Genomic DNA, 106,694 nt, shown 5'->3' with positions numbered 1-106,694 from the left:
TAATATAATATAATATACTCAATGGTACCTATAGATATTACCTATATAAAATCATATGTTGACTTTTCAATTATTGTGTTCTTTATCAGAATTTAAGATAAAAAGTTTCACTCCTAATTTACAAAAATTAACTTCACTATTGAAGCACCACAATCTCAATACCTTCGATATCCTCCCTTCATGTTTCCCAAAAACCCACCCTGGATTCATTCAACAGTCACCATAATGAATCTATCAGAATTAAAAAAAGATTCCACAAATAGTAAAACCTATAAGCAACACTATTTTAAAATTGTACACAGTTTATCTGGATAAATAATGTACACAGATGTCTCAAAAAGTTTAGCGGGAGTCGCCAGTTGGAACTTCGGTAATCTGGAATAATATAAAACTTATATATAAGCTACCTAATACAAGTTCATTTTTTACTGTGGAATCATACATTCATACGCAATCCTCAAAGGTATACAATTAGTTATATACTCAAATATTCCAAAAGCAACAATTTTCTCAGATTCTCTTAGTGCAATTAAAAATGCGTACAACATTAACGAGATGAATACGCAGGTACAACATTTGTTACAATACAGAAGAGAAAAAAGAAACACTATTCAGTTATGCTGATAGGTAGGTGTTGAATGAAGGTGTAGTATCATAGAAAACGAGATGGCTGATAAGGCAGCAAAATAATGCAATTTTAAACCCTTTAGCAACAGCAGTTCAACTCGTAACGAAACAAGATGTAATACCCTTAATGAAACTTCATTGTACTAATTTGTGGCAGGTAAACTGGAAGTCCATTTACACAAAACTCCATGAAATTAAAAAGATGATTTAATATATATGGACACATCTTACAGACCTTCCAAGAAAGTTTGAAGTCATTCTAACTAGACTTCCGATCGGGCGCACGCAAATCACTGCTCACAGTCATCTAATGAGTAAACATCACGACCTAATATGCACCTGTCTTACAATTAAACCCAATGACAGAATTTCGTTCATACTCTGAACCAAGATTTAACGCAAAACTTCAAAACACATTTCAGAATCTCTCGGCAACAACAGATCCTCACTTGTATAGCCACCATCTAATTTCTTATAAAAGCGAACCTTCAAAACAAACTAGAAAAAACGTCTATAAATATGTACATACGTTTGTTTTAATATCATTAGAATTAAGTTAACTCTGTGTAAATAATACTTGTATCTCAATGGCCTATGTCGCCGTAGGTATATTAATTATTAATATAAAAAAAAAAATTAAAATTATATTACTTATAATTAGTTATTACCTATATTTGTTTAACTAAAAATGGCTAACCGATAACTATTTAACACGGTCCTTTTAAGCACAAACATATTTTATAGTCTGACATTATGACCCTAGTAATTTTCTTGTTATAGATTAATTAAAAGTAAATTCTTAGTTTGGTACCTATTTATACATAATATACAAACACGAATTTGTTTTAATTAAATATTAATAGTTACCTATATAGTATCAATATATTATGTTATTATAAAATTAGTTTAAAACCAATTACATTTTTTTTCTGATTGATAAAATAAAATTAGATCGGTTATTATTGTAAAAGTTAACTGAGTATAAAAAACGCTTGCCAAGTCAGGGATTGGCATGTAAACTTTCTTGATTTTTAATTTTTAGAAATTTATTAACTGATATCACACCCAAGCGGTATAATAATTTGAATCCAGAAAAATGTCGACGTGAACAGCCCCACAAAAGTCATTTTCATTTTGTGAGATATAGATCTCCGAAACCGGAGAGTGAATTTCGTTGTTTGGTTTTTTGTTAGATTCACATTGGTTAGGAGAAGTACAATGAAGATTTTCAGAGCCTTATCTTGAATAGTTAATTCACTACAGAACATTAAAAAAAATTAAAACAAATTTTATTGGTCGTTTTTTGATGTTTCTCATCTTTACAGCTTTGTAGTGAATTAACGATTGGAGATGAAGTTCTGAAAATCTTCACTGCACTTATCTTAGCCAATGTGACTCTAACAAGACCCCAAACAACAAAATCCGTTCTCCAGTTTCGGAAATCTACCTCGCTAAATGAAAATCTAGCAAAAAATAACTCTTTTTTATCTGTGAAAAATTAAAAAATTTTTTTTAAAAAATTTTAATTTCACATTTTGTATCTTCTTGATAATCCCTTTTTAATGAGTTATCAACCAATTTTCTATCTATCATAGTTTAGGAGAAAAGTTAAAAAATAGAAATTTTGGGACTGTTCGCGTTGACGTTTTTATGGATTCAAGTGGTTATACCTCTTGGGTGTGATATCAAATCTCTCTCTTTAATATTTTATATTAAAGCTAGCTAAGTTACCCACCTGCTCATCATTACTGAGTTACATTTTTACTATTTTCCTATTTAACACGAATTCTTGAAGTTTTCAAAATCCAGACTTTTTCAATTAGGTACCTGATTAAAAATCAAGAAAGTAAAATACTAAATGTAATATTACGCATATATTTTTTATTTTTTTAAAATAGTTTTAAAGATATTATCCTTAGGTATGCATTACATTATAATATTATATCCTTAGTAGGTAAAAGGTATATCAATACACTTTAATAGCTCTGAAACTAATCGTTCAAATTTTAATTTAGATATATTGACATGAAAAAAAAGGTGGGCAAGTGGCTTTGCTGTTATTACGTCAATATTTTTAAATTAGTATTCTGCTATGAAATTAAATGTATAGTTGATATAATGATATAGATTATAGATATGTACGGATAAACAAACGATGATAACATAAGAATAAAAAAATTATGGAATAATATGAAATATTAGAATTATAATATTATGTAACTAGGGTTATGTTGCTTACATATTTTATCAAAAAGAAAAATTTTTAAAAAGCTAATACATTACGAAATATTTGATAAAAATAAAAGAATTGAAGACCCACCGTGATTCATTTAATGTAAGACACTCATCATATCAGAAAACACTAATGTTTTTCAATATATTTCTTTTATACGATTTTAAGTCGTTATAAACAACATTTTTTGCTAAAAAATTTAATTTTTTTTGAATTTTTATTGTTTATATTGTTTTAATTTTTAATTGTTTTATTCTTTTCAATGAACACATACATTGTTATATACCGAAGTACTCTAAACAATATTATTGTTTGGAATGAGGAATTAAAAATGGAAGTTGTCAATTTGTCATCAAAAAGAGCAAAAAATTTAATAAATTATTAAAGTAAAAATAGTAAACAATTATTTTTTTGGTTAAATGTTGTTTTTTAAATTATATAAAAAAAATATATTTTAGCACGTTAATAGTTAGTTTTTGAAACAATAAAATTAGTATCTCACGTTAAATGGATCACCGGCCCCAGTGGCCAACCTATTTGCTAACGTAAACTGAAAATATATAAAAAAAACCAATTATTCAAGTAAATATTATTATGATGGGTCTAATGTAGTAGACAGATTTACGACTTTACAAGTATTACTATGGGGTTTATGGTGTAACGTTTAGAACTCAGGCGACCATAATAATATAAGCTCCTTATAACTATGTTATAACTTCTACAATTCGCGTCTTTGCAGCGCTGTATATTGATATAAAATATCTTTGTGTTTGAAATTTGAATCCCATCGTCAATGGATGTTGTACACGTATGCAATACAATTACGGAAACGTTGAAAATCACCTCGTATAGGTGTACTCCGCGTGAGTCATGTGCGTTAGTTTAAGTAGCAGCCGCTGGTCGGTGGCGTGAGTGAGAAATCGAGAGATGGAGAGAGACAGGAAGTCTGTCAACAAAGAATACGATTGGGCCGGCTTTTACGATATTACACTAAACAGCACGTCCGATCGAAAAAAACACGTGGGAGCCGTAGCTTGTGGCATGCTATTTATTAATCGTACCAGCGGATTGGCGGCGACGTAGGCGTATGTGCATACACACTATTCACAATACACTCGATGTATCAGAATTTAAACTGTATAGTAAATAGTAGTAGTATTTATAATATTAAATACGTGGTGGTGTGCGTGTTTATCAGAGCTAGTACATATTATGAGGTGATTATTTTATCACCAAACGTTGATAAATGTACGTCATTTCAAAAATGTATATTCATTTTATACATGATTATACAATGTTAAATAAATACACATTTACAACAAAACATTTTTGAAATATTAATTTTACTTTGTACCGTTTTTTATCACCGTATAATTGTTTAGTTAAAAATACTGTTTTTAAAGAAGTTTTATTCGAGCGAATAGTATATAATATAATAATATACAGTGCACCATTATTTTGCCACTCCGCACAGCTCGTCTAACATGTCCGATACATTATGTTGATAACTAACTATACGTATAATACATCATCTCTTACAGTTGTTCGATTTTTTTATTTTATCTAATAAAATTTCTCAGAAAAATATACTACTACATTTCGGAGTACGAAATCAAACGTGCACACATATTATAATATACGTGGTAATTCATAGTAGTAATGTCCTCGGATTGACGGAGAAACGATGACAGACATCGATTGACGACAAAAATATAAAAATTCATAAAAAAATCAGTTGTAACGGATGGCTTTGTAAATGTACCGAGTCGAAAAATGACGACCACTGACCACTGTCTCACTCATCAAAGAATCGCTCTGTAAATATAACATCGCGAGCGCGTCGCGCACGTAAATATAGACGCAGGAGCAGCAGATGTGTTAAATCGCGCGACTGTGTCGTAGAGGCCACGGCGCGGCGGCGCCGGTAGGTGCATATAAAAGCCACACAGTAGTAGGCCATGCCATTCATCGCAGTGCGCGCGACCGCGTACGGTTCACGGCCGTTTTCCCGTTTTAATCGATTCGTACTGAGCATAATAACAATCACAATAACAATAATAATCATCGCGAATTATTAATATCGATTTATTTTTATTATTTTTTTTATTTATTTTAATATACCGTTCGTACGGTTTTCGTTTCATCTCCTTTTTCCGACTGCGACGTCGTTTGTTGCCGCCAGATTTCGCCGAAACGCGACACCGGCTCCTCGATCGCCGCTGAAGCAGTCGTTGGTAACTATTGCCTATATTATTATAATATTATACAGTATAGTATAATTATTCACGCAAATCACAATAATTCACTCGTCACAACCAGTTGTGATCACCTTCGACATTATAATAACCAACGATGGGACGGAAAGTTTGCTACAATTAGTGATTCCTACGCCGCACACGCAGGTTACCTACCCGTATATCGTTGTGGTGCTGCAGCTGTAGGACTAAATTGTACAGCTATATAAGTCCATAGTATTGTACGGAGCGCGTGCGCCGACGTCCGTTGCCGTTATAATATTGATCGACGGCGCCCGGTTGTCGTTCAAAAATAAATTCGCATGTGCCCGGCGTCGAGCCGCGTGTTGAGAGGCCGTCAACACAATATTAATTGCTTTCTTTCCTTAACCCTGCGTGCCACACGGACAAAACACGTTTACGCGAAATAATTTTTTCCATGGTTTTGAGTAATCGCTTAGAGTAGAATAACTGAATATCCCTTTGCAGAAAAAACACGGAGAACAATATTTTCGAGGGTACCTATATTTGACATCAATTATTTGTATAAATATTGAAAATTTAATTTTTTATTTTTTAAGTCGACTACAGAGTCTAATGATAATAAAATATAAAACCGATACCTATGTCAAACCCTCAAAAATGGTATTCCCTATAATTTTTGTAATAGGTGATTTTACCCTAAGATAAATTTTACCCCAACTCAAGAACCTTAGAGAGAAAACCAACATTATTTCGCTGACATCCTCTTAAAAATAATTGAATAATATAATATTCTTTAGCAGCCATTTATTTAGTATATAGGCACTTATCATCTCTCGTATCTGTACGCTTCAACAAGATAAGGGGTAAAAAGGGTTCTCATTTAATAAACAGAAGTTTGTATCTCCACAGGACATTGCTTATGCAGTTTAAAAAATCTCAATAATTTTAGTATAAATTGAATATAATTTTAAAAGTTCTAACAATCAGATCTTGTATATCTGTATTATTGAAGAAAAAAGGGGATGATCGTGTTTGGTGAATCACTCTGTATTATATAATAGTAGGTATATTATCGTGTACATATTATACATTATCCAACATATAATAAATGTACAGGATGTAAGCTATATTATGCCGGGACTCGAGACGTTGACCAGTGTACGCATTATAGTGTGTTTTAATGGTGACAAACTGACAATTCACGGTTCAATAAAATTGAGTCACAAATATTGATCACGCAATTGTAGCAACAATAGAATTCACTCTATTATTTTGAAGTCGAAAACTTCTTTTTTAATGGAATTTAGTTGGGTTTTTCAGTTAATGACGATGATCGAATTAATCCTGGGTCACTACTTAAACTTGTTTTAACTTTAACCCTTTTAAAATTTAAGGTTAGATACTATACCCAACAATAAGTACTGTTACTTTTAACTTTTATAAACTTTAATAGAAAATCATGTTTAGTTACAGAAGGTACATCTATATATAATATAATAAATTAATATCAGTATATTAATTCATTGGAAAGTCAGTAGCTCCAATAAATAATAATTCGAGTTATAATACAGATATTGTAATGCAGTTTTTTCAATGTAATAGGTATGTGACTTGTGACTATAATATCCTCATTTTTAACTTGGTCTAAAAAAAGCTTAACATTTTTTTTAAATTTGAAAATAGCTGTTTCGTAGAATTATTTTTTAATAATACAGGAAAAAAAAAATATTTTGAATGAAGCAACTTATATTTTCAAAAGTACATTATATTAATATTGTAAAATTGTATGGTTTTCAAACTTTGATAACTAATGCTACCTTATCCAATTGGTTAGGTAATTAATTAACACACTATTCGTTAAAATTGTATGTATTATTTTTTTTTTATTTTATTGTGCAATATGCCTACCATGAACTGATATGTATAAGTCAATTTTATAGTCCTTTTATTTTAATAACGAAATTAACGTGTTGCTGGTAATACGAATCCACAAATTTTTTAATCATAGCTCTAATTTCATTACAAAGATTATGCCATCACGGGTCTATAAAATTGACTTGTGCATACCTAGCAGTTCTTGGTGGATTGAACAATATTAAAAACAAATAATAAATAATACATATAATTTCAATGAGTAGTGTGTTATTCTTTATTAATTATTACTTTTTACCTATTGGATTTGCATTAGTTATGACTTATCAAAGTGTGAAAACCATATTATGTGGCTGTATACAATTTTACAATTATACCAATTTTAAAAATTTTTTTAGCGTTTTTTAATTAAAAAAAAGGGCAGAGATCTATGAGCGGGCAAGACAAGAATTACCAACCCCATACAGTTAGGAATGATTTGTGAGATAAAGAGCTTTTAGAAACGTTTATCAAATAAATAAGGTATTTTTATCATGTTTAATTTTAGTAGGTATTTTTCTACTGGTTTTTGGAATTAAACTCGTGGGTTTTACCTCTAAATGGATTATCTGTAAAAATGTAAACTATGTCTACAGTTTATTGAAATAAGCCTTCTAGTAATTTAGTATATTTGTATATACCTTTTTTTTCCGTTAAAAAACAATGGACATTCGGGAACTGATTACTATACTTTACTGTCACTCGGTCCCGTATCGTTTATTCACCAATTTTAAACATGTTATAATTTTATATATGTACCAAGATAATATTTTATGACTTGTACGCACATATCTGAAATTTTTTTAAAAATGGTAATTATATAAAATAAGAAAGAAAATTATTATTTAGTAGGTATTTAATTTTAAATAATTATACTTTGAGAAAGTACCTAAAATACTATATCCAAGCACTTTTTCACAAGTATTTAAAATACGTATTTGAGTAGGTGCTTAAAAAGTATTTGAATACTTTTACTCAAGTATACCTACTGCCTACTGTGAATACATTTCTGTAGAAGGTTTTTTATTTACGTTTCTACACGTAAATCTTAATTTGTATACTTACGTGCTACAAAATATAAACGGAATGTGACACTGGCGTTTTCTACTGACGTTTGCTATTATTCTTTTTTACACCTACAACCGTGATGTATACTTGTGTTTTTAATAGGGTAACAGAAATACGAAGTTACAACAACGAGCGCTGATTAGGTCTGTACAGGCGCCAGCCCATCACTATGAGCAGCAATAGTTCTCTCTGTATACGGACGTTTAAACGTTTGTCAAAGCGCAACGGTCAACATCTTACAATGTCTTAGTATTATTTCAACAATATAAATATTTGTGTTGTTTCATTCTGTAATTTATACGTTGACGGCGTAGGTATTACGATTAATATTGTATTATCTGGCCAAAAGACCTTCAGCCGTGTAATAAATTGTACTTTTGGCACTGTACTGGTCTATAGTCTATATTTTAGACTTGATGTAAACTTAATGTAGCCAATGCGCAGGTACAGAGTAATAATATAATATTATGAGTTATGACCATATTTACTGAAAATGATCGTAAGATCAATTTTATATCACTCGCATTATACAATATACATATTATCTACTCGTATTTTTTACATATTATATGCATTAGCATGCGACAAATTAATGGCATTATTACTATTACCTAGGTACCTATATAATTACTGTACCTGTAGTATAATATTCAAGTTAATAATATTTATTATGTGATAAATTTCTTGTTCTGTACAAATGATAACCTACTTGAAAACGCACCAGTTGAAGAGAGCTTACTCTAAAAAAATAACTAAGGTATGGCTTAAAACTTAAAAGCAAATAAATAAAAAGTGTGATATCGAGTAAATAAGTTTGAAAAATGTTTTCCTTTTTTACTTATACTGCGGAAACACACGCATTGAAGTTGGGCAGTTTGATTTCGTAGTATAAGTTAATCAATCGCTATAGGTATTTAGTGCATTATACAAAATACATAGGTATACCTACTTATGACTTGGATTAACTTTTATAATATACACCTATGAAATATAGTATATACTGATATGTATCATAAATGCACATAATATCTGGTCAGCGAGAGAGCTCGCCGATTCTGCGCATCCCTCATGTATCTTGCTGAACAGAGTATAACCAAATATGATATTATATTATGTGAAAGATCTACCATCTACGGCTAAGGACAAGCATGCTCCCCTATTGTCTTTTTTTTACCGACCTACAGAAAACCACTTATCAGTTATTATAGCTATTTAGAGCTATTAATTTTTATTAATTATTAATTTTATCCGCTGAGTTAACAAGCTTGACATTTAATACGAGGCTACTAATAAATTCTTACAATGGCAATTGAAAACTGTTAAAATACAGTCACAATTTTTTTTTTTAAGCATTTAGTTCAAATTTTGACAAATTACGTAAAAATCACGAAAATGTGCAATGTATTTTGAGTTAGAAATTCATAAAATATTTTATTTTTAAACCTAACTATCTAAGATTTGATAATTTAATACAAGATTCCTCATAAGTTTGTCTACCTTTATAAAAAAAAAAACAAAACGTTTACAGGAAAGTCAAATTAAATTTTTATGAGCGTTTAAAGTTCAAATTTTAACACCATTGGATATTCACTCGATTTCTCATGTAGCGATTTTCTTTTACTGTATTTTTTTTTTATATTATATATATCAATACATTTTTATTTGTTTGGTCAAAAATCGTGAAAATATAATGCACTACTCCTAATATATTTTTACAATAGCAGTTGAAAAATATTAAAAATACATATGCATAATTTTAATTATAAATATTTAAAGTTATAATTTCAACAAAATTGATCAAACTTAAAATTTAAAAAGCGGGTAAGTAGATGTCACTCTGCTGTGCAGTAGGTTACAAGTAAGTGAATGTAAAATGGATTGTATTAAACTTGAATCCTCCAATGATATAATATCATTGTATAAGAAAAATGATTATGAGCGGAGATGGTTTGTCAGTCTGGACAAAAGAAATTAAAATCATGTTTTTACCGGTTTTTCATAATTTGTTGGTGGTTTTTTCCGTGGAATTAATAGAGAAAATCGAAAAATTACCTTTTTAAAGTACCATCTTGATCCAATTTGCTAAAATTTAAGATACTATATGCGGAAATCAAAGCACTCTTTCTAGTAAAAATTTTGTATCCAGGATAAAAAAAAAAAAAAATAAATAAATACCATTGTAGACTATAGTATACTAGCTTTTAAAATGATTTTGTTGGTATAGTTAAAAATGTATATATATTAATAATAACAATATAAATATAATATAAAATATCCTAGGCTGCCAAACCGTCCCTGCTCAGAACCGTTTTTTGCACACATGATATAAATCATTGAATTCAAATTTACAGTCACCCACTTGTAGACTACTGTACAGCAGAGCGACTTCCACTAACCCGCATTTTTTGTTTATTGAAAAAAAAAAAATGTTGTCCCCCCATTTAAAATTCCTGGGCACGCCACTGATGGTAATACTAATAATAATAATCAAAATCCAAACAATGATCAATTTAACTTTTTAATACTCACATTATATTCATGAAAAATTTACTCTTCGATCAGCAAACTCCGATCAGCTGTTTCGACGAAAATATAAAAAATGTTTATAAATTTAAAAAAGTTGCATCTGTTTATTTGATCTTCCGAGAAGTACCTATCATGGGGACGTCTATATCCGTTTTTAATATTTCTTTTATTGCTTATATAATACACACAATAATTTATTTTTGGTGATTGTGATTGAGCTTTGGGGACGGAAGTGCTAAAATAAAGATTATACAAGAAGTTAAATCTTAACATAGGTTATTTAATATTTTTATAATATATAGGTAGCTATGTCTACTAATATTGAAGTAGGCCCAGTAAGCTAATCTGCAATGTATTTAGTTTGACCTAACGTAAAGATACGGATCGTTAATCCTTTTTATAACAAGGATTTAATTATATTATGTTTGTTCAGCGTTAGTTAAATATTGACGTCCAATGTAAACACTTGTGTAATTTTATTAACGACTCAATACGTTGTCTATATTTTATTAGTTTTAGTAAAGAACTGAACCACTTCATACGGCATTACAACAACACAAAAACCACAGTTGGTTGGATAGTAATATTTTGGAAAAAAGTAAAATGACTTTCGACGACCTATTACACAAAATCGGCGATTTTGGGAAGTACCAGAGAAGAATTTACTTCTTCCTGTGTCTACCCGCGATATCGTGTGCTTTGCATAAGCTGTCCGGGGTCTTTATCCTGGCCAAAACTGATTACAGGTATATACAGTTTCAACGACGTGTAACGCGCCTCCTATATATACATATATTTTATATATATACGATTTTCAATTTATATAGTGTATACTGTATATATTATATATATACGATTACTAATCTATTTACATTATACTTTATTATATTATATACAAGTACTAATGCTATTTTTCCGTTGTATATAGATGTCAATTACCGGGTGAGCCCGACAATGCTTCGTATGGTTTGCCGCCCGACATCATGAACAAGTCATATCCATTCGATTATAAGTTGGACCATTTTTCTTCGTGTAAGATGTACGACACGAATTTCACTGAAGCGTACTACTCGTCAAATATAACGGCGAACCAAAGCATAGCCTGCCACCGTTGGATATACGACCGACACGACTTCCAAAACACCGCAGTGATGGAGGTGAATTTTTAAGTGATCATATTTTTTTTTACAACACGGTCTAAAGTGGTCAAATTTCTCGCTTAGTTTAACTTGGTGTGTGACAGAGCTTGGTACAAAGGCACGGCGGACTCTATGCTCATGGTCGGTGTGATGTTGGGATCGATAATATTTGGATACTTGTCGGACCGGTGAGTTATTCTATAATCTATCTATCTATATTTTATCATGGAATGAATGAATGGTCGCTTTTTTCCGCACTCGTAATCTTTAAAACTACCCGTCCGATTCACTTGAAATTCAACATAGCTATTCAGCCGGATTTGAGGAAGGTCAATATCTATATGAGAATCACCCAATATACCGCCCGGGCTCAGCGTGCAACGAGCAAAGTTCGTCACTAGTCTATAACAACGTAAATCGTAACTCTTAACACGAATATTACGAAAAATATTAAAGATAACTATATATATATATATTTACGTACCGTAATCTGTATATCAGAGTGATACTATGCAATTTAAATGTGCATTTTTTTAGATTTAGATAACACACTATGTGGTCGAGTGGTATTATAATTTGAATTCTAATATACTTTTTTTTTTACTAAGACATTTTACTATAAGTCATAGATACGTATAAAATAAAATAGACGGTAGGTAGGACGGCTGGATTCAAGTGTAATAATATTAATATATACCTACTTACTTAATATGTCTTATTATAAACATTTTTATTAGTAAAATATTTTGTAATGTTTATTTCTTTAAAATAACTATCCGTGTATATGTATAATCAAACAATTTACGTAACATAAATTTATCTAATTAATGCGCACTTACCTAATATGGATAATAACGTATGCTATAAATATTAATAAAACTGGCATATTATATTTTTTATGAGTGTTCTTTAGAAAAAAAATATTGTTAAATAAACTTACTGCATAAGTAATATTAAGAATTAAGATGTGTGTAAAATATATAGATAAGTCCGTATATAATATTATAAACAAATTTTATGACTTTTCGGCACATTTTTATTGAACTCGAACAAGAATTTACTTTTTAGGTAATAAAATATAGATTTCAATAGGGGCGTTATAGAATATTTAGATTTTCAAGTGATCACAGATTAACTGATATACAGATATACTGGCACTATAGTAATGATGATATATTATATTATTATACCCTATATTTATATTCCACATAAATATTATTATTATATCAGATTTGGGAACATTTTGATAATTATTCGAAAAGTTGTACAGTTAAACCTCTTCTAGTGTACACCTATAAATAACGGACGGTTTCTATTGGGAACATACTACAAACTTTTTACAAACTGAACCCTCTGAGTAGCGGACATATTTTCAGCGAATGAGAGTATTCGGCATCTAGACGTTTCACTGTATATATGTAATATATGTATTTGAATTAATATTTTTAAATCATTTAAAATATTTTTCTAATAACATAATATGTTTACCATAATATGATTGTAAAAATTCATTCAAATACAATTTTATATTGATACGATTTTTTTCAAATGATGAAATACTCTGAATAGTACATAAAATAATATATAATATTATAGTCCGTAACATGATCAGCCTACGTTCTATACCTACTATAATCGCGTCTTAACACTTTTATTGTTTTCAGAATTGGGAGAAAAAATATTTTTGTAATATCGGTATTGCTGCAGGGAATTTCCGGTTGCGGTATGGCATTTACACAAGAGTATTGGAGCTTTACATTTCTCAGAGTGTTGGTAGGAGCATCAACTTCGGGGCTATACCTAGCAGCTTATGTCATCGGTAGGCCGTTTACCATAGTCCATAACTAAGATTTTACCTATATTTAGACAGCAGTATTCAATACGAAACTGAGTGGTTGTTAAACACTAATGCACACTGCACATGGCTATATTAATAATATGGACTTTAAAATGTGACCTAATAAATATTTCACTGTTTAATCAACAGGTAAAAACTGTTTATCGCGAAAAATTATTAATAGATTAATAGTTAATTCTTTATAATATTTTTTGCATTATCGCCGCATAAAGTAATCATTAGATTAGTTACAGTGTTTATTTTATGTGATATAACATTTAATATTTATTGTTGTACTATTTTCATTCATAATTTAAAATGTATTGATAACTAATTTACGTTTTAAAATTTTTTTTTTTATTAATATGTACGTATAGACACGTTGTATTAAAATGTGTATTTAAATATACGTTCACGGACCGTGAGATGTTTCTGTTTCAAATTATAAAAGTACGATTTTTCACAGGTTTGGAATTTGTCAGCTCCAAATATCGAATGGTGGTCGGCGTGGTCATACAAATGTTCTTTTCTGTCGGTTTTCTTTTAACATCTGGATTTGCGTACGCCTTCCACGAAAATTGGAGATACTTTCAACTGGCTATTACCATACCGACTTTGTTCTACACGACCTATTATTGGTCAGTAGTGCACGTATTGGTTTCGCACCAGCAAAGTTTACTAAAACAAATTTTTAACTTTGTACCAGGTTTGTACCAGAATCGGTGCGTTGGCTACTGGCCAACGGTAAACAGGATAAAGCCGTACAAATCCTCCAGAAAGTGTGCAGGGTGAATGGTGTGGACATTTCGGGAAAAGACATAGTTGAAATATTGGAATGCGATATTGAGAAAAAGCTTACAGTAAATGCCGATGATCAACCCAAAGCGTCGTTTTTCGATCTATTCAAACACCCAGTGATTTTGAAGAGATCTATCATCATAATGCTTTTGTGGTAATGGCAGTTGGTACTAATCAACTAGATTGATGCGATATAAATTAATTAACCTATAAACTTACTATCAGAGACTAGAGTAATATATATATATTATTATGAAGATGATATATTTGCTATATTGCATTATATTACGCGTGTGATTGATTATATTATAATATATGTTTAAAAATAATTTATTAAAACCAAACATTTTCCATTTATTGAAATATGATGAATTTTAAAATGTACAAAAATATTTACAAGAAATTAATAATCAAAACTAAACATTTTTTTTAAAATCATTCTTACACAATATCTGATATCATATACGTTTCAATTTCAAATAATTTAGTCATCGTATATGTCATCATTATACATTTTTTCAGCAGATATCTCATCAGTATACAGTATACATCTCTTGATATCAGATTAACAGACAACAATTTTATACTTTGCAACTCTTAAAAACTCAATAGTTATAATTTATAATGATTAAATATGTATACATCATGAAATATAAATAAAGAGCTTAGCCCGCAGGAATTACAATTTTTTTATTAAAAAACTGGGCGTTGCTTACGTTTATATAACATGTTACGTATTTTGAAATTATTAAAATATTAATTTTTTTCTGGGTCTTCCATCTAAGCGGAAATATTTTTAGTTATTTTAAAAATTATGCTTTTAATTATATTTTTTAATTCAAAAAAGACTTAAAAAATCTACATAATACTATGACAAAATAATTTTAACAAATAATATTAATTTCATTAAATAATTATGACATAATATATTCTTCAGTTATAAGTATAAGTTAGTTTGGTAAAATAATTTGTTGGTTGCACAAAAAGTAGCGAAATCAGTACCTCTATACCTACAATTATATATTTAAATTAATATTATGCACCTTAAAAAAAAATATAATCATAATTGAATGTTATTTAATTTTTTTTAGGTTTGTAAACAGCACTGCCTATTATGGTCTGTCTTGGAGTACTTCTAATCTTGGAGGAAATCAATATTTTGTGTTCAATTTATTCGGTATAGTTGAGTTCCCGGCCTATATATTTTTATTAGCCACCCTCAACAAATGGGGCAGGAAGATAAATATATCTGGGTTCCTAATATTAGCCGGATTAGCACTTCTAGCAACGCTAGCTGTACCCAAAAGTAAATCATTTATCCAGTTTATATTATTTATTAATGAACGAAATTGATTATTATATTTTATTATTAACATTTTAAGGTGGCTTTGACTTTTTTTTTTATTATATCACAAAAACTTACCGTTTATCTACTGTTAATCTTTAATGTGTCATACTGCTCTGCTCTATAAGTTTGATTGACAAATTAAAAATTTCACATACAAATGGTATTTAATTCTAGCGAATACGTGGATGGTTATCTTCTTTGCGATGATGGCCAAGATGTCCATAACTGCGTCATACGGAGCGGTGTACGTCTACACTGCAGAACAGTTTCCGACCGTGGTGCGGAATATGGGCTTGGGGGTAGGATCGTTCTTCGCCAGGATCGGAGGAATTGTGGCACCATACATTAACAACACGGTATGGAGGTGCATTAAAATGCAGTTCAAGAGCACTGCACGGCGTTTACGCACCGTACAATATAATATAATACTACGGGTCGTCACAAATTTTCTTTCAATTTTCAGTCTGAAATTTGGGTTAATATGCCGTTGGTCGTGTACGGCGGTCTGGCATTGTTGGTCGGAGTGTGGTCGCTTGTGTTACCCGAGACGCTAAACAGAAAACTGCCAGATACCATCGAAGATCTCATTGCTATGTCAGAAAAGTGAGTCGACTTACAAGTTACAACGTCCCATAGAACAAACGTACTTCATCGTATTTAACTTTCTATACGAGTCTGCTAATTAAAATGTAAAGGAATCAAGTTGAATTCATCGAGTGGGATTTATTTTGAACTCTCTCTAAAATGTAGATGTTGGTACGACAATAAGACACGGTGTTATAGATTCTTAAGTTTCTTGTGATATTCGATAAAACCTACGAAAAAAATGTATTTTAAATTTGTTTTTTTCAAGGAAAAAAACGCATTTAAATTTCATAGTATAATAATGTTATGTTCGGAGCTTATATCCATATTAAAATATGTATTATGAATTCGCACATAAACAAAATGTTTTGTGCTTGATGTATCTATACTCAATTTACTTTCAGTTATTCTAATTAATTCAATTATGCTAATTTATACGTGTCAACGCTCAACTCAACCCACCGGTTGGATACAGAGAAAGATATGAAATAATATACACCATTAAATTGTAATTTAATTCATTGGATTTCGAAATGTATAGCTATCATTGTCATACTGTTATTTTGTCTACACAATAATGCAGTGTATTATATGTCGATAAAATAGCCATGTTTGTAATATTTATGTACCCATTACAAACCCACGTATTATCGTAAGTTATAGCGCTACAGGATTTGTTTAAATTTATACTTAAATATCTAAATAGATACTTCAATAGTTAGTACCTATAGGACCTAGGTATATCGTGGTCGAATATTGCTAATCAATGTATTGATGAATTTCTACAGCCAACCATTATTGGACGGTATATGAGGATTACAATTTACTAATTAGTACACAGTCGCATACATTTGACGACAAGACTTCCTAAACAGATTCCTTATTTTAACACTAAGCAAAAACTGAAGCACGGATCCCAGATATTAAATATATTACAATATACAATATATCTATACTATATTATTTGTATACTATACATCCATACCGTAGTATTATGGATTCTTATTTTAACGTATATGGTTTACGGAGACAATATTCTCTAATGAGTTGAGATGACCATAACACTTGATGGATGACATTTGTAGGTACCTAATCTAATTATATACCTACATACCTTATTTATTTAGTAAACATTATAGAACTATAAAAAAAAGGTTAGGTTAGGTTATTATTATTTCTAAAACAGTATTCGTATTTGTTTCTATTTTACTCTGTTGTTTCTCGGCAAATCAAATTTTCGTTAAAATCGAAAATTCGATATCAAAATCGGGAAATGTAATTCAACCTTAGGATTTATGTATAGTGCAAAATATATTGACTTAAGACTCAAACTAAGGTATCACAAATAATTAAAGAAAGAAAGAAACGCAAGGATAATGCATTGGACGAAACATATTGTATTTGTTTTATTCATAGATAGTACATTTGATTTATTTTTACACCAATTACAATATATTAACATTTATTACAGTATAATTATAGATTAATATAATAATATGTATGTTTATTTAATGATTTTTTTTTTCAAGGAAATACAAGCGAGTGCTTATAAATGACCCGGCAACAAATGGTGACGTGAAGAAGGATAAAAACAAGTATTAAAGTATTAAATTATGTAGGTGTATAATGATATTTTGTATTTTTCCACTATGAATAATAGTTACATGTTTTGTAATAATATGAAATAATGTTCCGACTGCTATTTTTTTTTATAACTACTTACTATTATTCGACAACTTAAACATTGTTGTTTGTGCCTATTTTGTACTACATACTTATGTTTTTATAACATTCTGAGTGAATTACAAACTACAATAATATTAATATTATACGTGTTATTTTTATTTTTATTTTTGTATCATGACCTTTTACATTTTGTATACAGTGCAAACGGTAAACAATCCTTCGTTTGAACAAACATTTTAAAAAGATTACCTCTACTGGACTGCATTGTATTCATTGATTTATATTACTAAAACCACAAATGATTTTTACGTTCTTAATTAAATTTGTGCTTTTTGTGATGGTCAATTGCATCCATGCTATAGTGTCGTGCGTGGAACTGATGTCATATATAATATTGGTACAGTGCTCGAATCGTAAAAATAAAAAAATTGAGACTCATGGACTTTGAAAAAAATTAGTCCCTTGATTGTCTCAAACTCAATCTGATTTGCAAAGCACCTTACATCCTTCAATCGTTAATTCCCAAATAAATAATTACAGAATATTAATTATTAGTATGACATAGTAGCAACGACCGCATATTACGAGCGATTAAAATAAATATTTTTGAATATTCATTAATATACACATTACAAATAATTGTGATTATTAAATTGCGTATATAATTTATGTTTGTTTGAGAATTACATTTAAATTATATTACATAGCTGTAGCCTGTAATTCAGAGCCATAATAATAACAAGTTGTACCTATGATTCAATACAATTTTGTAAAATAAACATTACAAAAATAATGCAAGGTAAAAAAAAATTTTGTAAAAAAGTACGCAGGTGCCCAAGTTCTAATGAAAATTATTAGTAGGGACACTTTAACTTTGTATATATAGATACCTACCTTTAATATTACATTAGGTTTAATATGAATAATTTGTGTTCTTATCCTTAATTTAGTTTCCCATAGTATAAGATTCAGTGGTTCTTGTCAAACTACTTTAGAAGATTGAATAATTTGGATTAATCATATTTTTACCATATGGTTAATATTTTTTAAACGAGTATTATCATTGCTCTTATTCAAACTATTCGGTGTTCATACATAATAAACTCATAACATATCTAATGATTCAAAATAGTTTTAAGTAAAGAAATTGGTTTTACATTTTTTATTGCCTTTATTTGAATAAATAAAAATAATTGTGTCGGTGAGTTGACAATTACCTAATACACCTATATTGTGTTTATAAATTGACTATAAAGTGCACTCAAATATTGCCACTTTATCAATGCCTAAAGACGAATAATATGTATATTTATTTTAATTTTTCCCATTATTATTGCATAAAGAGTTTAAAAGTATCAATGTATCATAAAACTAGCTGTATAGGATTTATTGCGATTATAATAAGAAATGAGTTTTATACACTATATTATTATGTTGTTCAAATAATTGTAAGTAGGTAAATTATATTATATTGTGTATTTTATTCTGTAAAATAACTTTAAAAATAAATAATCGAATACACTGATCTTGTACTTAGTGTTAAAAATGTTTACCATATTAACGTTAATCCATAATGCGATGTAATTAGCACAACGAACGATTGTTAAATCCATAAATATAACTATGTAAGTATAGGTACAAAGTATACGATGGGATTCTTAAATTTATTATTTCAAAACTAGGTAGTTACATACATTTATTTGCTTATTTTATTCAAGTGATATTAATGTCTAATATCAGGTTAAAAGCTACGTACCTATCTATACATTTTAGGTGTATGATATTTTATATTTTAGGCACTATAATATTAGTGTTCAAACTACTTTACGTACCTAGCCTAACCTATTATTTTATCAGAACTGTTTGGTTGTCTGTTAATAATATTCCTTTAATTCATCTTTTTTTTTTTTCAAATAGTTAAAAACCATGTAGTATACTTACATAATATTATGTTTTAAGTATATGTCTATATCCCTCTCTTAAACGTAGAATATAATATCCTTAAAACTAACGTGTATAAGGGTAATGTATGTATTAATATCAGTGACGTACGCGGGGGGAGGGGGTGCTAACGGGCTGAAGACCCTTCATTGCCAGTATTATAATTACTTTAAAAAAAAAAATATTTGTCAAGTTTCAACTGCCGTCAACTAGTGAGAAAGACGTAAATTCATATACGTCTTACCAAAATGAACCAGTTTTTGCAAAAACATTGTATTTGCTTAACAATTTTCCAAAATTATCAGTAATTTTTTGGTAAAAGTATGAACTACTTGTATGAAAGACCTTGTATTAAATTGTCAAGCCTTAGCTATAGAAATTTAATATTTTATAAATTTTAAACTACAAATTAACCGAGGTTTTGCCATAATTTTAACTTTGAATGTTTATAAAAAATAATCGTGCCCATGTATCGTTAATATTTTTAAATAGCCATAGTAAAAACTTTTGAGGAACCTTATTGTATTTCATCTTAAGCTTTTTGACCAAACGAATAATTTTTATTGACATTTTTAGAAAAAAAAAAACTAAAATTAATCGAATACAATTCAATCGAAGACGGTCTTAATATGACAATGGTTACCGAAAAATTTAAACAAATTTTAATTTATTTATTTTTGTTTTTTCTGATTACTTTAAAAAGTACTGAGAATTTTCGGTTTCGAGCTACCAAAAGTACACCTAAACGTCTACAATTATTAGACTGGACAAAATAAAAATAAAATTATAATTTATTATCAATCTCCCCGCCCCCACCAATCGAAAATCCTGCGTACGCCACTGATTACTATTATACATCGCAAGTATTTGTTTCAGAAATATATGAAAGTTGTGATTACAGCAATAAGACGATAAATGAAAGCCAAAATTTTTTAGGATTTTATTAGACTGTTGCGTACCAATAATGATATCGTTAATCGTATAGATTATATACATTTATAGCAATTTATTATGTCTGTTCTGATTTATCTACTGATGGGTAGTCGGTGCGTTGCAAAATATGTACTGAAATATCTGTGTAACACTGTAATGCACCTGCTAATGGAATTCACTTGAGTACAAAATATATTGTATCAGGTAATGTGCAACCCGGGGGGGGGGGGGATGGGTCGTATAATTTACCGATGGGACATAGTAACGGTTTGTAAGCTTACCAGGAATGAGAAAACTTCGTGTTATATTGCAGTATTATACGGTCGTGAATTTATAATATACAACTAAACATTTATCAATATTATATAGTAAAAAAATAACTGTTCACTAGAAAACTAATTAGGATATGCTTATATAAGTTAATCACCCTGTCCTAAATTTACCTCATATTACGATCGCAATGTGTGGGTATGCATTAATTCGATGCACGGCGGCAAGTACACGTATACGCACTAATCTCAATCTTTATCATAATATGATATAATCATATAATTTCATCATTCACATAACCAGTCCATTATTATTATTATTATTATTATTATTTTATAATCAACCACATATAAAACAATATTGCACCATCTAGGTGCACCTATCCATATCATGTTTACCGGAAGTAAAAATATCAGTGACAGACTACGTGCATCTACGCAAATTTCAGCACTGTCAAATGCATATATTAAAAAAAAAAAACAAATAAAAATTGTCAGTTTCTTATTCTGACATAGATTTGAATTTAAAAGGGTTTGTTGGTAAAAAAAAACCAAATTTTATAAACGCGAATTTAAGACAAGTCATGAAGTACGTTTCATTTTAACACGTGATGTTTCACAAAAGAGTGACACCGCGGTTGACTGTCATGAATGGAACTACTATTATACTTATGACTTTATTAATTCGATGGTATCCTACTGGTAAAATAATGCTTTACCTACATATCGATGTCTTTCTATTAAAAAGAATAATATTTTTCAAATCCTTGAGTAGTTTTGATTATGTTGGTTTTAAACCAGGCATAGAAAAATTGTTTGACCTTCAAAATATTTTAAAACACACGTGGACATAATATTATTATGGGCTTTAAAAGTTAAATAGGTACGTAATGGTAAATATAATATCATCAAAGAGTGTACTCAATATGTGTGTGTGTGTGTGTGTGTGTGTGTGTGTGTGTGTGTGTGTGTGTGTGTGTGTGTATTATCGATTGATCGCTTTCGACTTTTTGATGCAATTGTCTGTTCAACATAAATCAAAAACTACCCTTATGGAAGGTGGTAAGAGAAAAAGTGCGTACAAACTTAATTACAACAATATATTGTAATAGTAATAAAATAATGGGTTTACGGTAGCTTTGCAGTAATACGCTTAAATATCACTCGTATTAATTTTTTATAAACATAAAACGCATGCAAACAAATAATATTTGAATGTACATAATTTCATATCGAGCCTGACCTTGCATTCAATAGACATATCGATGTAAGATAAATATCGTGGTTTACTGTTGACGTATCGAATTATTAACTATATATTATTATACTGCCATGCGGTGGTGGAGTGCACGTCAATACGCGTTAGTGTGGCCGCGTGTGTGGGATTTATATTTTATTTTTATACACGACAGACGCATACAAATAAGCACCTAAAACATTTACGATCATAAGGACAACATTATACGTAAATACATGTTCGTAATTTCCATTAACACAGAGTGTGAGATCAGATTATATAATATTATGTTTGTACATAATATAATAATAATATAATATAGACTAGCATTTTAATCACAGCGTTTATCATTTAAAATCTTCAAACTCATCGTGGGCTCGTTGGCAAGCTCGACAAGAACGTTATCACTTATTGTTATCGTCTCCTGTAAGTTTTGCGTCTAACATGATGCTGCTCTTAGACGTAGTCCGGGGCAGTTTGTACCAGCTGGGCGGCATATACTTCAGACTCTCCTGCCGCGTGGGTGGGAACTTTGTCTCCAGCGCTTTGGTCTCTTCGGTTTTGTGACTGGAAGTCGATCCTTGCCGTTTCATCTTCTTGTCGTCTGGATCAATCACGACGATCACTTCTTCCACGCACTCATCTTCTGAGCTAGAGAGGTTCCTGAGACCGGCGCCGCTCTTATTGGAATATGACTGGCCTCCCCAGTTCTTCTTCATACCATAATCCCGCTCCAATTTCCTGGTCTTCTTTCTCGACATTAGCTTTGTCAATTCGTTTTTGAACCTTGGATGCGTGATAGCGTATATCCAAGGGTCCATGCAGCTGGCAGCCTTGCAAAGCACCGCCGGGATCATCGAACTCAGTGGCGTGATGTACTCTTTCCGATCGAATACGCCTAGTAGGGCCACCATGGCGTACGGCGTCCACGACACGAACCACAGCATGATGACCCCAACCACCACATAACCCAGTCTTATCTCCGTCTTCCTCTTCTCCTCCTCCTGGCCGAACCGGCTGGCGGCCATTTCGCTGGTCACCCAAACCGCCCTCAGTATCTTAATGTAACAGTACGATATCGTGGTGAACGGTATGCACCACGCCGCCGTAAAGAACACCAATATGAACCCTTTCTCTTGGTTGTCATCTGACAGGTAGTCAAAACTGCAACTAGTTAGGTATCCTTCCGGTACGTATCGGTTGTACCCCATGTCCATTACCGGTATGATGGAGAACAAGAACCCGTACGTCCATATCAGGCCTATCCACACCCTGGCCCGCTGTTTGGTAGTTTTCACGGCCGCGTTCAGAGGGTGCACTATCACATAATACCGGTCCAACGATATGGCGGCTAACGTCATGATGGACACAGTTCCCGTCAAGCCACCGAAAAATCCATAGATCTGGCAGCCTACAAAGGAAAAATCCGAAACGAAAGTTAGGTATTAAAATTCATCGTAACATAATGTCACATCGTTATAAATACACTCAAGTTTTATTTGTTGTATAGTCTTACCCAATTTTCCCAGCGTAGGACCCTGGTAAAAACTGTTGTAGATGAAAACCGGCGTTTTCGCTAGCATAATGAAATCGCTGACTGCCAAGTTCATTATCAACACGTTGGCGGGCGTTTGCAATGATTTACATCTGAAAAAACAAAGACCGGATAAAATTACAACAGTGCTAAATTTGTTTGTTCGCAAGTTTAGCGATATCATATTAATGCATGTAGGTACTATAATGACGTACACTGTGCAGTGCATGGCATAGTTTAGCTTATAACTAACTTGATGTACATGAAAATCACTAGTGAGTTCCCGAAGCAACCGAGTACCATGAGGACGGAGTACAGAAATCCGAGAATGTAGTGTGACGTGGGATTGGGCGGCATGAATTTGAACCAATGACTGTTGATTAACTTCATGTAATCGTCCGTGTAGAACCCGTGTTCTTTCCACGTGTCGATTGGATAATTGGTCTTGAAGTCTGACATGACTACGATCTCCTCTGTGTGATTCGACATGTTGACATTGGGCGTTTTGTGCGCGGCATCGCTTAACCTTTTGTCGGGCTTGGGCCAAACCTTGTCCTCGCGGTGCCTCAAATTGTTTTTCTGTACGGGTTTAGCAGGTTTCGTGGCATTGGGAGGCGTCTTAGTTGTAGCAGCAACGGATTTCGGGGGTTTCGGTTTTGCAGTTGTTAGATTTGCGGTACCAAGATTTGTCTTGGTAAGGTTTGTGTTGGTTAAGTTTTTGTTCAAAACAGTCGCCAAACGTTTCGAAACACTTTTTACTGCCGTCGAATCACGGCATGTTAAACCATTATTACGATCCGATCCGATGCTGCAATCGCGTGTTAGATTCGTGACTTGCTTTTGTTGCCACACCACAGATGGAACCTCGGTATTGACGCTTGCAATTAATTTGACGGTTGTCAGGATACTAGTTTCAGTTTTAACAGTACTTGTACAAAAGGTAAATGTATTGAAGACAAAACAACTTATGCATATGAAAACGCGTAGAAATAATACCATGATTTGAACTTGTAACCTTCACATTGATAGCAAGCTTACTGAAAAAAAAAAATATAAATCAGTATAGAATAATGACAATTTAAAAATAATAATAAGCAACTTATAATATATACATTATTTGCGTGTCATTATACTAATAAAATCATCGATTTGAAAGTAAGATAATCCCAAACATTTTTACTTAAGTGTATTTAAATCTTAAATAAAATATATTAAAAATACTAGCCAATAGACAATATGTACTACATAATTTCAAAAAATAAATATTAGTGAAGTGATTTATTTTGATTTATAAAAAACAATGTATTCAAATATTTGTCTTCCGACATTGAATATATAATTATAGCTCAAATATTTATACAAATTTACGTGAAAATTATCGATTTAAAATTTGAATAACAATGACATAGGTATATTATATACACGTAGATTGGGACCAGTGCAAACAACGAGTGCATAGAAAAAGTAAAATCTACGGCCTTATAAGGTCATTATTAGGGCTAGGGTCTTCATGCCCTTACAAACCCTAAAATATGCATGCACTTATGCCCTAGAGAATCACTAAATATGCTATTAAAATATGCATTAAAAAAAAATCATGGTACATATTGAATAAAACCTTTTTATTTTAATATCTTTATAATATTTATAAAAATCTTGTATATTAACAAATAATTGATAATTTTCTTTTTCGATTTTTTTTCTTCTTACATCGAGTTTTTGTGAATTACGTATGTGGTGTATCAATAAGTAACAATACGAGTGATGGCGAGGAATACGAACACTAATTTTAAAGTATTTATTTTCTATAAATAAAACCATCATACTAATATCTACATTTAAAATTAGGTTATTTTTATTAAATTATAAACTTACACCTATATATTATAAAAAATTGTCAAGTATACACTTATAAATGAAAAATGGTCAAATATGCAAAATATGCAACTATAAATTTTAAATATAATCTCGCATTGCTATGAAACAAATTTCTATATTACTTGGCTACAGTGGCGGATCCAGGGGAGGGGCATAGGGGCTCGTGCCCCCCTGTCAATTTTCTATCAACATTTTTTTTATGTTACTACGAGTATCATATAAATAAAAATACAGTTGTAAATAAAAATAATACTACCTTTTACCTACTAGTAAAATCATTAATTAAGTACATTTAAACTGATAAAAGGAGTTACAGCTTAGTATCTTATCGATCTCTATTTATAACCATTAGGCCCGGAGCACACGTCTTGCGTTATCTTAACGCGCGACACCGCTGCGACGCCGCGACAACGACGTGGTATAGGTACTTACAATTTAATTTCGTACTGGCCGTACTGCAAAAGTACTTAGTAAGACGACGCAAAATGATTTAATTGATTGCTGCGGAAATGTTATAAGTGATAAAATAATTCAAAAAGTTCATATTTCAAAATTGTATAGTATTTTAGCTGATGAGACGACTGACGTAAGTATTTCTGAACAATTTTCATTTTGTGTTCGGTATTTTGATTCGGACACATGCTCAATACGGGAACATTTTCTTGGATTCACAAAGGTTGAACATGTAACTGGTGAATATTTAGCTGACATCATTATACAAATATTAAAAGAAAAAAATTTAGATCTTGCTCTGCTTCGAGGACAAGGATATGATGGTGCCGCGAATATGAGTGGTGCGTTTAAAGGAGTACAATCTCGAATTGCAAGTTTACAGCCTCTTGCATTTTATACTCACTGTGCCAACCACAGATTAAATTTAGTGCTCAGTAAAGCAAGCACTGTACCTTCAATTCGCAACACAGTCGGAATAATAACAAATATTTATAACTTCTTAAGGGAATCTGCTTTAAGAACTCAACTTTTGAGTGAAAAAATTACAGAACTTTTTCCACATCAAAAAGCAGTAAAAGCTAAAAAGTTGTGTGAAACACGTTGGGTCGAAAGACATGATGGAATTTTACATTTTTTGGAAATATTACCAGCTATAATAGTTACATTAGACGAATTAAGCCTTAGCAACCATACAGGAAGCAATGCACAATCTCTATCTGCAGCTATTTGTAAATTTGAATTTTTGATTTCCTTAAAAATATTAACGAAATTTTTAGCCATAACACTTCCACTTTCAATGCTGTTACAGAGTATTAATATTGACTATACACAATCGATAGAAATGATCAACAATGTTAAAAATTTATTAACTACAATAAGAGAAAATTCAAAAACGGAATTTAAAAACATTTTTGAAGAAACAAGAATAATTGCAGTAAAAATGGACGTTGATATAAGGATTCCAAGAGTAACAAAAAAACAATGTCATCGTGCAAACGCTCAGCCCGAATCAACTGATTTATCTGAATTCTACCACGTTAACTATTTTCTACCTTATTTGGATTATCTTATGTCAGAACTAAATTCACGTTTTAATGAAAATAATGATTCAGTTATTACTAATTTAAAATTAATTATTCCTAAATATTATTTTACTTATGAAACTTCAGACGATAAAATTTTGAATGCGGCCAAGACATATGAAGCAGATTTACCTCATAGTATTAAAGCACTACGCGGTGAGTTAAATTTATGGAAACAATTTTGGAAAAATAAACCAGAAAAGGCTGATTCTTAAATGGAAGCTTTTAAATATGCATCTATGTTTCCTAACATTAAATGTCTTTTAACAATTCTTAGTGTGATACCTATAACAACAGCAAGTGCTGAAAGGTCATTTAGTTCTTTAAAAAGAATTAAAACTTACCTACGATCGACAATGAGCCAGGAAAGACTTAACGGCTTAGCAATGTTGCCTATAAATAAAGATATTCAAGTAAAACTAGGAGAAGTACTAGATGTGTTTGCTAAAAAACGAAAACTTCTATTCGACCTATGAGGCAATATGAGAACCTATAAAAATATTTTTACTTATTTACTTATTAATGACTACATATATGTATAAATTATTATTATATGGTATTATGTGATATTATGTAATCAACATTATTATTATCATTATTATTATTATTACCAATTTTGTTTAAAAATAAGAGTATGTATTATTAATTATATCATCAAAGAATCATTATATAATTTATATGTGCCCCCCTATCAAAATATCCAAGATCCGCCCCTGCTTGGCTATGTTTTCAATGATTATTTAAAAACATGCGAACTTCCAGAAGTCCCTAGCTCTAGTCATTATGTTGTAGTGTCATTATAATACACAATATACCAGGGTCCTGGAGATAGATAGATTATCAATGGTTACTAGAAAACAAGAACAAAAAATGTTAAAACGAATCCGCTCTCTTTGTGGACAGTTTACTTTAAATAGTTTCCTTATTATTACATACATTGTACGGTTGATAAACTAAACACTAAAAACCCTCATCTGTGTTTACATTGTATCCGAAGGGAACACAACCGAAATTACTTTTTCTAGCTCCACGTTGTGTGAAATGTGGTGAGAAACACGTGAATCTGATATGAATATTACTATAACACATAAATGAGCGTCTTGTGCAAGAAAATTATAGACGTATAAACTGAGAGTAATTTTTCAAAAATATGTTGTCCTACTAAATTCGTAAATTAGGATGCGATAGGTACGTGAAATAGTATATAATATTTATTTTAATATTATACCTGCATTATTCACATCAGATACTAAAACTAATGACAATAGATAACAATAACACGGCATATTTTAAATTATATACCTATTGCTATCACAGACAACACGAACGAGAATACTAAAACAATTGTTCAATATTACATTGAATCTCTGATCTCTAATTTTATAAATATCGTAGGTATACACTTGACTCTCTTTAGTTTAAATAATTTACTCACTGGATTATAATAATGAAAACAATGACATTTTACAGGAGATATATTATGAAAAATGTAGAGATAAGATAAAGAAATTATACATATTAATATGTGTGTTGTAGATTTAATGAAATTTTTTTAGATATTATGGTAACGATTTAAAAAATATGGGAATTGGAAATTGCACTGATTTTAAAATTAGATTTTTCTTTTAAAGAATATTTTTCTGTGAATATTTCGTTCAAGCTGAAGGAGTGATTTAATAGTTTTTGACAATCTTGTATATCGATTAAAAGTTGATTACACATAAGCATAAGTTGTCTTTCTTTATTTTTTCAATACGTTCTTAGAGCAAAGAAAAACTGCTGACATCGAAAGTCAGAACCCATCAACGTTGTGTGACTATAGATTTCCTTTGTGTAACAATACCATTCGTTACTATACAGTCTTCGTATAATACATTTTCATCAACTATGATTTACGTTCCAAAGTAAACTTTAAAATAATGTATACAGCAAAGCTGCACCAATAATCCGATTCCACGGGGAATACAAGCAAAAAATTTAAGATAATCATAATATTTATTTATTGAACATCAATATTAAATCATGAAATGTGATGATTGCGTTCATTTTTTTTTCAAAACAGTTTTATTCCATAATCGTTTTAAACACGGATGTACGTAATAATACGCTTTGCGGGAAAAACGCATTCTGAAGTTCAATCCTGAGAAAAGCAAGAACAAATATCAATATAAATACACCCACTCAGTACCTATCTACCGACCGATTTACTTTACTTACTAAATTTGTTTTATAGCGTGTAAGTGGGTTTTGATTATCTACCTTTAATTACATAATATATATATATTGCACATTCTGATTTATGTAATGTTTCTGTTTCCTCTATTAATTATTTATATTCAATCAAGGGCCACTGCATGATGCAAAATAAGTTACCCATTGAACAGTTGCACACGTATAAAACGTAAAATATTTTTAAAAAAATATGTATTTAAGTCCATAAGACATACATAATAGGTACCTCTAGTTAAAAGCCATTTAAAACAATATAATAATTTATTTAATATTAATCATGCCAAAATGTCCTGCCAAATGCCAGTGGAAGAATGTTTTTTTTTTTTTTTTTTATCATCATTAACGTCTGTACAATACTTTTCAGTGAACTCAATTACTCACATGTACTGTTCAGTGTTGTTTTATAAGTTTTGTTTCAGATAGGCGACTTATTATTTTTATATTGGTCAACGTTAATCACGTTCTGACATCTGATTTGTACATCAAAATATCCAATTATTGAACGCACACTAATATGATGCAACTATTCTCATACGTATAGGTACCTATACTAGGTATAGTGTTATATGTCAGTAACTTGAATTTTTGATTATCCATAAATATAATGGGTAACTAATTCTGTTCCAGTAAAACGAAAAAACTCAATTTGCACGTTCTGCAGAATTTTACAACGGTGATCATTACGGAAAATTAATTCCGGGCGAAAAATGCTAATTGCCATCACGGTGTTCTCGGTAAGCAATTTCACATTTACTCGTAATTAAAATTTAAAAAAAAAACATATCTGATGGTAGGTGGTTGTAAAGTGCACTTGTCCCACTTTGTAAACAGCAAATTTTTTTCGATACACGTGTAATATACCTATACATATTTTATGTTTTTATATTTTATACATAATTAATTGAAATTCTTTTATTTTTTATCGAGTTTGGATGGTGTACAGTGCAGAGTAGTGCACACGCATTCATCAGTTGCCCGCGTCTATACGCAATGTTATCTGTGATATTCATCCTGCAATGTTTCGAGTTCACTTATGTATGCTTGACACTTGTAATTCGTTAATGTTTCATATTAATATGTGAATATGTGCACAATACGTGAACAGACAGCATTGTATGCAAAAACAATTCGACGATATTTTTTTAAACTTTTTAGTCGTGTAATCGATTTTATAATATAGCAAGCTAAATAGGTAACCAAAAGACGTATGAGATTTGGTTTATGTGTACATACGTTATAGGTAGATTTGTTTGGCGTTTTCGGGGGTAACAACCGCAATATTGAATTGATTCGAAACATTTATATAATTTGTAAACAATTCTAGAGCCATGACTATCTTAGGGTCATCCTCATATCATTCTATATTACCAATTAAGGCATCCCGGGTAATCATGTTTTCTCCTCTTCCGACATAACACTGCTCTGAATAAATTAATATATTATACAATAATTATTCTACATTAATATTTATATAAAAATAACCTTCTAGTTTTCGAACGCAAGGGACACTCCACCAACAACTACGACTGGAAATTTTTGAACAAATCTCAGGCAATATGGTTTTGACTTATGGCCACGCGCTGTTCAAAATAGTATTTTTTATGAAAAGAACTCGTTCAATTTCTCGTTTCTATTAAAAAAGGAACTCATTCTTTTCCTCGTTCCTCGTGGTTCGTGAGTTATTTATTATTATTTTAATCACTAATCATATCACTAAGTCATAATATGTGAATAAAAAATGGTAGTCGCGTCTATTATTTTTTCTACAGATTAAAAACACGATAAGTAAAAGCAATTTTTACCCCAAATGTTTTTAAAACTTTCCCGAGAAGAACAAAAGAATTTTAATATTTACGTTTTTATTCCTAAAACTAAGGACTTATTTTGCGTTCGTATTCCTTTAAAAAATAATGATTTGTATCTTCTATTTTTCTTTGGTCGTATCCAATATTTGATAAATCTACAAATGATGGATTTTATTTAAATAATAAATAACTTTTAGTTTTGTACTTGAACAGTTATTTTTAATTAAAAAATGAAAATAAGATTTTAATAAATAATAATTGTTACAGCTTGTATTGTAATTAATATTATGTAGGTACACTCTATGGGTAAACAAAACAATGACGTTGGTCCGGAGTCGATCAGACAAAGTCGGGGGGGGGGGGGCGAACTTCACACACGTTGTAAGAGCTGGTACTGAGCCTAGTGGCGTAATATATTATCAATAAACATTAAATATCTTAATAAATGGTTCCATACAATTAGTATCCGATACCTTATTATATGACAATTGGATATTAAATATTAATTACGTAACACACTTACCTAATATTATTTCAAAAACTTTTAACATTCTTGCAAATATTCTTTTACATAATTTTAAGTTGTTGAAAATCAACCTTATTCTAAAAATTAAAATATTTTTAAGTTGTAGGAACTAGATAATAAACTACTTGTTCAAAACATGATCGAAATACTCCGAATAATTCAATAATATTTTTTTCTGATATTATTAATAATAGTGATATTCTTGTATCCGAAAGATTAAAACAGGTCGCTTAAGTTCGAATTTTCGTTTCACTTTAAATAGTGCTTGAAAAATACGTCTGAAAAATAAAAATACTGTGCATTATTCAAATGCATATTATACCTATGCAATGTGATAACGGCTACTACCTAATACCTATGGTTACTATAGTGTATAGGTAACGTGACAGTATGGTATTGTCACGGCCTATCTTGATGAAGACATTTTCACAGGGTCAAAAAGCTTGAAAATTAAATACCTACAAGGTTCCACGTAAATTGTTAATTATAGCAATTGTGAAATATTAATGATCCATGTACATTTTAAAATGTCATTAGTCGAAATGGGTATCTATGTGAAATATGTCCTACCCGTCTTGGTTATAAAAAAATACATGCTGGGGCGCAAGTAAGCTATTTCAATAAAGAAAAGTGGGCAAATTGACCTTTTTGATCCGGGCACAACATATACTTATTAAATACATTCCGGGACGCAAGTAGTATATGTACCGCTCTAACGATTTTGTAAACCATGTAAAGTATTGATAATTATTCACATATCTGAATTTGAATAGTATATAATATAAATATATTTATACACGATCAGAATTTTTTTTTTAAAAACACATATTTATGTGTGTATTTGATGATTTTGTAATTTAGGTCACGCGTTTTTCAAATCGAAATACTCAATACCAAGTGCGTATTTCTTGTTATTATTATGATGGTAAAATATTTGTCGCCATTTCCGCTTCGTGTATAGAACCTTCTATTTAAATACCAAAAGCCATACAGTAGGAATTTCAAGATCTGAGATTTCAAGAGGAAAATGTCGGTTACCATACACTAATGACCCAACCACATTATTGCAAGTGCCTATTGTTAAGTAGGTGAGTAGGTTAGGTTCACTTCAGAAAATAACGAATATGTATATTATGAGTTCAATAATATTTTTTTTACTTTAATTCAATTTTTCAATATACAGAAGAATAATATAATATTATATTGAAGGGACTGCTTAAAAAAAAAAAAAAAACCAAACTGAGAATAGAGTTTTAATGATGTGCATATATTTTTAATATATGAGAACATTCTTAGTACAGTAGTACCCATCAGCATAATATATCCATTAATATAATATATACTATATAGCCACATAGGTATAGCGGTTTAACATCAAACCAATCAACTATAATTTATAAACACGGGCTATAGACTAAAGCTGATAAGACTGTAGAGGATATAATACATACGATTTTGATATGACGTTCTTATAATTCTGATTGGAATTATATTTTGAAGATATTATGTCGTCCCGTTGCGTGGTTCTATAATATTATTGTTATTGTTAAATAGTTTATTAAAATTGTAAAATTAATACTTGAATACCTTAATGTTTCAATAACGGCTGCCGTTTTAAATATGCTCAACGAGTGAATTCCAATATTGGAATCGCCCAAAATTGGTTTTATAGGTGGGTAGTTTATATTTATTCATAATATTCATATCATATGAAAAAATGTGTTAGTGTGAACAAATTGATTAAATATATTTTTAAATTTTCAATAATTTATAATGGAAGTGAGCGCAATCAACAATAGCCAACAGGTCATAAATTGTAGATTTATGTTACGAGATATTGTAGGATACGGTTAATATGTCAGTGGATTCGTGTTGTAGTGCCTTAATTTAAATATTGGAAAAACGAGAATATATATTTTTTTAAATTTAATTTTATAATATCTTTTTGAACGAGAGAGATATCTCCTAGATATTGCGACGGAGATAGACACTCAGTTTAGGTAGCTATATGCATTTCTATACAGTAGTACACCATAGTAGGTATACGTACACATAACTAATATCATTGTACCTATCTTTTACTGGTGGAACTTTTCCGTTGATCTCATATCAAATAAACCTTACGATGTCGCAGAAATAGATATAATATTTCCACATAATATATACAATTGTTGCGCCGTTGGTTTGATGCAGCGGGCACAGACACATTATACATTATATTATGTATGCATATTAATAATACAGTACACACGTTGCGGGGTCGACGCTGTAGAATAATTAATTTTTAACTTTTATTATTTACAGAGATTTTCGTCGGATAATAATGAATTTTATCCATTAATGGAAACGTTACTAAACCGTTTAAAATGTTTTCGCCAAATCGTTTTAAATCATAATAATGCCTACCCACAAAACGCATAAATGCATAATATATTATTACGACGATATTATATTATAATGTATTAATATTACCATCAAAATGCATTTTGTATTTCAATTACGTCCTTTAATTCGTTACCTACGTTGATTGAAATTTGAAATATAATATTATTTAAAGTTAATTTTTATATTTTTCCATTTTTCATTTAATCTTTCAAACTATGTTAAATATTTACTTGGAATTTTGAATTAGTTATTTAGTGCATTAGTAAATACCAAGGTACCTATCTACCAAGAGATTATAATATTTTAATATAAGAATATAAGGTGGGTACATACCCAATAACTATTATCAAATATATTATATTGAAAAAAAAAACGTAATTCTAAAATTTAATTTCTCAGTTAAAATAAAATAATATGCATGTCAAGAATATTGTATTCTCGAAATTGTATAATCTCTTTAATTTCATCAGTCCGAATTAGGTATTGGATATATGAAATATATTTGCATAACATTTTTATCAAGATTTATATAAAAAAAACTAATTGTAAATACCAATAAATATCTTAAAATTATTCTTTAGATTTTCAAAATTTTATTGTGTATAAAATAATTAAGTATTTAAGTTCTAGGTAATAGTGGGATGTTCCAGATTTCTATGGTTAATATTTTTTGAACTACCACAAAATACTGAAAATCGTTTGAGGATTAATCATTTCCATCGGGCTCATCGGAGTTGACGGTTTGAATTACACTCTTGCAGCTATTGATGCAAACTAATAGAGTCCCATACCTGAATGGGGATAAAAATGATATAATAATTGAGTCCATGCTTGAGAAAAGTAAAAATATATATCTATAGTATAATATAAGTATAATACGGAGGCGACTACGTGGTACCTATCGTTCTTATCATTTGTATGAGTTTCGTCGGATAACAATTAAGATTGCAAAATATGTAAAAATGAGAAGTACTCATATGATTAATAAAATTAATTATATCAGAAGCCAAAGAAAAAGAAATTAGAGAATAAATGTTACATTCAAATCAAATAACAAGATTTGAATTCTTATAGGTATACAAAGTCTATCGCATACGTTTTTACCAATATAAGACATTCGATTTATTTATTACAACTGAATAAAATTATTAACAACTAGATTATACCTATCGTCCACATTAATTAAATGTTTAAAAATAACATTAAAAAAACATTTTTAATCATACTTGACACCTGTAGAGTTTTTTGTTACAGACAGTCCTTTGTCTGTAAAACTGGGAACGAAGATGTTTATTTTATAATGTTTGACGGGACTCAGTTATTTTTATTACATGGATTTAGGTAAAATGTACCTATAAAACCTTCGGGGTCACAATTCGTTCTAAAAGGTTTTATTATGACTCTATGGTACTGGTAGCAACAGTAGCCACAAATGCAGTGCTCTACCCTCCACAACTCAACGAGTAGTATAATGTTATGTAAGTTGTATGTAGTAAACTGTGACGAATGTTGCACATACTGAAATACAGAACCTTTTAATTTAAATTAAATGTTGTTTTTTTTTTTTTATTCGAGTCGAATAATACTGTAGTGAATTTTTCTATTTCAAAAACAACAATATTCATGATCAGTTCAAATTTTATTTTATTGTAACAAATTACGATGACGGTTGTTAATTATTTAAGATAACTATATTCAAATTTAAAACTGAATATTTACGACTAAAATATTAATCTGAAATTCCACACTGATTAAATAATTTCTTTGAATTGGATTATCTACCTTCAAATGACATTTCAGATACATTTTAAGAACTACATTCTATTGCTATCGACAATGAAAAATATCAGCGTTTTCTAAAAATGTTTTAGCAAATTTTTATGAAAATGACTGCATCCACCACTTCTCTGGGCTGAGCCACCTTCAAACGAGCCAAGTACAACTACCAATAATGGTCCAGAATCATACCACCGTCACTTGGATGACCTATTTCATAATCCACGCCCATCAATTTAGGTATTATTAGATTGAAATACTTAAAGAACACCAAGCAAAATATGACTTCATCTCCGATATCAAAGCATACTACTAAAAAACTATGGGCTTCAAATTTAAAGTAAACTTTTAAGGAATAGGTTAGGTTTATCATAATATTATTGTAAATTAATAATAACTATGGTTTTAATAAAACTTAATTTAATTTTTATTTATTTGCGCCTACGTGTTGTAAAGAAGGCAGTGTAATGAGGTTGGGGAAACTTTTATATTTAGGTAATTCAGTTGGGAGGGGGGGGATCCTTATGAATTATAATCTTAATCGTAATTTGGAAGCTTCGGGAAAGATAGATCAAACAATAAATTTCAGTTGATATGTTTTATTATTACACAATTCTTAGTTAAATACAGTATGACGAAAGACTTACGAATATTATGGCCATGTGGAGTTCGTTAGCGTGTGTGTTGCTCTTGGCTCAGAACTATTGAATTTAACGAATGTAACTTATACGTATGTATATCGTATGTATTATGTTAACAGTATTTTATATCTTATTCCTTATTATCAATAACTAAGTTTATACTTTATAGGTAGTTTGTAGCAGTGTCACACACCCATGATCGATCCGTTACAATATGTATTTTTTTGTTGCGGTTATGGGATGTTTATTTGGAGACCTATCGATTCCTCCAATGTAACATCGATTCCACCCGTATCGACTCTGCCAGCACAGGTAGTCTAAAAACAACCTATCAATTCCGACACCAACCAATGTTTACCTCAACCTGCTGCGGTCGACCTGTTTCCTTCTCAACTTTATCAACAAATATATTTACATTTGACTTAATTAAAAAAACTCATGTTTTTAGAAATAAGACTCGAGTACCTATATTATATAAAAAAAAAAAAAAATAGATACCTTTATTATAAACATAATGTAAATACCTATAAAACAGATGATAACGTTAACCAACCGAGTACCGGCTACCATACGATTACAATAATAATTATAATAAATCTGCAAAATAATGCAACAGTTATTACTGATCATTTAAATGTTGAAATAAAATTAATAATCGATATATAATAAATATATTGCACACACACGTATGTTTCTTAAACCAAACGTAATCCCTACCAAATGCTAATGGCCAAAATTGCCAATGCTTTAGTCCAATATCACAACAGTAACTGATTATTTTTTACGCTTTTGAGTCATATTTTGCGCTTATGAGCTATTGATTCCCCTCCTATTTGGTTGTATAAAAATGACGACGCTGTGTTGCCATACTGTCTGTATCCAACACAACGTTTTACCATTTAAATGTAGGTATATCACTCCAGCATTAATTTACATTTATTTTGGATGACACAACACCACCTTAGAGATATACATAACGTATCATATGAATAGTAAATATTCGTTGTCATATAACAAGGAAAACACAATACAACACAAAGACGTATTATAAATGTATGTGAAATATGAATATCACCCAGTTTCACAAATAGTGGGGACCTATATAATACGTGTGACTGTGTTTTTGATATATATTATGCAGCAATGGAGGGTATAATATATGCGGTTTAATATGCTTGAACGTGCCGTGGGTTATGTAAAATAAAATCTCTTTCGAAGGCTGCAAGTGCGTATTGTTAAGCGTTTCTAGGGTTCAACGATATCATTAGAGAAATACATCGCACGCACTTAAAAAACTCCATCGTAGAAAACGTAACGAAACAAAATTAAAAAAATTATCCAAGTACTTAGTTGATATTATAGGTAGACCGAACGTTTTTAGATATTTTATTGATAAGACAGGGACGGCGCTATTTTTCGCGGGGCCCCGGAAAAATTAAATTACAACTTATACCTACATCTCAATACGGTCTAAATGAATGTTGGCGTTGAACAAAACGGTAAAATACAGTTGAGTACGGTACACGATTGAGAATGGAATTTTTGGTAATTCAATTGAGGATGCTCCATTTATTATATTTTTTTTTTGCCAACGTTGCCTTACCTATTTAATCATTTTTATCGACCGATTAAGCCACAATGATACTCGCCCGGAGTACCGAAAATCAACTTTGAAATGAATATGAAAAGTTTGATGACGTAGGAGAGTGGCTTATGTCGATAGTTGGTCTACAATTTATAAGCCATGAAGAAGCCGAAGATGCGTTTTTAGAGTTAATGAGTTACGGTCGAATAAGGTAAAAAAGAATTAGCGTAAAAATAAAAAGACAAAATCGTAGACAATAAAAATAAATATAATATGTGATAGGTGCATAATTCTGTTATTTTATTAAAATGTTTTGAATATTATGTTGCTCAACACTATCCAAGAATTGACGTAACTTCTTATAATCTATTATTTACTAACCCATTGTTTATATGTGGCCATCTTTTTTATAAGATTATAATTATTATAATGTATTACTATGCCATTGAACATTTTTATCATACATTGCATTCATATATTATATACATTTGTTATAATTTATTTTAACAATAATATTAAGTATTATTATTATTTCTTATTGCACTTACATTGTCAGTTTAAAACAAAAAGTTGACGTGGTAAATCATAGTTAGATAGTCAACTAAATGATATGACAACGTTTCACGTAAATTCGTTCCCAATCGTATATTCGTTTATTAGTTTTTTTTGGGTAACCGGTGAGTTATTTGTGAATTTTAAGTATTCTTAATCATTCAGCCAGAAATGTTTAACATTCTCAATGGTTTGATAGCCGAATATACCTAACGCTTTCCCTTGAAATACAACAATATTCAATGGCGAATCTTCAAAGTATGCACAAGACTTTGCAGTATTTAGACGGTCTTTTATGGCTATGAGTTATACACTTAAGTACCTAGTATAAGGAATTATTATTTACATTCGGGGGCGGACGACGGTGAGAGATTCTCAACGAAAACTCAACAACGGCGCTGGTTTGATTATTTAAACTAAATGTTTTTATAATGTCAGTAGTTATACTTCCAAAAAAAAAGGTCAAGATTTAGTTTTAAACTATAATGTGTGCTTGCTTAAATGTTTTTATGGGATTTTTTTTTACGCTCAACGCTTTATCGATATAAAAGTTAAAATTAACGTTAGGAGGATGGAGGAGGGACGTCGGGAGATCGCCATGTGCGGCTTCCTCAAATACGATCATACATAATTTTATTTTAATTAGGTAGGTACATAAATGTATGCATTTTTTAGGATTTTAAATGTGGTTATAGTTATTTTGTTTTTGATAACTTTTAAACATTTTTCATAGAATTTTTATTTAGTGACGGGTTGTTTAAAAGAAAAATATTATTGTTGATCCTATAGCCCCTAGGGATCCTGCAATAGGTATACACTATACAGGATACGGGATACTGCGTTTATCTGCGTTTAACTGCATTCAACGTGTGCTGCATTGTTCCCGTAAAACTTTTTTGGGAAATCGCATAAAAATGATTTTGTTTGTAAATCAACTTACAGTAGGCAGCGATTATAAAATCAAATGTTTTAATACATTGTATTTTAAGTTGTTTTTTTTTTTAATTTTATTCGTGTATAATTATTCATACGTATACAATACATTTACAATCAACAGTTTTATCGGAAAAAAAGAGTTAATATTATATTATTATTTTAACTTTGCCTCATTCTAGTGGTATTTTGTCAATAGTTCTGAATACTTATTGTAATCACCTAACAAAATATAGCTTATACCTTTCGGTCAAAAATATTTTGGTAAGTTTACGAAAAGTTGATCATGAATTATGATTTCACTAAACCACCTGTTTCTAATATTTTATAAATACTGATCAGCGGGTGACATTTTTGGAGTATTTTTACTACTTAACGTGTTAGTAGAAATAGTGCAGTAATCTGGCATAATATAGTGTTCAGTTTGAAACGGTTTCATTAATTTTTAACGCCATTGACGTCCGAATATTAAACAGCGGATATCAAATTTAAACAGTGTGTATAATATTGTCCACGGTTTTTATTTGAAATAATTATTAATTGCATTAAAGCGTATGTCGCTATCGATTAGTAACAAATGTAAATTGTTTTCTCGCATATTGTACACTCGAACGCATTTTTTTAAAAAAAAAAAGGCAGTCGGTATTTTAATGACTCAAATGTAGCAACTGTTAAAACTTAATTGAAAATTACGATGCAGCGCGATAACAACAATTCAAGTGTACCTACGTCAACAACGAATGCATCTTTTTCTCCAACACTTATTATTGAAAATAAATATTGAACATCGCTTACTAATTGACGGATGGCAAAATAATTCACATCAATGATCAATGTGCACTGAGTGTCGTTTAAATAGTTGGAAAATATATCAAGTCGAACGGGTTGAATTGTTGTACAGAGACTACATAATATGTTGGGATCTATTTACAATGGATTGTAAACTCGACGTTACGGCGTGTTTATTTAAGACTGACCACAATAAATAATTATTTTCCATAGAAATTTGTCCTGAGGGTCCGACGAAAAAGGGGACAAAAGCCGTACGTAACAGTTTTTGTGGATTTAAAAACTATATAAATATATGCGTTCAAAATCACAGTCAATACCTACCTAGTCTAGATTACTTCTTTAATTACTAAATATTTTACTTAAATTCCCTATAATTTTAATCGTTGTCTTTTTTTCCAATGAGAAGGATAGTATATAGTTGAGTGGTTTAAAAATGGACCAAATTAAAGAGACTTAAAGTACCTGACCCACGCGTAATCCGTTTTGTTAAAGTTTTTATTTAGAATAAATGCCTATAAAGAATAGGTACGTATTACCTATTTTCAGGAAACACATGTAGGTACTTAGGGTTTGTATCTTTAATAATAATAAAGTGCTGCAAGTATGTTAAATTACGTTCAAACTAAAGTGTTAAATATAGAGACAACAAAAATAATAATAATTAAATAAGATAGTTTATTATTTTTTTTTCATGTATAGGTTCAATCGTATCGACGGATGTCGATACCATACGGTAACGTGACTTTTTTTTCCAAATGTATAACGAACATTTTCAGAAATCTAATGCTTTTGTAATACACACTTTGGGCTACCTACTAACCCTGGTCTACGGCAGGGATAGACAACTCAAAGTTACCAGAGGGCCAATTTCTAGAACTATAAAATTTCATAAAAGTCTATGAATCTTGCTTTTCAATTTCTATTGCCATAGGATGATTGTACGAATTCATTATTAAATAAATCATTTATAGTTACGTTCAAACGTTAAAATCGTATAAAGTATAAAGTAATTTGAAAATGTAGCAAAGGCCAGATAAAAAAGCTACCCGCGGAGCCGCCTGCAGCAACCTCCTGCTCTACGGGAATTGGGAAGGTTACAATGTTGTGCACAACAATTCATTTTTAGGTATATATTTATGTCGCATGTGAGGTTATGTAATATTCTACCTTCCGCCATACCAAATGGCAAATTGACCGGTTCTAAAACGACTAAAACATAAATTAAGACATCTTCTCCATTTGAACATCTCTTTCAACAACACAATTGTTATTTATACACAACTGTTTCGTCATGCAATAACTCACGGATTCGACATTTAAAGTATAGGTGTATTATTAAATATGTTATAATTTTAGAGTTTTTTTTTTTGGATAACAGCACAAATTAACTGACTTTTGATTTAAATGACTTATTGACATATTATACGAATATTCTATAATGTAAACTGTATACCTACATCATTGATATAACATTACTATTGGTACATGTATGTACATGGAATACAACTATATTCCACTCTACATTTTTTGAAGATCCTTTTCATATATTTTTAATAACTTTACAATTTTCCAATATACCAGCTAGTTGTATATTTTTAGACTTTGGACGAGAAAAATGTGAAATTTATGGTAGGTTTACTGAGTTAAGAAAAAAAATCTATTTTGTTTTTTTTGTTTTTATTATACTTTATTTGAGCATATCAAACATAAAACTAAAAAAAAATTAAAGTTCTAAATAAGATTAAAATGTTATTATTTGCCCACATAAAGTGTGAAGTAGCTAGGTCTTGTCTTGGGGAGCAGGAAAAATCTTAGTAATCATTGTTAAGGGTTAGAATGTATTACGGCAATGTATATCAAACAAGAATAATACGGTTTTAATATAATTGTATTTTGTTCAATGCACAAAGTTGCAAATGTCTTTGTGACAAGTACTAAAACAGTGTGCACTCCTTCCACCAACACTTTACAGTTGTTTATACCGAAATTCGTAAAACCATATAAAGGAAAATATAATTTTTTTTTTAAGTAGTTTCCAGAACAATATATAATGATAAAGAAAATACGTTCAATGTACCATATTGAAACGTTTGAATGGGTACAACCAATGCAAAAACATCAACATTCAACAATCGTTACAACGAGTATACCGTTTAAAGTGTTACAACTTACAAATGGATTAAATTATTTACAAAGCAATTTAATCAAGAACTACACAGAAACAGTCAAACCTTAAATTAACATGCAGTTTATGATATATCTTATACCTATAACATGCATTTGGTTCACTGTTTAACTTAACATATTTTAAGAAAACTGTTTGCACCACCTTAGTATTAAACTCTATAATTATAATTGTATACCTAATACAAATTATATTATTTTAAACTAGAACTGCGATGTTTAACAATAAACAAACACATTCATCAATATAGTTTCAAGACTGAATTGGATCTGTTGGTTCATTTCGCACTCCTAGAACAAGACTGCCACAACTCAAAATTCATGAATTTTGAGTTATGACTACTTTTGGATAGAGAAAAATAAGCTCTATTAAATGCAAGAACGCCACATTCAATATCATTTTTCATTTAGCAACTATAGAGATGTGTCAGTATTGAATTATTTAAATATTGATTAATTTTCAATGCAAGAGAGCCATATTTACTTTATGGCAGTATACTTATTTTTATTTATCCAAATTATCACTGAAGTCGAAATTCAAGACTGCCTTATTTCGACTTGTGGCGTTCTTGCACTGAATAAAAACTAATTATCGTGTAAAACAGCAATATTTAGAGTTGTGGCAGTATTGCATTTTATAATTTATAATTGCATTTTTTCATGGCTTAAATTCAATACTGCCATATTTTAATAAGTGGGCATCTAAAAATCAATTTCTGTATGCAATACAGTCGCATCTCAAAATATGGCAGTCTTGCATTTACTTAAAAAATTGTAAATGGCCACATGTCTAAATTTTTGGGTTTAAGAGTGAATTTCAAAATATTTGAAAAATTAATATTGTAAAGTATGATTGTAAGTATTTAAGTGTTAAATTTCAAACGCATAAGTAAAAAACTCATTAAAATATCTTAGGTCCAAACTTCAAATTAATTTTTCTCAAAACTATAAATTTTGAGTTGTGGCAGTCTTGTTCTAGGAGTGCGATTTATTCCACACGAACAATATAATATACATATATGAATGAGAGTGATAATAATGTTAAAAATAGGTATTAAAGTATAATGATATTGAGCTATTTTTTTTATGAAAATAGCTTAATAATTTATGGTTAAGATCCGAGCTATTCTTGTTTTAAAAAGTTAAAACATACATTAGTGCTGTGCCTACTCGGTTTTAAATCGTTGTTGACACTCTATATTAAAGCTTAAAATTATACCTATTACCCATATTTTTTTTTTATGTTAAATTTTACTTAACCATTTAGGAATTTTGGCACGGGATCAAGGAGTTAACTTGTAAGTTATTGTGAGCATGTTTAAATAATAAATTGTCGTACTTAATTTGTCATCATAAAATTAGAACTTACTCGCTAGAAATTGAAGCAATATAGCAATGTGCACTAACGTGAAAAAACGATCATTATAATATAATGCAAAATGATAACTTTAGTAATATATACAATAGTTATTTAGTTAGATATTAAATCTTTATTATTATTATTATTATTACTATTTTTTTTTATATAATATTATGTCTGTGCTAACATGATATAATCATAAATATATATAGATAGAGATTCAAATGAATATGAATTCTACATTCCAATAGTTAATTTTAATATTTTACTATATTCCAAATTTGAATACTGCGTTGTTATATCTTATATTATTTTGTTGATAGACATACTTAATTGTTAAGAACAGTTATTACTATAATTAACTTAGTAGTTTAAGAAACTAATGAACGTATATGGAAATTATGTATATATAATATACATGAGTAAAGTGGGTATATAATAATATAATGGTTCAGATTATTATAAAAAAATATTAGTTTACATTTTTAAAAACATAACAGAAAACAATACGTACTAAATACTAATTGAAATATGATATGGAGGAAATCATCATGAACTTTAAGTTAAATGGAAATACAATTTATAGTTATTTTCAATGTTTATTTTTAAGGATATGAAATTGTATACCATTTATTTAAATCCATATACGAGATCTCATTCCTAACAAGTTTTATTTTTTACGTAGTAAAAATACGTAGGTATCGTACTATTACAGAGTAAATAATATTTAATTTTCAATAGAGTATACTTAGTTATGGAACTAATAATTTTATCTTTCATCGTAATGAAAATGTAAAACTTAAAATTCAATTTCAAAATCAAGACTTAATTTAAATGTTTAAAGTAACAAAAATAATTCTATGTCTTCGATTATAGGAGCTTCAAAAATCTAATACTGCAGAATATACGTCTTATGTTGTTATTGTATTGTAACCGACACCTCTTTATTTGAACGGGTATTGTCCTTTACAAATGGTTTATTTACTAAACAACTATATAAATATCATTTGAAATGGAAGCTTAATGTCAGGTAATCTGACAAACAATTTGTGGTCGTGGTCCAAGTTAAACGTTTCCTTAGTACAGTTAGGTGCGAATAGGTGATTTTTTTTTTTAATAAACAAAATAAGCTAAGCATGGTAATTAAGAAAAAATAACTAAAAAATTGCTAAATGCATTATAGTTAATATTAGCTATATAGCTTATATTCCAGTCGTAAGACTTATTCAAGTATAAATATGGATCAATAATGAAATCTAACCCAACCTTTAACAAATAGGCTATTTGATAACTCTCCGGGCACAAACTTATCACAGTTCGTGTTTGTTTCTTGACAACAAATTAGTTTCATCTTATCGTGTCCGCTTTTACTTTATAGGTACTGAAAGTATACAACCCCCTGCACCTATATAATGGGCATTGACACATTGTTCAACCAGCGAACAAATTATAAATCCGTTGATACAAAAAAAAAGTTTGGGAAGACCTCTTTAATAATAAACGCATATCGTGTCAAAATTACCTATTCGAAGTAGGTACTCCTAGCATTTTACAAAACGGAGTTCAATGCATTTATAAAGAACAGTTATATATTTAATCAAAAGTATGTATACAATTTAAAACATGAGAACAACACTGTTTAATTGAGTGTTGGTACTTCATTGACGGAAATTGGCAGGTGGGCTGAGGATGGCGTAGTCTTCTCAAAATGTACAACAGAGAAATTAGCCCCCTAAACCATATTTGTGGTCATTGGTTACCACTATAATGAATAATAAATTTATAGTAACTTACAATTAAAATATAATTGGAGAGTAAATAAATATAAGTACAACTTTACAAACAAATACGGTGATTTCTAAGGTTTTCGACTAGGTCGACCTATCTTTATTATTTTTTTAAGGTAATTTTTCACAAATGCTGATATAACATACGTATTGCACAGGTATACTCGTATATGTTTGATATATGATGTATATAATAAACTATTTTTAAATATCAGGCACCTCTAAAATTATGGTGAATTTCCACCTACGTGCAATCTCATTCCTGATTAGGATTCAGGATAGTGTTTTATATTTGTATAACACATTTTTATTACGCATGTAGAAGAAATGATAAATTATTGTATTTGAAAAACAAACCTGATTGGATCACAATAAATTTAAAGTTGTATCCAAACTTATTAAATACATAGTCGTTACGTTTTTACTCAAGTCGTAATAACTCAGATGTTTTCATAATTTTGTAATGGTGTGAGCCCGTGGAGGGGAACCATAATGTTATAAGGGTTTTTACTTTCTATAGAATATCGTTGGATACTTTTAATTCAAATTCTAACATGAGTGTGAGATTGAAGGTGCTGTGGCAAACGTGTATGGGTGGTCCATCACCAGAGTCATTGGAAAATAAATTTTGTTTTTTGCGCTTTGTGCAAACACAATACGTAGGTAATACATAATATTATGACCTACACGCTGTGGCTTTTCATGAAAAATCAGCGAATATTATCAATTACCTGGGAAGGAGACGAATACCATTAAAAAAACCGGCCAAGTGCGAGTCGGACCCGCGCACGAAGGGTTCCGTACCATCATCTATAAACATGTTGGCAACACTGCTTGTATTATATATTCTAGGATTTTTATTGTTTTTTGTTATAGCGGCAACAGAAATACATAGTCTGTGAAAATTTCAACTTTCTAACTTTCATGGTTAATGAGATACAGCCTGGCGAAGACGGTCGGACGGACGCCTTAGTAATAGGGTCCCGTTTTACCGTACGGAACCCTAAAAAGCATTAAAAAGCACTAATTTAAAAAAAAAAAACCGTCTGGTAAATTAGGTTTGTTCCAAAAAAGTGTTTCTATAGAAAAATATTGATCCCCTAATCTTATTTTAAATGTATTGTTTTTATTTATAAATAGAGTACTAAGCCAGCGTTTGCATTAGGTATGTCATAACCTGAAAATATTCTATTCTATTTGTTATTAGAAAAATAAATTTCATGACAAATTAATAATTTGATATAGAGAGCTGGAATAACTCTACATTAATTGATCCCATGATGTAAAATACTTGAATACAGCGAATTCGCCTATTTCAGTACTATATACCTACGTTTAAGTCTGGTATAACGTAAGACAATTCAAATCCTGGTTAAGTAAAACAATTATTAATTTTAAGATGGTTATAGCCAAAACACGCACAGATTTAAAATTGTGCATACAATTTGGATTTTCGTATTAAATGGTCTATTTTAAAAACTTACTACTCTTAAAACTTTGACTATTCCCTTGTTTGAAACGTTCAAACATGAAGTATTAAGTATTTTTTTTATTTTATTTATAGAAATGTTATTTTGTTAGCACGTACATGTGTTACCATCAATTGCCGATCACTAGGTAATAACCATTTACTGTTTGTACTCAGCAAAAGCTGAAAATCATAATTTTATTCGCACTCTTGCTAAACACGTTGTGACGTTGTTTACATCTAGGGTTAGAATATGTCCCGATTTTTAATATACTTGTTCCGCGTCCCACTTATATTCTTAGCGGGATGTGTATGTCACGACTTGTATGCGTTTTTAAAATGTTGGTCCCATGTCCCGTCTTACAAGCGAGCGGGATAAGTAAGTCCCGATTATTTTTACAACCTCTTGGAGCAAGCGTACTTATTGAATAACAAAAAAAAAATTCAAAAGTCTTGGGAATTGGATGCCCTTGCCATATTATACACAATATGGGAAAACGTGCTTGTAAAGTACTGAAGTTTGATTTAGAAATTATTATTATAAAATCTTACTACAAGTTCAGAAAATCAACAAAAAAAAAAAACACGACATCTCTGAAGTCTTTTTTCGATTGGTTAGACACGGAGTGGTGTGAAGTTTTAAGGCATGTTCCAACTAGGTGGCCAACTTTGATACCGGCTGTCGAAATATTAAAACAAATTTTGAACCAGTTAGATAGTACTTTTTATCCCAAGAAAATACCTCAAAAACATTGTCTTATTTTTTTAACCATGAACTAGCAGAGGCTTATTTAGTTATTTATGATTTTTAGCAAATATCGGCCATTTATTAAATTCTATTATAATGAAAGTTAAATCGAGTGAATCTTTAATTGTTGATCTACACTATAGATTCTATAGTATATATAATAAAAACGTTAAAAATTGATTTAATTGAAAGAAAAAAAGAAAAGATTTATGGTGCTACTGTTCGCTCTGCAATAATAGGAGCTGAAAATAATAAAAAAAGACTTTTAGATGAGACTGATATGTTTTATGATCAATGTATTTCCTATTTTGATAAGTGGTTTCCTTTCGAAAACAATGGATTACATTTATTCAATTGCTTATCACTAAGTACAAAAAATTATTAAAATATGAATATACACGAAATTACAAAGGCAGTAGACACATTTTTAATTAAAATAGAAGACAATTTTTTGTTTGAAGAAATAAGAGAATTGAAGTTATTTTTGGTAAAGTATGCATCAGATAATACTTTTGCAACTACCTCATCTGATAAAAAATGGGTTCGATTTTTAAAAGAAACTAATGCCCCTAATCTTGAAAAATTATTAACTATGTAGTATTATCAATACCACATTCGAATGCGATGTCAGAACATATTTTCAGCTTAATGAAAACTGCGTGAAGAAGTGATGGAAACAGATTATTGTTGCAAAATGTAGAAGCTAAATTTATCGTAAAAACTAACTTTGAAGAGACCTGCAAAGAGTTTAGAAAGTTTTTGGATACTCCCAGGGGAAAAAAAATTTTGAAAAAGATAAGATCATCCGAAAAATATTAGTAGTATTAATTTTAGAATAATCATAATTTTTGTTAATTATTTTAATTTATTAAAAGTACCTAATCTATTTATAATTTATTATAATTTTTTTTAGTGTCCCAAATCCCAATTTTTTTTACAGAAGTAGTGTATTACATTTCAAAGAGTTGTGTGTCCTGTGAGTTGAAAAATAAAACCCTAACCCTATGTACATCCCATAGGGATGTACACATTGAGGTTAGTAAAAGGTGATTAAATATGCGACGGATAAAAACTACACTGTAAAAAATTACAATTATATAATATAATTATTAAAACAAACTACTGATAGTTTAAACCTTATAAGTTTTTTAAACGACGATGCCTTGATCAGCTCGTTTGATCCACCCATGAGCCATGTATTTGTATATTATTATAATGTCATAATATATTTTTACAACTTAACGTGCTACCACTACTTATTTAAATGTTAAACCATTCTCCAGCTTACATAATATTATACAAGAGAATACTGAAAAGGAGCTTTTTAATTACTCGCAAATCCCCTCTTTACACAATTCGTGTACACTCGGTATAACAATAGCGTATTCAGAATGATTTCAAAAGAAAAGTTTTCATATATTTGGAAAATACGAGATTTGATATACCTAGTCACCCATGACCTATATAGCTATAGCATGGTATATATATATTATATATTATGTACATTATAGAATTATAGGACACGCGTTATGTACCTATAAAACAGGTTCGTTCTGCAGAGTCGTTTAAACTTAGAATAAGAATCGTACAGAGGAAAAATAATAGAATCGTACATTCATATTATTATGTAATTTGAAAATAATAATTATTATGCATTTATTATAATGAACAAACTCGATAATAGTAAAGTTAAATGAGATTTAATTTTGAAATGTTGTTGGCGCGATTGGAATGTACCGAAAAAAAATAAAAATATGTCTAATAATAAATACTTGTATGTTGTAAATCATACTGTTATTAGACTTATGAATTTATTGGTATACAACGCTATCTTTGGGCTGTAGAAGTTTATGGTTTGTTTGATTAGTGTAATAAAGTTTAATTTTTGGCTGACAAGTGGTAAATGTAATTTTCGAGTTATATGTAATTTCACCCTTAGTCTAAGGGAAGGAAAATAAATTGGTATTGTCTATATATAAATAATAGGTATGTTTAATATTTAATATATTTTAGAAATCAATACGAAATAGTGGAAGTTGTATTCAAACGGCTTTATTAAGTAAATATTTATGTATTCTATCGTATAAAATATCCTCGAAACATACTTTTTTATACTCAAATCATGTAAATATTTTTTGATAAAGAGAATATATTATAGAATTTGCAATTTGCATTAATATTTAAGGATGCCGAATACAATGATATACTTGTCAAGAATCAAAGAACGACAATATAACAAAACAGTCTTTAAAGGGTTTGTTTAAAATATTGTTGTAACAACTCGACTGAAGAAATTATCAAACGCCCACACAATAGATTTATTTGTGTGTATGCATATAAATACATAATGCATTTATATTATTATTATTAAATAAAGTTGTTATAAAACGCCTTTCGTTGTTTTAGAATGTTGAACTGTTAATGTTCATAGTATTTCGTCAAAATCTGCAAAGGGGAAGTGAGTTTTTATTGTGTTTGTGTCTCGCCTTTGGTATAAAACAAAAATTAATATCATAAATATTTTATTATTGATAGGTATTTACCCTATTGGTGTTCGGACAGGCTACATAAATACTAATTTGTTTTAAAAAAAAAAAACACAAAAATTTAAGAATTAATAATTTTAATATAATACATGAAATAATATTAGTAAATACAATATATTGTAATGGAGAACAAGTGACAGCTGGAACGACCGCACAGATTGTATAGAACATAAATACGCATATTGTACCAACGTCGGACGCCAGTCTAATGTGTGATGAGTTCGACGGAATTCATCGTATATTCGTATGGCCCATCAACTGCAATCGCAAATAACATACCAATACCGTCAATAATTACCATCCGGTTTTTGTCTCATTGCAGTGTCGGGTACGTAATGTTATTATAAGTTTTGGAAAATAAGTTTTTGTAGATGAATATCGCTTGTAATCTAAACTGTAGTATTATATTATACATATTATGTGTACAGTCTATCTGCGATCTGTCTGTTAAACACAATAAGGAGGTGGCTAGACAGAATGACTCGGCGATCAATCTATTTATGTATAGTACACGTTGTCATTGCAGCTGATACAGATTAAGATTATTTTATAATGACTGACTTTCTGCGATTAGTTAATACAAGAGTTTCCGTAGTTTCAAAATATATGGTCATCATGAACATGCATGTCCGTTTAATTTTGTTTCTGATAAATAATTAAATAATAATTTTTCAATCATAAACGGACGATTCCCCGCTGAATTATGTGATAAATAAACAGTTTATTTAATTTATTATAAACTGTTAAAAATGTCGAGACGTCAAAAGGGTTGTTATTACTATAGAGTAACCAAATACTTAATGATATTAAATGCATTTGATTACATTATTAGTTTTATTTTTATTTTATTATCCGCTAAGGCTTCAAAATCTATAATTTTTATTTTTTAAATTAATAACGTAATTACATTTTTTATTTAGTTGTTAAGATTTGTGTAGCAATTGTTATAATAATACTTCAATTTCACAAAAGTTAAGTAGAATTTTAATGAAAAAATGTAAGACTGAACACAATAATATTTTTTTTTTAGTTTTTCATCTTAATTAAAAATGCATTTAAATAATAACGTTGAAAATAGTACGAGTGGTAGTCACGTTACATCCGCACACATTGCAGGTGAAGTCTAGTGTATATAAGCTATTAAATTAAAATGAGTGATTCTACAAAAATATTCATATTTATTTGGATTTATAACAAAATAATAGTTTATAATCATTTAATATACAGTAATATATTAATACTATTTGGATATAGTTTATTAAATATTGAAAAATACAAAAAAAAATTAAAATTAACCAAAAAAATCATTTATGATTTACGTCCATTCAGTAAGAATATTTATATATAAAAGTACATGATTATTATAATAGCTGAATGTTTGGTTTTTAAAGTTTTAACCATTTATAATAACGAAGCTAAAAACGAAAATGTAACGATTTTTTAAATGAGCACCAACAATTAAAATGTACAATATGTATAATACCCACCCAATGAAATTAAATTACATTTTAAAAACTATCGAATAAATGTACCATCAAAACATATAGAAGTACATAATGTTGAATAAAATCGTATAGTTAAATACTACAATGGTTAATATATATACATATATATATTATATATTCGTGTATTATTTCATTAACGTTACAACCATAAACAAAATAAAATAGTGCACAATATTATGTAGTCAACAGCTATTAAATTAATTAAACTCTAATAATTGAAATCTATTGCAGACCATCACTGATTATCGGTGGAACGAATACCAAATTATTTTATGATTATACTTTATAAACAGTCCGTCGACATTGATATCTATGAAATTATTCCAAAAATCAAACTGTAAATTCGGGAAAGAATAAAAATAATATCACAATATAGAGCCGCAACCACACATTACGGCCTATGGGCGCAAACCTTAATTTGGGGCCTAAATATTTTTTTCAAAAAAATTATTTAACTAATGTAATTAATGAGATAGCCAACATATTATTGTAAGCAGTATATCAGAATATTAGATACTAGCTTTTAACGGGTTTAACATTTTTTATAAACGTAAATTAAATATTTTTTCACATAATATTATAAAGTGAAGTGTGATGCATAAAACTTACTATAATAGCATGGATGCAACTTTTTTTTATAGATTTACAGAGCATAATATATTGTAGCCTCACTCAAGCAGAATTTTTCATCTTTTTACTTTTCCAGTACAACAATTTGTAAAATTGGAAAATGTAGTTAATATTTTGGATAAAACACTCGCATAACAAGTATAAACAAGTAATTCTGTTGTAGGTTGTATAGATAGGTAACCTACAATGTTGATACAGCTGCAAAATATGAACGAATTATTTTAACTATTAATATAGCTATATACTATAATATTAATTGAAAACAAAAACAAAATTGTTAAATTGTATAAACAACACAGTTTTCAACAGTTGGACAGGTAGGTTATATTATATGATTACAGTGTGAAGTATTATATTTTAATAATATTATTATGATCAAGCTTACTTTTTCTTTTCTTTACTTGAGTAAAAATTTCTACAGCTATGGCAATATAATTTATTTTAATACACCGACAAGGGGCTTAATTGGTATGGGATCGATTTGGGATGTGATAGTTGTTATACAGCCGGTAGTTGTGACTCATGAAACTGATGACTCTTATAATATAGTATTATCGTTGAACGACTATTCCATATTTTATAGACAACAATCAGACAATTTTAAACTGGTAATTTTTTTAAATGTGAAAATGCCGCTTTCGGAAAATGGTCTAAAAAGGTAAATACAGCCAATGACATTTGGTATTCTAGTTGAAATAGTTCTATTTTCTTTCTTTTTTTTTTTTTTACTTTGCTGTTTTGCTTAGTCTATATATCAGAACGGCATACATTTATTTAGGGACGACACGACGACGTGGATCCTTTTGAGGATAAATTGTGTAATTTCTTGCGGGTCAAAGATCACAGGATCGTTTTTAAGTTTATATCTTTTAGGCGATAGAACAAAAAGTTGTGTACTAACGTCAAACGAATTTAACCCGGAACACATAAAATTTACCGTCGAAATGAGGAAAACATGGGCAATGTTGGCGGCGTATATATTAAACGCCATAACACATAATATATATGTAGGTAAACAGTTTGCGGTCGACGGTCGTTATATTGTATATAGCCGGGTGATTCGCCAAGCATACTCACCCCAATTTTGGATTCTGAGCGGAACGATAAATGTACTGATGTTACAATGATGCGTGATTTTTATTTTTATTTTTGTGTTTGTCATCATCTTTTGGGTCAGTAAAAAAACTTCGATTTTATACTTCAGCCATCTTTTATGTTAAGAAAGTGAATCATGTTGGTACTTTTTTTTTGCGCGGGAGAGGGGGGGGGGTGGAAGGTCAAAAGTTAAATATTCCGAGTAGTTTTCAAAAGCGTCGGGAAAAACTGAAAAAAAAAATTAAGGAAAACGGGATTTAGTATTTACGCAAAATGTTCAATTTGTATAACTTAGGATTGAAAATTTAAAACTAGCTAGGTTTTTCATAAATAATTCATAGATACTGTAAACAAAATATTTAAAAAATATATAAACACCTTTTTTTATAGACATTTAAATTCCAAATTTGGAAGAAATTAGATACTTAACAAATAATAACGATTTTAGTTATTTTGTTGTAATTTATAAATATTATTCATTGAATTCAAATTTCTCTCGACACCTATTGTACGGCAGAGTAGTACCCACTTGACCACCTTTTTTCTATTAATAATGAATTTATTCAAATTTTTGTAACTATACCCCACCGTATAAATTTATATTTTCACCGCTAAGTTTTTTTTTTCTAAAACCCCCATCTCTTCTAAATTACTTTCAGTTTTGTTTTTTTTTTACAAATTATAAATGTTGACAGGTGGGCTAATATTAATTTCTCTCATTTCTAAATTACCGCAGTGCTCCCATATCTTCCGAACCCATTATCGTGGACCATTTATCCTTCAAACGTTCAATTTGCAGCTGTATAATCTTATGGAGGTAGTGTTTACTTATCGGGAGTGCCGTGTGCATATTTTGTTCGTCGATCAATGACCAACACAACCACCGTTCATTATGTGGTGAAAGATATTATTATACCCTACGAGTAATACCCACCAGCCACCTCCTATATAAGTTTAGTATCAAAACGATTCGATGGTTCCGCATTTTGTGTAAGTAATTATATATTATTGTAAGAGAACTCCTTCAACGCCAATCGCGGTGTAATGTATGACTATATATATGCAGTGCAATACTGCATTATAAATTATCGGTTAAACGGTCGTTAATAATTATTACGATAAGAGATAGACTACAGCGCGGTAAACACTGCAGAAGATAGATGACTGGTTTGAGATGATTGTTTTGGGATAGGTACTGTGCTCTATATTGCAATGAAATGTAAGTACTAAGCTTTTAACTAATAAGTGCATCGAAACTGAGCACATTTGCTTAGTTTTAATCAGTGCTGTTCATAATGTTCGTACAGGGCAGGCTAACTCACGTGCCGCATTTGTTATTATTGACGACATAATATTAGCGTCTGATATAACAAAATAATACCACTACTTGCCCTCAATACAAATTGTAATTTATTTCAATCAAGTAATATTGATATTTAATAGGTATGTAATAGGTATACAACCCAACTTGCCTAATCTAACATATTATTATAGTAAGTAGGCAATAAAAAAACAAATTCGTCATTCCTATTGGCTATTGAAAAGAAAAGAAAAATGTCTTAACTAAATTGTTATACAAATATAATTTAAGTACTTATAGTGGGTTGCATACAATATTTATTAATTTAATGGACCAATCGTAGACCGTTAAATCATGTTTAAGAGACCATCAACTCACTATTGATTCTTTTAACGTTTAATGATTGTTTGTGCAATCTGGCGTAAGTGTTCGAAGTCATTACTACATTTTTTTCGCTCAATAATAAAATATTACTATCATTTCAAACTCAACATCGTTATTTATTATTATTTATTTAATACCATTTAAATTATAATTAAGCGTAAGAAACAGTATTATTAATGTGAATTTAAGTTAAGAAATAGATATATTATATAAGTTCAATTGATGAAAAAGTGTTAACTTTTTATGACACTATTTTTATTTTATTTATCAGACACAATATTGGAAAAATTGGCCCCTCTGGTATAATGTATACCTGCTTATTATTTATGTAAATCTTATTTAAACCTTTACGTATCTTATCTTAATAAGTAGGTAGGTATAAAATGTGCCAACTGATAAGATATATTATATTTAAAACAAAAAATTAAATAATCATTTTGTTTATGTTGACAGCAATTATTTTTGAAGTTCTTTGAAAGTGTTCATTAAAAAGTAAACGATATATTATGAAATATGCAGTTAAAATAGTAAAATAATAAGTCCTCTAAAGATCTAAAGATCAAAATATGCAAAAATATGCACCAAAACGGTTTCATATTCTCAATATCTATTATCTGTACCACATGGAACAGATGTTGTGCTTACTTAGCATATTATTATACGATCAACCAGAATAAATATCTGACTGTAGACAAATTCACGCTCTACTTATTTTTATCACTGGCGGTTGGTTATAGGTACCTGTCTTGGTTTCCGTAATAAAATATTCAAGAAAAACATAATTAATATTTATAATATTGATAGTTAGTAGGTATCTACTCGTCAGCCGCGTGCCGTGTTTAAAGTATTGTGTATTTACCATTCCATTATCTTTTATGTATTTACCATACGTAATTTACGTGCTTATGGCTGTTATAAAGCATTTAAAAATGCTAAAACGCTAAATTCAATCGGAACTACTAATTTTAACGATTGTATCTAAATATTTTTGTTTTTCTTATTGGATACATTTTCGAGTAAATTCCCTCATACGATGTTCCATATTATTATGTTATTATTTATATTATATAATAATATATTATTGAGCGGGTCCAATATTTTCAGTACGGTTTAGAAACGCCCGCTTTCCATAAATCATTTAAATCAATTACATTAAGTGGTGTATATAATAATATAATAGCGGAACATGCAAAAATAAAATCGATATAATAATATGTTATTACTTGATCAGCAACTTGAAATTAATTTGTTCGTCGGTGCAGCGGAGTACGCGGGCAACTAATTTTAATATTATAAATTAAAAAAAAATCTTAATCCCCGTGCCACCGTTATGGAATCGTGCATACTATAGGTATTACTATGTGCCTTAATGCAGTGCGCGATGTCACGGCGTAAAATTCGAAAAGTGCACTTGCGTAATACTTTAAAAATACCTATGATATAATATAGAGCTAGAGAGAAAGAAAAAACGAATCGGCGACTGAACTGTACATAATAGACAATAATAGTAGTGGACAATTACGCGGTGGCGTAGTCACGAAGGGGTATTATTATCATTGTTTTTTTGTTTTTATTGATTATTAGGTATGGATTAACAACGACGTTTTAGGGATTTCCCGAATTATTTTTGACTTTGCTAGGACCCCCGTCACCTCCCGGGGATACCTCCCAGGGGTTTGGTACCGGCATATGCACATTGTGCTATCTCAAAAAAAAAAAATTGTGCCAATTTATTCAGACACATTCTCGAGATTTTCGTATTATGCTAGCACTCCTGGGGCTTCGGGGAAAGTTTAACATTTTTCCACAGCACTGGAACGTCATCCGTTTGTACTTAACCGTCTTATAATCTCAAATTCACAAATATCCTGTCTAACCACGGGGCAACTGTTGGTGCATCTGAATACAATAATAGATAGTTTTTTAACCTATGCTACTTTAACATTATAATATCAACAGTACGATTTAATATACTTGATAGATATCCTAGATTCTAGCGAAGTGACCACCGGTTCCTAACCCTACTTAACATAAACATTTATTACTTTTATTACAAACTTTTGAAGATTATTTAAATCGTAAGAACCATAGTGTCTCCTTTACAGATGAAAACCCCATAGTTCTTTTTTTGTTTGTATTATTGCCTAAAACTCACCTTAATAAGAAATAAATTATATATAGGAGTATAGGAAAACTGTCAAGTATGAATAACTAGATAACCAAGAAAAATAATAATCACGTTCACTTTACGAAAATTATGATTGATGACTAATGAATAATAATCTTATTTCATTTATAAATTCATAAAAACGAGAGAAAACTTTTTCTCGTGATAGCCAACAAACTACAGAGTGCAATAAAAGTTGATGATGATAATAATTACTTATGGTTTTGTGTAGCTTGTTGGGAAAGTCTTGAATTCAAGATTCTCAATTTTATTTAGTTTTTTTTAGTTATAGTCGATAAAAATTTTTTTATTCGGTAAAAAATCTTAAAAATGTAATTCAAATTTTGACGACATTCACCAGTAAATTAACAAATTCTCATCGAACGATTTTCTTATTTTCTTGTTATTTAAAAAAAACTACTGTAGATACTTGAAATTTTTACCAAATTTTAATTTTATCATTTATTTTTCTATATATGATAACATTTCTACAATATTTTAACTCAATTGAACTATTTGTAGACATTTGAGATTTTGAAACAGTTTTTTTTTTTTTTAAATATCGTTAAAGAATTTTTCATTGGTTCAAAAAGTTTGAAAATTTAATTCAAGGTTCCTTATAAGTAATTTTATTTGCAGTTTATAAATATTAAATATAGGTTTTCACGATGTTTTTTCAAGCATTTAGAGTTTTAATTATAAATTAATTAAAATTATTCTGTAGTTAAAAAATTAGAAAATGTTAAATATCTATAGATAGATAAAGATTGAAAATTTAAAACGAAATTTCTCACGAGTAGTTTTGAGGGTTTATCCGGTGCTACTGTTGATATATAATTACACTTTACAATATTTTATAATACTTAGTTTGTACCCATGTAAAATAATAACAAACAATAATAACACTGCTATAAAATCGTTTTTTTTTTTTTTTTTTTAACTTTTGTGGTTTACACTCGTTTTTTATGAGGATGATTTATTTGTTCGGTCAGGATATTTGTAGTTTTCGCATTTGTATCATTATCGTTTGAGCACGCTCGGGTTTAGTAAACAAACGACACAATACATTGTCAACACTGCTGCAGGGAATGTGTTCGTGACGCAACAGCATGCCATAAAAAATTCACAACGGACATGCTGTTTTGTGTTCATTCTTTAGATCTCACCATAGGCAGAAATCAAGGTGGGACTACCCCCCCGTGAGACTAGCCTCCCCCTGAGATCTCATTGGATTTCCGCTTATCATCTCTCATCTGGGAGGTCGTGTCGTCTTCCGATATCTACATCACCTGCACATATGCTCGTGCAGGACGTCAAAAGTTCGTCAACGTGTTAATAATAAAAATCATACGACTATAATAATACACGATACACGTTAGATGCCACTGTATATTATTGCTGTAAACTGTAAAGTACTACAGTCTCAATGCGAGGACGACGACAAATGCTGCTCCGGCTGTCTTGCTGCAGACGACGGCTTGTCACCGCTTTAGGTTGCAAAATCCAACGGGTAGAGATTAAAAAAAAGAAGAAAACGGAAATAGGAAAACGAGGTTGAGTGTTTGAGTAAAACACGACAATAACAAGCTTTATAAGTCATAGAGAGAACGCTGAAAGAAAAAAAAAAAAGAAAAAAAATGTCATCGTATATATTATTATATGAGTGTTCGAAGACAAATTGGATGATTACGTATATACGATTTGACTTGCGAGTAACGCGACACAGAATCAACAATAATACAACGAGTCCTATATGAAAGAGGATGTATAAAACCGTATACGACGTCGTCGATAGGGAGTGGGAGGAGAAGCGTACCTAAATCAACTTCGTCGACAATATATTATAAAATAAGTGCAACAGCAGCTGTACGATATTGTATGATACGACGCGACACAGACGTCATTAAAACAGATTGTTCGTTATTAACATTTAACATTTTTTAGCGCATCATTCCTATTTGTATAATATGACATTATCCAATAATTATTATTTTTATTTTGGGTATTTAGTTTTATTTATTTGTTCCTACGCGTGACGGAATTTTCACGGAGATAAATATAAACGTTGGTGAGTATTAAATATAACATAACATTAAAATATATACCCAAGTATATCAATTATTAATAGTTATATAATATATACTCATAATAAATAATGAAATGCAAGCAAATTAATAGTAAAAAAAATAAACGTATTGAATTAAAACAAAACCATTCGGCGTGATCCGAGTCTATAAGATTTATCTTACACATCAGTCACTATGACTAAATTTCTGGAAGACTAGGGTTCAAATCAATTATACGCATGGTTTTCATGAACAGGGTACATAAATAATATTACCTTTAGAGTGTTGATTTCGAATTATCTGTTTATTACGGGACCCAATCCTATGTTTTCGTATTGAATCAAGGACACCCCTGGGAATATTATACTTTCGAATTGCATCGGTGTCGGGACCCAATCCTACAGGTGTATGAAATGTAATCTTATTAAGTAAATGGATACCATCGATATTACCAAGAACTAAATTGTTAATAAATCTTATTTCTAGTATTTAAGTATTTTCCTTCTGATATCAAGGTTAGATAAGTTTAAAAATTCTGAAACCGATGTGTAATCACGAGGACGGTGGGTAATTTTTAAGACATAACCACCGAAAGACAGAAAACGTTTTTGAACTCATCCAATACTCTGAATGTCCTTCTGAATATAAGGCGACTATACAACAGACCCGTAATCTAAAATCGACCGTTCTAACGATGGATACAACGTTATGATGCAATTATGTCATTGGCTTGGTCAAAGTACGTTGTATTGTAGTTTATTTATTTATTTAAGTCTTAAACGGGCCAGGCCCAATTACATATAAACTAGTTAAGATGACTAGTTTATACATAACAGATTGATTCGTGAGAGCACAAACCCACGCACCACCGACGTTATCGGTTGTATGCAATATTAATTATTCATCATATTTTTATTGTTATTACTTATTAATATTTATAGGCTATTGAGTACTTTTTAATTCTAAGGAAAAAATGACTTACAGTTAATAATACAGTAGGTACGCAAAGTCATCTTGTGTAATAAGTAGGTACAAGCTAAATTATAACAATTGACAGACGTACCTATCTATGGAAACTAGAACAATCTAACCTTTTAGAGCTTTTTATTACAATACAACCGAAGACGAGAGCCGACGATGACTACAGTGAGCATATTATGATATTTTCAGCATTTAACTGCAGTTTCGTTCTATGTGTCGTCAAAACGGTATAAGTACGCTACGTCACGCACACGCACCTACAAAATACTGCCACAGGTGAGCGCCCCTTTTTCATTTAGGCCCTCTCCTAACAAGTCAAGTGACATTGAGCATGTCAGCGCAACACACTATTTGTTTTCCCTCTCCGACCCACGCGCAACACCAGCAACCCTGCAGTGTTATCAATTTTAATATTAAAACGAAGATGATCATACTTTAAGAACATCATCACCCGTGTTACCCTATACGTTGGTGGTTTTATGATATTTTAATTTTTTTGTAAGTTACGATGTGTATGTTATGTGTAAATTATTACAATAATTTAAAATTACTCATAATTTGTATAAAAATTAAAATGTTATAAAAAAGTCAACTCAGGTAATGTTCTTAGCTTGGTTTGATAATAGGTGCGGGTTTAGTCTAATATTAAAAGTGACAACACAGAGTTGGTTCTGCTAAACAACATACATTTGCTATGTTAGAGTTAGAGAAAATTTATAATACATAAATCGTATTATGATGGACAGACACCTATAGATAGGTACTTTAACTAATGAAATCCTGTATACCTACAAGATCTAAATCACCATTTGTTGTTCTGCGAACACTAGAATTAATGATTCCAAACTGTTTTGGGGTTATGGACTTATGGTGAGATAGTACGATACATTGGTAAGTACTTCTCCTATTATAAAACAAACTAAAATACATGAAACACTTTATTATTGATTTTTTTTTTTCACATATTTTAGAAAAAAAATGCCTTTTATATAATAACAATACTGGTAAAATACGGGACAACTAGGGGCTTGAATCGTGGGGTCCAGGAACATCCAGCCACATTCTTAGCCAATGAATACGGGTAATATTAGAGATATTTATAGGTAGAAGTGTGTAACTATATTAGGTTTTTTAATACAGTGTATTGTCTTTTACGTTTTGCTAAGGAGATACGGAACGAGTCAAATAATTGTTATCAATGCCAACGCGATGATCGATTCAAACGGTCACGTGCCTGTAAACACACTTTGGTGTTTTAATCTCTTCACGCACGGTGAACATAACACATAATAATATTATATACGCGTGATTAATAATATTAAAATATGCGAGTAAAGTACCCATTAGAATAATGTTATTTGATACTTCCAAGTTCCAATTGTTGCGAAGCCCTATCAAGCGTTTAGACGTGTGACCTATAATATTTTAATAAACGTATGTTATTATCCGTTTTTCAACTGAGTGACGCTTTCAACACTTTAAATGGTGTTATGAGCTGCACATGCACGTTATACGATTACTCTGTGTTAAAAACCAATTAATAAAATGTGGAAAAACAGTGACATTTTTTTTTTTATAATGATTTAAAAACAATTTTTGCTCGCAATCATCGCACAACACTTCAATACGTCATCATGCGTGATTGGACTAAACAATTTTTCCTCTGAATTTAGTATGGTTAAATTGGTTTATTTATTATATTAATTCATTGTTATATGATTCTTCCTTAATAACGCCGTCAGTGCCGTAACTAGATTTGATTGGGCCCGTGTGTGAAAACTCTGTTGGGCCCCTTTTCCTAAAAAATTTACTTATTTGAAAATCTCCATATTTATTTTCCTAATAAGACATTTTTTTTTAACAATAAGTATAACTTGTTACGCCGTACAACAGTGAATATTACTTTATCCGTTTACTCGCGTGTATTTACTATTTACTGAATAATCTAAACTTGAAAAACTATATATTATATTAAGTAGGTATATTACCTACCTAATGTACTTAACGGTTTATATTTGAATACATAATATTATATACATATTACAAGCAGGTATCCAAGCTAAACTTTTATACTTAAGCACCGATTTAGCTATCCACACACAACTTTTTTACTTGTTCAAATATTAAACATAGTTCAAAGGCTCGCACTACTAAGTCGATATCATGTATTATAATTTATTAACAAATAATTCGGCTATAATTTATCGACACAATATGAATAAACTAGTTTAAAAACGTTTAAATATTTCTAAATTTGAAACAAATCTCTGATTTTTGAGTTTTATAGAAAATAATGTCCACGAGAACTGTGTTATAACCACCAGTAGCGAGGCGTGAGGTTTTTGGTTCGGGAGGCACTGAAAAAAAAAATGGCACTAATACGCCTAGACGGTCCTTTTTATTTTATCTATACGGTAAGAAATAAATGTTCAAAAACTAAAAACAAACTGAAATATGATGTAAAAAAAAAAAAAATTAAAAACGTTACAACTTCCTTAAAATGATAATTTAATATAATAACAAATGTACACATTTTTTTTTCGTACGAGTAGTTAATAATTCCGTCGTTTAAAATGGCATTAATTAAATCATCAGCCATGGCCCATGAGGACAAATTACAATATAAAACAATAAATGTTAAGAAAACACGTACGACGTACGCCTATCACGATAGCCTGACAATGCGGCGGCGACGTCGATAATAAATATTGAGGACTGAGGTAATTACGAATGTGCGAGACGCATCTCATGGCGTAGACAGTAACCCTCACTCACATTAGCATTTCCCCTGTACCCGCGCGCCCATAACTGGAGGGTGACAACCCAAAACGTATAGTATTGCCAAAATTTCAAAAATCGAGTCAAACGTCGATTTTTACGGGGAAAAAATGTGAGGAATTCGCTTTTGCAGTCAGAATTAAATTGTTTCGATTACTTTTGCGAATACAATCGATTTCGAAACTGATGTTCAATAATATACATAACGTGATATTGACACATTTAATGTCAAAGCAAAACGTGGTATTATCACGTCCAATCATGTTCAAGTCGAAGCGTATTATTGCCCATGTTATTTGTATTGGGGCATAATTATTGATATAATTGCAAAACGTGGCATTGCCAATAACATTACATTTTTCTTCAAAACGTGGTGTTGCCGGCAATAATGCGTTTTGCATCAACAGAAATGGGAACAACTTTCAAACGCGCTATTTAATGCCATTACCTTTTCAAAACCTACAATACCACGTTTTGGTCTGACACGAATTTTCAAAACATTAAAAACAATGTTTACAATTTAGGTAGATTTATTTCGACACTGTCAATCGTTTACTTTTTGTTATTTACACATGAATAAACTTATTCTGAGTGTTTATAGTCGTTGGAAAATGTGTTACAGTTTTCCTCGATTTGTGAACATTTCGGTTTTCGGCAATACCACCTTTTGCATTTCTACCCTTCAATTGCGAGACGTTGCGTCGCATTTGTACTTACAAATTACCAAATTGCGCTTACGAATACTTACAAATGACTTACAAATTATTGAAAAAATTTGGAGCCAAAATTTTGACATTGTGCGGCCAACTTCACGGACCCTAGATATAATACCATATTTGGAATGACCCGTATGGCCGTATATCGCCTATTTACAAACCGATTTTAACAAATATTGAAACATACATCATATTTATAAAATAAAATTCACATTCGTAAATATTTTACTAAACAAAATAATTATTTATTCGTCCATGTTCTAATTTCTAAGCGGGGAGACGTTGTCTCTTTGTGTCCTATGACGCTTCGCCACTGATAACCACTGAACTAAATACACTCAATGCTAATTATGTTTGATTCTCATATATTATGTAAAATAAGCCCATCATACAGGAGCCGCCATATGCATTCCAATTTGATTTTTTAACATTGATATTATGATGATGATAACAATTTTCATAGATGACATAACATTCCACCATGTTTTCCCTTGACTCGGAATGCATATGGCGACTTCCTATGAGGTTCATTTTTTAAATAATGCACGCGTTCCATGTATTTAGTTCAGTGGTTATAACGTACCCATATATTTTATCTCGTTATTATCCAACTAAACAACAAGATGACCATACTACTAGAATTGACCTGCAGCTAGACGAGTTCACGGAAAATCTTAGTGAGTAGTAATAGTAAATGTGTAATTTGGATACAATATCGATCGCAAAAATAATTTTAAAACAAATGCAATATCTACAAATGTATTTAATTGCAATATACCATTATTATCAACAATATTAATTATCCTACACCATATCAATTGTTTTATTTGGTTTGGAGTTAATCTATACTACTTATAATTTGGAAAGAAAAACAGATGACATATTATCAATATATTATATTTGAAAAATATTTCTGAGTAGATATTGGACTATTATAATATTTTGAAAAATTGGAACAGCAGATTGACCGAGCTTATTAATATATTATTATTGTATAATATCAGGAAATTCAACATCACCAAACTGCACTCACAAAATATATCTTATGCCAAGTGATCAATGTGAGATAAGTGTTCAACATCGAGTCTCAGGAGTAGTAATTTGTCTGGATTTTTTTTAGTTACAAATCAATAATAATCAAAATAATTTTGTTTGAGAATTGGTGTTAATTTCTCAATTTTCCAATAAAAATGACATGTTTTAACTTTTAAGTACCACATTACGTGTTTAATTTGAAATCGATTCACAGTTGATAGGTCCACTTGAAAGTTTAGTATTACTCTTTTTATCCGTAAAAATTAAAACGTACCTACTAAAAAAATTCCACATCATTGTAAAAAAAAAAATACCTACAATTTGAGCGTTGTATTTGCTGAGCGTTCAAAACTTAAGTATTTTTAGACATAATATTACTATTTTATATTATCTATCTTACGTAGACTGTTTTCATTTTTTTGTTCTGTAAATTAAATAAAAATAACTGTAAACAATTCTTGTTTTATGATATTTTATTTTATGGGTACCTATTTATAATTTTTTGTTTTATATAATATTTATAAGATATTTAGTAGGTACCTATAGATACTTACCTAATTAGGTACGTACATTATTTTTATTAAAATTTTATACTCGAATAATATCTAAAACGTTTTTATCATAACTATTATAATATTCTTGCCCAATCAAACTTCAATAACCTTGACATTTCAATATCTGTACATCTGTACTTACTACTTTTTCTAGTATATGTTTATCTTTACAACCCATTAGAACATTATTATAGACAGTGAAATGAGTAGCAACAGTACCTACTTTTATGTACAATAAATATTGGTATCATAGAGTTAGGTAGATAAATTTAAACTACATAATATAGGTACACATATCATTTAGTTATATTTATGTTATTGCTGTTTGTATAAAGCGTACTGGAGGGATTTCCTTAAAGGAGGATGATGATTAAACCAGCAACACATGTAGCTCACTTACAATTAGTAAATCATCTTGGAACAGGCTCCATATGATCCCTATTTGTCTATTGGTATAAATAGTGCATAGGTACCTATTATACACTCTGTTTCTTTTAACGCACATGCACTACAATTATTAGTAATCGTACGAGTAAACATTTTGAGAAAAATGTTTTTATACGATTTAATGTACTAAAATAAAGATTAAGTTACAACTCTATGACGCTATTTGTGTACATTTGTGAAATAAACCTTTTTCACATTTTAGTGATAATCCATCATTAGCAGAGTATAAAATATGTCTAAGATTATCTTATGAATAGCTCTTCTAAATTATTAAATTCTCATAAATGAAAAAAACATTCATTATCCATTTCAAACATAAAAATATTGTTGAATTATCCTTGCAATAAAGTTTATAAGTTTTAATTAAAAATATGGACTGTCGTACCTAAAAAAAAAAACTTAAAAATATAAAAAAAATAGATTTGTTTTTCATAACTATAGTCTTCAAAGTTCTGTCTGTGTTAAAAGTTTATGTATATTTTACATTTATTTACAACACAAACTAATCGTAAATACCAAATGTTAGGTAGACGCTCTATCATTTTTGGGATATTTAGGTATTAAATATGGTTCAATAAATTACTATTTTTTTTTATAGTTATAACTTAATTAATATCGACAAAAACCCTTTTTTTCAAGTATGAAGTAAATAATTTTTGCAATTACAGGAAACATAAATAATGACTTTGGCGTTCAACAACATAGTTTATATTATTACGAAATCGAAATATGAATATTGATAGGCGTATAAAACCATGTTTAATGTGCGTATATACGTTCATCTTGTACAGTGTATATTTATAGTACAAGATAGAGTACGATTTAATGTACAGTGGTCGCGTATGGTTATTATTTTTCAATAATGATACAGTAAGTACGTACAATCTGATGAAATGGTAAAATAATAGCGTAACAAAAAAATGTAAACGATAATCAACACTTTTTAATGATACATTATGTGAAGTATCTTGGTACCTACCTAGTTAAATTACTCGTTTACTCTGTACCTACTTAAATATAGGTACAAATACTCATAAAATCATTCTGTCTTTACTTAAATATAAGAAAAATATAATATATTTTGTTCTATTTTTTTTTTTCGACATATCTCTTTATTAATAGATTATTGTTAATGTAAAATAATAAGAACATCATCACGTGAAAGTTGTATAGTTAACCTTGAGAGATATTTCATTATATAGTTTATAAAAAAACACGTATTAAAAATATATATTCTACTTAATTTTTAAAAAGGAATAAGTACGTCTAGCCGTCATATATTTCAATATGCTGATGCGGGTTACATTGAGGGAAATGTTTTCGTAAACAGATTTGTTGTGTATAATATTAGAGTAAAATTAGTATATTATGATTTCTATAAAACCAACACGGCAGAGTCTTAAATTCTTCATGTAGGCATGACAATAATAATTTAATAACCATGTGTACAATCGAATGAATTATTACCTAAAAATTAAATTATTTCTATATCTTTTTTTTTTTTGTGTATTGTTATGTTATAATAAAAGTTTATCTCAACAAGTTATTAATGTGGAGTTTCTTAATTGTAAAACCGTGGTAACATTTTGGATTCAATTGATAAAGTTGAAATCATATTTTCTTGTTATGAGTTATGATCGAGTATGTCCATGGTCTCAATTTAAAAATTGTTTCGATGGTCAACACTCATTTACCATCGGTTAATAATTAAATATATATATTGCGAGAACAGCGAATCAACTTGGAAAATAATTTAACAGTTAACACTATTATATGTTAATAATATGGTAATTTATAATTATAGTTTAATTTTAACGTTGAATACAATAATATGACGTACAGCACTATAAGTACGACCAGTCAGAACCCGGGTCCTACTTTTTTTCGACATGCAAAGTGAACACAGATCGGCGACCTTGAAAGGGAGAGGGGATCGCCATTACCAATATAATTGTTTCTTTGACCACGTGCTACTGGGCGAACGCGAAAGCAGAACTGGATAATTTTGGAATATATAAAAAGTTATGGAATAGTCGCTTTTAGTATTTTATATTATGTCTTGAAATTATACCAAAATTACCTATTGGGTACCCCATAATATATTATCTGCGTGTAATGGATTAATGACATCCGTGTAAGATGGCCAACGGGTACAGCGTATAGAGTACATTTGCCTACATTTTACTCATACTTTGGCGAGCATAACTTTTCAACAAGAGTATTACTACTTACAGTACTACATTAAAAGAAAATTGAAACCCTTTAGGTAGGTACCTCATTGAATATAAAGTTGTGTAAAACTTTATAACATGGGTATTATTAAAAATGCGGATTATGGCTTTCTTTTTATCGTGTTTAATTATAGATATTGAATACTATCGAACTTACGATATATTATTAATCGCCATTTCGTAATTTCTATATTTTCTGTAAGAATATAGGATAATTTATTATAAAAACACTTATAAAGGTTAGATCGTTGATTTGATGCAATAAAGTGCGTAGGTATTAGAGAATTATACAACTGTTAAACCAGTCTATATATTATTATGTCCACTTTTAATTGGAATGTCATTAGTTTTATAAAAACTTTTAGAAGCAATAATAAACTGTCAATTAATTAATTATCTGAGTTCTTAACAATGCCAATATTGAACATCTTTAAACCTATAAAATATTAATTAACTCGGATAACTTATATCATGTATTTATAAATGAGGCACGTGTACCTAACGTAAAGTAATTTCATATACATTTTGGTAAAACTAAATAAAATGACCAGCAAAGACTTGTAGATGAAACGTCTACGGTACAAATAGAAATGTTTAAAAAAAATGTGTATTTACAATATGAAAAACTAAAAAAAACTACCTAGTAAAATTGGTGAGTGATTATACAGAAGCTGGTTGACGTGCTTTGAAAGATGACACTATAATTGACACTCTTTACTATACTTCAGCTATGCTAGTGTTAGATTGTATGGATATTTATTTTTCTGTTCTTTAATTATTTAGTTTAAGTGACCGATTTTTGCGGTAATGTCTAACGAGTAATTACATACGTACATATTTGGTTTTCATCTGTCTTTCGATCAACATTATAATATTATATAGTGATTCAAATAATTAACATATAAAATAGGTAAATACGAAGCATAAAACAATATACTGATTAGTTTTGCGTTTGAAAAGCATAAACCAAAATTATTTAATGACCTTATTTTATTAAATTTCATTATGATAATACATATAATTTTTTTTTTATTACATCAGCGGTAGTTTGGTACATTTTTAAATTGTTACATAATCATAATTACGTACCGTACCTATAGTGATATTGTTATGTATTATTTTGATTTCTTTTGAACGGGTTCTATAATAGCTGGAGCCAGGTGATCCTTTTAAAAATATCTTTGTAATTTTAATTAAAATTCAAAGGAACTTAATTGAATTGATGAAATTTAAATGATATAAATTGTAATAAAATCACGTAACTTAAGAATCATTAGAATAAATAAACAATTTTAATTCATTTGTCAGACTAGTGCAAAGGTTCTGGGAAAATTAAATACTAAAAGAACTACTAAAAGCTGCATATATTCTTATAAAATATATTGGTATAAAGATTAGGGCTGAGCTGTTAAAGTAATATACGTATACCTATAAATATTTACCTATAATATGTATATAATTATTTGCGTTTGAAATTAAGTATATTAGTATATTTTTTTATTAAGTTAAGGAACGTGCCCAGCCACACGACAAAAATATATTGGAGTATGATACCAAATATTGTATTCAATGCAGGAACGAAATAATATCTAACTGGATTATAGTGTTAAAACGAATCACGTGTGACGTGCCTCATGAAAAAATATGAGCTCCGATAATCACTTGTTTGATCCTTTTCAGTTGTTTGTTTTTAAAACATTTATTTTAATATTCAAGTTACATAACAGAATAATTATAATGCATGTTAGTGAATTAGATAGTTATAGCATATTATACTGAATAACTTAGTAGGTAAAACGATAAAAGCAAAACAATTTATAAACAAATAAACACATTTAAAAGACGCATGATATGTGAAATGTGAAATGTCAATGTATGATTTAAGTTATTTTTACAGAAAGTTATAGTGAGAATAAAAATCTGTAGGGGTACGTCCAGTTAAGCACAAATACCAAGGGAGAGATAGCTAAGACTTGATAGACAACATTTTTCCTATGAAGAGTAGATTTATAGTGAACAAGTAGGAATGATTAGGCAAAAAGATATTGGCTTAATACATTTTTTTTAAAACGTCGACGATTTTTAAATTAGTGATTTTTAATTTCAAAAATGTATTTGAAATTAGAATTATATAAAAATTGTTTAATTACTTGACAAGATATTATGTTTAAACACTTAAAATTTTTTATTATTTATTGTAATTCGACTTGTTAATATTGAAATATAATATTGCTAGTTCTACATAAATTTATTTAGAATACGATTATTGTAAAATAGAATTTTTCTACAACTATAATAATATATACGTTTAAATGTTAATGATTGTAAATACCCGTTTTTAAATATAGGTACGATTAACCTATCGGTGTAAACAAATAATAAACAGCAAAACTACAAAATAATTACAGTAAAACACAAAATAATATATTCATAAAATAATTTATTGAACATGAAAATAAAATCTACTATAAATATTATAGGCAATAGCTTTGAAAAATTAACACTACCCTATAAAAATAACATTTGCATATAGAAATACAATTGAAAAATCTTGTCATCAAAAACTATATTATAGATAATTCATTTTAGATAGGTAACCCCCCTTTTTATTTAAATAGATAGATAAAAAAAAATACTTTAAATTATTTTCGTCTAGATGTGATAAAAAATAAAAATATTTTTATCCAGATGAATTATTTAAATAATGTAACTATGTAAGACACTGAATATTGTATATTTATGTAAATGTGAGCGAAATGACACGCAGTCCTATACCAGTATCATGTTTTTCATCAATATAATATAACGGTAGCCTATCTATTTAATGATTTTGTCGTTATTTCATAGCCATATAATATTATATAAATTGTATGAGAGACGATGGAACATAGTTCGCTTGGTTAATCACATCGATTGAGATGACGTTTGATCTATAGTTATAACTTATATTATTAAAATTTATTTTACGATATTTCGGTATTTCCACACAGTGATTTTTAACAGCTGTCGACTAAACGTATTGACTACATATAAACAAAAAACCACATTTGATTTGTCTACAGGTTTATGAGTGTATATTTATTATTTCATCAGAGTGGATCTAGGTGTATAACTTTGGGTACTTTTACATTTTCACAATTCATATTTTATACTTTGCATCTATATAAAAAAAACGTCGAGAGCAATGAGATGGTATAAATATCTTATCTATTTTTAGATTACCCTTCTCTAGATATTTAAACCAATTATAATTAATAAATAATTTGTCAGTGTATACGATTTTTAAAATAATTAATATGAAATCCAAATCTACATAATATTCAAAAATATTTATTTCGAATGTTGATACATTATTTTAACAAATAATTAATATGAGAGAAAAATGTTATAATTAACTATTGAGTTCGTTTTTAAAACTAATTAGATACAAGTTTGTATTGTTTTTTACCATATTTTTTACTATAATAAAACAGAAAAACAAAAATATATATAAAATAATATTAATCCAAATTGAGTACAAAATTCTATTAAAATTATTTAGGAAGGTATTATAAGGGAAAATAAGATTTTCATTTATTAGAAAATACTAATAATTATTTTACAGGAAATTTATTTTTCCTTGTAACTTTCAACTTTGTCGTTATTTATCTATATATTATATTGAGTTAATAATAGTTTGCACTACTTTAAAGTAACTTTAGGAATCTACACATGATGGAAAATATAACTACTATATCATGGTAAAAATTTTTTTAATATTTGTTAATTTATGTCAGCCTTGCGATACATGTGGTTTTGGCAGTTCACAAACAAACTCCAAGCGGTTAGTGGTGGGGGCGTTGCATTGTGCGTACTTATATGTTGTACTTAAAAGGTATTCTTACTCAGGTATGTAGGTATACCAATTATCGCATTGCAAAATTAAAATAATATAACAGTCTTAAACATACACTATAGTCCTCACTACTGTACTTGTATTTAAATATCAGCGTTGATTTACTAACCATTTCGAAAAAGACTGACGGTCCGTGCTTAGTTGATACGGAATATCCGATCTGGAATTCAAGACGGTCGCAAAAAACCACGGTTCACCACGAAAACACGACATCGATAGATTTTCGAAATCGCGAACGTGTTCACGGACGCCAAGGTTACAGTAAGTGTGGCGCGTCGTAGCCGGCCGAGTAGAATGATCGGTCACGGACAGCGTCGTCTTAATATTGAACTTCGAAAAACGTGCGACGACGCTATGACTGACGAGGGTGCCCGACCGCGCTGAACGGACCAGCTTCGCGCACGCCCTCTACTACGGTCTCCTCCTCCTCCTCCTCCTGATTGTTCCTCACCTCCCATTCATCCCTTACTATCTTCCGCTTTGTCACCTTCTCCTTGTCCACTGGTTCTTTCCCTTGCTCCTCCTCTGTCGACAAAGCCACTGTCGCCGTTTCGCCTACTGCATGTTTTATAACGTCAAAATTCTCAATTTATAGTATTGTTTTATGATGTCCCCCGCGTTAAACATACCTACAGTCGATGTTGGAAAGTTCTGCACTTGAAAATTGAATTAGTTTCAAAACCACTTTTTTTTTTAAAGAAAACGTGTTTATGTTCACGTTTAAAAAAAAAATAATGAACGAGTTCATCTGATGGTACATCAAAAACTACTGCTTTATAAAATCTTTAAAATAAAACGTCGAGTAAGGTTGGTATAATAATTAAATCATATGAATAATTACATAACATACAATATTAGATTATCCAGATTGTAATAAAATCTATAATAAAATAAAATACCTTTACTTATATCCAATATAATCACTGCAGGGATATCAAAGTTATTGAAATCCAACAGTCAAATAATTAAAACATACAATTCACGTGGCATAAATTAATATTTTTTTTTAAACCCGCGGCAACTTAGGCCATTGGGTGGTTTTTAACTGTGGAGGAGGGTACTGTAGGTTTAAACACGTGGGTTTGTTAGTTTGGCAGAATCTTCTAGTGGGCACCCGTAGGTATCTGCCATGCCCGGGTGGGGTTTCTCTCTCCAGACACCGTGACTTCGGGCAGAAGAGAAGTGCCACCCGTGGCCGGGTTTCGAACCGGGGACGGTGCGCGTCGCAACCGACGCCTTAGTCCGCTCGGCCACTCCGTCCCCCAAAATATTTTTGTTAGGAAGGTAATAGCCAATATAGGTATGTCATATAGTTTAAACTGTTCCCTTACTTTAGTTGGATATCACTCCATCGTTATAATTAATTATCAGTTATACAAATATAATGTATTTTTAATATAAATAATACAAAATAAACCAATCTTATCACGATGATACAATATTAATACCAAATTTAGTACCTAGCCCGCACATTGGACGTGTGTTTTTGTTATTTTACGTGAATCACGTATTTTTATAATTATTGTTAAAAAAAAAAAAATATTAAATATTGTATGATAATGTTATGAATTTGTCGATACCGCACTAGATTAAATGTCGCTACAATAACCTGGTAATAATATTAAAAATATATTTTAAAAACGATGGCGTGATGGACGCGTTCTTTCCAAACACTGCCAATATAGTATCAGTAATATAGTCTTCAGCGCAAGCATGGTCGAGATAGTGCCATAGGAGTCCGCTGATCAACTTGTCAGAACAGACGATTATGTTATATCAAGCTTAGATCGTATATAAAAACGGTTGTAAATAATATTTTTTTGCTATCTGGGGTATAGATAGGATCAGTATATATTATGATCTAAGGTAAAATATATACAACACCGAAATCAAGAATGGAAATACGAAAGCTTTATAGAACACGGCCGCAGATAATAATATATAAAAACAACGCATGACTACTATTTTGTATTGAATGTATTGATTTTACAATGATGTGTGTTTTTTTTTTTTATTTATTTATTTTGTGTCTGTGTACACGATAAGTAGTCGAAATAATGCTTCGATTTTTCAACTTCAGTATCTTGTTCGGTGGGAATGTGAATACTACTGTTGGTGCTTTGGGGAGGTCAACATTTAAAATTCCCCCAATAGTTTTTCAAAAAGCGCCGGAAAAAACAACATAAAAATTAAGAAAAAACGGGAATTTTTTACGCAAAAATCGGTTTTTTACAAAATCGATTTTGGTTTTTTGGTGTAACTCTAAAACAAATGAACATAATATATATACATGATGAAATTTTTCAGTGGTCGTTTATATTTACATTTTCTATACACGATGAAATTTTTCAAAATATTTTGATTTGTTTGTTTGTTTTGAACTGTTTAGGGGACATTTTCAGTTTCCAAATTTTATTATTTTTTTTTTTCTATGAATGTCAAACAAAACTTTATTTGTTAGGTAAAAAAGCTTGAAAATTTAATGCAAGGCTCCTGATATATTGTTACAAAAGCAGTAAATACATAACCACAATTGTATAAGCATTTAAAGTTCAAATTTTGACAAATTTTATCAAATTTAAAATTTAATAATTATTTTGTAGTTAAAAATCTATAAAATGTTCAACTTTTATAGCTACGGATCGAAAATTCAAAACAAGGCACCACGTAAATAGGTTGTCTATAAATTACTTTATTCACAATAATATCATAAAATAATATACTTGGTAATATCATAGGCTGACTGACATTTTTCGCTCAGAATCGTTTTTCTTATACAATGATATTATATCATTGAATTCAAATTCAACACCATCCATTACAGTGACCCACTTGTAACCTACTGTACAGCAGAGCGACATCCACTTACTCACCTTTTTTTTTCTTGCTTCACTTGAAGCCAACTCTCTTAGTACTTCATTTAAGTCCAATAATTTTAACAAATCATTCTCAGAATATAAAATCATTTGTATGTCTGAGTTTTCTTGGGTTTGACTGGTCATATACATATTTTTTACTCTAGTTAATTTAAAAAAAGCTCTCTCCTTACATAAATATGATGATATTATTGATATCAATGAAAATATTAAATAACAGTAAAATGCGTCTTTTCTACCATTGTGCTTTTGTAGTTGTTTACTATGTAGTTGTTTTTGTCGATAAAATAAAAATGGTTTTTAAAATATTGAAAAATTTTTCTTTAAAATCACTAAAAAATGTGTATCAGCTTAAAACTGTTAGGGCCCCTTTCATTTTGGTACTGGAGAGGGCCCCGGGGCTTTTGCCCCGGCTAAACCGCCCTCAATTCGGCCTTGTACATTTGTATTATTAATATTTAGTTATTATATTATTATCCTTTTTAGTATTTACTTTTTAAATTCGTTAAATTCTGTCTTAAAACGCTCATAAAACGTTACTATGGATTTACGCTTATTTTTTTTTATTGAAATTCAATTATAGGTACCTAAAAAAAAATAATTTAAATCAAATCGTGTAAAATGTCATTAATGTCATAATATTATACTGTCTGCAGTTTTGAAACTTACAAGTAGATCATGACTCACGGATGGTCGCAAAATGCTCCAAATAGTCAGAAGACATCCTTAAAAAAATCGACTTAAAACATTAAAAATGTTATACAAATTAAAAAAATTCGTTTAACCAAAAACGTTCATTATTTTCTGTCGTTTCTGCATTAATTGATATTGTAATCTATTCCTTGATATTCGACTGGAATAAGTAGCTTTGTATACGTGGTGGACGGTCGATTTTGCGTTTAGGATATCCTTCTCTATAATATAGGTACACAACTTGTAGAGTATATACATGTAAGATGTGTCTTAAAAATAATAATTTATTTAAAATCACAAATAGTTCAAAAGAAAAGTTTCATTTTTAGACTCTTTGACGTATAAAACATTTTTTCCACATACAAAAACTGAAGAACTAAATAACAAATTATGTTCACGATTCAGTCTTATTTTTTTTCTCCAGTAATAAAATATAAATCGGTTTGATTTTAAGTATCTTATATCAAATAAAACAATTAAAATAAAACAATATTATAATATTAATAGAAATACTAAAATTAAAGTACACAGATCGAAATCAATCCGATATTCTGATCATATAAAAACATGTCTTAACAATAATAGTAATTCGAAAATTATTCAAATCACGTTTTGTTTTTTGCAGATATAGTTTACCAATGAAGGTATACCTACGAGTATACGATCGGATGATCGTCTAAAAATGTATCTTAATCTATCAAGCAGCTTTTCATTACCATTTACTGAACCAGTAACCTAATTAGTTGTTGTACATTAGTCTGTACTTTTGTTATGAGCACTGTGCCACTTTCACTGTGTATTATTATTATTATTAATATTTATTTATTTACAAAATACAAGAATATTACATAATATAGTGTACAATGTTTAATGGGCCTCACTGAGTATGCTCGTATAAACATGTAATCGAGTTTAAATTTTGAAAATATTTTCCAATTATTATATTATTATTGATTTGTATTTAGTTATCTATATAGGTAATATGTTTAATGTTTACTCATCAATTACTATCTATAAAACAATATTTGTTTTTAAAGAACTAATAATAGTTATTTTTAATAATAAATATATTCATAACACCTATTATTCATAATATTATGATCATTATGTAAAAGCGTTAAGTCGGAGAAATGATCATATGACTGTAAATGTTATCAACTCAAAACATTTACTCAGATAGTATATTAATATCCAATATATATGCACAAAATTATGTTATAGTAAAGATAATATTATATTATACGGAAATAACTGTGACCATAAGATTATGGTTTTATAGATGTTGTAAGCTTATCGTATTTATTAACTTGAATGGGAGTCTATAGTCTATACAGAGTTGCTCACCAAACATGTTCACACACTTTTTCCTTCAATAATAAGATTACATTTTCCAATTATTGAGATTTTTGTGTACTACTCAAGGAGTGTCATGTGGAGATATAAACTTCTATTTTTCAAATGAGAACCCCCATTTTCCACTGTTAATTATTACGTGAATAATTTTTCTGAATGTTGACGTATCCGAATCAAAATTTGTTCTAATAATTTGAGTTATTTAACTTTGTGTGGTTAAGACAAAAGATCAATGATAATGGGTTTGTAAGACATGTGAGCTAAGGCGATTTGAACATTTTAATGATTAATATTAATAGGCGGTGTGGTCGTTTGGGTGGAGGTAATAATTTTGATGAAAAAAATAATAGTCCGTTTGGGCTAATATAATTTATACCATTTGGACGAGTGAAATTACACTTGGGTACATGCATAAGGTAAAAACCAGGTGACTTTGATTTTAACGTTTTTAAAGATAGGGTTCTTTGTTAATTATTTTTATTATATGTATATCGTATATGAATTTGTTTTGGTATATTAGAATTGTTATTATTAATGTTGACTGTATATTACAATATTACATAAATACTAAAAAACTATTGAAATATCTTTTTAAAACCAACAGTTCATTTGATTATTTATTATAATATGTATTATGAATATGACTTTATTTTTTCAAAATTTAAATTAATTAATTTTTTACCTAAACCCATTCATACTTATTCACCCAAACGGTATTTTTAGTGGAATAAACTCGCCCAAATATACCACATTTTAAGTCGATTCGCCCCAACGGTATAAGCCCATATTAATCTATCGACCATCAACATTAATAATTTGTAAAACTAGCCATGTATAATAAACAGAAGATCCAATATTACATCTATTTTATATTTTTGTAAAACCATATTTAAGGACTATATCCTTAGTATAAACACTAGTTAACTAACTAAGATACTATTCATTTGAATATTGAATTATAGGTACATGTCCATTTTGAAAAAAAAATACCCACTAAATAATTTACAGTAAAAAAGGAGGTTATCATTTCAAAAATAGAATTTTTAATAAAATTAGCAGAATTTTAATTAAGTAGTAACCTAGGATGCTTGTAGAATCATTCAATACATTATTATTATTATTATACGGTAAAATGGTAAATTAATTTCAGTGAATATAAAAACCAAAATCAGAAATAGGGCTGACATTCTTCTAATCAGTACAGTGTATACTATAATATTATACTAAAATTATTGTTTAAATAACTAAAAGTATTTTGAATGTAATTGAAAATTAATATGATAGCTTATAAGTTATAATACTATGCCAATTATCTAACATTGTACAATCTTAATCGTATGATACTAATACTAAGTATAATAATATAATACATAGACTTACTCGTATTTATAGATTTAAGCATTCAAGATAAAAAGTACTAAAAGTTTATGAGCCTCCAGAATTGTTTAGATTATTTTTAGAAAAATAAAAAGTTATTTTTATGTTTGTGTGTTCATCAACAGTCGACTGCAACTGTTCACAAATTTAATTTTTAATTTTGCTATTAGTAAGAAAAAGAAATTAATAGTAATTAAAATAAATAATTCAATTTAAAAATTTAAAAATCAATTTTGAATTTTGGTACTAAAAACCAATTTATACAAAAACTATAATAAATCGAGAATATTTTTTTTTCTGAGATTTTCTGTGTAGCTTATTATTTTCTGTCATTCCCTTGAATACTGTATTTCACAATAATCTTAAAAGTTATAATTTTAGATTTTTAAACCAAAATTATTCAATCTTCCAATAAAATTGAATTATTTCGGCGGGTACCAGTGACCGTTATACATACTGTTCAAAGGGGGGGGGGGGCGAAAATAAAACCAACCCTCCCCCCTTATAGCATTTTTATATATATAATATATACATATAATATAAAATATACACACGGATTATACGTATAAAATATAAATGTATAATAATGTTTATATATTAATAATATTAAGTTATTAACAAACTTTAACATTAATGTTTTAAAAAAAAAAGATTTAAATGCATTGACTAATAAAATATAATTATAATAAAAGCATATGCATTTTTTTAATAAAAAAATATTAATCAAGCAATTACTTAAAAGCATTCAACTATGCAAGACTATTGTATATTTTTAATGAAAATACTTATAAAGTAATATTATGAAAAGCATATGCAAAGAAAATTAAGTAGGTACTTATTTTTCCATAATATAAACAAATAATATTTTTAATTTTAGTAGAGTAAAGTAAACAAGAAAAGTAAATTTTTTAATCATTTGTATTGTATACCACTATACATTTAGTAAATATTAAACTAAATATAGTAATATATACTAATATACTTTGAAATTTGAGTGATTTTTTAAAATGTTTATTGAGCAATACCTAATACTCAAAAGTCAAATGATTTATATATTACTTATAATAGGTACCTTCTAAGCGTAGAAAAGCTTCGTTCTACACTTCTATTGAATACTATGTTAAAATATTATCCGTTGTTAAAACGAAAAAATATTTTGTTATCAAGTCATAAAATTAAAAAATTTGTCGATAGGTGTTGTTGGGTCAGCGATGTACAAAATTAAAAAAAAACCAAATCCCAAGGGGGGGGGGGGTGATTCACCTTTCGCCATCCTTAAAACCGACACTATAAAATAATCAGAATACATTTAATATTTATTTATTTATTGCTTCATTTAATGTATTTTTTCCAATCTAGGACGTAATGAATGTGTCCAAATAGACAGGGCTACGTGGCTATTTTGACGTAGAAAAAAAATAATATTAAAAAATCAAAACAAAATATAAATATAAAAGAATAGTGATGTTAATTAATTTGACACCCTAATTCATGTGTTAATTTATAATTAAATGATAAACAAATAATAATGTAAACGATGAAAAATGATGATTTAGCAGACGTCAGTCTTAACATATTGGTATTTTTTTCTATAAATAATTCGCAATTTTGACATATTTTTAAAATTTTTCTATGTCTGTAAAATCCTAATATGTAGACAATTTCAGGTCTCTGTGTATAATATTTGTTTTTGAATTACAGATTACTCCCCCCCCCCCCCCTAAGTACAAACTAGATCAACATTTTCACTAGAAAAATTCTCAATCATTAATTGGGAATATTTTAGATTCTGAGCGGAGCGATTAATGTACCTATTGATTTTCATTGTTGTGTGAGTTCTTTTTTGTGTCCAATGGTTTTCAAACGTGTCAAGAAAAACAAACAAAGTCTTAAGAAAAAACTGAGAATTTTTCACAAAACTAGTTTTAAAAAAAGTCAATTTTGTTATTTAGTGTAACTATAAGAACATTTTTTTTAGGAACAGTGATAATTTACCATAGTTAAGTATTATATCAACCTAGTGGCTTTTTGGATTTTGTCGGTTGATTGCCTGATAATAACAAACAAAATCTTGTCTTATTTCTATAATAAATATTAATGTCCAAACGTTATATAATTCATTAATCTCAAAAACTTTTTAAATGATAAACAAAGTTGTTGACAGTAGTCATTAATACAACAGCTTTCTATATATAATCAAACTATTTATTTTAGTAAAGCAAAAACAGCATCGTCTATTATTGTTCTAATATTGTTCTTAAATAAACATATTTTTTTAAAGTATTTTGTTATATATCTGTTCTGTTTAATTTAAGTCCAAATAAACATTATTGTGTCGCATAACGTGTAATGAGAGTATATTAAAGTATACTCTTGTTTGCACTATCATCTATACGAAGAATTACCCTTCGAGAACAACAAATTGTTTTCATTAAAAGTTTTCTTTACTGTGGCAATTATTATTTAATATAAACTTAGTGTTTCAAAATCAAAAATAAACCCAACCTTTTCGTAAACTAACGTTGCTTGTCCGTTGTCTTAAACTTATTATTTAAATTGAAATCGAATAATTACAAGATACTTATTCGAACGTTACGAAATTAATTTTGATAAATTAGGTAAAATACTTTTTACACAGTTTAGTTCTGGCTATAATTCAGAAATATTAAACATGTATTCCTATAAACATGTAGGACATAGGTATACCGTGTATGATATTTACCGAAATAGTATGAACAAAAATCTAATATCCATCTATTTATTTACAGAAAATAATATATTTAATATTTTTATTTAAAATAAATAATAAATGCTAAAGCAATATACAGTACCTACCGTTTAATGACATCACTCAAAAGTCAAAAGTATAACTGAATAAGTATTTTCATAAAATATGTTTATTGTTCAATAATAATAGTTACGTGACTATTTCGGATTAGTGAATTTTTCAGTTTCATTTACAACTATAAAAAAATAAAAAATAATAATTAGGTATCATGTATTAATTCTCCAAAGACCACTTAAAAACCTTGCGTTTTATCTATATAATCGTATTGGTCATCACAATTAGGTATCTACTATAATATTTATCATCAATATAGGTACTAGTTTACGACACTGTCGACACTCCAAAAAAATAAACAGGTAGGTATACCTACTTTTATTTTTATTATCAAACGTGATGAACAATTCAAACTAATAATGAACTAACATTCAAACTAAAACAGAAGTGCGTCATTGTTAGTGCAGTCAATATGTTGTAGAAATATATTGAATAAATACACGCCAGTACTTATATAAAACACCACATATTGTCATAGTTTTAAAATATTTAAAATGACTGAAAATAGTTGGTTTCGTGATTACTGTGAAAGAACGACTTCACATTGTATGCAGTATTTTGTGATGAAGGACAGATCACCCGTAGAAAAGTAAGTTTAATAATATCATGCAATCGAATAAAATGTTTATTTTTAAATTACTATTTTTTTATCTAGTACAATTAAAATAATTATTTTTAGTGCATTAATTGTAGAAAAATGAAATGAGTAGCATGGTGTACTTCTAAGCAGTGTGCTTATAAAAATAATATATTTCATTATACCCCTTCTGACTGTTCTAAATTTTTCATTACTGTGGTGTTATAATTTATTGAAAAAGTTAATAAAGTTTTGTATTTTTTTTTTAGAGAAAATTGATCACGGAACCATATTTTCTTGGAAAACTCTTTTTTTTTAGACTAGAATACAAAACTTTATTATAATGTTTCCAATTCAAGAATTGCAATAAAAATAATTCATATTGACATTAAAAATTGAATGATGAACTTGTCCTCAACCATTAAATGTATTTTTTCGTGTATATTGTATTTTCTATTACCAATATATAAATCGTATGTCATACATATTAAAATATACTAACTACGTTTATTTCTGCGAGTGAACTAAAATCTATAAGAGTTCTCTATATAAGTGGACGTAAACTAAAAATCGAATAGAAATTATTTATTGCCAAAATAGATCAAAATACTACATCAAATTATAATGAAATACAGATAAACAAATTATATAAAACATTTAAAAAATAGCTAGTAATACACCTAATCACAATAAAAAATGAGTAGGTACCTAGTTTATTTTACGATGAAATGTATGTATGTATCTTATTTTGATAAAAGATAACGATAGCAAAATAAGATAAAAATTGAAATAGCTTGAAAAATCCTTTAAGTAGTATCCTTTATAGTTTATATCCTTTTAGTATCCATAGACAGTATCTACATTTGTATTGTAATTTAAAATATTTTATTTAAAAATAACAAAAACTCGTATAATATATGCTTTATATTTTCAATAATTTCACGTAACTCTGGTAAAGAATCACTAGTATTTATATTTGAGTGTAGATATTGTCTGCAAGAATAATGACAGTCAATTGATAAGACATTATTGTTTAATAAAAAAATTTGTTGCCTTTGTCTATATCATAATGGCAGGCGTATTATGAAAAATATCACAACATATTTTAGATTATTTTGGATTCTGACGTTTCTTTGTATGATATCAATTACGTTTGGCATCCTAAGATTTTTGATTGACATTGGGATTGATAGGCCAACCATCATGTTCATTGAAAACACAGAATCAGCCATTCAAGATATACCTTTTCCGTCAATTAATATTTGTCCATCAAACCAACTGCGAAAATGGGTTTGGGAGAAACACATGGACACGAACAGCTCTTATTGGTAAGTTCATATCTGAATACTAATAGTCCATTATTATTTACGATGTGTGTGATTTGTACATAGTACTGTAGACTGTAAAGCAAAAAACAATATACTTAACATTATTTATCGAAGAATTAATTTCTATGATTTAAACACTAAATTGTTAAATACTAAATAGTATGATGATTATAGTATGCCAGATCATATAGATTAACTAGGTAGCTGACCCCGTGCACTTCGTTTCCCTTGAAAAATTACATCCCTTTAAAAAATTGTGATTGTTCAAATCCTTTTGGATTTGGATGTATATAACTCGTAGCAGTAAGTGTAATTCAGCCACCCTGGTAGACAATCCGACTATGTCGGATCGCGAACAATGTGCGACAGCATATCAAGTAGATATGTATATCTAATGTATAAAATTGTCGTGTCACAGTGTTAGTGATTGAACACCTCCGAAACGGCTTGACCGAAACTAAATAATCTCCCAATTATTATTTATGTTTATTATAAATTACAATAACACATAATATATGTATATAATAATAAATATTATTATATATATTCGTATATTATGTATGTATAATGTATAAATATAAATATTTTGTTATATAATAATAGTGTATATATTACAATTTTTTTTTATTTATTATTATACAATTTATCAAGTATGATAGAGAAAATCGTAATAAACATTTACCAGACTTAATGGAATACGTCACGCAAGTGGATGTACTCGTCTGCATTTGTTTTACGACAAAAATTGTCACTATGGCGTCTTTTTAGCATTTTTAATGACACAAATAAATAGAAAATATTCAAATTAAAAAAAAAATAATATGGGTTAGTATGGGTTATAGGATTTGAGAATAATATTTATTTATTATTATTTTTTTTTAATTTGAATATTTTTTATTTGTTTGTGTTCATAGCAACCATTGATAAACAACAATTTTTATCGTAAATCTCAAAATTCCCGTTTGAGCACATTCTGGGGGTGATAAATTTTCTTTTTAAATTAGCCTAAAACGTATTCTCAGACCTACCAAATATACGCAGAAAATTTGATCAAAATCGGTCGAGCCGTTTCGGAGGAGTTCAATCACTAACACTGTGACACTAGAATTTTATATATTAGATACGGTAATGGTCTTTTAGTGTTTTCACATTTCAGCAATAAACTATTTTTCGAATTACAACAAAATTACTAAAATTGTTTAAGATCCATTTTTTCAAAGTTTAAACTTCAACCTTGAAGAAAATTATAGCTTTGTTATTTTTGTTATTAATTGCTGTAAGAAAACATTTTAAGGAACGTTTATTATATTTGCAAAGCATAATATTAAGAACTAAAACTGTTATAGGCATAAATTAAAGAAAAAAATGTTAGACAAAAGTTTTAAATATCGCTATCATTACTCAAAAGGATTCAAAATATTTAAAAAATGTTATCATACAATCTGTAAAATGATAATTTTTGGTGAAAAATTCAAATCTCTATAGTTAATATGATTTATGACTAGGTATCTATGAATTCACATCAAGTTCCAACCACGTCCAAAATGGTTATTTTTTTTACTTTTAAAAAATTTCGTCAGAAAAATAAACACACACACATAAATCATAATAATAATGTAAAAACAGTTGTTCATCGCTCCGCTCAGCATCTGAGAAGTATAATCTAAATAGGTAGGTAAATTTAGAGCTAATCTATGTAAATATTCCAAAATTAAAAGTTTAAACTACTATAATATTCAAATTCAAATGTTATGGAAGTTTTTAAAGTTTGTATAGTGTTTCGGTGAGTATAGTATTCAGTATGCATACAAGGTCAAGTACGGAGAATTTAATACAGGCTTGTAGCAATTGACTTCTAGAAGCTTACTTTTCACATGCTGTAAACAACTTAAATATTTAATAGTATTTAATTTTGGTACCTATATAGTAGTTCCTAAAAACATTCTACAGAATTATATTTGTTCATATTTTATTTGTGAACGGAAACGAAATTCAATACTAGAGAAATATATTCGCACGTCTTCTAAAATGAATTAAAGTACAATGATTATAATTTAGTCATGTACCACCTTCTTCAAATTCATGCCCAATTACGTGCTAAGTTTACCATACATATTTTCAATTGAAGTGGTCCGATGAAATTTTACACCAGATCTGATCATTCTATTCACCATGTGTTGGTCAAATGAAGACTGTGCCGATTCTAATTTTAGTCATACGTTTTATTCAGGGAAAATCTTCAATATTATCGGTCTGAAATATGTCCCTTGGAAGTTTACAATAATTATAATGGAAAAAATTCAAGAGATTATATTGATACAGGTTCAATTATGAATTTGATTAACGTGAGTATAAGGCTTTAGCGTAGTATACTTGTTTCTGTTTTAAAATTGAAACTTATTTAAATTAATAAATTATTTTAATATTATTTTAAATAAATTATCGGTTATCACAAATAATACCTTAAAAATTAAAATGCGTTGTCTAATTTTTATTTTTAATCATAGGACTGTGCAATAAGCTGTCCAGAAGTATTTCAATCAGAAGCTAAATGGGAAAATTTGACGGTTCCAAATTTCTGCCAGTTTATTCAACCTAAAATGACTCGACTCGGATTATGTTTTACAGTTAATATGATGCCATCATTTCAAATGTTTAACGAGGATTATGATCAAAGGTAAAATTTTATTATAAGTAAAAATTTTTGATTTGCACTGGGGTATATCTATTGAAAAATGAAAAAATGGGAAAAATATAAAATGGTACAATTTCGCTGTAATATTTAAATTTTTATCTAATGGTTATTTCTGAATTATTTTGTTTTAAAATTTATTGATAAAAATATTTTCATGCGTTTTTGTAAATCATGGTAAAATTTTGGTCATTAGTAATTTATTACATTAAAAAACTACACTAAAATATTCGTATTAGTATTTGTTTTCTCTCTCAGACCCACGTGAGACATAGATAAACGCATTCATGTAAAATACTAAAATAGTTTTAGATTTTGAGTGGAATGATGAATGTAATGGTTTTACAATAATAATGTGTGTTTTAATTTTTTAATTTTTGTGTGTCTTCACGGTTTGGGGCAGTAAGAAAAAGTTAAAACTGCATCGATTTTCTTCTACAGTATCTTGTTCGGTGTCAAAGTAAATCTAGTTGGTGCATTCGGGAGGTCAACATTTAAAATTCCCAATAGTTTCCAAAAGCACCGGGAAAAACAACATTAAAATTAAGGAAAAACGGGAATTTTTACGCAAAATCGGTTTTTCACAAAATCGATTTTGGTTTTTGGTGTAACTATAAAACAAATGAACGTATTTACATGAAATTTTCAATGGTTGCTTATATTTGAATTTTGACTCATTTTAAACCGTTTACGGATATTTTCAATTTTCAATTTTTCTAGTTTTTTTTCCATAAATGTCAATAAAATTTTGTTTGTTTTGTCAAAAAGAGTGAAAATTTAATACAAGGCTCCTGGTATATTTTTACAATAGCGGTTGAAAAATATTAAAAATACATAGTCACATGTTTTTTTTTATAAGCATTCAAAGTTCGAATTTTGACAAAATTTATCAAATTTTAAATTTTAAAATGATTTTGTAGTGAAAAATGTATAAAATGTTCAACTTTTATAGCTAACGATTGAAAATTTAAAACAAGATTCCATGTAAATAGCCAAATAGGTAAATAAATTAGTTTATTCACAATAATATCATCAAATACACTTAGTAATATATCATAGGCTGACTTCGCTCAGAATCGTTTTTCGTATACAACGATATTATATCATTGAATTCAAATTTAACACCGTCCATTACAGTGACCCATTTGTAACCTACTGTACAGCAGAGCGACACCCACTTGCCCACATTTTTTTATGATTTCTTAATAAAATCACCTTTTATAAAAATTATAGATGATAGCATTTTTGAAGGTTGACCTTTATAGGTTTTATAATTTATTATTATTCGACTATAAAATGTTTAAAATAATATGTACATTTAAATTAATATTAAATTGTTTTGAGTCAATACTAAAATACTTAGACAAATTAATATGTCAGATTCTCAAATATATTATTCTCTATAATAATATTATCTTGATGTGTGATATTTCTCTAAATTACTCAAAAACACAAATAAATATAAATTAATTTGCGTTGAAGCGATAGTCTATGTTGCGGGTGGGCCAGAGAGAGAAACAAACAGTTGAGCTTAACAAAAGTTAATAGAGTAAAGTGTGTTTTGACTGTTTTCATTATTTTTTAATTACAATATTTTTTTTCTTAACTATTTCTTTAATTAAATTAGTTTATATAAATCTGATAAAAATAAAATTTTTTTACTTTGTTGTTTATTGTACTGTATATCGGAGGTAGAAAATGTTCATTACTAATTATTGAAAACATTTGGTAATTTATTTTTTTATATACTTTATTACGTATGTTGAGCATAAAACAAAAAACACACTATATGATGAGAGATTTTCTTTTTAGATGCTAAATAGAATTTTCTTTATGATTATAATTATAATTCAATATTTTGTTATTCCAGATATTTGAATTTCTTTTTAAAAAACAATTCGTATATTTTTACGGATAAATCAAACTGGAATTTAGATGACGGATACCCACAAAATTCAGAGAACGATTTACTTGTCAACATAAATCCTGCTAGAACAAGTGGTGTTAGTCGCTACCATCGTTTGAGATTGATGATCAATACATTGGACCAGGAATTTTTGAATTGTTCATCTGGAAGTTTTTTTTTTGTGAGTAAAACATAAAACTATTGTGTGCACAATTGACTGTATACTCAGTGTACAGTTTGCATTGTAAAAATAAACCGAGCCGATTTTAGTTAGCGAATCATGTTCAACAAGACTTGTTGGTACTTTGAGAAGCGTCGGGGAAAAAAACAGAATTTTTACGCAAAAACATGTGAAGTTCTCGACAAAATTGATAACGATTTTTTGGTTTAACTGAAAATAATAACCGTAGAAACTTTAAATATTCACTTAAGGTTATTTTATATGACCATTTTTCATACATGCTAAAATATTCAAAGTATTTAAAATGTTTTTGAACTATTTATAGCCATGAGAAAAATTTGATTTTTTTTTTTATAATTATTATCAAGTATTTGCCTCCTTTTTTTCTATCTTAAAAAACATCTATTGGTTTTATTTAGATTACATTATCTAACCCAGCTGAATATTTGATGGTCGATCCTCGATCATTTATCAAACCGGACACTTATACTAGAATACAAATCACTCCATTCGTGAAAAAAATTGATTCGCAATTGAAGTGGCATTCTCCAGAAGCCAGGAAATGCTATTTGCACAACGAGAGAAAATTATCCATTTTTAAACAGTATACGCAAGTGAATTGTAATTACGAATGTGTGTTAAACGAAACTTTAACCATTTGTGGCTGCGTTTCCTTCGAAATGGCCTGTAAGTATCTTAATATACAATATAATATGTTTCTTTTAGTTTACAATACAATACACATAATTTTGTATTCGATCAGATTTAGTGGAAACCAGTGTAAAAATTTGTGGTCTGGCGAAAAAAGGCTGTATGGTAAAAGCTCAACGTAAGTATGGATTTAAGTCTGAAGGTATCAACAATTATACCTATAGGTACTTAAAAATTATAAATTCGGTTACAGTTGTTCTAGTGATACATTGTAAATAATCATTTCAATCACACATTCTATTATATTAACTCTAGCTATCATAGTTTAGGCTCTACTTTGATCATTCAGTCAGTAAGAACACGGTCGATTATATAATAATATATATAGGTACAGTGTGCTCTCGGTAACTCAAACGTTGATAACTCGAAATTATCGATCGATTTTACTCGAACAAATAAAATTCACCTTCAAATAACAATAACACATCAAGATATTGATAACTCGAAATATTTAGGAAGTAGAATTTTTTTTCCCCCGTCAGCTTTGAGTTACCGAATATAATATATAGTCACTGTTTATATTATTATATATAGAGTCAATTTTTTTTCGTGCAGTGGAGAAAATATCAAGTGGCACGTTACGTGTTTCCTAGGATATTTTTGTAGACTACTTTGTTAACTAGTAGACAGTAGTTAATATATATAATAAGCATAATAATTAAAAGTTTTGATAAGTGGAGTTGTGGACCAACATTTGGCAACGTGCCCCACTGTGCAGGTCATCTAAAATTTAACATAATATTATACTTATAGCATAATATAAACTACTCATTCAGAATATTAAATTCAAAATAATATATGCCGTCATTCATAAATATAAAACACGATAACGTAAAAAAAAGTAAATATCACGTTTGATATAAACTATTCATTTCAGTATCTATAAGAACAAAATTGTAACAATTAAAACTGTAAATTCATATAAAGTATTATATAATAACCAGCTTAAAATGTAGCTTCCTCTTATAAAATGTTAAATAATAATACGTACGATATAAGAACATTGAAATAGTATTACCAAATCGTTCGCGACCGGTGATTTCTCAAGTCTAAATAACTGTAAATGGTCTAAGCAACACAATTTAAAATATGATGATGTTATTTTTATACAGAAGCATCCTATCTGCCGGAAATGCAATTAATATGCAAATGTTTGCCAACATGTTCTGTGATCGAATATGAAATTACATATGCGTCTCATTACGATGATTGGACTTACATGAAATCAACAAATATTGTAAAGAATAAGTACGTAACAGGCCATCGCTTTTGTTTCACATATAATGTACATTTACATTATTATTATAAATTGACTGCATGATATTTAATATACAACGAACAATTATTGTTTTTAGTGCTAGAGGCGCCACGATTGAGTTCGTTTTCCACAAACCCTATTTCACAGCATATATATCCACATCAGTTGTAGACTTGTACTCTCTAATAAGTAAGTTAATAAAAAGAAAAAAACAACGTACTAACTCTGCTGTATATAGAAATCGAGTGTATTCCGTCATTGATTAGGTTGCTGAAATTGATCGTGGACGTGTTAAATTTTAATTAAATGATAAATCATTATAAAAAACAACTTTAAGGTTTTTGGTTCGGTACTTATTTCAAAAGATTATTTATGTAATTGTGTTATATTATAAATATTAAATACTAGCTAACTCGTCAATGTTCGTCATTGCTCTAGGTTTCTTTTAAATTTGGTCGTTGCTCGTCTGTTTCTAAAACTCAAGATCATCATTTATGTCTATCATGCTTCCCGGAAAACACCAAAGCATTAAAATATTAGGTTATGTTGATAAACAATTAAAAACACCCATGAGTCTTATTTCTATAAATACCTATTTATATTTTCTTATTTTATCAATAGCTGTTAGTCGCGGCTTCTCCACATGATGTGTTATTTAAAATTATATATAAAGGTACTTAAATTACTACGATAACTAGTGAAAGAATTTTTAAAAACAGTTCAGTAGTTACATGGGTTACCCCTGCTACAAACAAATTTCACCTCTTATAGTATTATAATATATTGTATGTCATAGATTATATATTTAAAGAATTATAGATTGTAGATATACTATTGAGAGATTTTATTAATTCGGTAAAATTGTAGGGTAAAAATTGTGCCCATCAGTTTTTAATATTTTTAAATTGCTTTAAGTTAATAACAACTTATGAGGAAACCTGCAGTAATTAATTTTAAACCTTTTTTACCGATGATCAAAAACTTTACTCACATAAGTTGAAAAGACAAATTTCTCAAAACGAACGAAAACATATTGAATATTATAATATCATCCCTAGAAAATGTTGACCACAAATATTTGGTGCAAAATTCTTTAAGGTTATTCCTTTGTCAGTTATATACAAAAAAAAAATAATCGATTTTCTCGAAAATTGGTGTGTAATATTCCCATTTCGTCCAGTCCGACATCTTAAATCATTATAATTGATTAACAATAAAATAAACTATTGATACCATTAATATACTCATGCTCATATGTTATGAATGTTCATGTTGGTTGGTTGTATTATGCATTCGTGTATTGTGTTGTCTAGTTCTCTTGTAACTCGACTATCGATGATTAATAACTACACTTCTCGCCCAGGCCCGGCTCAAGGGGTAGGCGACTTAGGCCCACGCCTAGGGCGGCACTTAAGCAGCACTTTAGTAAGAGGGCAGCATTTTCAAAATACTGATAATATATTATATTGTTAAGGTCGACAAAATTTAATTTTGTCTAGTTCACTATTTTCACTTGAGCCGGTCCTTAAATAAATCCCATCACGACAAAAATGGTAAGTTGATAATATAATTACCGATTTCAATATTACATTTTCACACTACTATATACAACAAAATATTAATATTTTTAAAACGCTTTAGAGTTGGCATTGATGTTATTAATTTACTTTATTTCGTTACAGGTAATATTGGTGGGTTAATAAGTTTATGTTTGGGATTAAATTTAATCAACTTGTTTGAAATATTATACATCATGATTAAAATGGTCGGTAATTACATTGTACACATGTTTGATAAAATATGAATAATCAGTGAGCAACCAGCGATAGGTAACATAAGTATAATAGTTTCACTCATAAAAACATTTATTAAAAACCACTTTGTATCCATGTCAATATGAATACGTATTACAATTATATTTATAAATTAATTCCACAACTTGGTAAAATATTTATTTTAAATTTTTGTAAGCAATTAACCTATGGGTAATTATTGTTGGTTGTTCAGCTTACGAGATTATAATATGACTTATATGTATATGTATATTGTATATTATTAATTTTTTATGCTCTATTTAATTTGAGTATTATATTATGTACAAGTATTAGAATTATTTATTATCTATTTGTTCATTTTATTATTTATTATTTTATTAGTATTATGAACTAGCATAAGATAGTTTTACACTAGGTAAACAAGATTGATCACCTATATTCATAATATTTTGTAATCACGATAACACGGCAGCCCTCTATTTATATACAAGACATTTAAACACTAATCAGAAACACAAATTCCAAAACTACCTAGTTTTGAACATTAATAAGGTATGTACGACAAATTATTCTATATATTATTATGGACTGACACATTATTTATCGGTTAATTTTGTTTTATTTTATATATATATTGTACTCTACTGTATTATTTAAATCATGAAAACATTTAACTTTGTATTAAAACTATATTAACGATTGATTTTTATTAAATGTTGCAAAGCTCCACAAACAATTATTAAAAATATTTTGTATTTCCGAAATAGCTAAATAGCTAGAATTTTAGTTTTAGTATAGCTACGTAGGAAGTTTGAACACTTTGAACACACGAACATCAGTAATTTCATAGATTTGTGAATTTTGTTATTCCAATATGGTATGGTATAAATATTTGGTTTATAGATTTATTTATCTGTTAGAACAACAAATTAAATTTATACAATTTTTACAAAAATTTAGTTATTATTTATAATTAATATTTTGTTTATAGTTAATTTGTTCTTAAAAATATATGTATAATATGAATATAATATTACGATATACTTATATGTTATGAAATTTCAAAAATACAATCAATTTTGTTGCACTGCAAACTAAGACAAAATTCTGCAGGTGTACTTGCCTACATGTCTTTAAATAGCTAGTACCTATATTTACTCATATATACTTGTATATGCTCACAACTGATTTAATTAATTCAGTTAGTATTTGAAAATAAAAAAACTCACGATACTTTTAGAGATTTACTGCGTAATATTATTGTAGTTTTTTTTTCTCCAAGCAAAGTACCTACAAAATAATATACACTTCGAGACAATGCAATAGGAAATTTATCAAAACTACTGAGACTACATTCTGATCTAAACCATAAAAGTTTTGGGAATTTTTTTATGAAATTAAGGATCTAGTATTCTATAGTCAATCAATCCCGATGGCCTAAGACAATTAAACTAAATTGAGTAGCTAGTAAAAATAATAATGAAGTACCTACATGACTTTTTCTCCAAACATTCCAATTTTGTATGACGTACTAGCATAAGTATGGTGACTTCAACGCTGGAACTCAACCTGGAATATTTTACGATATTTCAAGCAATATCGATTGTCAATAATGATAATCCATGTAAACAGAATTCGTTAAATACTATTTGGCTATATCTGCCAATGTAAATCTTAAAAAAAAAAATTATTTTAATTTGCGTGCTTATAGATTTGAAAGGTTTATTTTGAAAGAAATCTCATTCTATTAAATAATATTATTTCATTAAATTTATAATCAGCCGATGATAAAAAAACTACAATTATTTGTTACCTAACCTAACCTAAGGTTATCCATAAATATTAATATGTGGTTTATTATGACGTGTAATAAAATTAAAATAATACACTCACTACGATTTTATATATTTTTAAATAAAATTAGCCACAAATAAACAATATTAACTAACGTCAGATAAGTTAAAGAATAGTATAGTATAAAATGTGGTTCAACAACTATATTTAAAATGTTATTCAGTAAATACAAAACAAAATAGCCAATAGGTGAATACCACTCTGCTGAACAGTAGTATACAAATTACAAGTAAATTTGAATTCAAAGATATAATATCGTTGTATACGAAAAACGATTCTGAGCGAAGACGGTCAGTCAGCCTATGATATATTACTAAGTGTATTTGATGATATTATTGTGAATAAAGTAATTTATTTACCTATTTGGCTATTTACGTGGAATCTTGTTTTAAATTTTCAATCGTTAGCTATAAAAGTTGAACATTTTATACATTTTTGACTACAAAACCATTTTAAAATTTAAAATTTGATAAATTTTGTCAAAATTCGAACTTTAAATGCTTATAAAAAAAAACATGTGCTATGTATTCTTAATATTTTTCACCTGCTATTGTAAAAATATACCAGGGTCCTTGTATTAAATTTTCACTCTTTTTGACAAAACAAATAAAATTGTATTGACATTTATAGCATTTTTGGTGTTAACAAAATTGTTTTTACACTGCTTCGTCCATCACTGAGGATATAATCCTTGTTTTCCTTGATTCCTCTTAAAAAAATATAATAATAATGGTAAAAATAATAAAATTGATTATTTATTAATTTATAATTATTTCGACTTCTATTATAATACTACGTATCGTACACACAAAAAAAAAAACACATTACGTTAAAATCAATGCTAAAATGTGTATCATTAAATAAATAATTTTTTTTTTTACTAATCATATTTTTTCTATTTTTTAAAAAACAAAACAATTTCCGAAAAGTCACATTCAGGTTTGAAAATACATATTTTCTACCGTTTATTTCTATTTAAGATAATTTTACCAGATTTTTTTTATTACAATATAATTGCGTTTACCCAGATAATTATAAATATTTAGACTTAATGATCCCTCTGACTACCTGTAACGAGAAAGTATTGCCAACTGATATTTAGAAAATAATGCGTAGTCGCGTAGTGACTAGAGCTGACCTATATACATAATTTAATTTAAAACAATATAAAATAATATAAATATATTAAAATTATATTTAATATTTTTTTGCATCTTGTCTATTTTATTGTTCAAATAGCTTAAAATAACAATATATTTGAAGCTTTTCCATCTTACTAATAATGAAATACACTATAGACCTGCAGAACCAATCGCTGCATCCTGTCAAGATTTTTAATTTAATATTCGTACACTTTGCTTCGATTTTTTACTAAGTAATACTAAATTATAATCAACTTACTAATTATTGATAAACAATATTTAAAATTTGTATGGTATTGTGATGTAAATTTAAAATGGGAAGTGGATGTTGCTCTGCTGTACAGTAGGTTACAAGTCAGTCAATGTATAATGGATTGTATTAAACATGAATTCAATGATATGCTATCATTGTATAAAAAAAAACGATTCAGAGCGGAGACAGTTTATCAGTCTGGACTTTTTAAATTTGTATTATTTACTAACTGATCCCGTGCACTTCGTTACCCGTTAAATGTACAAACTGTATTATATGACTCAAACTTTGTTCAATGCCTCATTTAATATTTGGTGTATGATGTTCTAGATTCATCTTAACTTTTTTGTTGCCCGGAATAAAAATTCTTATTCGCAGCAGTATAATATTATCAGGTAGGCATTTAGATCACGGACGCCCCCCCCCCCCCCCCCCGTGCGTAAGTGTATGATTTAACTCTAAAGTATCAAAGTTATACCAAGTTTGTCGTTTTTCCTTAATTCCACCTACGGTGTATTAACCACCGATACATGTAATATCAAAACACAGCGTACAAAACAATTTAATGCATTGAATGAATACATCGATTTCACGGCAACCAATAATTATTATTATAATAGCTTTAAAACCCATGGCAACCATTTATAAACAAAAATGCCCATATCTAATCCCCGTTTGAGCAAATCCCCTGGCTGGATCTAGGGGGGGGGGGGGGATGATTTGAGAATCTAAACCATCCGAGGCGTCACCCAAACGCATACAAAAAAATTTATTCAAGTCAGTCCGGCCATTCTCGAGTTTTAGCGAGAGTAACGAACAGCAATTCATTTTTATATAATATTTAGATTATAGCCTTTAAGTTAAATTAATATTATAATATTACAATTTTTTATTCGTTGCTACGGTGATAAACAAAGTGTTAGAAATTAAAACCCCATTTTAAGCGGTTTTTCGTAATTTGTCAGTAGTTTTTCCCGTGGCATTAAATAACTATTGAGAAAATCGAAAAAATGACCTCTTTAAAGTACCATCTTGATTCAATTTACTAAAAGATAAGGTACCTACTATATGTTGAAATCAAAGCACTCCTTCTGGTAAACATTTTGTATACAGGATATAAAAAAAAAAAAAATAAACACCATTGTAAAACCACTAGCTTCCTCGCTCCGCTCAGAATCTAAAAATATTTAGGTACCGGTTTTGCCTATATAGAACGCCGTGTAATACTTTAGAACATTTAATATTATAATAATCTCGGGTGAAATCTAATCGTGAAGTAATCGATAACATCGCCTCCTATCAAACCGATGTGACATTTACTCAATAATAATATTATAAGAATGGAGAGGCCATTCTCCTGTGTTAACAACATATTATAGGGTCACGGTCCGGATTGTGGGTGAGATATAGGCTGCTTTTATATAGTGCTTTCAATCCAGCTAGAGGTTTTATCATTAATTGCATTTGTTAAATACTTATATAATTGACAACACATTTCAAAATATCAAAGTTTTCATTCTTACAATCTTGCGTTGTACATTCTGGTGACCTGTCCATTCATATATTATTTATGGATTTACCGCAGTGTACTTGGAAAATGTATAAATCATTCGTCATGAAATTGATTTTTTGACAAAGTGTTTGGAAAATTAATTGCGTACTTATACATACTAAGTATGTTTATAGTTTTTGGTATACCTCATTAAGATAATCATCTTATGTATTAGATATATATAAAAAAAAATGACCACTGTTTCATTTGTACAAATCTCAACAACGCTCCATTATTTGAAGAGAATGCGTTATATTGCATATGTTGTTATTAGTGAACTATGACACTAGTACTTTACTCGTTTCTCATAAATAGAGCATGAACGTGAGCGAAATTTATATTTTCTAGAGAACTTGAACGTTTTTAATGAGTTTAAAATAGATTAATTTTTAATTTTTATATACCTAGTGAATGTACATACTATAGAAAAATAAAATGATTTCGATTAATACTTTTTTATCATGTTTCATAATTTGTTGTGTAATTACAGTGTTTAAATATGTAAATATAATACCTGATATGGCAATCACATGAAGTACATTTCTGTAGTAGTTAGTAGTAGTTATAAATTAATCTATTAATTTATTACAATATGATAGGTAAAGATACTACATCGAAAAACAGCGTATTGGCAAGAACCGATGAAAAAACCATGCACCAACCACCAACGGTATCACATTATCGCCCGTAATGGCAAATTATTGTCAACCACCACTTACCGCCAATTTACTTTGTGTACTGAGTCGCTGTCTAAACAATAATATATTATATTTATATCACATAATTTGCACACTGGTTTTTAGATTCCGAGTGATGCTGTGAAAATACTAGCAAAAACTGAAAGATTTGTCCATCGAGTCAAATTCGAAAATCCGTTTGGGATAAATATATGGACACGAACAACTCTTATTGGTAAGTTCTATATAAAATACACATTATTATTTCTGATTTGTGCAAATTTAATACAGTTCAAGTCTCTAGAATGCATAAAATAAAACAATGCTATACATTATTCATAAAAGAAATTGATTATTATGCATTCTTTTGATATATTATAATTTATAATAAGTTATGGCATTTGAATAGAATGTGAGATTCTCAGAGATTGGGAGATTATTAATTAATCATAGTTCTCGTCAATCAGTGGCGTAGGCATGATTTTTGAAGGGGGGGGGGGGGGGGGTCAAAAAAAGAAAGCAACATAACTAAATGGGAGGAGAAAATTGGAAAATCCTCCACCCTCTCAAAACTTTTTATTTAGGTAGTAAAATATTTAACAATACGGAACAATGAATATAATTTAAATTGATTCAAAGATCAAACACAATACGAAAGATTGTCCACTCCAATACTCTATAAAGTCAAAACTTCTGTATTATAAAATGCTACATCATTAAATGTATAAATAAAATAAATAATAATTAAATTAACAAATCTGGGTTGGCAAAAAAAGGCAATGGAGGGGATCTGACCCCCACATCCTCTCCTTGTATACACCCACTATCGTCAACCCAATATTTCCTTAACATTTTATTAATTTTGATTTTGTTTACTGTTACGGTATAAGAGATTTACCAAGGTGGATTGATATCAAAATTAATAAATCTATACCAATATCCCAAAGACTGAAGTCATTATTGTAGTCCACTTTGGACTTAGGCTTTGTTTAATGATGAATATTATCAGAGGTAAAGTTAGTCAATACATATTTCAAAAAAGTTTTAAATTTTAAGAAATTCGCTCTGCTGTATAATAAATATTGATTGAACTGACCATTGCATACAAAAAACGATTCTGAATGGATATGGTCTGTCAGGCTCTATTTCATAACTTATGTAAATTAGTACAGCGTATAAGTAAATAACTTTTCTATAAGTTATAGAAAAGTAATATGCATAGTACTATAGTAGAATGTTAAGCTACTTGGGAGGTATATAATTATATTATATAAATATATTATTGTTATCAACATATCTTAGAACAGTGTGGAAAAGATCTTTGAAATAAAAGTATTAATTACCATGAGAACATCTTTATGAAATGCGTTGGATAACATTTTCAAGCTTTAGGCATTTTAATTTAAAATAAATAATAATATATTATAATAGGTCAAAATATGTAAATTGCTAAAAAATTATTAAAAATATTTTTGAAAATTATATCAAGTCTAGAAAATTCTCTAAATATAAAAAAATTGTGACTTCAAACTTTTAAATTGTGATCTTATTGACCTGGCAGTTGTGGCCATTATTTTTTTTTATGGGAGGGTACGGCTGGGTTAGAACACGTGTGTATATATGAGGGAAGGATTTGTCAATTTTTTGTGGTCACCCATCTGAAAACTAATGACATCGGTCATACGTTTCGTGATTGAACGCAACCACCTCGCCACACCAAGCTACTATAATCGCCAATTTGTTACTTTTATATATAATAATATGGTTAATGGGGGGACGAGGTGGCCGAGTGGTCTAACGCGACGGATTCGGCACAGCCGGTCCGAGTTCGATCCTCGACCACTGGGCGGCATTTTTCTCCGTGCAAGTCACGGTGTCCGGAGAACAAGTGCCGCCATCCCCCCACCCCGGGGCACGGCAGAAACCTACGGGTGTCCCATTAGAAATTCTGCCAAACACAACACACACGTGTACCAACCTACCCAATATAAAACCTACCAAATCTACCCAATATAAAAAAAAAACCTACAGTGCCCTCCCCACACCCAATGGCCTATGTTGCCGCGGGTTACCCAATAAAAAAAAAAAAAAAAAAAATATGGTTAATGGGTTACATAGCTATTTAATATATTAATATATTGCACAACGAAAGACAGGCGACAGCTATCAATTTTTCAACAATACACCGAGTTGAATTGTAACCATGAATGTGAAATAAACAATACTATATCCATGTGTGGCTGTATAATGATCGAAGGAGCTTGTAATAATTGTTTTATTTTAATTTATACGAATACGTAATAGTTGGTACCTACCTACTTAATAGTAATTATGAGCGAATTGAGCAATAACTATTGGTTATAGGAACCCTACAGTTCGTTCTAAAGACAGTTTTGTTTTGTCAGTTAACTATTTACTAAGTATTAACTATTTTTTTGGTATAAATACCGTTTAGCTCCCAAGTGATTTTAGGATATTGTTTTTGGAAACCCATTTATATTAACGAGTTATGAACAATGGTGCAATCAGAATTTGTCGGTCGGACTTAGTTTAAAAGTTACGACCTTTTGTTCTCGATTTTGCGTATTCCCACCATTCGGGGGCTTTTTTTTTATTACTTTTTTTTCACAATAACATAAAAAGTAAGTACGATATGTAATTTCTGATTCCACCAAAATATTAAGGAGGAAAAAACACATTTAAAAAAAACATATATATATATATTATTTTTTAATATTTTAAACTTGAAAATACGATTTTAAAGTATTTTGACCATAATTTTCAAAGAAAATGTTGAACTACTTTTTAAAAGTACCATCTATTAAGCATGCAATAACACATTAAAAAAAATCCGAAAATCGCTTGAGAGCTAAATTGCATTTCTTCCATTTTATTACCAATAGAAACAGCTAGTGCTCGAGTCTTATAGATGACGTATAATAATTAAAATAATATTCGATCTGTTTTCTTGGCGATATAACATTAGCGTTTTTTAGATTCAAATTTAAAAATAATGTAATGTTAATCGCATTTTGTTTTATTAACCATATTAGTAAAAAATCTCAATAGTTACAATGTTCTAAATTTCTAATATGTATCTACATGGTGCTACATGGGTCATGGAGTTTGAATAATAACTATTTTTTCAAATATTCCTGACAATATATTTTTTTGGATTACCTACGTTTTAAATTAAATTGGAAATTAATATTTGCTTATATAATATTCACATAAAGTATGTAGATTATAATGTAAATACACTGTTCCACAAATTATGTGGTTTAATGCTTTTATATAAAAAAAAATCTTTTTAGTACTTCAAATTTTTTTTATTATTATGATAGTACTTCACTCACTATTTTTAAGTAATCGCATAAAAATGTTTGCAATTTGCTCAAAATCGTATTAATAAATTTTCTCTTACCTATGTCGATATTTGAGGATTGAGAAAAGCACTCAACGCTCATTCTCACTTGCAATTTGCCCGTCTTTTTAATTGTTATTATCAGTTTTAGGGACAGATAGCTTAAAATATGTGGTCCGGCCAAAATCAATTGCGATACGTAACTATATATATATATATATATAATATAGATTACTATTTATATTTTTTTTACGTTTATCCTCCCCCCCCTCAAATAAAAATATTCCCGGTCATATAAATATATAATACGTATATTGCAATAAACTATTTTGGTTTGAATACCTACTTATATAAACATGGATATAATATTTACAAATATTTCTTAATTTTTTGCACCTATTAAAATAGTTTCTAAGTAGCTTATAACGATTAAAAATAATTAATGATTTAAAATAATGAAAAAAAATGTTTAATAGTTTTTGAAATAATGTATGTCTTAGTTGAAATGTATCTACCAGTATATTGATTTATTACAGTTGTAATAACACAAAAATCTTAATTAAATCAAAAATATCAAATATATATCACACAATTTTTTTTAAGAGCGTTTGAATTGTTGACAGTAAAAAAAACTTCAAAATGACTGAAATTTAAAAATCATTTTGTGGTTAGTAATGCATACATTACTACCAATATATTTTTCCATCATGAAATCTTATAATTTGTATTTATATTATCTTTTATAATTGCATCATATATACACACTTAATGCCACAGTTAGCTTATTCGTTTTATTTAGATTGACTACTAAATTCATTATAACAATATTCCATAATATAATTAATTTACTCATAAAAACTTTGTATTCAATTATCCAACAACTATGTGTCTAAAAACCAAAAGTTAGCTACTGTATTATCTAATCATTTAATTATAAAACTAGGTCAAACATATACTTCTAACTTGAATGCCGACAATATAACCATATTAAGACACAAACGTCAAACATAAAATAGGTAGGTAGGTACCAGTGATTCTACAAGTAATCCTCGGACCGTCCACAAAAGTAGTTAACAAACTAAAACATCGTATTAATGAAACAGAACTCCGTCGGCTAAAACAATTTAACATATACATAAATATAAATGATTGTTTAGTTGTGTTGGAAATAACCAAATATCGCTGTAAACCAAAATAATTGTACAATTAAAAAAATTACGTTCTTAAAATTCACTGATTTTCTTGAGCATATAAAATCGGTATTTGCATATTTAAACTTAGGTATTATAATTTATAATTTGTAATAGTGCAAAATAAAAATGTGTTGACATTCGATAGAATGTTGTGGAGCCTGTGGTTTTTACTATTAACTTAATATATTTAAAATAACTTAATTCTATTTTGTGAGGAAACCAGAGCTTGTCACTGAAAAAATAAATTTAGATTTTGATATTGGTTACCGGTTTTTTATTTTTTCGATTTTGATTTCAATTTTGAATACCGGTTTTAAATTTTTTTGGTTTTGATTTTGATATTGATTAAATTTGTAAGTTATTCAATTTTCCACGGGGTGTTGTCATTGGGTGACTTCCACCTCTCATCAATCAAACCACATCAAATTTACTTATTGTATAACGTGTAAATACAGATTGTAAATATACATTTTTGTTCAATAAAAAAAAAAAAAAAGATTCAATTATTGATATTAATTTCGATTTTTTATGATATTCAAAATCGGTTTCAAACTTTTTATAACTATTGACTGAAATTGGTTAAACAATAAAGGCCTATAATCTACCTTGACTAAATATTAGTCATTACTAATAACTTATAATAATTAGTAAACGACTACAAGCCAGTAATGAGAAAATCAGTTAAATCGATGAAAATACGTTTTTCTCGAATAACTATAATATAAGAATAAAATATGACTACTTCTTAGGACTTAGGTATCAATTCACTTGACTTTTTATTTTACTTCATTTTATGAAAATAATTTATACACTTCACAAAGCACAAATTCATAATATTATCATAATATCAATATGGCATTACGGCAGCACTGCTACCTTATAGTAGAAATTATTATTCGTCGAATTTATTCTGGATTCATTTTTGGATTTTAGATTTGGAAATGCTGCGCTTATAGAGTTATAACGTGTACCACTTCATTATATAATTTCTAGTAATTTTGTCAGGGAGTTTTCGAGAATGTTCTACGGATCCCCGATACCTATGAAACAAATACAAAACAATGTTAGGTAATTATAACAGTTTTGCCCATATTAAAATTTGAAACCAAAATTATAAAATATAACAGTTTTCATGGAACTAGTGTGCATTAACGACGAACAATAATTGTCGACGATAAGTATAACCTATGTTGAATTTAATGTATTATTATTTTTCTTGTGTGCACAGTATATAATTTATTAATTATGTCAAAACACTCCCAACACATTTGATTGTCGGAATTGACAATTATTGTATCTTAAGTACGTTTATTTTCATACTATTTTCGAACAATATTATGTGAAATAAATAACACAGCAGTTGAAATATTATGCGGGTGACCTATAACCTATGTAAGATATTATTTTTGATTTAGCTTTGAGTTAACATTTAACGAATAATAGTATAACCAACGTCAAATAACTATTAATTTTATGTCATACCTTATATGAAAATCATTAATTCTAAACAAATTAATACAGCTCCACGATTAACAAAATATTGTTTTTTATGTTTGAAACTTGTTTATATATTTTTGGAAATGGTCCTCTAATTTGTTCTGCCACAGGTGTAGAATGAGATGCATAAGTTATTGACTATAGTTGTTATCAGCTCACCTGCTCATATTTAATATAAACCTTGGACAATTATTTTGTATTTCATAACTCGTAATAAAAACGGCTTCTTCCTAAGTTCTACATTTCTATTAACCTAACAAGGGTCATAGGTGTAACTACTAGTGTTGTACTACTGTACTACGTTAAAGCGAAACGCCTCCTCAACGACGAACGCAGGAACTCATAAAAATAGCAAGGCTTAAAATTGAAAAATTTTATTATTTTTATTTCAATATTGGTTATCGTTTTATTATTTTTCGATTTTGGTCTCGATATCGTTTACCGGTTTTATTTTTTTTCGATTTTGGTTTTGATATTGATTACCGGTTTTAATTTCGATATTGGTTACCTGTATTGTATTTTTGAGGTTTCGATTTCGGTTTTTAACGGTTTTAACCAGTATTCAAAATCGATTTCGAAACCAGTTTCAAGCCCCGGAGGAAACAACTATTACAAAGTTTTCTGGTGGATCATTTTGTGTAATGATAAACTATAATATACTATAGGGTATATATTATGTAAAACGAGTATAAGTTATAATGTGCATTATGTTAGATTATGATTAGGTATAAATTATTTTAAAAATAAATGCATGTCTCGGTAGGTTTTATTTTATGTAAATAATTATTTACATTATTATAATATTATAGAATCAACAAAGTTTCCGGAAAACCAAATGGTGTGTAATTGTTTGCCAACATGTTCCATGATCGAACATGAAGTAACAGATACATCTCATTTCGACGGTTGGAATTACTTGAAATTAACAAATTTAGTAAAAAATAAGTGCGTTATTGTTAACACATAGTTTAGGTTTTTTGTATGATGTTATTCAATTATAAATATACAAAATATCTATAATGTGTGTTATGTATTATAATACACTATTATTATTACTATCAAATGACCGGTAAACGATTATATTGCCTAGTCAATAAAAAAACAAAATGTTTGATTGCAGTTCTAGAGGCGCCACGATTGAGTTTGTTTTCAAAAAACCATATTTTACAGCGCTATATATTATCTGCAACGATATTAAACTTGGAATCATTATTTAGTAAGTGGTCCATTATAAATATTTTTCGGATGTAATATGATAATGACTGCAGTTCGCAACACGCTAAAGCGTTGATTATATTATTATTGTCTTATAGTTCTATAGGTCTATAGCAACAAGCATGGACTTTTTTGGAAAATCGTCTCAGATTGTATATATTACAACTAGTTATTAATAAATAGCAAAAACAACTATGCGATGAAGTTATAATATGTGGTATGTGCACTACTAAGTCTATGTTCATTATCAAAAAAATATTTTGGTGTAGAATTAGACGTGCAGTAGCAAAATATCTCGATTTTAGGCCCTGACGAGTATATTACTCGTACCTTAATACTAACCGTTTAAATATACGTTGCATTTGGAGTATTATAACTAATTACATACCTATGTATACAAACAATAGGTTCCACCTAATGGCTATTATAGTAATATGCATACACAATAACAAAAATAACATATTATGACCAGTTGTGATAATCTACACTATTATATTATATTTACTATTTATATATAAAACTGAATGTTTTTCTGTTTGTCTTTATATTATTATACTCGCAAAGTATTGGACCGTTTTTAATAAAAATTTAATCAATAAATTCCTTAATACTCGGATGGTGTTTATTGTTTATTTTTTCAACTCCTATATCGGTTATAGGTTGCTATATGGTGGCTCACACAAAAAAATAAGTTTTGGTACACCAAAGTTGAAATATTTGTCTGTTTATTTTGTTAACAGTTGCCATTGGTTACAGATTATATTATGAACACGGTAATTACAATAATTAGGCACTTTATTATTTGCTTTCTTAATTCCGGACATATTATTTTTTATGTAAACACATAAAGACGAACACTAATCTTAATGATGATGGATGTGTTACGTCAGCTTTTAAACATTCGTTAAATCTGTATCCGGTTGTTTGAGGTTTTTGCTTACATCAAAATATGTCCAGAATTAAGAAGTGCAAAAGCATAAACCCAATCATTGTAACTGTGTTTGTATCATATGTTTCAACTGAAGCAAAACAGAAATTGATAGAAAGACAGTTGGATGCATTTTAAGCCGCGGACGCAATCGGGTAGCACAGCCAGTATAATATAAATAAACTTTGTGCAGGTATCGTTGAACACGAAAACTGAAAAGTATGTGAAATTATAAAACTTATCGTTTTTATGACATTGGTGAAAGGCTATTGTTTGCAAATATCAGTTATTTTAGTACAATACTGTTTCGATTCGTATAATATTGGTATTTTCTTTTTCTTATTGTAATAAGAAAATAGCGTTGGTAACTCAGGCTTGGTGTTTAAATTACGTGAAATGTACTTCGATTGCAATATCATAACACCTGTATTTTAGCTGATTTTATTTTATAATTCATGTTTTCGCCACGTGGCCCACGTGTATCGCTAATATCCCTGTAATATTTATTCAATGTTGTTCTACAATTATAATTGTTCATATTATTAATATTATATTTTTTGTTTTAGGTAACGTTGGAGGATTATTGAGTTTTTTATTGGGAATAAATGTAATTAATATTTTTGAAATTTGATTTGTTTTAATTAAAATTATCATTAATTGTATTGCTAGTTTGTTTCTTCCGAAATCAAATATATAGTACACTGTCAATTATTTGTATACAAACTATAACAATCATATTCAAATATTTGTTTAATGAGTTTAATGTTTATAGTACGTATGCTTGCAATTGATATTCAATATCACTCATTAGAATCACTTTTGATTTTCCCTAGGTACCTAGAGTAAAATGATTGTATGCTTGTAAATTAATTAAAATTTAATAAAATAAAAATATTTTGGTTTAAATCAGTAAACGTGTACTTAGTTAGAAATAATATAATATTTTATGTATTACTTATAGCTGTCACGCCCAGTGTTGCCCGTGCCAATGATTCGTTTGAAGAAAAATATATATTTGTTGAAAAATGTACCATCCATATTC

At 29.0% G+C, this 106,694-nt stretch overlaps 3 protein-coding genes across 3 annotated transcripts; 2 read left to right on the top strand and 1 right to left on the bottom strand.

Moving 5' to 3' along the window:
- Window positions 1–4,809: 4,809 nt before the first annotated feature.
- LOC132948273 (organic cation transporter protein-like) lies at window positions 4,810–18,117 on the top strand. Its single transcript, XM_061018681.1, has 11 exons — window positions 4,810–5,094; window positions 11,098–11,330; window positions 11,513–11,741; window positions 11,808–11,911; window positions 13,388–13,542; window positions 14,027–14,198; window positions 14,267–14,512; window positions 15,450–15,664; window positions 15,881–16,062; window positions 16,170–16,309; window positions 17,821–18,117. The coding sequence occupies exons 2-11, from the start codon at window positions 11,188–11,190 to the stop codon at window positions 17,891–17,893; spliced, it is 1,659 nt and encodes a 552-aa protein (XP_060874664.1). The 5' UTR covers window positions 4,810–5,094; window positions 11,098–11,187; the 3' UTR covers window positions 17,894–18,117.
- Window positions 17,914–72,740, bottom strand: LOC132948272 (melanopsin-B-like). The gene is made up of 4 exons (XM_061018680.1): window positions 72,518–72,740; window positions 24,145–24,928; window positions 23,874–24,004; window positions 17,914–23,768 (listed from the first exon to the last, which is right to left on the bottom strand). The coding sequence occupies exons 2-4, from the start codon at window positions 24,888–24,890 to the stop codon at window positions 22,762–22,764; spliced, it is 1,884 nt and encodes a 627-aa protein (XP_060874663.1). The 5' UTR covers window positions 24,891–24,928; window positions 72,518–72,740; the 3' UTR covers window positions 17,914–22,761.
- Window positions 72,741–82,043: 9,303 nt separating this feature from the next.
- Window positions 82,044–92,267, top strand: LOC132949186 (pickpocket protein 11-like). The gene is made up of 10 exons (XM_061019951.1): window positions 82,044–82,138; window positions 83,236–83,454; window positions 85,685–85,799; window positions 85,962–86,073; window positions 88,082–88,233; window positions 88,653–88,920; window positions 88,997–89,062; window positions 90,057–90,192; window positions 90,300–90,391; window positions 91,885–92,267. The coding sequence occupies exons 1-10, from the start codon at window positions 82,044–82,046 to the stop codon at window positions 92,004–92,006; spliced, it is 1,377 nt and encodes a 458-aa protein (XP_060875934.1). The 3' UTR covers window positions 92,007–92,267.
- Window positions 92,268–106,694: the final 14,427 nt, after the last annotated feature.

This window comes from Metopolophium dirhodum, chromosome 7 (assembly GCF_019925205.1).
Source record: "Metopolophium dirhodum isolate CAU chromosome 7, ASM1992520v1, whole genome shotgun sequence".
In the NCBI taxonomy this organism is placed as follows: Eukaryota; Metazoa; Arthropoda; class Insecta; order Hemiptera; family Aphididae; genus Metopolophium; species Metopolophium dirhodum.
Note: the sequence above shows the minus strand (reverse complement) of the source record. Positions and strands in the feature narration are given on the sequence as shown.

Excerpts from the sequence above, each read along its gene's own strand:
- LOC132948272 (XM_061018680.1), bottom strand. The coding sequence starts at position 24,890 with ATGGTATTATTTCTACGCGTTTTCATATGCATAAGTTGTTTTGTCTTC. Across the intron at positions 24,005-24,144 it reads GTGATTTTCATGTACATCAA|ATGTAAATCATTGCAAACGC; the intron begins GTTAGTTATAAG and ends TTGTTTTTTCAG. Across the intron at positions 23,769-23,873 it reads TCCTACGCTGGGAAAATTGG|GCTGCCAGATCTATGGATTT; the intron begins GTAAGACTATAC and ends TTTCCTTTGTAG.
- LOC132949186 (XM_061019951.1), top strand. The coding sequence starts at position 82,044 with ATGACTGAAAATAGTTGGTTTCGTGATTACTGTGAAAGAACGACTTCA. Across the intron at positions 86,074-88,081 it reads AATGACTCGACTCGGATTAT|ATGACGGATACCCACAAAAT; the intron begins GTTTTACAGTTA and ends ACTGGAATTTAG. Across the intron at positions 90,392-91,884 it reads AGACTTGTACTCTCTAATAA|GTAATATTGGTGGGTTAATA; the intron begins GTAAGTTAATAA and ends ATTTCGTTACAG.
- LOC132948273 (XM_061018681.1), top strand. The coding sequence starts at position 11,188 with ATGACTTTCGACGACCTATTACACAAAATCGGCGATTTTGGGAAGTAC. Across the intron at positions 11,742-11,807 it reads AAAACACCGCAGTGATGGAG|TTTAACTTGGTGTGTGACAG; the intron begins GTGAATTTTTAA and ends TTTCTCGCTTAG. Across the intron at positions 14,513-15,449 it reads ATCATCATAATGCTTTTGTG|GTTTGTAAACAGCACTGCCT; the intron begins GTAATGGCAGTT and ends AATTTTTTTTAG.